Here is a 144179-nt window from a genome sequence, read left to right on the forward strand (position 1 = left end):
AGCAAATATATACACCCCCTCAGATCCCCCAGTGTAAATAAACATAAATAAAGAACCCCCCCCCCCCCCAACCCCGAGTTGCTGCTGCCATTGACCAATGTCTACCGTTCTGCCAGGAAGTCTAAGACTTCCTTAACGCCTGAAGAACCCTTGTACCGAACCTCTCAAGGCGAATTTCACCCTCTCCAACTTAATAAACCCTGCCATATCGTTGATCCAGGATTCCACGCTTGGGGGCCTCGCGTCCTTCCACTGAAGAAGAATCCTCCGCCGGGCTACCAGGGATGCAAAGGCCAGAATACCGGCCTCTTTCGCCTCCTGCACTCCCCGCTCCTCTGCCACCCCAAATACTGTGAGCCCCCAGCCGTGTTTGACCCTGGATCCTACCACCCTCGACACCGTCCTCGCTACACCCTTCCAAAATTCCTCCAGCGCTGGGCATGCCCAGAACATATGGGTGTGGTTTGCTGGGCTCCCTGAGCACCTAACACCTGTTCTAACCCCCAAAAAACCGGCTCATCCTTGTCCCGGTCATGTGTGCCCTGTGCAGCATCTTAAACTGTATGAGGCTGAGCCTCGCGCACGAAGATGAAGAGTTCACCCTCCCTAGGGCATCTGCCCACGTGCCCTCTTCGATCTCGTCTCCCAACTCCTCCTCCCACTTACCTTTCACCTCCACCGAGGCTTCCTCCTCCTGCATCACCTGGTAAGTTTCCGAGACCTTCCCCCCGAGAGCACCCTGTCCTGTACTGTGCGTGGCAGCAACCGCGGGAATTCCACCACCTGCCACCGGGCAAATGCCCTTACCTGTAAGTACCTGAAGGTGTTCCCCGGGGGGGAGCCCATACTTCTCCAACTCACCCAGGCTCGCGAACTTCCCGTCCACAAACAGGTCTCCCAACCTTCGTATCCCTGCCCTGTGCCACCCCGAAAACTCTCCATCTGTCCTCCCTGGGACGAACCGGTGGTTCCCCCGTATTGGGGTCCACACCGAGGGCCCAACTTCCCCCCTGTGCCGCCTCCACTGCCCCCAGATTTTGAGGGCAGCCGCCACTACCGGGCTCGTGGTATACCTCCTTGGAGGGAGCGGCAGCGGCGCCGTTTCCAGCGCCCCCAGACTCGTACCCACACAGGACGTCGTCTCCAGCCTCTTCAATGCAGCCCCCTCCCCCTCCATCATCCACTTGCGCACCATCGTCGCATTGGCGGCCTAGTCGTACCCACAGAGGTTGGGCAGCGCCAGTGCCCCCCATCTCTACCCCGCTCCAGGAACACCCTTCTCACCCTCAGAGTCCCTCGCTCCCACACAAAGCCCATTATGCTCATATTAACCCGCCTAAAAAAGGCCTTCGGGATAAACACGGGGAGGCACTGGAACAGGAACAAAATCCTTGGGAGCACCGTCATTTTGACTGACTGCACCCTACCCGCCAAGGACAGCGGCAACGCGTCCCACCTCTTGAACCCCCCCTCCATTTGCTCCACCAGCCTTGTGAAATTAAGCCTATGCAGGGCCCCCCAGCTCCTGGCCACCTGGACCCCCAAATACCTGAAGCTCGCCAATCCCCCTCTCCTGATCCCCTGGGTGAACCACGAACAGCTCGCTCTTCCCCATGTTGAGCTTATACCCCGAGAAATCCCCAAATTCCCTGCGGATCCTCATTACCTCCAGCATTCCCCCCACCGGGTCCGCCACATATAACAGCAAGTCGTCCGCATAGAGCGACACCCTATGCTCCTCCCCACCCCGCACCAACCCCCTCCAGTTCCTCGACTCCCTCAGTGCCATAGGCAGGGGTTCAATCGCCAGTGCGAAGAGCTGGGGGGACAGGGGACACCCCTGCTTCGTCCCTCGGTGCAACTGAAAGTACTCAGACCTCCTCCTGTTCGTGGCCACACTCGCCATCGGGACCTCGTACAACAGCCTGACCCACCTGACAAACCCCTCCCCAAACCCAAACCTCTTCAGCACCTCCCTCAGGTACCCCCACTCTACCCTATCGAAGGCTTTCTCAGCATCCATCGCCACAATCCCCGCCTCCCCCTCCCTCGCCGGCATCATGATAATGTTCAGAAGCCTCCGCACATTCACGTTCAACTGCCTCCCCTTCACGAACCCCGTCTGGTCTTCGTGGATAAACCGAAATGACTATCGCCGAGTACTCGGTATCCTCTGCTCTCGCTATCAGCGCCCTGCTCAAAATAAAAAAGTCGATCCGGGAATAAGCCTTATGGACATGTGAGAAGAATGAAAATTCCCTAGTCCCTGGCCTTGCAAATCTCCAAGGGTCCACCCCTCCCATCTGATCCATAAACCCCCTCAGCACCTTAGCCGCCGCCGCCGTCCTACCCGTCCTAGACCTGGAGCGATCCAGTGCCGGATCCAGCACCGTGTTAAAGTCTCCCCCCATTATCAGGCCCCCCCACTTCCATATCTGGGATCCGACCCAACATGCGCCGCATAAAACCCGCATCGTCCCAGTTCGGGGCATACACATTGACCAGTACCACCCTCTCTCCCTGCAACTTACCACTAACCATTACGTACCTCCCGCCATTGTCTGTCACAATGCTCGACGCCTCGAATGACACCTTCTTTCCCACCAAGATCGCCACCATTCGATTTTTGGCATCCAGCCCCGAAGGAAACACCTGACCTACCCACCCTTACCTCAATCTTACCTGGTCTGCCACCTTCAGGTGTGTCTCCTGGAGCATGACCACATCCGCCTTCAGCCCCTTCAGGTGCGCGAGCACGCGGGCCCGCTTGACCGGCCCGTTCAGTCCCCTTACATTCCAGGTTATCAGCCGGATCAGGGGGCTACCCGCCCTCCTCCCCCGCCGACTAGCCATAACCCCTCCTCTGCGAGCCACGTGCCCACACCCCACGCCCGGCGCGTTCCCCATGGTGGCAAACCCCCATCTCGACCCCCCCTCCCCACTCGCTCCAGCTCCCCCTTGACCATAGCAGCTGCAACTCGATTCCCCCCCCCCCCTAGCTAGGGCCCCTCCTAGCTGCTTTACTCCACCCATTGCACTTCCGCAAGTCCGCTGACCCCGGCCACTCCCGCCTCTCCTTCGACTCCTCCCATTGTGTGACACACCCTCCTCTTCCATTCCCCATCCGCAGGCTCTCCACCTCCCCCTTCCATCCCAAGCGCGGGAAACAACCCTCGCTTCCCCGCCCCGGCCCCGCCCCCTCCAGTCTTCAGCGCGGGAAAAAGCCCGCGCTTACCACCTACCCGGCCCCGCCACCTCTGACGCAGCACCTTTTACAGGCCCAGTCCCCTCACCCCCGACTCGGGCCTCTCCCTCCCCCGCGGGGCCCAATCACACTGCCAGCCATCCACCCCTGTTCCATTTGCTTACCCCCTTCCAAGAGCCCCCCGACCAACCCAACCAAAACAGTGTCCAAGCCGTCCGAACCACCCTCACCAAACCAGAAAGAAAAAAACAAGAGCAAAGGACCCCCCCTCAAAAAGTAACATATCAACCGCAATCCCCAAACTCCCATCCCGACCCTCAATCTGTGTCCAACTTCTCGGCCTGAACAAAGGCCCACGCCTCCTCCGGAGACCCAAAATAATGGTGCCGGTCCTTGTAGGTGACCCTCAGTCGTGCCGGCTGCAACATGCCAAACTTCACCCCCTGCCTGTGCAGCACCGCCTTCGCTCGGTTGTACCCGGCCCTCCTCTTCCCCACCTCCGCACTCCAGTCCTGGTATATTTGGACCTCGCCGTTCTCCCACCTGCTGCTCCTCTCCTTCTTGGCCCACCTGAGCACACACTCCCGATCAGTGAACCGATGAAACCGCACCAGCACCGCCTGCGGGGGCTCGTTAGCCTTGGGCCTCCTCGCCAGCACTTCCAGCTCCAGAGGCCCCTGGAAGGACCCTGCTCCCATCAGCGAGTTTAACATGGTGACTACATAGGCCCGCACATCTGACCCCTCCAGCCCCTCCGGGAGGCCCAGAATCCGCAGATTCTTCCGCCTCGACCGATTCTCCATCTCCTCGAACCGCTCCTGTCATTTCTTGTGGAGCGCCTCGGGCGCCTCCACCTTTACCGCCAGGCCTAAGATCTCGTCCTCGTTGTCGATCTTTTGTCGAGCCTCGCGGATTGCCACCCCCTGGACCCTCTGTGTCTCCAGCAGCTTATCAATAGAAGCCTTCATCGGCTCCAGCAGGTCCGCTTTAATCTCCCTGAAGCAGCGCTGGATAACCCCCTGTTGCTCCTGCACCCACTGCATCCACGCTGCCTGGTCTCCGCCCGCCGCCATTTTGTTCTTCCCTCGCACCTTCTTCGGGTCCACCACTACTTTTTTCGTCGCCCCGCTCCTAGTAAAACCATATACTGTTGGGGAACTATTGACTCTCCTTCCCACAGCGGGAAATGTTGAAAAAATGCCTTTGGGGGCGCTGAAAAGAGCCCAAAAGTCCGTTTTGTGCGGGAACTGCCGAATGTGCGACTTAGCTCCGCATAGCCGCAACCGTAAGTCTCGTCCTGGAAGTGTTTGATGGGGACAGTGTAGAGGGAGCTTTACCTCTGTATGAAGCCCCGTGCTGTACCTGCCCTGGGAGTGTTTGATGGGGACAGTGTGGAGGGAGCATTACTGTGTATCTAACCCAATGCTGTACCTGTCCTGGGAGTGTTCGATGGGGACAGTGTAGAGGGAGCTTTACCCTGTATGTAGCCCCGTGCTGTGCCTGTCCTGGGAGTGTTTGATGGGGATAGGGGCAGCATGGTAGCACAGTGGTTAGCACAGTTGCTTCACAGCTCCAGGGTCCCAGGTTCGATTCCGGCTTGGGTCACTGTCTGCGGAGTCTGCACGTTCTCCCCGTGCCTGTGTGGGTTTCCTCCGGGTGCTCCGGTTTCCTCCCACAGTCCAAAGATGTGCGGGTTAGGTGGATTGGCTATGACAAATTGTCCCTTAGTGTCCAAAAAGGCTGGTTGGGGTTACTCGGTTATGGGGATAGGATGGAGGTGTGGGCTTGGGTGGGGTGCCCTTTCCAAGGGCCGGTGCAGACTCAATGGGCCGAATGGCCTCCTTCTGCACTGTAAATTCTATGATGGTGTAGAGGGAGCTTTGCTCTGTATCTAACCCTGTGCTGTACCTGTCCTGGGAGTGTTTGATGGGGACTGTGTAGAGGGAACTTTACTCTGTATCTAACCCCGTGCTGTACCTGTCCTGGGAGTGTTTGATGGGGACAGTGTCGAGGGAGCTTTACTCTGTATCTAACCCCGTGCTGTACCTGTCCTGGGAGTGTTTGATGGGGACAGTGTAGAGGGAGCTTCACTCTGTATCTAACCCCGTGCTGTACCTGTCCTGGGAGTGTTTGATGGGGACAGTGTAGAGGGAGCTTTAATCTGTATCTAACCCCGTGCTGTACCTGTCCTGGGAGAGTTTGGGTGTTAATACGAGGTGTCCAACAGTGAAAAGCTTTCCATTTCTACCATCCTATAATTTTGCTGAGTAAATTTGATTCCAAAAAGACTGTCAGTTTTGATTCAATTCATGTGTGAAACAACAGTAGACTCACGGGAGCTAAGTTGAAAGTGGCAGAGATAGTCTGTAATAATCTAATGTGTGATGTTGGAAAGCACCTAATTATGTGAGAAGTGAAGTCAGGAGTTTCATTGCAATGAGGTAACATTAACTGGGAGGCACCCCTTGCTTCTTAATCTGTAATTGTGTCTCTTTACAATTACTCGTAAAACTCTTGAGTTGGATTATCAGCTCACTGTAGAGTGAGATCTCTTCATTGTAACAATTATCTGGGAAATTGGGGAGGGAACAGGAAGAAATGGGAGAAATAAGGAGCAGGAACATCTAAACCTTGGTATCTACACACGTTTCATGAACATTCTGGAACGGGTGTGTTGTTGGCCCTTCTGAAAAATTCCACAAAGTGTATTAGTTTGGGAGTGACTGTTTATCCCGGTGTTGTTCGAGGGATGAATGTTGGCCAAGCCATCTGGTATCGTCTGTCATTTTCACTTTGTGTGCAAGTGGAGCATTACAAACACTATCCCACTTTCCTTTCTGTGAAGTCAGTGTGGATAAGGACGGAGTCATTCACAATTGCCAGCTCCCAGGACAGGTACAGCACGGGGTTAGATACAGAGTAAACCTCCCTCGATACTGTCCCCAACAAACACTCCCAGGACAGGTACAGCACAGGGTTAGATACAGAGTAAAGCTCCCTCTACACTGTCCCCATCAAACACTCCCAGGACAGGTACAGCACAGGGTTCGATACTGAGTAAAGCTCCCTCTACACTGTCCCTGTCAAACACTCCCAAGACAGGTACAGCACGGGGTTAGATACAGGGTAAAGCTCCCTCTGTACTGTCCCCATCAAACACTCCCAGGACAGGTACAGCACGGGGTTAGATACAGAGTGAAGCGCCCTCTACACTGTCTGCATCAAACACTCCCAAGACAGGTACAGCAAGGAGTTAGATACAGGGTAAAGCTCCCTCTATACTGTCCCCATCAAACACTCCCAGGACAGGTCCAGCACGGGGTTAGATGTAGAGTAAAGCTCCCTCTACACCATTCCCATCAAACACTCCCAGGATAGGTACAGCACAGGGTTAGATACAGAGTAAAGCTCCCTCTACACTGTCCCCATCAAACACTCCCAGGACAGGTACAGCACGGGGTTAGATACAGAGTAAAGCTCCCTCTGCACTGTCCCCATCAAACACTCCCAGGACAGGTACAGCACGGGGTTAGATACAGAGTAAAGCTCCCTCTGCACTGTCCCCATCAAACACTCCCAGGACAGGTACAGCACAGGGTTAGATACAGAGTAAAGCTCCCTCCACAATGTCCACAACGGAGAATTATCACCCTGAGGGAGGGGGCGGGGCACTGTCATGGGGATGGTGAAGCTGCCCCCGAGCAGGCAGGAGGAATCCTTGGCTTCCTATCTGTCCGGAGAGACAGAAGCTTTGAGCGAGCTGGGCTGGGTCCGTCCTGCACTGTTTGTGGGAGGGGGGAGGTCAGAATGAACGTGTGTGTCCGGAGTGGGGCTTAATGACAAATTGGGCAATGAATGGATCCTGCGATCCCCCTCGGGTGAATGTTAAAATGTGGCCACCTGTTGGGAAAAGTAAAGAATCTCCCGCCCCCCCAATCTGCTATTTTTGGGATCTTGCTGTGTGAAGATTCCCTGCGGCATTCCCTGCCAATGCAACAGTGACTACACCTGTGGTGCCCTTTCATGTGAATAGCTGGATCGGAAATGCTGGACTTGGGCCAACAGCTAAAAAAAAATTGGTCGCAATGGGCAGGCGATTGAAGTGTCTTTAAAAAAAAGAGCTTCGGAAATGCAGTCATTTGTGTAGAAAGAGAGAGAGACTATACTGGGCTGAGCCAAGAAACGCTTCCTGCCCCTCTCCCTCTGCTGTGGAGCCCAGCCTGTACAACAACTCGACACTGAACTTGCAGGAGCCATTTCAAAATAAATAAATAACAATAAACTAAACAGATCAGTGATACAAGCATCTGTGGAGAGAGAGAGAGAGAGAGAGGGGAGGGGGGTTAACTTGCTCGAAGGGTGACCTTCCACAGAAACAGCGGGTCAGTCAGCCTTTGTAAAATAAAGGGCTCAGGGAGATTGCATTGATTGCTAGAGCGAGTCACACACAAAAAACCCCATCATTTGATGCCTGTGTAACATGAAGGAAATGATTTACAGACATTCTGGAATACTCAGTATGTTACCCACAGCTGTTCCACCACACCCATTTCCTGGGAGGAGTGTGTGTGTGTGTGTTGGGCTTTATAAATTCTCAACTCCTCGCCCACAACAGCTAAGTCTCCGGCACCACTGTGTGACCTCCTCCCCGCCCCCCTCCATCTCTCTCTGTGGAGCATTCACTAAAAAAAAACCCCGTCTCTAACATTGTAGCAACTTGTCAAGGAGGTTGACGAGAGAGAGAGAGAGAGGAGGGAAGAAAAAAGTTCAACAAAACTTTGTTGTGTGTCAAGTCCAGATGCAAACAACACACACGGGCTGCGACGGTGCATCTCCCTGACTTGCTGGCGCTGCCTGAAGAAGAAGAGGTTTCGATTGTAATTGTTTCGATTTGAACACGGGTCTGAAGCCTGTCCATTCCGAGTTTAACAAATAATTCACTGCTGATTTCCTTGCTGTCAAGTTTTTATTTTTAACCCAACGCTCACCCACCAACTCTCGTTTTGACTGTAACTGATCAATCGTCGTGGAAACAGCAAGACTCCTATTTTTGTTGAACGAATTTGATCAGTTTCTGCGGTGTGGACTGGGCCAGAGAGGGGTTGGGAGCATGCAGCCGCTTGCTTGCCTCAACCTGCTCCTCCTCCTGTGGGACATCCTGCCCGTCACCCTGTCCCTCTCCACTTGTAAGACCATCGACATGGAGCAGATCCGGAAGAAGCGCATCGAAGCCATCAGGGGCCAGATCCTCAGCAAGCTCAAGCTGTCCAGCCCCCCCGAAGCCCAGCAGGTCACAGTCACCAACGAGGTCATGGTGCTCTACAACAGCACCAGGGAGCTGCTGGAGACCGAGCAGCCGCTCGCCCCTACCACCCAGGAGGACTATTACGCCAAGGAGGTCCACCGATTTGACACCCTGGGGGACAAGCCAGGAAACAGAGGCCAGGGTGAGTGATGTCTCCAGTCCTTGTTGCTTCTTGAACGCGCGTTATTCTTCCTCTGGACGCCGGGTAATCCTTATGAAGGTCTGTCTGCCTTGTCCCCCTGTTTAAATCACATTTGGAAAGTGCAATATAAAATGTTGCAAATAGTGAGCAGACCTTGCACAATCTGGGGAGTCCATAGAATCATAGAATCCCTACAGTGCAGAAGGCGGCCATTCGGCCCATCGAATCTGCATCAACCCTTTAACAGAGCACCCTATCTAGCCCCCAATCCCCATAACCCCCCCAATCCCCATAACCCCCCATCCCCAAAACGTCCCCAATCCCGATAATCCCCATCCGCATAACCTCCCCATCCACATAACTTCGCCAATCCCCATAGCCCCCCAATCCCCATAACCTCCCCAATCCCCATAACCCCCCATCCCCATAACCCCCTCAATCCCCATAACCCCCAATCCCCATAACCCCCCCATCCCCATAACCCCCCCAATCCCCCATCCCCATAAACCCCATCCCCATAACCCGCCCAATCCCCATAACCCGCCCAATCCCCATAACCCCCAATCCCCATAACCCCCAATCCCCATAACCCCCCAATCCCCATAACCCCCAATCCCCATAACCCCCCATCCCCATAACCCCCCCAATCCCCATAAACCCTCATCCCCATAACCCCCCCAGTCCCCCAAAACCCCCACCCCCATAACCCCCCAATCTTCATAACCCCCCAATCCCCATAACCCCAATCCCCATAACCCCCATCCCCATAACCCCCCAATCCCCATAAACCCCCATAACCCCCCCAATCCCCATAACCCACCAATCTCCATAAGCCCCCCAATCCCCATAACACCCCAATCCCCATAACCCCCCAATCCCCATAACCCCCTAATCCCCATGACTCCCCCAATCCCCATAACCCACCAATCTCCATAAGCCCCCCAATCCCCATAACACCCCAATCCCCATAACCCCCCAATCCCCATAACCCCCTAATCCCCATGACTCCCCCAATCCCCATAACCCACCAATCCCCATAAGCCCCCCAATCCTCATAACCCCCCATCCCCATAACCCCCCAATCTCCATACCCACCCCAATCCCCATAACCCCCCAACCCCCATAACACCCCATCCCCATAACCCCCCCAATAGTCACAACCCCCCCAATCCCCATAACCCCCCCAATCCCCATAACCCCCCAATCCCCATAACCCCCCAATCCCCATAACCCCAATCCCCATAACCCCAATCCCCATAACCTCAATCTCCATAACCCCCAATCCCCATAACTCCCCCATCCTCATTACCCCCCCCATCCCCATAACCCCCCAATCCCCATAAACCCCCATCCCCATAACACCCCCCAATCCCCATAACCCCCCATCCCCATAACACCCCCCAATCCCCATAACCCCCCATCCCCATAACCCCCCAATCCTCATAATCCCCCCAATCCCCATGACTCCCCCAATCCCCATGACCCCCCAATCCCCATACCCCCCCATCCCCATAACCCCCCCAATCCCCATAACCCCCCCAATCCTCATAACCCCCCCATCCCCATAAACCCCCATCCCCATAAACACCCCAATCCCCATAACACCAATCACCATAACCTCCCCAATCCCCATAACCTCCCATCCCCATCACCCCCCCAATCCCCATAACCCCCATAATCACCCCATAACCCCCCAATCCCCATAACCTCCAACCCCCATGACCCCCCAATCTCCATAACCCCCCCAATCCCCATAACCCCCATAATCACCCCATAGCCCCCCAATCCCCATAAGCCCCCAATCCCCATGAACCCCCCAATCTCCATAACCCCCCAATCCCCATAACACCCAATCCCCATAACCTCCCCAATCCCCATAACCCCCACAATCCCATAACCCCCCCCCCCCCAATTCCCATAAGGGCAGAACGGTGATGCAGTGGTTAGCACTGCTGCGTCACGGCGCTGAGGTCCTGGGTTCGATCCCAACCCCGTGTCGCTGTCCGTGTGGAGTTTGCACATTCTTCCCGTGTCTGCGTGGATCTCACCCCTAAATGATGTGCAGGGTAGGTGGGTTGGCCATGCTAAATTGCCCCTTAATTGGGAAAAAAAAAATCTTTGGAGTGTGGGAGGAAACCGGAGCACCCGGAGGAAACCCACACAGACACGGGGAGAACGTGCAGACTCCGCAAGGACAGTGACCCAAAGCTGGATCGAACCCGGGACCCTGGCGATATGAGGCAACAGTGCCAACCACAGTGCCGCCCCGAGATCATAGAGCTGAAAAGGTTCATTCTGTTCCTCTCTCCACAGATGCTGCCTGACCTGGTGAGTATTTCCAGCATTTTCGGGGCGGCGTTATTTTTTTTGTTTGAGTGGGAGATTTTCAGTAAGATTGCTCTTGAGTTTCAAGTTGGCGGTAGTGCTTGGAGCAAGGGAGGCTCTGGAATGATTCAAGGGAGACTCGAAGGTGGCAGATGCTTGTGGGAAGGTGCCACAGGGTTGCTGTGTCCACCTTCTTCCCCCCCCTCATCCCTCCCTACCTCGAGGCAGAGACCACTCCAGCCGAGGCGACAGATTGCCTCCACGGCTATTCAACTGTAGGAAGCATCACAGCCAACCCCGCAACTCTGTTATCCTGGGTCCCAGATCCCCAAGTCCTGTGTAGCAGCGGTCCATGGGTGTTGCAAGAGGAGCAGAGACACTCCCCTCCCCCCAGTTCAGTTTTTTGCCCCCCCCCCCCCCCCCCACACACACACACACACACATACATTTGCTCTAGAATTTTCTGACAGTGGCCCGCCTTGTATCTCAGGAAAGCAAGATCTAATCTTTACACTGATCTTATCCACAGATTGGAGGTTGTGCACATGTCTGATGATATCTCTTTCCGGATTGTCCTTGTGTGACCCAGGTTCCATAATCCCACCCGAGGCTGCACTGCTGACTGAGGCCACCGCTATGTGGCTTTCCCTGGAGAAATCGGGGGGGAAATAAGTGGGATGTCCTCCCTGGAATAGTAGAAATCCTTTTTGTAATTGAGCCAAATCCTGGTGGGATCCGACTCGGAGGTTAAAATAGTTCAGAAACATCCGTCTGTCATATTTTTAAAAGGATTTATTTGAACAATTCCCTGTACCAGCTTTAAAAGAAATGGGGGTGGGTGGGGGCTGTTTGGCCAACGTCGAGCATCCAATTGGATAAATAGTCTTTTTGCTTTCCAATTGGTGTAGGAAGGCCGTACGTAGCATTGTGGATAGCACAATTTGGGCAGCACGGTAGCATGGTGCTTAGCACAATTGCTTCACAGCTCCAGGGTCCCAGGTTCGATTCCGGCTTGGGTCACTGTCTGTGCGGAGTCTGCACATCCTCCCCGTGTGTGCGTGGGTTTCCTCCGGGTGCTCCGGTTTCCTCCCACAGTCCAAAGATGTGCAGGTTAGGTGGATTGGCCGTGATAAATTGCCCTTAGTGTCCAAAATTGCCCTTAGTGTTGGGTGGGGTTGCTGGGTTGTGGGGATAGGGTGGCGATGTTGACCTTGGGTAGGGTGCTCTTTCCAAGAGACGGTGCAGACTCGATGGGCCGAATGGCCTCCTTCTGCACTGTAAATTCTATGATAATCTATGACGTCACACGGACGGAGTTGTTGGCCGAATAATGGCTGGAGTGGGGTTGGGGGGGTTGGGGGGGGGGGGGGGGGGGGGTTGGGGGGGGGGGGGGTTGGGGGGGGGGGGGGGGAGTCACGTGATGGAACCTCCTGGAATACATTTCCGTGCAGTTGTCAATCCTGTGCACCCTAGGGATCTGCATTATCAGTATCCCTGGGAAATGGGCCTGCCGTTCCCGATGTGAGAATTCCGCTGTTGGTCCCAACTCCCAACACTGCTGTTCAAGCTCCTCAGGAGTCTCTCCCAGCCCCTCAGCATCTCATCCTCCGAGTGTACTCTATTCCCTTCTCATCCCTCATGTGCCTATCTACCTTCCCCTTACACTTTTTAAATAAAACACAAATTAATAAATTAATCGAAATGTTGGGGGGTGGGGGGTGACAGCCCGTGGTGGGGCACTGTAACAAAAGATATATCAACACGCCCAAGGAAACTTACAAAATCAACCCAAAGTGTCACTCCTGGGGTGATGATGCACCTCAGCCCCCACGGCGGCCACTGGTCAAGGAAGGCCTGAGGGCATACTGGTGGAGGTGCTCCCTCTCCAGGGCCAGCGGCTGCAAACATAGCCACGGTACAGGGGCAGACAGTCCCTTCAACCGCCCGCTGCCTAGACGAATCTCCCCTTATATGCACCCATCCTAATTGTCTCATTTGGCAGAGAGATCCAACTGTCTGGGTATTAATGAAGCAAATGACCAAAGCGTGGACTGGCTAGGCCTTGGCTGAAAGATGTAGAAGTGCATTAGGGGAAGCTAGTTGTTAAGAAACAAAATCGATTCCATCCAGCCATATCTGTAATATAATTGATGGTGAGATATTCTGGTTCTATTTGGCACTTAAATGGAGGCGAGACAGGGACAGTCTCTATTCCATGGCAGCTCTGGGTTGAACGGTGAGATAAAGGTGTCAGAGCCATTTCAGGCATGCCCTGTAACGTGGCAGTTCAGGGAGGCTTTTCCCAATAAAGTAATAACAGCAACTTGGACATATGTAGCAGCCGACTGAGTTATCTCAGGATATGGCGGGGCAGAAGGTGCCCAAAATCCTGATCTAGGTTTTAAGGAACGTCCTAAAGAAGAAAGAGAGAGAAATAGGGAAGGTTTGGGAGGCAATTCCAGAATTTGGAGTGCACACATGAAAATGGGATGGCCAGCAGTGGTGGCCAGAGTTGGAGGAAGACAGGAGCTCGGGAAGGGCCCTGGGACTGGAGGAGGTCACAGAGATGGACAGGGAGGAGACCAATGGAGGCATCTGATCGCGGCAGTGAGAAAATGGTACCTGCCAATCTGCTGCTTGGAGTGACAGTTTCCTGGGGTGGGAGTGTTGCGGTGTGTATCAACACGCAGTACGTCAACCAGGCTGGAACAATCAGGGTGATCTTTTCAAAAGAATTTGTATACACAGGGTATGATATTCCAAACACTCAGTAACTGCTCCACGTGCACTGCAGTTGCATAAAGCAGTTTCTGTGGGTATGCGTGCGTGAATGCCGTTTATAAATCTCTTTGCGCATGTGCTTTGGTGTTTATATCTGCTTGTTTGTGTTTTGTGTGTTTGTGTGCACATGCAATTTCCATTCTGTGCTTGCATAACCAGTGTTTATACACATTTTATGTGCGTATGCCTAGTGTTTATATGTATATGCAACAATGTTCATAAGGTTGTACGTGTTTATTCACGTTTATGTGTTTGGGTGCATTGCTATTTTCTTGGGATTGATACAGGACTGGGGGAGAGAGTGTGCCAGTGGGATTAGCCTAACCTGTGCTGTACCTGTCCTGGGAGAGTTTGATGGGGACAGTGTAGAGGGATCTCTACAGTGTATCTAACCCTGTGCTGTACCTGTCCTGGGAGTGTTTGATGGGGACACTGTAGAGGGAGTTTTACTCTGTATCTAACCCCGTGCTGTACCTGTCCTGGGAGTGTTTAAATGGGGGCAGTGGAGAGGGAGCTTTACTCTGTATCTCACCCCGTGCTGCACCTGTACTGGGAGTGTTTAAATGGGGGCAGTGGAGAGGGAGCTTTACTCTGTATCTAACCCCGTGCTGTACCTGTCCTGGGAGTGTTTGATGGGGACAGTGGAGAGGGAGCTTTACTCTGTATCTCACCCCGTGCTGCACCTGTACTGGGAGTGTTTGATGGAGACAGTGGAGAGGGAGTTTAACTCTGTATCTAACCCCGTGCTGTACCTGTCCTGGGAGTGTTTAAATGGGGGCAGTGGAGAGGGAGCTTTACTCTGTATCTCACCCCGTGCTGCACCTGTACTGGGAGTGTTTGATGGAGACAGTGGAGAGGGAGTTTTACTCTGTATCTAACCCCGTGCCGAATCTGTCCTGGGAGTGTTTGATGGAGACAGTGTAGAGGGAGCTTTACTCTGTATCTAACGGTGTGCTGTACCTGTCCTGGGAGTTTTTGATGGGGACAGTGTAGAGGGAGCTTTACTCTGTATCGAACACCGTGCTGTACCTGTCCTGGGAGTGTTTGATGGAGACAGTGGAGAGGGAGTTTAACTCTGTATTTAACCCCGTGCTGTATCTGTCCTGGGAGTGTTTGATGGGGACAGTGTAGAGGGAGCTTTACTCTGTATCTAACCCCGTGCTGTACCTGTCCTGGGAGTGTTTGATGGAGACAGTGGAGAGGGAGTTTTACTCTGTATTTAACCCCGTGTTGTATCTGTCCTGGGAGTGTATAATGTGGGCAGTGGAGAGGGAGCTTTTCTCTGTATCTAACCCCGTGCTGTACCTGTCCTGGGAGTGTTTGATGGAGACAGTGTAGAGGGAGCTTTACTCTGTATCTAGCTCCGTGCTGTACCTGTCCTGGGAGTGTTTGATGGAGACAGTGGAGAGGGAGCTTTACTCTGGATCTAGCTCCGTGCTGTACCTGTCCTGGGAGTGTTTGATGGGGACAATGTAGAGGGTGCTTTACTCTGTATCTAACCCCGTGCTGTACCTGCCCTGTGAGTGTTTGATGGGGACAGTGTAGAGGGAGATTTCCTCTGTATCTAACCCCGCGCTGTACCTGTCCTGGGAGTGTTTGATGGAGACTGTGGAGAGTGAGCTTTACTCTGTATCTAACCCCGAGCTGTACCTGTCCTGGAAATGTTTGATGGGAACGGTGTAGAGGGAGTTTCCTCTGTATCTAACACCATGCTGGACCTGTCCTGGGAGTGTTTGATGGGGCAGTGTAGAGGGAGCTTTTCTCTGTATCTAACCCCGTGCTGTACCTGTCCTGGGAGTGTTTGATGGGGACGGTGTAGAGGGAGCTTCCCTCTGTATCTAACACCGTGCTGTACCAGTCCTGGGAGTGTTTGATGAGGACAGTGTAGAGGGAGCTTTACTCTGTATCTAAACCCCGTGCTGGACCTGTCCTGGGAGTGTTTGATGGGGGCAGTGGAGACGGAGCTTTACTCTGTATCTAACCCTGTGCTGTACCTGTCCTGGGAGTGTTTGATGGAGACAGTGGAGAGGGAGTTTTACTCTGTATTTAACCCCGTGCTGTACCTGTCCTGGGAGTGTTTGATGGGGGCAATGGAGAGGGAGCTTTACTCTGTATCTAACCCTGTGCTGTACCTGTCCGGGGAGTGTTTGATGGAGACAGTGTAGAGGGATCTCTACTCTGTATCTAACCCCGTGCTCATTATAGAACGAAACAGCGCAGTACAGGCCCTTCGGCCCACGATGTTGCACCGAAACAAAAGCCATCTAACCTACACTATGCCTGTACCTGTCCTGGGAGTGTTTGATGGGGACAGTGTAGAGGGAGCTTTCCTCTGTATCTAACACCGTGCTGTACCTGTCCTGGGAGTGTTTGATGAGGACAGTGTAGAAGGAGCTTTACTCTGTATCTAACCCCGTGCTAGACCTGTCCTGGGAGTGTTGATGGGGACAGTGTAGAGGGAACTTTACTCTGTATCTAACCCCATGCTGTACCTGTCCTGGGAGTGTTTGATGGAGACAGTGGAGAGGGAGTTTTACTCTGTATTTAACCCCGTGTTGTACCTGTCCTGGGAGTGTTTGATGTAGACAGTGGAGAGGGAGCTTTACTATGTATTTAACCCCGTGTTGGACCTGTCCTGGGAGTGTTTGATGGGGACGGTGGAGAGGGAGCTTTACTCTGTATCTAACCCCGTGCTGTACCTGTCCTGGGAGCGTTTGATGGGGACGGTGGAGAGGGAGCTTTACTCTGTATCTAACCCCGTGCTGTACCTGTCCTGGGAGTGTTTGATGGGGCAGTGTAGAGGGAGCTTTACTCTGTATCTAACCCCGTGCTGTACCTGTCCTGGGAGTGTTTAAATGGGGGCAGTGGAGAGGGAGCTTTACTCTGTATCTCACCCCGTGCTGCACCTGTACTGGGAGTGTTTAAATGGGGGCAGTGGAGAGGGAGCTTTACTCTGTATCTAACCCCGTGCTGTACCTGTCCTGGGAGTGTTTGATGGGGACAGTGGAGAGGGAGCTTTACTCTGTATCTCACCCCGTGCTGCACCTGTCTGGGAGTGTTTGATGGAGACAGTGGAGAGGGAGTTTAACTCTGTATCTAACCCCGTGCTGTACCTGTCCTGGGAGTGTTTAAATGGGGGCAGTGGAGAGGGAGCTTTACTCTGTATCTCACCCCGTGCTGCACCTGTACTGGGAGTGTTTGATGGAGACAGTGGAGAGGGAGTTTTACTCTGTATCTAACCCCGTGCTGAATCTGTCCTGGGAGTGTTTGATGGAGACAGTGTAGAGGGAGCTTTACTCTGTATCTAACGGTGTGCTGTACCTGTCCTGGGAGTTTTTGATGGGGACAGTGTAGAGGGAGCTTTACTCTGTATCGAACACCGTGCTGTACCTGTCCTGGGAGTGTTTGATGGAGACAGTGGAGAGGGAGTTTAACTCTGTATTTAACCCCGTGCTGTATCTGTCCTGGGAGTGTTTGATGGGGACAGTGTAGAGGGAGCTTTACTCTGTATCTAACCCCGTGCTGTACCTGTCCTGGGAGTGTTTGATGGAGACAGTGGAGAGGGAGTTTTACTCTGTATTTAACCCCGTGTTGTATCTGTCCTGGGAGTGTATAATGTGGGCAGTGGAGAGGGAGCTTTTCTCTGTATCTAACCCCGTGCTGTACCTGTCCTGGGAGTGTTTGATGGAGACAGTGTAGAGGGAGCTTTACTCTGTATCTAGCTCCGTGCTGTACCTGTCCTGGGAGTGTTTGATGGAGACAGTGGAGAGGGAGCTTTACTCTGGATCTAGCTCCGTGCTGTACCTGTCCTGGGAGTGTTTGATGGGGACAATGTAGAGGGTGCTTTACTCTGTATCTAACCCCGTGCTGTACCTGCCCTGTGAGTGTTTGATGGGGACAGTGTAGAGGGAGATTTCCTCTGTATCTAACCCCGAGCTGTACCTGTCCTGGAAATGTTTGATGGGAACGGTGTCGAGGGAGCTTTCCTCTGTATCTAACACCATGCTGGACCTGTCCTGGGAGTGTTTGATGGGGCAGTGTAGAGGGAGCTTTTCTCTGTATCTAACCCCGTGCTGTACCTGTCCTGGGAGTGTTTGATGGGGACGGTGTAGAGGGAGCTTCCCTCTGTATCTAACACCGTGCTGTACCAGTCCTGGGAGTGTTTGATGAGGACAGTGTAGAGGGAGCTTTACTCTGTATCTAAACCCCGTGCTGGACCTGTCCTGGGAGTGTTTGATGGGGGCAGTGGAGACGGAGCTTTACTCTGTATCTAACCCTGTGCTGTACCTGTCCTGGGAGTGTTTGATGGAGACAGTGGAGAGGGAGTTTTACTCTGTATTTAACCCCGTGCTGTACCTGTCCTGGGAGTGTTTGATGGGGGCAATGGAGAGGGAGCTTTACTCTGTATCTAACCCTGTGCTGTACCTGTCCGGGGAGTGTTTGATGGAGACAGTGTAGAGGGATCTCTACTCTGTATCTAACCCCGTGCTCATTATAGAACGAAACAGCGCAGTACAGGCCCTTCGGCCCACGATGTTGCACCGAAACAAAAGCCATCTAACCTACACTATGCCTGTACCTGTCCTGGGAGTGTTTGATGGGGACAGTGTAGAGGGAGCTTTCCTCTGTATCTAACACCGTGCTGTACCTGTCCTGGGAGTGTTTGATGAGGACAGTGTAGAAGGAGCTTTACTCTGTATCTAACCCCGTGCTAGACCTGTCCTGGGAGTGTTGATGGGGACAGTGTAGAGGGAACTTTACTCTGTATCTAACCCCATGCTGTACCTGTCCTGGGAGTGTTTGATGGAGACAGTGGAGAGGGAGTTTTACTCTGTATTTAACCCCGTGTTGTACCTGTCCTGGGAGTGTTTGATGTAGACAGTGGAGAGGGAGCTTTACTATGTATTTAACCCCGTGTTGGACCTGTCCTGGGAGTGTTTGATGGGGACGGTGGAGAGGGAGCTTTACTCTGTATCTAACCCCGTGCTGTACCTGTCCTGGGAGTGTTTGATGGGGACGGTGGAGAGGGAGCTTTACTCTGTATCTAACCCCGTGCTGTACCTGTCCTGGGAGTGTTTGATGGGGCAGTGTAGAGGGAGCTTTACTCTGTATCTAACCCCGTGCTGTACCTGTCCTGGGAGTGTTTGATGAGGACAGTGTAGAGAGAGCTTTACTCTGTATCTAACCCCGTGCTGTACCTGTCCTGGGAGTGTTTGATGGGGACAGTGTAGTGGGAGCTTTACTCTGTATCTAACCCCGTGCTGTACCTGTCCTGGGAGTGTTTGATGGGGACAGTGGAGAGGGAGTTTAACTCTGTATTTAACCCCGTGCTGTATCTGTCCTGGGAGTGTTTGATGGGGACAGTGGAGAGGGAGCTTTACTCTGTATCTAACCCCGTGCTGTACCTGTCCTGGGAGTGTTTGATGGAGACAGTGGAGAGGGAGTTTTACTCTGTATTTAACCCCGTGTTGTATCTGTCCTGGGAGTGTATAATGTGGGCAGTGGAGAGGGAGCTTTTCTCTGTATCTAACCCCGTGCTGTACCTGTCCTGGGAGTGTTTGATGGAGACAGTGTAGAGGGAGCTTTACTCTGTATCTAGCTCCGTGCTGTACCTGTCCTGGGAGTGTTTGATGGAGACAGTGGAGAGGGAGCTTTACTCTGGATCTAGCTCCGTGCTGTACCTGTCCTGGGAGTGTTTGATGGGGACAATGTAGAGGGTGCTTTACTCTGTATCTAACCCCGTGCTGTACCTGTCCTGGGAGTGTTTGATGGGGACGGTGGAGAGGGAGCTTTACTCTGTATCTAACCCCGTGCTGTACCTGTCCTGGGAGTGTTTGATGGGGCAGTGTAGAGGGAGCTTTACTCTGTATCTAACCCCGTGCTGTACCTGTCCTGGGAGTGTTTGATGAGGACAGTGTAGAGAGAGCTTTACTCTGTATCTAACCCCGTGCTGTACCTGTCCTGGGAGTGTTTGATGGGGACAGTGTAGTGGGAGCTTTACTCTGTATCTAACCCCGTGCTGTACCTGTCCTGGGAGTGTTTGATGGGGACAGTGGAGAGGGAGTTTAACTCTGTATTTAACCCCGTGCTGTATCTGTCCTGGGAGTGTTTGATGGGGACAGTGTAGAGGGAGCTTTACTCTGTATCTAACCCCGTGCTGTACCTGTCCTGGGAGTGTTTGATGGAGACAGTGGAGAGGGAGTTTTACTCTGTATTTAACCCCGTGTTGTATCTGTCCTGGGAGTGTATAATGTGGGCAGTGGAGAGGGAGCTTTTCTCTGTATCTAACCCCGTGCTGTACCTGTCCTGGGAGTGTTTGATGGAGACAGTGTAGAGGGAGCTTTACTCTGTATCTAGCTCCGTGCTGTACCTGTCCTGGGAGTGTTTGATGGAGACAGTGGAGAGGGAGCTTTACTCTGGATCTAGCTCCGTGCTGTACCTGTCCTGGGAGTGTTTGATGGGGACAATGTAGAGGGTGCTTTACTCTGTATCTAACCCCGTGCTGTACCTGCCCTGTGAGTGTTTGATGGGGACAGTGTAGAGGGAGATTTCCTCTGTATCTAACCCCGCGCTGTACCTGTCCTGGGAGTGTTTGATGGAGACTGTGGAGAGTGAGCTTTACTCTGTATCTAACCCCGAGCTGTACCTGTCCTGGAAATGTTTGATGGGAACGGTGTAGAGGGAGCTTTCCTTTGTATCTAACACCATGCTGGACCTGTCCTGGGAGTGTTTGATGGGGCAGTGTAGAGGGAGCTTTTCTCTGTATCTAACCCCGTGCTGTACCTGTCCTGGGAATGTTTGATGGGGACGGTGTAGAGGGAGCTTCCCTCTGTATCTAACACCGTGCTGTACCAGTCCTGGGAGTGTTTGATGAGGACAGTGTAGAGGGAGCTTTACTCTGTATCTAAACCCCGTGCTGGACCTGTCCTGGGAGTGTTTGATGGGGGCAGTGGAGAGGGAGCTTTACTCTGTATCTAAGCCTGTGCTGTACCTGTCCTGGGAGTGTTTGATGGAGACAGTGGAGAGGGAGTTTTACTCTGTATTTAACCCCGTGCTGTACCTGTCCTGGGAGTGTTTGATGGGGGCAATGGAGAGGGAGCTTTACTCTGTATCTAACCCTGTGCTGTACCTGTCCGGGGAGTGTTTGATGGAGACAGTGTAGAGGGATCTCTACTCTGTATCTAACCCCGTGCTCATTATAGAACGAAACAGCGCAGTACAGGCCCTTCGGCCCACGATGTTGCACCGAAACAAAAGCCATCGAACCTACACTATGCCTGTACCTGTCCTGGGAGTGTTTGATGGGGACAGTGTAGAGGGAGCTTTCCTCTGTATCTAACACCGTGCTGTACCTGTCCTGGGAGTGTTTGATGAGGACAGTGTAGAAGGAGCTTTACTCTGTATCTAACCCCGTGCTAGACCTGTCCTGGGAGTCTTGATGGGGACAGTGTAGAGGGAACTTTACTCTGTATCTAACCCCATGCTGTACCTGTCCTGGGAGTGTTTGATGGAGACAGTGGAGAGGGAGTTTTACTCTGTATTTAACCCCGTGTTGTACCTGTCCTGGGAGTGTTTGATGTAGACAGTGGAGAGGGAGCTTTACTATGTATTTAACCCCGTGTTGGACCTGTCCTGGGAGTGTTTGATGGGGACGGTGGAGAGGGAGCTTTACTCTGTATCTAACCCCGTGCTGTACCTGTCCTGGGAGTGTTTGATGGGGACGGTGGAGAGGGAGCTTTACTCTGTATCTAACCCCGTGCTGTACCTGTCCTGGGAGTGTTTGATGGGGCAGTGTAGAGGGAGCTTTACTCTGTATCTAACCCCGTGCTGTACCTGTCCTGGGAGTGTTTGATGGGGTCAGTGTAGAGGGAGCTTTACTCTGTATCTAACCCCGTGCTGTACCTGTCCTGGGAGTGTTTGATGAGGACAGTGTAGAGAGAGCTTTACTCTGTATCTAACCCCGTGCTGTACCTGTCCTGGGAGTGTTTGATGGGGACAGTGTAGTGGGAGCTTTACTCTGTATCTAACCCCGTGCTGTACCTGTCCTGGGAGTGTTTGATGGGGACAGTGTAGAGGGAGGTTCCCACTGTATCTAACACCGTGCTGTACCTGTCCTGGGAGTGTTTGATGAGGACAGTGTAGAGGGAGCTTTACTCTGAATCTAAACCCGTGCTAGAGCTGTCCTGGGAGTGTTTGATGGGGACAGTGTAGAGGGAACTTTACTGTGTATCTAACCCCGTGCTGTACCTGTCCTGGGAGTGTTTGATGGGGACGGTGGAGAGGGAGCTTTACTCTGTATTTAACCCCGTGCTGTACCTGTCCTGGGAGTGTTTTATGGGGGCAGTGGAGAGGGAGCTTTACTCTGTATCTAACGCCGTTCTGTACTTCTCCTGGGAATGTTTGATGGGGACGGTGGAGAGGGAGCTTTACTCTGTATTTAACCCCGTGTTGTACCTGTCCTAGGAGTGTTTGATGGAGACAGTGGAGAGGGAGCTTTACTATGTATTTAACCCCGTGTTGTACCTGTCCTGGGAGTGTTTGATGGGGACGGTGGAGAGGGAGCTTTACTCTGGATCTAACCTCGTGCTGTACCTGTCCTGGGAGTGTTTGATGGGGACGGTGGAGAGGGAGCTTTACTCTGTATCTAAACCCCATGCTGGACCTGTCCTGGGAGTGTTTGATGGGGCAGTGTAGAGGGAGCTTTACTCTGTATCTAACCCCGTGCTGTACCTGTCCTGGGAGTGTTTGATGGGGTCAGTGTAGAGGGAGCTTTACTCTGTATCTAACCCCGTGCTGTACCTGTCCTGGGAGTGTTTGATGAGGACAGTGTAGAGGGAGCTTTACTCTGAATCTAACACCGTGCTGGAGCTGTCCTGGGAGTGTTTGATGGGGACAGTGTAGAGGGAACTTTACTGTGTATCTAACCCCGTGCTGTACCTGTCCTGGTATTGTTTGATGGGGACGGTGGAGAGGGAGCTTTACTCTGTATCTAACCCTGTGCTGTACCTGTCCTGGGAGTCATTGATGGGGACAGTGTAGAGGGAGCTTTACTCTGTATCTAACCCCGTGCTGTACCTGTCCTGGGAGTGTTTGATGGGGACAGTGTAGAGGGAGCATTCCTCTGTAACTAACACCGTGCTGTACCTGTCCTGGGAGTGTTTGATGAGGACAGTGTAGAGGGAGCTTTACTCTGTATCTAACCCCAAGCTAGACCTGTCCTGGGAGTGTTGATAGGGACAGTGTAGAGGGAACTTTACTCTGTATCTAACCCCGTGCTGTACCTGTCCTGGGAGTGTTTGACGGGGATGGTTTAGAGGGAGCTTTACTCTCTATCTCACCCCGTGATGTACCTATCCTGGGAGTGTTTGATGGGGACAGTGTAGAGGGAGCTTTCCTCTGTATCTAACACCGTGCTGTACCTGTCCTGGGAGTGTTTGATGGAGACAGTGGAGAGGGAGCTTTACTCTGTATCTAACCCCGTGCTGTACCTGTCCTGGGAGTGTTTGATGGGGACAGTGTAGAGGGAGCTTTACTCTGAAACTAACCCCGTGCTGGAGCTGTCCTGGGAGTGTTTGATGGGGACAGTGTAGAGGGAACTTTACTGTGTATCTAACCCCGTGCTGTACCTGTCCTGGGAGTGTTTGATGGGGACGGTGGAGAGGGAGCTTTACTCTGTATCTAACCCCGTGCTGTACCTGTCCTGGGAATGTTTGATGGGGACGGTGGAGAGGGAGCTTTACTCTGTATCTAACCCTGTGTTGTACCTGTCCGGGAGTGTTTGATGGGGACAGTGGAGAGGGAGTTTTACTCTGTATTTAACCCCGTGCTGTACCTGTCCTGGGAGTGTTTGATGGGGGCAGTGGAGAGGGAGCTTTACTCTGTATCTAACCCTGTGCTGTACCTGTCCTGGGAGTGTTTGATGGGGGCAGTGGAGAGGGAGCTTTACTCTGTATCTAACACCGTGCTGTACCTGTCCTGGGAGTGTTTGATGGAGACAGTGTAGAGGGATCCCTACTCTGTATCTAACCCCGTGCTGTACCGTCCTGGGAGTGTTTGATGAGGACAGTGTAGAGGGAGCTTTACTCTGTATCTATCCCGTGCTAGACCTGTCCTGGGAGTGTTGATAGGGACAGTGTAGAGGGAACCTTACTCTCTATCTAACCCCGTGCTGTACCGTCCTGGGAGTGTTTGATGAGGACAGTGTAGAGGGAGTTTTACTCTGTATTTAACCCCGTGCTGTACCTGTCCTGGGAGTGTTTGATGGAGACAGTGGAGAGGGAGCTTTACTCTGTATTTAACCCCGTGCTGTACCTGTCCTGGGAGTGTTTGATGGGGACGGGGGAGAGGGAGCTTTACACTGTATCTAAACCCTGTGCTGGACCTGTCCTGGGAGTGTTTGATGGGGCAGTGTAGAGGGAGCTTTACTCTGTATCTAACCCCGTGCTGTACCTGTCCTGGGAGTGTTTGATGGCGTCAGTGTAGAGGGAGCTTTACTCTGTATCTAACCCCGTGCTGTACCTGTCCTGGGAGTGTTTGATGGAGACAGTGGAGAGGGAGTTTTACTCTGTATTTAACCCCGTGCTGTACCTGTCCTGGGAGTGTTTGATGAGGACAGTGTAGAGAGAGCTTTACTCTGTATCTAACCCGGTGCTGTACCTTTTCCTGGGAGTGTTTGATGCGGACAGTGTAGTGGGTGCTTTATTCTGTATCTAACCCTGTGCTGCACCTGTCCTGGGAGTGTTTGATGAGGACAGTGTAGAGGGAGCTTTACTCTGTATCTAACCCCGTGCTGTACCTGTCCTGGGAGTGTTTGAAGGGGACAGTGTAGTGGGAGCTTCACTCTGTATCGAACACCGTGCTGTACCTGTCCTGGGAGTGTTTGATGGAGACAGTGGAGAGGGAGCTTTACTCTGTATCTAACCCTGTGCTGTACCTGTCCTGGGAGTCATTGATGGGGACAGTGTAGAGGGAGCTTTACTCTGTATTTAACCCCGTGCTGTACCTGTCCTGGGAGTGTTTGATGGGGACAGTGTAGAGGGAGCTTTCCTCTGTAACTAACACCGTGCTGTACCTGTCCTGGGAGTGTTTGATGAGGACAGTGTAGAGGGAGCTTTACTCTGTATCTAACCCCATGCTAGACCTGTCCTGGGAGTGTTGATAGGGACAGTGTAGAGGGAACTTTACTCTTTATCTAACCCCGTGCTGTACCTGTCCTGGGAGTGTTTGATGGGGACGGTTTAGAGGGAGCTTTACTCTCTATCTCACCCCGTGATGTACCTATCCTGGGAGTGTTTGATTGGGACAGTGTAGAGGGAGCTTTCCACTGTATCTAACACCGTGCTGTACCTGTCCTGGGAGTGTTTGATGGAGACAGTGGAGAGGGAGTTTTACTCTGTATTTAACCCCGTGTTGTACCTGTCCTGGGAGTGTTTGATGGAGACAGTGGAGAGGGAGCTTTACTCTGTATTTAACCCCGTGCTGTACCTGTCCTGGGAGTGTTTAATGGGGGCAGTGGAGAGGGAGCTTTACTCTGTATGAAACCCCGTGCTGTACCTGTCCTTGGAATGTTTGATGGGGACGGTGGAGAGGGAGCTTTACTCTGTATTTAACCCCATGTTGTACCTGTCCTGGGAGTGTTTGATGGAGACAGTGGAGAGGGAGCTTTACTCTGTATTTAACCCCGTGCTGTACCTGTCCTGGGAGTGTTTGATGGGGACGGTGGAGAGGGAGCTTTACTCTGTATCTAAACCCCGTGCTGGACCTGTCCTGGGAGTGTTTGATGGGGCAGTGTGGAGGGAGCTTTACTCTGTATCGAACCCCGTGCTGTTCCTGTCCTGGGAGTGTTTGATGGGTGCAGTGGAGAGGGAGCTTTACTCTGTATCTAACCCTGTGCTGTACCTGTCCTGGGAGTGTTTGATGGAGACACTGTAGAGGGATCTCTACTCTGTATCTAACCCCGTGCTGTACCTGTCCTGGGAGTGTTTGATGAGGACAGTGTAGTGGGAGCTTTACTCTGTATCTAACCCCGTGCTGCACCTGTCCTGGGAGTGTTTGATGAGGACAGTGTAGAGGGAGCTTTACTCTGTATCTAACCCCGTGCTGTACCTGTCCTGGGAGTGTTTGATGGGGACAGTGTAGAGGGAGCTTTACTCTGTATCTAACCCCGTGCTGTACCTGACCTGGGAGTGTTTGATGGGGACAGTGTAGTGGGAGCTTTACTCTGTATCTAACCCCGTGCTGTACCTGTCCTGGGAGTGTTTGATGGAGACAGTGGAGAGGGAGTTTTACTCTGTATTTAACCCCGTGCTGTACTTGTCCTGGGAATGTTTGATGGGGGCGGTGGAGAGGAAGCTTTACTCTATATCTAACCCCGTGCTGTACCTGTGCTGGGAGTGTTTGATGGAGATAGTGGAGAGGGAGCTTTACTCTGTATCTAACCCCGTGCTGTACCTGTCCTGGGAGTGTTTGATGGGGACGGTGGAGAGGGAGCTTTACTCTGTATCGAACCCCGTGCTGTACCTGTCCTGGGAGTGTTTAATGTGGACAGTGTAGAGGGAGCTTTACTCTGTATCTAACCCTGTGCTGTACCTGTCCTGGGAGTCTTTGATGGGGACAGTGTAGAGGGAGCTTTACTCTGTATATAACACCTTGCTGTACCTGTCCTTGGAGTGTTTGATGGAGACAGTGTAGAGGGATCTTTACTCTGTATCTTACCCCGTGCTGTACCTGTCCTGGGAGTGTTTGATGAGGACAGTGTAGAGAGAGCTTTACATTGTAACTAACCCCGTGCTGTACCTGTCCTGGGAGTGTTTGATGAGGACAGTGTAGTGGGAGCTTTACTCTGTATCTAACCCCGTGCTGTACCTGTCCTGGATGTCTTTGATGGGGACAGTGTAGAGGAAGCTTTACTCTCTATCTAACCCCGTGCTGTACCTGTCCTGGGAGTGTTTGATGGAGACAGTGTAGAGGGACCTCTACTCTGTATCTAACCCCGTGCTGGACCTGTCCTGGGAGTGTTTGATGGGGACAGTGTAGAGGGAGCTTTACTCCGTATCTCACCCCGTGCTGTACCTGTCCTGAGAGTGTTTGATGGGGACAGTGTAGAGGAAACTTTACTGTGTATTTAACCCCGTGCTGTACCTGTCCTGGGAGTGTTTGATGGGGACGGTTTAGAGGGAGCTTTACTCTCTATCTCACCTCGTACTGTACCTGTCCTGGGAGTGTTTGATGGAGACAGTGGAGAGGGAGCTTTACTCTGTATCTAACCCCGTGCTGTACCTGTGCTGGGAATGTTTGATGGGGACGGTGGAGAGGGAGCTTTACTCTGTATCTAACCACGTGCTGTACCTACCCTGGGAGTGTTTGATGGGGACAGTGTAGAGGGAGCGTTACTCTGTATCTAACCCTGTGCTGTACCTGTCCGGGAGTGTTTGATGGGGACAGTGGAGAGGGAGCTCTACTCTGTATCTAACCCCGTGCTGTACCTGTCCTGGGAGTGTTTGATGGGGACAGTGGAGAGGGAGCTTGACTCTGTATCGAACCCCGTGCTGTTCCTGTCCTAGGAGATTTTGATGGGGACAGTGGAGAGGGAGCTTTACTCTGTATCGAACCCCGTGTTGTACCTGTCCTGGGAGTGTTTGATGGGGACAGTGTAGAGGGAGCTTTTCTCTGTATCTAACCCTGTGCTGTACCTGTCCTGGGAGTGTTTGATGGGGACAGTGGAGAGGGAGTTTTAGTCTGTATTTAACCCCGTGCTGTACCTGTCCTGGGAGTGTTTGATGGGGGCAGTGGAGAGGGAGCTTTACTCTGTATCTAACCCTGTGCTGTACCTGTCCTGGGAGTGTTTGATGGGGACAGTGGAGAGGGAGTTTTACTCTGTATTTAACCCCGTGCTGTACCTGTCCTGGGAGTGTTTGATGGGGGCAGTGGAGAGGGAGCTTTACTCTGAATCTAACACCTTGCTGTACCTGTCCTGGGAGAGTTTGATCGAGACAGTGTAGAGGGATCTCTACTCTGTATCTAACCCCGTGCTGTACCTGTCCTGGGAGCGTTTGATGAGGACAGTGTAGAGAGAGCTTTACACTGTAACTAACCCCGTGCTGTACCTGTCCTGGGAGTGTTTAATGGGGGCAGTGGAGAGGGAGCTTTACTCTGTATCTAACCCCGTGCTGTACCTGTCCTGCGAATGTTTGATGGGGACGGTGGAGAGGGAGCTTTACTCTGTATTTAACCCCATGTTGTACCTGTCCTGGGAGTGTTTGATGGAGACAGTGGAGAGGGAGCTTTACTCTGTATTTAACCCCGTGCTGTACCTGTCCTGGGAGTGTTTGATGGTGACGGTGGAGAGGGAGCTTTACTCTGTATCTAAACCCCGTGCTGGAGCTGCCCAGGGAGTGTTTGATGGGGCAGTGTAGAGGGAGCTTTACTCTGTATCTAACCCCGTGCTGTACCTGTCCTGGGAGTGTTTGATGGGGTCAGTGTAGAGGGAGCTTTACTCTGTATCTAACCCAATGCTGTCCCTGTCCTGGGAGTGTTTGATGGAGACAGTGGAGAGGGAGTTTTACTCTGTATTTAACCCCGTCCTGTACCTGTCCTTGGAGTGTTTGATGGGTGCAGTGGAGAGGGAGCTTTACTCTGTATCTAACCCTGTGCTGTACCTGTCCTGGGAGTGTTTGATGGAGACACTGTAGAGGGATCTCTACTCTGTATCTAACCCCGTGCTGTACCTGTCCTGGGAGTGTTTGATGAGGACAGTGTAGAGAGAGCTTTACTCTGTATCTAACCCCGTGCTGTACCTGTCCTGGGAGTGTTTGATGGGGACACTGTAGTGGGAGCTTTACTCTGTATCTAACCCCGTGCTGCACCTGTCCTGGGAGTGTTTGATGAGGACAGTGTAGAGGGAGCTTTACTCTGTATCTAACCCCGTGCTGTACCTGTCCTGGGAGTGTTTGATGGGGACAGTGTAGAGGGAGCTTCACTCTGTATCTAACACCATGCTGTACCTGTCCTGGGAGCGTTTGATGAGGAAAGTGTGGAGAGAGCTTTACTCTGTATCTAACCCCGTGCTGTACCTGACCTGGGAGTGTTTGATGGGGACAGTGTAGTGGGAGCTTTACTATGTATCTAACACCGTGCTGTACCTGTCCTGGGAGTGTTTGATGGAGACAGTGGAGTGGGAGTTTTACTCTGTATTTAACCCCGTGCTGTACTTGTCCTGGGAATGTTTGATGGGGGCGGTGGAGAGGAAGCTTTACTCTGTATCTAACCCGGTGCTGTACCTGTCCTGGGAGTGTTTGATGCGGACAGTGTAGTGGGAGCTTTATTCTGTATCTAACCCCGTGCTGCACCTGTCCTGGGAGTGTTTGATGAGGACAGTGTAGAGGGAGCTTTACTCTGTATCTAACCCCGTGCTGTACCTGTCCTGGGAGTGTTTGAAGGGGACAGTGTAGTGGGAGCTTCACTCTGTATCGGACACCGTGCTGTACCTGTCCTGGGAGTGTTTGATGGAGACAGTGGAGAGGGAGCTTTACTCTGTATCTAACCCTGTGCTGTACCTGTCCTGGGAGTCATTGATGGGGACAGTGTAGAGGGAGCTTTACTCTGTATTTAACCCCGTGCTGTACCTGTCCTGGGAGTGTTTGATGGGGACAGTGTAGAGGGAGCTTTCCTCTGTAACTAACACCGTGCTGTACCTGTCCTGGGAGTGTTTGATGAGGACAGTGTAGAGGGAGCTTTACTCTGTATCTAACCCCATGCTAGACCTGTCCTGGAAGTGTTGATAGGGACAGTGTAGAGGGAACTTTACTCTGTATCTCACCCCGTGCTGTACCTGTCCTGGGAGTGTTTGATGGGGACGGTTTAGAGGGAGCTTTACTCTCTATCTCACCCCGTGATGTACCTATCCTGGGAGTGTTTGATGGGGACAGTGTAGAGGGAGCTTTCCTCTGTATCTAACACCGTGCTGTACCTGTCCTGGGAGTGTTTGATGGAGACAGTGGAGAGGGAGTTTTACTCTGTATTTAACCCCGTGTTGTACCTGTCCTGGGAATGTTTGATGGGGACGGTGGAGAGGGAGCTTTACTCTGTATTTAACCCCATGTTGTACCTGTCCTGGGAGTGTTTGATGGAGACAGTGTAGAGGGAGCTTCACTCTGTATCTAACACCGTGCTGTACCTGTCCTGGGAGTGTTTGATGGGGACAGTGTAGTGGGAGCTTTACTCTGTATCTAACCCCGTGCTGTACCTGTCCTGGGAGTGTTTGATGGAGACAGTGGAGAGGGAGTTTTACTCTGTATTTAACCCCGTGCTGTACTTGTCCTGGGAATGTTTGATGGGGGCGGTGGAGAGGAAGCTTTACTCTGTATCTAACCCGGTGCTGTACCTGTCCTGGGAGTGTTTGATGCGGACAGTGTAGTGGGAGCTTTATTCTGTATCTAACCCCGTGCTGCACCTGTCCTGGGAGTGTTTGATGAGGACAGTGTAGAGGGAGCTTTACTCTGTATCTAACCCCGTGCTGTACCTGTCCTGGGAGTGTTTGAAGGGGACAGTGTAGTGGGAGCTTCACTCTGTATCGGACACCGTGCTGTACTTGTCATGGGAGTGTTTGATGGAGACAGTGGAGAGGGAGCTTTACTCTGTATCTAACCCTGTGCTGTACCTGTCCTGGGAGTCATTGATGGGGACAGTGTAGAGGGAGCTTTACTCTGTATTTAACACCGTGCTGTACCTGTCCTGGGAGTGTTTGATGGGGACAGTGTAGAGGGAGCTTTCCTCTGTAACTAACACCGTGCTGTACCTGTCCTGGGATTGTTTGATCAGGACAGTGTAGTGGGAGCTTTACTCTGTATCTAACCCCGTGCTGTACCTGTCCTGGATGTCTTTGATGGGGACAGTGTAGAGGAAGCTTTACTCTCTATCTAACCCCGTGCTGTACCTGTCCTGGGAGTGTTTGATGGAGACAGTGGAGAGGGAGCTTGACTCTGTATCGAACCCCGTGCTGTTCCTGTCCTAGGAGATTTTGATGGGGACGGTGGAGAGGGAGCTTTATTCTGTATCGAACTCCGTGTTGTACCTGTCCTGGGAGTGTTTGATGGGGACAGTGTAGAGGGAGCTTTACTCTGTATCTAACCCCGTGCTGTACATGTCCTGGGAATGTTTGATGGGGACGGTGGAGAGGGAGCTTTACTCTGTATCTAACCCCGTGCTGTACCTGTGCTGGGAATGTTTGATGGGGACGGTGGACAGGGAGCTTTACTCTGTATCTAACCTCGTGCTGTACCTGCCCTGGGAGTGTTTGATGGGGACAGTGTAGAGGGAGCGTTACTCTGTATCTAACCCTGTGCTGTACCTGTCCGGGAGTGTTTGATGGGGACAGTGGAGAGGGAGCTCTACTCTGTATCTAACCCCGTGTTGTACCTGTCCTGGGAGTGTTTGATGGGGACAGTGGAGAGGGAGCTTGACTCTGTATCGAACCCCGTGCTGTTCCTGTCCTAGGAGATTTTGACGGGGACGGTGGAGAGGGAGCTTTATTCTGTATCGAACCCCGTGTTGTACCTGTCCTGGGAGTGTTTGATGGGGACAGTGTAGAGGGAGCTTTACTCTGTATCTAACCCTGTGCTGTACCTGTCCTGGGAGTGTTTGATGGGGACAGTGGAGAGGGAGTTTTAGTCTGTATTTAACCCCGTGCTGTACCTGTCCTGGGAGTGTTTGATGGGGGCAGTGGAGAGGGAGCTTTACTCTGTATCTAACCCTGTGCTGTACCTGTCCTGGGAGTGTTTGATGGGGACAGTGGAGAGGGAGGTTTACTCTGTATTTAACCCCGTGCTCTACCTGTCCTGGGAGTGTTTGATGGGGGCAGTGGAGAGGGAGCTTTACTCTGTATCTAACACCTTGCTGTACCTGTCCTGGGAGTGTTTGATCGAGACAGTGTAGAGGGATCTCTACTCTGTATCTAACCCCGTGCTGTACCTGTCCTGGGAGTGTTTGATGAGGACAGTGTAGAGAGAGCTTTACACTGTAACTAACCCCGTGCTGTACCTGTCCTGGGAGTGTTTAATGGGGGCAGTGGAGAGGGAGCTTTACTCTGTATCTAACCCCGTGCTGTACCTGTCCTGGGAATGTTTGATGGGGACGGTGGAGAGGGAGCTTTACTCTGTATTTAACCCCATGTTGTACCTGTCCTGGGAGTGTTTGATGGAGACAGTGGAGAGGGAGCTTTACTCTGTATTTAACCCCGTGCTGTACCTGTCCTGGGAGTGTTTGATGGGGACGGTGGAGAGGGAGCTTCACTCTGTATCTAAACCCCGTGCTGGACCTGTCCAGGGAGTGTTTGATGGGGCAGTGTAGAGGGAGCTTTACTCTGTATCCAACCCCGTGCTGTACCTGTCCTGGGAGTGTTTGATGGGGTCAGTGTAGAGGGAGCTTTACTCTGTATCTAACTCAATGCTGTCCCTGTCCTGGGAGTGTTTGATGGAGACAGTGGAGAGGGAGTTTTACTCTGTATTTAACCCCGTCCTGTACCTGTCCTTGGAGTGTTTGATGGGTGCAGTGGAGAGGGAGCTATACTCTGTATCTAACCCTGTGCTGTACCTGTCCTGGGAGTGTTTGATGGAGACACTGTAGAGGGATCTCTATTCTGTATCTAACCCCGTGCTGTACCTGTCCTGGGAGTGTTTGATGAGGACAGTGTAGAGAGAGCTTTACTCTGTATCTAACCCCGTGCTGTACCTGTCCTGGGAGTGTTTGATGGGGACAGTGTAGTGGGAGCTTTACTCTGTATCTAACCCCGTGCTGCACCTGTCCTGGGAGTGTTTGATGAGGACAGTGTAGAGGGAGCTTTACTCTGTATCTAACCCCGTGCTGTACCTGTCCTGGGAGTGTTTGATGGGGACAGTGTAGAGGGAGCTTCACTCTGTATCTAACACCTTGCTGTACCTGTCCTGGGAGCGTTTTATGAGGAAAGTGTAGAGAGAGCTTTACTCTGTATCTAACCCCGTGCTGTACCTGACCTGGGAGTGTTTGATGGGGACAGTGTAGTGGGAGCTTTACTCTGTATCTAACCCCGTGCTGTACCTGTCCTGGGAGTGTTTGATGAGGACAGTGTAGAGGGAGCTTTACTCTGTATCTAACCCCGTGCTGTACCTGTCCTGGGAGTGTTTGATGAGGACAGTGTAGAGGGAGCTTTACTCTGTATCTAACCCCGTGCTGTACCTGTCCTGGGAGTGTTTGAAGGGGACAGTGTAGTGGGAGCTTCACTCTGTATCGGACACCGTGCTGTACCTATCCTGGGAGTGTTTGATGGAGACAGTGGAGAGGGAGCTTTACTCTGTATCTAACCCTGTGCTGTACCTGTCCTGGGAGTCATTGATGGGGACAGTGTAGAGGAAGCTTTACTCTGTATTTAACCCCGTGCTGTACCTGTCCTGGGAGTGTTTGATGGGGACAGTGTAGAGGGAGCTTTCCTCTGTAACTAACACCGTGCTGTACCTGTCCTGGAAGTGTTTGATGAGGACAGTGTAGAGGGAGCTTTACTCTGTATCTAACCCCATGCTAGACCTGTCCTGGGAGTGTTGATAGGGACAGTGTCGAGGGAACTTTACTCTGTATCTCACCCCGTGCTGTACCAGTCCTGGGAGTGTTTGATGGGGACGGTTTAGAGGGAGCTGTACTCTCTATCTCACCCCGTGATGTACCTATCCTGGGAGTGTTTGATGGGGACAGTGTAGAGGGAGCTTTCCTCTGTATCTAACACCGTGCTGTACCTGTCCTGGGAGTGTTTGATGGAGACAGTGGAGAGGGAGTTTTACTCTGTATTTAACCCCGTGTTGTACCTGTCCTGGGAGTGTTTAATGATGGCAGTGGAGAGGGAGCTTTACTCTGTATCTAACCCCGTGCTGTACCTGTCATGGGAATGTTTGATGGGGACGGTGGAGAGGGAGCTTTACTCTGTATTTAACCCCATGTTGTACCTGTCCTGGGAGTGTTTGATGGAGACAGTGTAGAGGGAGCTTCACTCTGTATCTATAACACCGTGCTGTACCTGTCCTGGGAGTGTTTGATGAGGAAAGTGTAGAGAGAGCTTTACTCTGTATCTAACCCCGTGCTGTACCTGACCTGGGGGTGTTTGATGGGGACAGTGTAGTGGGAGCTTTACTTTGTATCTAACCCCGTGCTGTACCTGTCCTGGGAGTGTTTGAAGGGGACAGTGTAGTGGGAGCTTCACTCTGTATCGGACACCGTGCTGTACCTGTCCTGGGAGTGTTTGATGGAGACAGTGGAGAGGGAGCTTTACTCTGTATCTAACCCTGTGCTGTACCTGTCCTGGGAGTCATTGATGGGGACAGTGTAGAGGGAGCTTTACTCTGTATTTAACCCCGTGCTGTACCTGTCCTGGGAGTGTTTGATGGGGACAGTGTAGAGGGAGCTTTCCTCTGTAACTAACACCGTGCTGTACCTGTCCTGGGAGTGTTTGATGAGGACAGTGTAGAGGGAGCTTTACTCTGTATCTAACCCCATGCTAGACCTGTCCTGTGAGTGTTGATAGGGACAGTGTAGAGGGACCTTTACTCTGTATCTCACCCCGTGCTGTACCTGTCCTGGGAGTGTTTGATGGGGACGGTTTAGAGGGAGCTTTACTCTCTATCTCACCCCGTGATGTACCTATCCTGGGAGTGTTTGATGGGGACAGTGTAGAGGGAGCTTTCCTCTGTATCTAACACCGTGCTGTACCTGTCCTGGGAGTGTTTGATGGAGACAGTGGAGAGGGAGTTTTACTCTGTATTTAACCCCGTGTTGTACCTATCCTGGGAGTGTTTGATGGAGACAGTGGAGAGGGATCTTTACTCTGTATTTAACCCCGTGCTGTACCTGTCCTGGGAGTGTTTAATGGGGGCAGTGGAGAGGGAGCTTTACTCTGTATCTAACCCCGTGCTGTACCTGTCCTGGGAATGTTTGATGGGGACGGTGGAGAGGGAGCTTTACTCTGTATTTAACCCCATGTTGTACCTGTCCTGGGAGTGTTTGATGGAGACAGTGGAGAGTGAGCTTTACTCTGTATTTAACCCCGTGCTGTACCTGTCCTGGGAGTGTTTGATGGGGAAGGTGGAGAGGGATCTTTACTCTGTATCTAACCCCGTGCTGTACCTGTGCTGGGAATGTTTGATGGAGACAGTGGAGAGGGAGTTTTACTCTGTATTTAACCCCGTCCTGTACCTGTCCTTGGAGTGTTTGATGGGTGCAGTGGAGAGGGAGCTTTACTCTGTATCTAACCCTGTGCTGTACCTGTCCTGGGAGTGTTTGATGGAGACACTGTAGAGGGATCTCTACTCTGTATCTAACCCCGTGCTGTACCTGTCCTGGGAGTGTTTGATGAGGACAGTGTAGAGAGAGCTTTACTCTCTATCTAGCCCCGTGCTGTACCTGTCCTGGGAGTGTTTGATGGGGACAGTGTAGCGGGAGCTTTACTCTGTATCTAACCCCGTGCTGCACCTGTCCTGGGAGTGTTTGATGAGGACAGTGTAGAGGGAGCTTTACTCTGTATCTAACCCCGTGCTGTACCTGTCCTGTGAGTGTTTGATGGGGACAGTGTAGAGGGAGCTTCACTCTGTATCTAACACCGTGCTGAACCTGTCCTGGGAGTGTTTGATGAGGAAAGTGTAGAGAGAGCTTTACTCTGTATCTAACCCCGTGCTGTACCTGACCTGGGAGTGTTTGATGGGGACAGTGTAGTGGGAGCTTTACTCTGTATCTAACCCCGTGCTGTACCTGTCCTGGGAGTGTTTGATGGAGATAGTGGAGAGGGAGCTTTACTCTGTATCTAATACCGTGCTGTTCCTGTCCTCGGAGTTTTTGATGGGGACGGTGGAGAGGGAGCTTTACTCTGTATCGAACCCCGTGCTGTACCTGTCCTGGGAGTGTTTGATGTGGACAGTGTAGAGGGAGGTTTACTCTGTATCTAACCCTGTGCTGTACCTGTCCTGGGAGTGTTTGATGGGGACAGTGTAGAGGGAGCTTGACTCTGTATCTAACACCTTGCTGTACCTGTCCTTGGAGTGTTTGATGGAGACAGTGTAGAGGGATCTCTCCTCTGTATCTTACCCCCTGCTGTACCTGTCCTGGGAGTGTTTGATGAGGACAGTGTAGAGAGAGCTTTACACTGTAACTAACCCCGTGCTGTACCTGTCCTGGGAGTGTTTGATGAGGACAGTGTAGTGGGAGCTTTACTCTGTATCTAACCCCGTGCTGTACCTGTCCTGGAAGTCTTTGATGGGGACAGTGTAGAGAGAGCTTTACTCCGTACCTCACCCCGTGCTGTACCTGTCCTGAGAGTGTTTGATGGGGACAGTGTAGAGGAAATTTTACTGTGTATTTAACCCCGTGCTGTACCTGTCCTGGGAGTGTTTGATGGGGACGGTTTAGAGGGTGCTTTACTCTCTATCTCACCCCGTACTGTACCTGTCCTGGGAGTGTTTGATGGAGACAGTGGAGAGGGAACTTTACTCTGTATTTAACCCCATGCTGTACCTGTCCTGGGAGTGTTTTATGGGGGCAGTGGAGAGGGAGGTTTACTCTGTATCTAACCCCGTGCTGTACATGTCCTGGGAATGTTTGATGGGGACGGTGGAGAGGGAGCTTTACTCTGTATCTAACCCCGTGCTGTACCTGTGCTGGGAATGTTTGATGGGGACGGTGGAGAGGGAGCTTTACTCTGTATCTAACCCCGTGCTGTACCTGCCCTGGGAGTGTTTGATGGGGACAGTGTAGAGGGAGCGTTACTCTGTATCTAACCCTGTGCTGTACCTGTCCGGGAGTGTTTGATGGGGACAGTGGAGAGGGAGCTTTACTCTGTATTTAACCCCATGTTGTACCTGTCCTGGGAGTGTTTGATGGAGACAGTGGAGAGGGAGCTTTACTCTGTATTTAACCCCGTGCTGTACCTGTCCTGGGAGTGTTTGATGGGGACGGTGGAGAGGGAGCTTTACTCTGTATCTCACCCCGTGCTGTACCTGTCCTGGGAGTGTTTGATGGGGTCAGTGTAGAGGGAGCTTTACTCTGTATCTAAGCCCGTGCTGTCCCTGTCCTGGGAGTGTTTGATGGAGACAGTGGAGAGGGAGTTTTACTCTGTATTTAACCCCGTCCTGTACCTGTCCTTGGAGTGTTTGATGGGTGCAGTGGAGAGGGAGCTTTACTCTGTATCTAACGCTGTGCTGTACCTGTCCTGGGAGTGTTTGATGGAGACACTGTAGAGGGATCTCTACTCTGTATCTAACCCCGTGCTGTACCTGTCCTGGGAGTGTTTGATGAGGACAGTGTAGAGAGAGCTTTACTCTGTATCTAACCCCGTGCTGTACCTGTCCTGGGAGTGTTTGATGGGGACAGTGTAGTGGGAGCTTTACTCTGTATCTAACCCCGTGCTGCACCTGTCCTGGGAGTGTTTGATGAGGACAGTGTAGAGGGAGCTTTACTCTGTATCTAACCCCGTGCTGTACCTGTCCTGGGAGTGTTTGATGGGGACAGTGTAGAGGGAGCTTCACTCTGTATCTAACACCGTGCTGTACCTGTCCTGGGAGTGTTTGATGAGGAAAGTGTAGAGAGAGCTTTACTCTGTATCTAACCCCGTGCTGTACCTGTCCTGGGAGTGTTTGATGGAGATAGTGGAGAGGGAGCTTTACTCTGTATCTAATAACTTGCTGTTCCTGTCCTAGGAGTTTTTGATGGGGACGGTGGAGAGGGAGCTTTACTCTGTATCGAACCCCGTGCTGTACCTGTCCTGGGAGTGTATGATGTGGACAGTGTAGAGGGACCTCTACTCTGTATCTAACCCCGTGCTGGACCTGTCCTGGGAGTGTTTGATGGGGACAGTGTAGAGGGAGCTTTACTCCGTATCTCACCCCGTGCTGTACCTGTCCTGAGAGTGTTTGATGGGGACAGTGTAGAGGAAACTTTACTGTGTATTTAACCCTGTGCTGTACCTGTCCTGGGAGTGTTTGATGGGGACGGTTTAGAGGGAGCTTTACTCTCTATCTCACCCCGTACTGTACCTGTCCTGGGAGTGTTTGATGGAGACAGTGGAGAGGGAACTTTACTCTGTATTTAACCCCATGCTGTACCTGTCCTGGGAGTGTTTTATGGGGGCAGTGGAGAGGGAGGTTTACTCTGTATGTAACCCCGTGCTGTACATGTCCTGGGAATGTTTGATGGGGACGGTGGAGAGGGAGCTTTACTCTGTATCTAACCCCGTGCTGTACCTGTGCTGGGAATGTTTGATGGGGACGGTGGAGAGGGAGCTTTACTCTGTATCTAACCCCGTGCTGTACCTGCCCTGGGAGTGTTTGATGGGGACAGTGTAGAGGGAGCATTACTCTGTATCTAACCCTGTGCTGTACTTGTCCGGGAGTGTTTGATGGGGACAGTGGAGAGGGAGCTCTACTCTGTATCTAACCCCATGCTGTACCTGTCCTGGGAGTGTTTGATGGGAACAGTGGAGAGGGAGCTTGACTCTGTATCGAACCCCGTGCTGTTCCTGTCCTAGGAGATCTTGATGGGGACGGTGGAGAGGGAGCTTTACTCTGTATCGAACCCCGTGTTGTACCTGTCCTGGGAGTGTTTGATGGGGACAGTGTAGAGGGAGCTTTACTGTGTATCTAACCCTGTGCTGTACCTGTCCTGGGAGTGTTCGATGGGGACAGTGGAGAGGGAGTTTTAGTCTGTATTTAACCCCGTGCTGTACCTGTCCTGGGAGTGTTTGATGGGGGCAGTGGAGAGGGAGCTTTACTCTGTATCTAACCCTGTGCTGTACCTGTCCTGGGAGTGTTTGATGGGGACAGTGGAGAGGGAGTTTTACACTGTATTTAACCCCGTGCTGTACCTGTCCTGGGAGTGTTTGATGGGGGCAGTGGAGAGGGAGCTTTACTCTGTATCTAACACCTTGCTGTACCTGTCCTGGGAGTGTTTGATCGAGACAGTGTAGAGGGATCTCTACTCTGTATCTAACCCCGTGCTGTACCTGTCCTGGGAGTGTTTGATGAGGACAGTGTAGAGAGAGCTTTACACTGTAACTAACCCCGTGATGTACCTGTCCTGGGAGTGTTTGATGGGGACAGTGTAGAGGGAGCTTTACTCTGTATCTAACACCTTGCTGTACCTGTCGTGGGAGCGTTTGATGGAGACAGTGTCGAGGGATCTCTACTCTGTGTCTAACCCCGCGCTGTACCTATCCTGGGAGTGTTTGATGAGGACAGTGTCGAGGGAGTTTTACTCTGTATCTAACCCGTGCTGTACCTGTTCTGGGAGTGTTTGATGGGGACAGTGTAGAGGGAGCTTTACTCTGTATCTTACCCTGTGCTGTACCTATCCTGGGAGTGTTTGATGAGGACAGTGTAGAGGGAGTTTTACTCTGTATCTAACCCCGTGCTGTACCTGTTCTGGGAGTGTTTGATGGGGACAGTGTAGAGGGAGCTTTACTCTGTTTCTAACCCCGTGCTGTACCTGTCCTGGGAGTGTTTGATGGGGGCAGTGTAGAGGGAGCTTTACTCAGTATCTAACACCTTGCTGTACCTGTCCTGGGAGTGTTTGATGGGGACAGTGTAGAGGGAGCTTTACTCTGTATCTAACACCTTGCTGTACCTATCCTGGGAGTGTTTGATGAGGACAGTGTAGAGGGAGTTTTACTCTGTATCTAACCCCGTGCTGTATCTGTCCTGGGAGTGTTTGTTGGGGACAGTGTAGAGGGAGCTTTACTCTGTATCTAACCCCGTGCTGTACTTGTCCTGGGAGTGTTTGATGGGGACAGTGTAGAGGGAGCTTTACTCTCTATCTCACCCCGTGCTGTACCTATCCTGTGCGTGTTTGATAGAGACAGTGTAGAGAGAGCTTTACTCTGTATCTAACCCCGTGCTGTACCTGTCCTGGGAGTGTTTGTTGGGGACAGTGTAGAGGGAGCTTTACTCTGTATCTAACCCCGTGCTGTACCTGTCCTGGGAGTGTTTGATGAAGACAGTGGAGAGGGAGCTTTACTCTGTATCTAACACCTGGAGTGATTGATTGCACTCTCCATTCCTCTATCTTTGTCTATCCCTTTTCTCTTTGCCTCACCTCCCCTCTAGTCTCTCATTTTACTCAGCCCCTCCTTCATCAGCTGTTGGAAGCTCCCACATTTCACTCTGTCACACCTGGAGACAAGACTATGTTAATCCACCGCCATATTCATTCTTTCCTCATACATCTCCTGGCATCTAAGAAACATCTCCAACGTTTCCACCCCTTTTGGTACTGTGATAATTAGAGACTGACTGTATTCCTGTTAAAAACCCACCACCCGCTCCGTTTACTGACCCTCAAACATAGCCAGAGCCATGAATATCGGACAGAATCCAGGGGAGTTTATCTATTCAGGGTATTTAGTCTTTGCTGGATAGACCACCATCTATTGCCCACTCCTAATTGCCCTTGAGAATGTGGTGGTAAGATGATATCTTGAACCGCTGCAGTCCATGGGGTGTAGGTACACCCATGGTGCTGATAGGGAATTCAGGGAGGTTGACCCAACGACATTGAAGGAACAATTATATATTTCCAAGTCAGGATGGTGAATGGCTTGGAGGGGAACCTCCAGGCGATGGTGGTCCCCTGTGTCTGCTGCCCTTGTTCGAGATGGTAGTGGTCATGTCTATGATACACACGGCTGCCACTGTGCATTGGTGGTGGAGGGAGTGAATGTTGTGGATGGGGTGCCAATCAGGCGGGGCTGCTTTGTCCTGGATGGTGTCGAGCTGAGTGTTGTTGGGAGCTGCACCCATCCAGGCAAGTGGGGAGTATTCCATCCCACTCTTGACTTGTACCTTGTTGGTGGACGGACTTGGAGAGTCAGGTGGTGAGTTACTCACTGTAGGATTCTCAGCCTCTGACCTGCTCTTGTATTTATATGGCTGGGTCCAGTTCGGTTTCTGGTCAATGGTAACCCCAAATGTTGACAGTGTAGCATTCAGCAATGGTAAAATGCCAGTAGGGTGTGGTTTTCCCTGCCACATGAATCAAGGGATTGGTTTTGATCAGGAACACAAAGACAACTAAACATTGTAAATGCTACCAAATGTAACCTCGACTGTAACTTTATATAGCACCTGTAAGGTGATAACGTCTTCGCAAAACAGTTCACTAGAGCGTGATCAACTAAATGCGACACTGATCCTTAAATCGAGACAATGGAGGAGCAACCATTAAGGTGAAAGATAGAAAGACGTTCGCATTTACGTTGCTCATTTTACAACTTGGCATCTCCCAAAGTGCTTTCAATCGGGTGAAATATTTTTTGACGGGTTACAATTTTGGAAAGATGTAGGTGCTGAGAAAAGCCTGAGAGCTCGGGAGCCAGACATGCTTCAGGAGGGAATTCCGGAAATGTCGAAAGAGGGAATTTCACAGCTTGGGGCCTAGGCAGTAAAGAGACAGTCGCAAGTTGTGAGGGCTGAAGGACATCGGGGTGGTTCAAGTGGCCATAGAGCCATAGAATTTACAGTGCAGAAGCTGGCCATTCGGCCCATCGAGTTGGAAAGAGCACCCTACCAAAGCCCACCACCTCCGCCCTATCCCCACCCCACCTTTTTGGGCACTAAGGCCAATTTATCATGGCCAATCCACCTACCATGTACATCTTTGGGCTGTGCGAGGAAACCGGAGCACCCGGAGGAAACCCACGCAGACACGGGGGAGAACGTGCAGACTCCGCACAGACAGTCACCCAAGCCGGGAATCGAACTCAGGACCCTGGAGCTGTGAAGCAACAGTGCTGACCAGTGTGCTACCGTGCCGCCCCTGTTTGCCCTTGGCCAGAATTGGAGGAAAGCGGGGATCTCGGAAGGTTGCAGGACTGGAGGAGGACCGAGGGAGGGATGGGAGCATGGCAGGACGGGAATAGGGTTGGTGGCAGTTCATGCATCAGTCAGATCTTCCTGTCCAGCTTTAAGGCTGACTGATTTTGTCGAGTTGCTGTTGGCGTGGCAACTGTGTTCCAGGGTCAGCCTAGGATGTCACGGAGAGCATAACCTGATCGGTTCCGGTAACTGAGCACCACAAAGACTGCTCCCAGGTTACCCCAGCCTAATCCCCCTCACCCGCAGGTTCAACGTGCAGTGAAATATAGCTGATCTAAACTGTCAGTCTCTCCCGCTTTCCGTAACCTCCTCCAGCCCCCATTCCCTGTCCCTCGGACTCTGGCGTCTTGAGATTTGATAGAGATGTTTAAAATCACGAGTGGGGCTGGACAGAGTAGCCGGGGAGAAACTGTTCCTGCTCGAGAAAGGATCGGGAACGAGAGGGGCACAGATTTAAAGCGATTTTCAAAAGAAGCAAATGTGATGTGAGAAAAAGCACTTTTCACCCAGCGAGTGGTTGGGGCCTGGAATGCCCGGCCAGGGGGAGGCAGGTTCAATCGAGGCTTTCAAGAGAGTGCAGGGGTGTGGTGGGGGGGGGGGGAAAGGCAGAGGAATGACACTAAATCATGATGCTCGTTTGGAGATCCGGGACACACATGATGGGCTGAATGGCCTCCTTCTGTGCCATAACAATTCTGGCTGCTCCCCTCCATTGGTCACCTCGGTCACATGCTCTGAAATTTGCTCTCTTAAAGCCCCACCTCTGTCTCTCCATCTCCCTCCCTCTGATGAGATTCTTTTTTAAAACTCAATACTTTGACCAAATTTAGATCATTCATCCCATTACCCCCATCTTAGTGGTCCCAATTCCCATAGTTGTGTCTCTGTGAATTACCCTGGGAAGTCCTCTGTATAAACTCGAGGTGGCAATGTTAGTAAAGGGCGCCAGGAGCTGGAGTAGGATACGCACTCTGCTGCCCTATTCAATAAAGACGTGCGGGTTAGGTGGATTGGCCATGCTAAAATGCTGCTTAATGTCCAGGGATGTGCAAGTTAAGTTATGGGGTTACAGGGATAGGGCGGTAGGGGGAGCGTAAATGGGGTCGGTGCAGACTCGATGGGCTGAATGGCCTCCTTTACCACTGTCGGGATTCTATGAAAACCTTGGCTGATGACTTACCTCAACTCTCACTTTCCCCTCACCCTTGGTGTGACATGTGGTGTTCACATGAAAAGAGACTCGCACTGATAATAATAATAATCGCTTATTGTCCCACGTAGGCTTCAATGAAGTTACTGTGAAAAGCCCCTAGTCGCCACAGTCCGGCGCCTGATCGGGGAGGCCGGCACGGGAATTGAACCCGCGCGTAGCTGGCCTTGTTCTGCATTACAAGCCAGCCGTTTAGCCCACTGTGCTAAACCAGCCCCATGATCTAGCGCCTATTGAGATCGCGGGTTGCCCCAAAAGCACTTTACAGCCAATGAAGGGTTTTTGTTTTTGAAGAGTAGTCACTGTTGTAACGTAGGCAAGGCAGCCGCCATTTTGCACACAGCAAGGTCCCACAAAACAGCATTGTGATCCTGCCGGATCATCTGTTTTCAATGGTGTTTGCTGATTGAGGGATAGATTTTGGCCTGGTCAGCGGTCTCCGAGAGAGGACCGTGCGCCCACCTGGTAGTGCCAACAGAATCTCGGCTTAACATCTGACCTCGGGTGAAGCAAGAGGGGACGCAGTGTCTGAGACAGGTCCTGCGGTGAGTGTATTGGAGTTGGAAGGGACAGGTATCTTTGGAATCATGGCGTCCACCACTGCCGGCTGTCTCGCCTCATGCCTGGGTCAGTTGTAAACCCACCGCTAACGGATACGATTGGTCATGATTCGTTCCCATAGGAGGTATTTGAGGCCAAGAGGTTGTATGTTTTCAAGAAGCAGTTAGATACAGCACTTAGGGCGAAGGGGACCAAAGGATATGGGGGGGAAAGCGGGATTAGGCAATTGATTGGATGAGCATAATGAATGGCGGAGCAGGCTTGAAGGGCCGAATGGCCTCCTCCTGCTCCTGTTTGCTGTGTTTTGATGTCAAAAAACCCAAGAACGGTTTATCACGTGACTACCAGGAAGATAGAAGCTCAACGAGACTGACCTCATCCTGCAATCCCTGAGCTGCTTTGAGGTAAATAATGAGTCATGGTTGTTGATGGATTTGCCAAAACAAAGACCGTCCACAATGAGATTCCAATTCAACATGACAAAGAAAGAAACCTATACCATTAAATATTGTGTCTGCAATCGATTGTGAGTTCCCCTAGAATTCGCATTCTCAATACTGGTTCTCCCTGAATTATCAGAAGGCTTTCCTCGTCCAGTTTCTTCATTCACTGTCTTGGTGTGGACTCTTGCTGGGTTTCAGTTCCACTAGCCTATCCGTACTGTGCCTACTTGAGGACGTAAGATACAGGAGCAGGAGTAGGCCGAACTCAAGCCTGCTCCGCCTATCAACATGGCTGACACTTTCCTGTCCCGCCCCCATATCCTTTTGATTTCTTTAAGAGTCCCTTAGCCTGTTTGGCCACTCCCCACTTGTGAATCTAAACGGGGTCATCCAGTTATTCAACTGTGGAGACCGTCACAGCCGGGTCTGCCACTGTTCCACACTCGGCAGCCTCTCCACAGCTGGTAACTGGATGCCAATCGGACACAAGCCTGTTTGGCTATTGGAGCGCCATCCCTCCCTTTCTGTGGGTCGGTGCACCACAATATCGTGGGTTCAAATCCCGCTCTGGAGGTAAAATCTAGCCTGACACTCACAGGGATGCAGTGTCGTAGTTTCTGTCTTTTGGATGAGAAATTAGGTCGACCTGCCCTCTTCTGAGCCGAACATAAAAGATCCCAGGACGTTATTTTGAAAAAGAGAAATGGAGTTCTCCCAGCATCCTGGCGTATATTGATCCCTCTACCAACATCACTAAAAATAATTATCTCTGTGTTCATCGCATTACTGTTTGTGGAGTTCGCCATGAGCAAATCGGCTGCGACGCAGTCCACATTTCAGCACTAACGACTACAAAATGACTGGTTGGATGTAAAGTGCTTTGGGCAGCATGGTAGCACAGTGGTTAGCACAGTTGATTCACAGCGCCAGGGTCCCAGTTTCGATTCCCGGCTTGGGTCGCTGTCTGTGCGGAGTCTGCACGTTCTCCCCGTGTGAGCGTGGGTTTCCTCCGGCTGCTCCGGTTTCCTCCCACAGTCCAAAGATGTGCAGGTTAGGTGGATTGGCCATGATAAATTGCCCTCAGTGCCCATTAAGGTCAGGTGGGGTTACTTGGGTTGCGGGCATAGGGTGGAATTAATGGGCTTAGGTAGGGTGCTCTTTCCAAGGTGCAGACTCGATGGGCTGAATGACCTCCTTCTGCACTGTAAATTCTATGAGAGAGTTTGAGAGGTACTGTATAAAATGCCAGCACTTTTCTTCAAATTCTCCTTCCCTGGATTGATTTGACGTCAAATGGCACGTAACATTCGCCAGGCACTGACCATCTCCCGACAAGAGAGAATTAAACCATTGCCCCTTGACGTTCAATGGCTGAATCCCCCACTATCAACATCCTGGGGGTTACCATTGACCAGAAACTCAACTGGACTCAACTGTATAAATACTGTGGCTACGAGAGCAGATCAGTGGCTGGGAATTCTGCAGTGAGTAACCCACTTCCTGATCCCCCCACCCAAAGCCTGTCCACCATCTACAATGCACAAGTCAGGAGTGTAATGGAATACTCTCCACTTGCCTGGATGAGCGCAGCTCCAACAACACTCAAGAAGCTCGACACCATCCAGGACAAAGCAGCCCCGTTTGATTGCTCCCCCTTCCACCACCTTCAACATTCACTCCCTCCACCACCGACGCACACTGGCAGCCGTGTGTACCATCTGCAAGATGCCCTGCAGCAACTCACCAAGGCTCCTTAGACAGCACCTTCCAAACCCACGACCTCTACCATCTAGACAGGCAAGATCAGCAGATCCATGGGGGGACGACACCACCTGAAGGTTAGCCTCCAAGTCACTCACCACCCTGACTTGGAAACATGTCGGCCGTTCCTTCGCAGTCGCTGGGTCAAAAATCCTGGAACGCCCTCCCAACCAGCACAGTGGGTGTACCTACACCGCATGGTTCAAGAAGGCACGGTGGGGGCGGGGGGGGGGGGTTGTCTTGATTTGAATACCGTGAATACACCCTTTCGTCAGGGTTTGGAGAATGATGAGAACGAACCCAACGAGGCTGTGGTCATTGACAAGGGGAGGCCCCAGCTAATGAAAACCTCTCTATAAAACTGTCTGAGGACTTTAGCCAGTGTTGAACACACAGGAAGTACTTGCAATAAACAGCAGGGAATTTTAACTTCAAGGGGACTGGTAGGTTCTTTTGGAATTTTCATCCTCTGCAGTCAGTCGAAAGCGGCGGGGGGGAGGTGGGGGTTGGGGGGGGGTGAGTCAGCTGGTAAATGAGTGACAAATTGTGGGGACATTCTGTGTTTTTGTTTTCTGCATACTTCTTCCGACCTGTTGCTACATGCGAAGCTGATCCATTTCGGGAAACCCCACAGCGACAACAGCTTTGCATTTAGATAGCAGCCCTAACACAGTACAATACCCAAGATTGTGCTCCTGTGAGGTGCCTTGAGGCGCACTGTGATTTGAATGCCCCTGTAGGGAAGGAAATCTGCTGTCCTTACCCGGCCTGGCCTACATGTGACTCCAGAACCAGATGTGGTTGACTCTTAAATGCCCTCGGAAATGGCCGAGCGAGGCACTCCGCTCAAGGGGCAAGTCAGAATGGGCAACAAATGATGCCTTGAAAGAATTTTTAATGAAACACCCTAAATAAGAGGCCTCTTATCCTGTACTGTGCCCCCCCCCCCCCCCCCCCCCCCCCCACCGTGTTCTGCATTCCCAGCCAGGGGAAACAACCTCTCCATGCTTAACCCTGTTAAACCCTTCAGAGCCTTTGTAGGAAGATGAATACTGGCACCAGTGGGCCGAATGGTCTGTTTCAAATTCTCTGTAATTGTAAACCCGTGAGAGTCTTGGGGATTGAGAAATTTTGGAGTTTTTTTTCTAGCTAGATTGGGCTGTCATAAAACCACGAGAGCATTTAACTGATGGGTATTTCCACTTCCAATCCTCAATTCAACCCATTGTTGGCTGCTTTTATTCCTTGCCAGCAGACGTGTGAGCGAAATGTGCCTGCGAGCATTCAGGCTGGGAGCTGCCTTTTGGGCCTCTGGAGACCTGTGCGCAGTAGGACCTCAGATTTATCACACGACACATTACTTCCCCTTTTCAGCGAGGGGACTGAAGGAGAGAGAACAAAATACAACCTTGTTTTTCAGTTCCCGTTCACACAATGGGGGATCAGGGAGCAAGGCTTTCGGTCTGAATCATACAGCTCAGAGGCAGCCTTTCGGCCCGGAGTGCCCATGCTGGCTCCTTTACAGGAACCACTCAATTTGTCCCCTGCAGCTGTTTACCTGGTAAGTTAGGACATGGATTAGAAGCGAGTGTCGTAGAGGGTTTTGAGGAATGAACCTCCAGTGTACGTAATGGGTGGAGAAGGAAGATTCAAGTGTCCGTTTGTTGCCTCTTTTTGTTCTTCGCAGTCAGGATTAGCTTTCCCTTCTCAATCTCGTCACTTTTCCTGTAAATTACAGCAGGAGGTCAGCATTCGATGAAGGTTTTCAACAACTTGTGCAAAAATTCCATTGCAAGACAAGGGTTAGCTGGCAGGACACCTCCAGACCAGAATTCCAACCTGCTGCTGGGCACGAGAGGGAAAGTGTTTGGTCGGGACAGTGGAAAGGGAGCTTTACTCTGTATCTAACCCCGTGCTGTACCTATCCTGGGAGTGTTTGATGGGGACAGTGTAGAGGGAGCTTTACTCTGTATCTAACACCGTGCTGTACCTGTCCTGGGAGTGTTTGATGGGGACAGTGTAGAGGGAGCTTTACTCTGTACCTAACCCCGTGCTGTACCTGCCCTGGGAGTGTTTAATGGGGACAGTGTAGAGGGAGCTTTACTCTGTATCTAACCCCGTGCTGTACCTGCCCTGGGAGTGTTTGATGGGGACAGAGTAGAGGGAGCTTTACTCTGTATCTAACCCCGTGCTGTACCTATCCTGGGAATGTTTGATGGGGACAGTGTAGAGGGAGCTTTACTCTGTACCTAACTCCGTGTTGTAATTGTCCTTTATGCCTGGGCGTTTTGCCTGATTATTTGACCTGTTGTATTGAATGGGGCAGCATTGAAACATTATGTTATGGATGTTTTGCTGACCTGATCACTCTGCTCTCTCGTAGATGATGACTCATTCCACAAAATCTTTCATTTCAACATCTCGTTCAATGCCTCCAGTCATCCATCTCTACATCGAGCTGAGTTCCGACTTTATCGAATGGCCAGGGATGATGCAGTGGTTATGGAGCAGCGGGTAGAACTCTATGAGGTAATGCAGAGGGATATTCGCATGCAGCGTACCGCCTCCAGGCAACGTCGCTCAGCTTTGTTTAATAGACCCTGAGCATGTGACGAAATCAGCACATCCTGGACTGCAATACAGGCAGTGAATCAATTATAGCAAATTGAATCATTCTCTTGTCTGTAAACAAGATGCAGGGCTGAGGTTTTCTCTGGTTGGAGTCGAGAACCATAGAACATAGAACATTACAGCGCAGTACAGGCCCTTCAGCCCTCGATGTTGCGCCGACCTGTGAAACCACTCTAAAGCCCATTTACACTATTCCCTTATCGTCCATATGTCTATCCAATGACCATTTGAATACCCTTAGTGTTGGCGAGTCCACTACTGTTGCAGGCAGGGCATTCCACACCCTTACTACTCTCTGAGTAAAGAACCTACCTCTGACGTCTGTCTTATATCTATCGCCCCTCAATTTAAAGCTATGTCCCCTCGTGCTAGACATCACCATCCGAGGAAAAAGGCTCTCACTGTCCACCCTATCCAATCCTGTGATCATCTTGTATGCCTCAATTAAGTCACCTCTTAACCTTCTTCTCTCTAACGAAAACAGCCTCAAGTTCCTCAGCCTTTCCTCATAAGATCTTCCCTCCATACCAGGCAACATTCTGGTAAATCTCCTCTGCCCCTTTCCAATGCTTCCACATCCTTCCTATAATGCGGTGACCAGAATTGCACGCAATACTCTAAATGCGGCCACACCAGAGTTTTGTACAGCTGCAACATGACCTCATGGCTCCGAAACTCAATCCCTCTACCAATAAAAGCTAACACACCGTACGCCTTCTTAACAACCCTCTCAACCTGAGTGGCAACTTTCAGGGATCTATGTACATGGACACCGAGATCTCTCTGCTCATCCACATTGCCAAGAATCTTACCATTAGCCCAGTACTCAGTCTTCCTGTTATTCCTTCCAAAATGAATCACCTCACACTTTTCTGCATTAAACTCCATTTGCCACCTTTCAGCCCAGCGCTGCAGATTATCTATGTCCCTCTGTAACTTGTAACATCCTTCCGCACTGTCCACAACTCCACCGACTTTAGTGTCATCTGCAAATTTACTGACCCATCCTTCTACGCCCTCCTCCAGGTCATTTATAAAAATGACAAACAGCAGTGGCCCCAAAACAGATCCTTGTGGTACACCACTAGTAACTGGACTCCAGTCTGAACACTTCCCATCAACCACCACCCTTTGTCTTCTTCCAGCTAGCCAATTTCTGATCCAAACTGCTAAATCTCCCTGAATCCCATGCTTCCGTATTTTCTGCAGTAGCCTACCGTGGGGAACCTTATCAAACGCTTTACTGAAAGCCATATACACCACATCAACTGCTTTACCCTCATCCACCTGTTTGGTCACCTTCTCAAAGAACTCAATAAGGTTTGTGAGGCACAGCCTACCCTTCACGAAACCGTGTTGACTATGTCTAATCAAATTATTCCTTTCCAGATGATTATACACCCTATCTCTTATAAACCTTTCCAAGATTTTGCCCACAACAGAAGTAAGGCTCACTGGTCTATAGTTACCGGGGTTGTCTCTACTCCCCTTCTTGAACAAGGGGGCAACATTTGCTATCCTCCAGTCTTCTGGCACTATTCCTGTAGACAAAGATGACTTAAAGATCAAAGCCAAAGGCTCAGCAATCTCCTCCCTAGCTTCCCAAAGAATCCCATGATAAATCCCATCCGGCCCAGGGGACTTATCTATTTTCACCCTTTCCAGAATTGTTAACACCTCCTCCTTATGAACCTCAAGCCCTTCTAGTCTAGTAGCCTGAATCTCAGTATTCTCCTCGACAACATTGTCTTTTTCCTGTGTGAATACTGACGAAAAATATTCATTTAGCACCTCTCCTATCTCCTCGGACTCCAAGCACAACTTCCCACTACTGTCCTTGACTGGCCCTACTCTTACCCTAGTCATTCTTTTATTCCTGACATATCTATAGAAAGCTTTAGGGTTATCCTTGATCCTACCTGCCAAAGACTTCTCATGTCCCCTCCTGGCTCTTCTTAGCTCTCTCTTTAGGTCCTTCCTAACTTGTAACTCTCGAGCGACCTTACTGAACCTTCATGTCTCATCTTTACATAAGCCTCCTTTTTCCTCTTGACAAGTGTTTTGACTGCCTTAGTAAACCACGGTTCCCTTGCTCGATCACTTCCTCCCTGCCTGACAGGCACATACTTATCAAGGACACGCAGTAGCTGTTCCTTGAACAAGCTCCACATTTCCATTGTGCCCATCCCCTGCAGTTTTCCTCTCTATCCGATGCATCCTAAGTCTTGCCTTATCGCATCATAATTGCCTTTCCACCAGATATAACTCTTGCCCTGCGGTATATACCTATCCCCTTCCATCACTAAAGTAAACGTAATCGAATTGTGGTCACTATCACCAAAGTGCTCACCTACCTCCAAATCTAACACCTGTCCTGGTTCATTACCCAGTACCAAATCCAATACAGCCTCGCCTCTCGTTGGCCTATCTACATACTGTGTCAGGAAACCCTCCTGCACACATTGGACAAAAATGGACCCATCTAAAGTACTCGAACTATAGCGTTTCCAGTCAATATTTGGAAAGTTAAAGTCCCCCATAACAACTACCCTGTTGCTTTCGCTCCTATCCAGAATCATCTTTGCAATCCTTTCCTCTACATCTCTGGAACTTTCCAGAGGCCTATAGAAAACCCCTAACAGGGTGACCTCTCCTTTCCTGTTTCTAACCTCAGCCCATACTACCTCAATTGACGAATCCTCATCAAACGTCCTTTCTGCCACCGTAATACTGTCCTTGACTAACAATGCCACCCCGCCCCCTCTTTTACCACCTTCCCTGAGCTTACTGAAATATCTAAACCCCGGCACCTGCAACAACCATTCCTGTCCCTGCTCTATTCATGTCTCTGAAATGGCCACAACATCGAAGTCCCAGGTACCAACCCATGCCGCAAGTTCACCCACCTTATTCCGGATGCTCCTGGCATTGAAGAAGACACACTTTAAACCACCTTCCTGCCTGCTGGTACACTCCTGCAACTTTAAAACCTTACTCATGACCTCACTACTCTCAACCTCCTGTATACTGGAGCTACAATTCAGGTTCCCAAGCCCCTGCTGAACTAGTTTAAACCCTCCCGAAGAGCATTAGCAAATTTCCCCCCCCCCCAGGATATTGGTACCCCTCTGGTCCAGGTGTAGACCATCCCGTTTGTAGAGGTCCCACCGAGGTCCCACTGAGTCCCAGTTATCCAGAAATCTGAAACCCTCCCTCCTGCACCATCCCTGTAGCCACGCGTTCAACTCCTCTCTTTCCCTATTCCCCATCTCGCTATCACGTGGCACGGGTAACAACCCAGAGATAATAACTCTGTTTGTCCTAGATCTAAGTTTCCACCCTAGCTCCCTGAATTCCTGCCTTACATCCCTATCCCTTTTCCTACCTATGTCGTTGGTATCTATGTGGACCACGACTTGGGGCTGCTCCCCCTCCCCCTTAAGGATCCCGAAAACACGATCCGAGACATCACGCACCCTGGCACCTGTGAGGCAACACACCAACCTCTCGTTCCCACAGAATCTCCTATCTATCCCCCTAACTATGGAGTCTCCAATGACTAATGCTCTACTCTCCCTCTCCCCCTTCCCAGGGACAGACTCTGTGCCAGAGACCTGCACCCCATGGCTTACCCCTGGTAAGTCCCCCCCCCCCCCCCCCAACAGTATCCAAAGTGGTATACTTGTTACTAAGGGGAACGACCTCAGGGGATCCCTGTATTGACTGCTTCCTCCCAGCCACTCTCTCCGTCACCCATCTATCTTTATTCTTCGGAGGAACTACATCCCTGAAGCTTCTATCTATGACCACCTCTGCCTCCCGAATGATCCGAAGTTCATCCAGCTCCAGCTCCAGTTCCCTAACGCGGTTTCTGAGGAGCTGGAGATGGGTGCACTTCCCACAGATGAAATCAGCAGGGACACTGACGGCATCCCTCACCTCAAACATTCTGCCGGAGGAACATTGCACTACCTTCCCTGCCATCACCTCTAGATAAAAAAAGAAAAAGAAAGATAGAGCATACCTGTTATTCACTCCCCTTCTCAGCCAGCACTCACTCAGCAACCTCTGCGCCCTGCACGATAACACCTGAGGGAATATAAAAGAAAAACTACTTACCAGTCACCAGCTAATCCCTTATCTGCAGGCGTGGTGTCACAGTTCAACTTCTTCCTGACCTCGAGCCTTCCTCTTGATCTTTACAGCGGTTGTTTTTTTTTTGGTTAGAGGAGGGGGTCGGGAGGGAAACACTGAAGAAGTGTTTTGGGTTTAAGTGTCACTTGCCAACAGCTCCTCCACAAACTACCTTCAAATTAGGGTGACCACGACGGAGGTATGCAAATTTCCCTTGCAACACCAATCAGCAGCTCCGCTCTACTGCCCTCTGCTGGATGGTCAGTGGACATGGTCTCAGGATATGGAACCATTAAGGGCTGAGACGAGGAACCAGTTTTAAAAAAATTTAGAATACCCAATTCTTCTTTTTTCCAATTAAGGGGCAATTTAGCGTGGGCAATCCACCTACCCTGCACATCTTTGGGTTGTGGGGGCGAAACCCACGCAGATACGGGGAGAATGTGCAAACTCCACACGGACAGTGACCCAGGGCCAGGATCGAACCCAGGTCCTTGGCGCCGTGAGGCAGCAGTGCTAACCACTGTGCCAGCGTGCCGCCTCACAGTTTCTTCATTCAAGGGGTATTGAACCTGTCACCGAATGTATTCAAGAAAGAGATGGATAATTTTTTAAAATTCTAACAGCATCAAGGGGTACGGGAAGAAAGCGGGAATATGGCTTTGACATCAGGGATCAGCCCATGATCGGAGCAGGCTCGAAGGGCCGAATGGCCTGCTCGTGGTCCTAGTTTCTAGTCACTGTACAGGAGCTAACATGGAGGCATTATGGATCATACAGTACAGTGAATTGTTCCCTGTGTATTGTACAGTGTTGTACAGTAGCACAGTTAGCACTGTGGCTTCACAGCGCCAGGGTCCCAGGTTCGATTCCCGGCTTGGGTCACTGTCTGTGCGGAGTTTGCACGTTCTCCCCGTGTCTGCGTGGGTTTCCTCCGGGTGCTCCGGTTTCCTCCCACAGTCCAAAGATGTGCAGGTTAGGTGGTTTGGCCATGATCAACGGCCGGAGTTATGGGGGCAGGGGAGTGGGCCTCGGTAGAGTGCTCTTTCGGAGGGTCAGTGCCGACTCGATCGGCCGAACAACCTCCCCCTGCACTGTCGGGATTCTGTGGATTCTATTCTATATAGGAATGCTGACAGGGAAATGTGCACACACACGTGGGAATGAAATTTCCACTGCCTCTGGCTACTGTTGCGCAAAACATCACTCAGGCTCCAACAAGAGGGTTATAGTCTGAGTCACAGTTTGTCTTGTTTACCTCCTCCTGATGTAAGCCTGCCACCCTCATTCCTGCTCTTTGTGTTGAGGCATTCCTGAGGGATGTGCTGAATCCCCAACAAAGTCTGGCACACGACAGGCCTCTTATTTGCCCTGGAGGCCACCTGGTGTTTTGGCAGGAGCCACCGCTGCAGTCAGAATCATACAGTACAGAAGGAGGCCATTTGGCCCATCGAGTCTGCACCGGCCCTCTGAAAGCGCACCCCAGCCCCAGGCCCACTCCCCGAAACCCTGGTACCCCACCTAAGCTTTTAGACACCAAGGGGCAATTTAGCACGGCCAGTCCACCTAACCTGCGCATGTTTGGACTGTGGGAGGAAACCGGAGCACCCGGAGGAAACCCACGCAGACACGGGGAGAACGTGCAGACTCCGCACGGACAGTCACCCAAAGTCGGAATTGAACCCGGGGCCCCCGGAGCCGTGCGGCAGCGGTGCTAACCGCTGAGCCACTGGGTCACCATTCCCTGTTGCTGCCAAAGTTTGGCGATCTCGAGGCTCTTGTCCGATCTGCCTTTGACGCTGCTGCATGCTGCCCAACATCGGTGACTGAGACACGGGGAGGCCGATAGCAGATTGACTAGTCGGGTATTTACAGACATTTGAACGAGCATGTTTCTTCCCGAGCATGTCTCAGCGGCTTCCAAAGCTGGCGGAGTTGAACGGCCGTGGTATTCGATGCCTTGGTTGACGTATTTTGTTACCTGTGCAGTTTAATCCCGCCCAGTCTGCACCAATTCTGGCTGCTTGATCAGAATTGCGGAGGTGAGCAATGAGGCCGACTTGTGAATTGTTGCATCGATATTCAAACGGAAGGAAACTGAAACAACGGCGGGAGCAGGGCCAGGCCCTCCGAATCTCTGAACTTTCACACACCAGCCCATCCTGGGGAGCGTGGGCGGCATGTGACCTTTTGACCCCTGAGACCCGAGTTCAAATGCATTGCAGCTCGCTGGATGGCTGAGGTTTGGCTGGTTCCTATTGGAGAACAGACGCTGAGGAAGCCCAATGGAGATTCTTCAAAAAGATGATTGCGCACTGCAAGCTCCCACAACCAGCAACCTGATAATGGTCAGATGATCTGTTCTGTTGATGTTGGACGAGGCCAGGGCCCCCCCCCCCCCCCCCCCCCCAAGGGAACTCCCCTAGTTGCTTTTGAAATAATGCCATGGGATGTTGGTTGTCCGCCTGAGAGGGCAGACGACGCATCGGTTTAACAGCGTCCGAAAGGTGGCACCTCTGACCGTGCGGCACTCCTGCAGTTCAGCACTAGGCCTGTCAGACAAGATTTCCTGCTCGAGTCTCTGGGCTGGGACCCAGACTCAGGACCTTCCGACTCGTATTTTGAATGTTGGCCATCGAGCCGCAGCTGATGGGAGGTTTGAGGGTTACGGTGAGAAGGCGGGACAGAACGGCCATCAGAGGGGATGAGGCCCCCTGCACCAGCCCTTGTATGTGCTGGTGAAAAGTCGCCATAGTCCAAGATGACCATAGGCTGCTTCCCCCTTTTGAGGGGGGTAGGGGGTGGGGCGGGGGGCGGGGGGGGGGGGGGGGGGGTGGGGAAAGCTGACTGGTGGTGATGTAACCTGAGGGTCACCACACCTCAGGCGAGGTTGAGAAGCCGGGGCCTTCAGGAGTAACATCAGCCGGTACGGGAATTAAACCCACACTGTTGGCGTCGCTCTGCATCACAATCCAGTCGCCCAGCCAACTGAGCTAGAGCCTACATCACCACAGCAACGTCCGGTGCCCATTGTGGATAGGCCTCAGGACCCAATATTTATTCAGGAGGATTCTCACAACAAATTACAAAGGAAAATAAGGTTTGGAGGCCGACGCCCAGTTTAGCAAAACTGACCCGAGCACAGATCCACCACTTGCGTCTCCCACACACACAAAATGGCTGCCGGACGCAAGCTCTGTTCTCAGCCATCTCCAGTCTCACAGAGCGGAGAGGCTGCAGGCCCAGGCTGCATGTAAAACCTACACTGCATTTCTTGTTTAGATGTTTTAGAAGTTACTGTTGAAAGAGACAGGACATTGCAGATAATAATTTGTTGCTTAAAAACTGTCACGATATGCAGATAATGATATACAGACAGGCAGCTAATGAACACAGAGAACAGGACATGACCAACGAGCAGGCAGGACACTCAGGGGTGGCATCTCACTCTAAAAGGCACGAGGCACTCACACTCCGCCTCTTTCCACAGAGTGAGCCAGGGTGTATGTACAGTATCACACCTCCATCACGTGGCTAAGAGCTAGTCTGGTTCAGTCAGACAGAGTAACCGCACTGAGGTTAGCAGAGAGTCGAACTCATAGAGAACTGTGCTAACTGTGCTCCTGGTTTAATAAATCAGATTGAACTAACTTCAAGGTCTGGAGTATCCTTTGGTTAAAGCTGCATCCAGTTGCAGCCTGTGTTATCCCAGAGTACATAACACGACAAAAACATATTTCCCAATCACCTCTCTGCCGACTAACCTATGTGCACTATTTAGTGCCGTGTGAGCTTCTGAAAACAGTTTCAGCTGCTGTGAAGATTGTAGGATATGGAGGAGAGTAAATCAGGCAGGCCCCAATCTGCTTTCCAGGGTGGAGATGCCTCAGCTTTAACGTCTCCCCCATCACCCCCTCCAGTTGAATAGCTTTGACCGCGTCTGTGAAGAGTAAGAGAGTGGTCAGGATCTTGAATTGTCCCTCATTGCAAACCTGTGACCTTAGAGAAGGAGAGAAGACGAGCGGCAGGGACAGAAGAGATTTCGAACATAACATAGAACATACAGTGCAGAAGGAGGCCATTCGGCCCATCGAGTCTGCACCGACCCACTTAAGCCCTCACTTCGACCCTATCTCCCTAACCCAATGAAGCCTCCTAACCTTTTTTAGACACTAAGGGCAATTTATCACGGCCAATCCACCTAACCTGCACGTCTTTGGACTGCGGGAGGAAACCGGAGCACCCGGAGGAAACCCACGCACACACGGGGAGAACGTGCAGACTCCGCACAGACAGTGACCCAAGCCGGGAATCGAACCTGGGACCCTGGTGCTGTGAAGCCGCAGTGCCAGCCACTTGTGCTACTGTGCTGCCCCTGTGCTACCGTGCTGCTAACGTGCGGGCTAATCAGTGGCTGGACTACTTTAACAGTCACTGCAACATCTGAGTGCTTAAATCTTACATTTCTTTAGCACTTGCGTGTCTTCAGGACGTTCCAACACACTTTACAGCTAATTAAAAACTTCTTCGAGTGTGGCTGCTGTTACCATTTCAGGAACATGGCCGCCAACTTACGCACAGCAAGACTCCGTAAGCAGCAATGCCAGCCAAGGGGATAAATATCGGGCAGGACATCGGGGAGTGCCGTCCTGCTCGCCTTCAAATCGCGCCCCCGCCTGAGTGGGCGGCTGGACCCTCGGTTTGACATCTCACCCCAAAGGACGGCCCCCCCACCCCCGACTTTGAGGCACTCCCTCGGTCTTGGCTTAGGTTCCGGTGCTGGAGTCTCGGGAATGGAAAGACGCTGAGTCAGGAAAGCCAGATGGAACCCAAGATTAGAGGGAGGGGAGCAAGAGGGTCACATGCTCATTAGTGGCCCAGCAAGGAAGGTTACCATGGTTTTATTGGGTACACACAGCAGGCCGAGGAGTATTATTACTCCTTAGACTTAAAGTAGGGTCGGTCTGGGACTGCTATTTTTTATTTTAAGTTTTCAATTTGTATACTGTGGCAAACACTAATATTACAGCCATAAATTGACTTCAATGGCAGGTCCAACTGCATCAATAAAATATTAGTTCTGACAGAAGATCGAAAGTACATTTTCAATCGAGCAACCTAACCTTCTGTTTGTAACTGAGGAAACGCTGAACTACGCAGCAGGCCAGTCAATGGTTTGTTAACATTTAGGGTGTCAACATTTATCAGAATTGAGCACAAAAAGATCATTAAGCAGGAAAAGGTGAAGTACGGGGGGAGTGTGTTGGGGAGGAAGTAGGCTGTATAGAAAGACGCTGCTATTCTTGGTCAGAATGGAGGGGATGTTCTTGCCAATCATCTCTGCAGAACGCACTGCTCGAAGTGACTGCGATTGATTGCACCCAAGCTGTTGATGTTGCTATCCTCCACCCACTGCATTCTGTTGGAGAGGTAACCCTGCTTTTAACGGGAGGTGCAGTTTCAGACACGAGTCCCGTTTGCGGTAGTCCACACCGACTCCTTATAAATAGATTCTTTGGATCGCTTCCCAGGACACACAGCCAGCAGCCTAGTTATTCAATGCACTCCAGCAAACAGTCCACAGAGTCTATTTAGAAGGAACCTCGATGAACTACAGCAATCAGAACCCATAATGCAGACTACCGCAACTAAGTCCCTTCCAAATATGGAATTGGGTGACTCTTTGGCGAGGCAGGGTGTGGCCTGGGGATAATAATAATAATCTTTATTATTGTCACAAGTAGGCTTACGTTAACACTGCAATGAAGTTACTGTGAAAATCCCCTAGTCGCCACGTTCGGGGACACAGAGGGAGAATTCAGAATGTCCAATTCATCTAACAAGCACGTCTTTCGGGACTTGTGGGAGGAAACCGGAGCGCCCGGAGGAAACCCACGCAGACACGGGGAGAACGTGCAGACTCCGCACAGACAGTGACCCAAGCCGGGAATCGAACCTGGCGCTGTGAAGCAGCAGTGCTCACCACTGTGAAACTTAGAGGAAAGCCAGTCAGCTTTTCAAGTCTATTCTGCCATTCGATTAGATCATGACTGATATCTATCATAACTCCACCCCACTCACCTTAGGCTTGTGACTCTTAAATATCCTTGCCTAACAAAGAATGCAAGTCATTAGAGTCATTACGGCACAAATGGAAGCCACATAGCATGGACTCACTCGATGGGCTGAATGGCCTCCTTCTGTGCCGCAATGACTCTAAGTCCAGGAATCATTGAGTTGAAAGCCCAGAATATAATATGCAAAGCAGCATGACATTGAAGGTCTTTCTAAATCTGCTGGCAGCAGGAGTACTAAAATGTGAAGTAGTGAAACCACCAAGGGAGCCACAATGACAAGAACCCTTCATTCAGCCATCGCAACTGCTTATAATGTAATAACCCTTAACCAGTTCCAAATGCATCGGGCATTTCACGGTCTGTGCAACGTCAAGGGAAGCTGCTGCACATTTAGCCTTGTTCCCGTAAGTGATTTGGAGAGGCCCACTCAGCCCTGCCCCGCGTGGATGTGGAGCCTCCTTTGTAAGGCCCCCCGTGTCTGGTGATGGCGTAACCCGTCAGCATTAATAAGACACAGGGGGCTTGGGCGTCAGATGTTCCACTGTGGAATGGAACCTTTAAGCACTCCCATTAAATACAACATATACTCGGAGGAAATTAAAGGGAACAGAACAGGAAGGCTTGCACTTTGTACATGTTTTAGTGATGTGCGTTGAGGGATTATTGACTGGAATGTCTACTGCTCCCAACTAAGAGCTCCATGGCATCTTTAATCATCTCAGACAGCGGACTTTGTTTAACATCTCCTTTAAAAGCCAGCACCCCCGACAGTGTTGCTCACTCTCTGTGCAGTCTAGATTTTGTTGTGTTCTGCTTCTTCATGTAGCATAAGCTGCTTCCTTGATGTATACTCTGACAAAGGAAGGTTCAGATTGGAGATAGGTTTAACACATTTATTGAACAGTTAACAATTCTCCTACTTGAGTTCGACTCTCCTGCTGATCTTGCTATAGTAACTCAATCTAACTAACCAGTCTGCTCTAATCCATGCGGTGGGTGTGATGCTTCCTGATCTGTCCCTGTCTCTCTGAGTATCGCCTATGGAAAGAGGAAGAGCATGTGTGCCCTGTCCTTTTATATGGGTAGCCCCCTTGTGGTCGTGTCACCTCTGTGTGTGTCTTGACGGCCCATTGGTCGTGTCCTATCTTACTGACCTCTTGGTTGAATGTCTGTGTGTCATGATGTCTCTGGTGCTCCCTCTAGTGTTTATTTAGTCGTAGTGTATCTGCATTAACCCCTTGTGTATTTACAGTGATGCATATCACCGCAGATTTTACCTTCAAAGAGAAAAAAAAAAGGGATGACAGTCCGGGGGAACTTTTCACCTGGAGCCGCGGACTAAGTTTCCAGGGAAGGGATTGGCGGGATTCCCAGGCCTTCCTCGGATGGGAGGATTCTCTGTTCCCGCCTGTGGGTTTCCCAGCAGCGTGGGGTGGCTTCAATGGGAATTCCCATTCCAGCGAACGGCGCGGCAAATTCTCTGTCCTCGCTGGCAGCGGGAGTGGGGCGGACTCGCAACGGAGAATCCCGCCGCGTGTGTGTTGTGAGAGGGAGAGGGGGGTCGCAGTCTGATGGGAATCCAATGAGGGAAGGGGTTGAGGGACCAAAGGAGTTTGCCAGTCCCCAGCTGTGGGCACAGTGGGCAGCACAACCTTCTCTCCGTCAGAGGGCCAGTGGGCCGAGTACCACTCCCAAATCGTGAGCCTATAATCCAGGTAAATGCTCAAGTGCAGTTAAAAAGAAAGATTTATAACAGCTCCTTTCACAACCGGCAGACGTCACTTAACAGCCACTGGAGCACTTTATGACTGGTTGTCAATGTTGCAATCTAGGAAACCCGGCAGCCAATCTGCGCACAGCAAGATCCCGCACACAGCAGCGAGATAATAGGCGGGATTCTCCATAGCCCGACGCCAAAACCGGGATTGGTGGAGAATGGCTCCCGACGCGGAATCGCGGCAGGCGCCAGTTAGACGCCGGGTCGTGATGCACCGCCCCCTCCAAATCGGTGTCACCGAGACGCGTGCTGCGCGCAGTCGCGATCCCGTTGGAATGTCATTAGCGGGCCCATCCGCGGCGCTCCGCCTCCAATGGGTTGAGTTCCGCACGGCGCGGGCCACCTTTGATCTCAGCGGCCGTGAGCCTGGCGTGGCGCCTGCGGAGGGAGAGAGCGGGCGTGCGGACAGTGCCCAGCACCGCCACACTCCGCCGACAGCCATGCCGCTGGTTGGTGGGCGTCTGCCAGGGCTGGGGGAAATGGTGGGGGGGTGGGCTGTGGGGCCGGGACGGTCCAGCACGGCCGGCGCCATCTTTTCCGGCACGATCGATGCGTGTGTGGGGGGGATTGGGCGTACGCGCGGACGCACAGTGTCAGCCCTGCGCATGTGCAGCACGGGACCAGGCGATTCTCCGACCACTTTTGCGCGTTCCGTGGGTGTTTCGCGGCGCCGGTGCTAGCCCCTCACCGGTAGCAGAATCGGTGAGGGTTTTACGCCAATTTTCCCACCGTGAAACACCTGGGATCCTCCATTGGCGTCAACACTTAGCCTCAGGAACGGGAGAATCCAGCCCCATGTTTTTTTTGTGACGTTGATTTGAGGGATAAATATTGGCCGGGGACACTGGGCAGAACAGCTCCCCCACTCGTCTTCAACATCTTACACCCAGCCGCGCAGGCCTCCATCGGAAACGGCACCCAAGGCAGTGCAGCACTCCATAAGTACTGCACTGTGAAGCTTGGTTTCTGTTTTTTGTTGTGCTTAAGCTCGGGGGTGGGTCTCGAACCTGGAAAGTTGTGACTCGGGGGCGAGCCACGGCTCGAAAGCTGATGATCTGAGGGCGTGCTGCATCCCGGAGCTGTGCCGTATAAAAATAGGGACCCGGAATACTGTGAACTGTTTTGGTCCCCTTACATGTGGAAAGATATACCGGCATTGGAGGCAGTCCAGAGAAGGTTCACTCGGTCGATCCCGGGTCGGGACTGATTTTCTGATGAGGAGGGGTTGAGTAGGTTGGGCCTGTGCTCATTGGAGTTTAGACGAATGAGAGGCGACCTTATTGAGACATATCGGATTCTCAGGGGGGTTGACAGGGTGGATGCTGAGAGGTTGTTTCCCCTTGTGGGAGAGTCTAGGACCAGAGGGCAGAATCTCAGAGTGAGGGGGTCGCCCATTTCAGACCGAGATGAGGAGGAATTTCTTCTCTCAGAGGGGAGTGAATCTGAGGAATTCTTTACCGCAGAGAGCTGTAGAGGCTGGGCCGCTAAGTGTGTTCACGGCTGAGACAGATTTTTAATCAGTGAGGGAATTGAGGGTTATGGGGATAAGGCGGGAAAGTGGAGTTGAGGATCATATCCGATCAGCCATGATCTTATTGAATGGCAGAGCAGACTCGATGGGCCGAATGGCCTGCTTCTGCTCCTCCGTCGTATAGGTGTCTTTCAGCTGAAGGGAGAGACTGGGGCTGGAGCTCGGCTGGAGAGAATAGATCCCACAATCAAAGAAGAGCAAAGGGAGTCCTGACCAATGTTAGCATCCGGTCGCTATCACAGTGATGCTTGTGGGAGCTTCCTGTGCGCAACTTGACAGCTGAGAGTACAAACGTACATCATTGGCTGTAAAGACTCTTGGATATCGTAACCGATGAAGGGGGGCTGTAGAAATGCGAGGCCATTCTTTGCCTAGGTGATGTCGATCTACGAGGATAGCACCGGCAGGCACAGCCAGAGCTCCCGATACTAGGACGTGGAATTATTTTAAAAAGACCTTGAGTTGTTCAAAGAGATCGGAACCCAAGATCTCCCTGTGGGATTGGAGCAGCTCATGCAAGCATTGAGATTGGAACAGTTTGAGAAACCACAGCGGCTTTCTTCATTTTATATCTGTTTCCCGAGCCAATGGGCTTGTGGCCAACAGCAATCCAGAATCTCCCAATTAGATTAGTCACTTCATATCGTAGAATCCCTACAGTGCAGAAGGAGGCCATTCTGCCCATCGGGTCTGCACCGACCCTCCGAAAGAGCATCCTATCCAGGCCCACTCCCCCGCCCCATTCCCTGTAACCTACACATCTTTAATAATAATAATAATCTTTATTAGTGTCACAAGTAGGCTTACATTCACACTGCAGTGAAGTTACTGTGAAAATCCCCTCGTCGCCACATTCCGGCGCCTGTTCGGGTACACAGAGGGAGAATTCAGAATGTCCAATTCGCATGACAGCACGTCTTTTGGGACTTGTGGGAGGAAGTGCCCGGAGGAATCCCGCCCAGACACGGGGAGAACGTGCAGACTCCGCACAGACAGTGACCCAGCCGGGAATCGAACCCGGGTCCCCGGTGCTGTGAAGCAACAGTGCTAACCACTGTGCTACCGTGTCGCCCATTCCAATTGTGCAAAATGCAATCGGCCCAGTTACCAATTTCTATGCTTCAACTGATACCTTCATATAATCAGAAATATAAAACTTATATCTCCCTCATGTATAGAATTCCAGGTACAATACTATACTATAAAATTCTAACAGGACGGGGTGGATGCAGGAAGGATGTTCCCGATGGTGGGGGGTGTCCAGAACCAGGGGTCACAGTCTGAGAATACGGGGTAGACCATTTAGGACAGATTTATGAGAGATGAGGGACAGCACCGTAGCGCAGTGGTTAGCACTGTTGCTTCACAGCTCCAGGGTCCCCGTTCGATTCCCGGCTTGGGCCACTGCCTGCGCGGAGTCTGCACGCTCTCCCCGTGTGTGCGTGGGTTTCTTCCGGGTGCTCCGGTTTCCTCCCACAGTCCAAAGATGTGGGGGTTAGATGGATTGGCCACGCTAAATTGCCCCTTAGTGTGCAAAAAGGTTAGGTGGGGTTACTGGGTTACGGAGATAGGGTGGAGGCGCGGGCTTAGTAGGGTGCTCTTTCCAAGAGTCGGTGTAGACTCGATGGGCCGATTGGCCTCCTTCTGCACTGTAAATTATATATTCCCGTAACAGCCTCCCCGAACAGGCGCCGGAATGTGGCGACTAGGGGCTTTTCACAGTAACTTCATTGAAGCCTACTTGTGACAATAAGCGATTTTCATTTCATTTCACATGTGTATATAAATTCCTTCACTCAGAGAGTGGTCGGAATTCTCTGCCACGGAAAGTAATTGAGGCCAAAACATTGCATGTTTTCAAGAAGCAATTAGATACAGCACTTGGGGCGGAAAGCGGGATTAGCCTATTGAGTTGAATGATCAACCATGATCATAATGAATGGCGGAGCGGGCTCGAAGGGCCGAATGGCCTCCTCCTGCTCCTATTTTCTGTGTTTCTGTGTACTTAGCTTCCCTTAAACGACACCTCCGACATTCAATAACAATAATAAAAGCAGCAAATGTTGGATAAACTCAGCAGGCCAGGCAGCATCTGTGGAGAGAGAAACAGGGTTAACGTTTCGGATCGAAATGATCCTTCTACAGAACTGAAGCAAGGTAGAAATTATTCACCTCAGCTACTCCTTCTGGTCGCAAGTTCCACATCCTAACCACTCCCTGGGTACCGATGTTTTCTTGAATTTATTATTTTGTATGCACGCACATTTTCCACGTCTGGCCCTATTGAACGCCTTCCTAAATTTAAAGACCTCTCTCTTTCCAATGGGGAACGACATCCAGCCTCTTCAAAAGCCTTACTTTCCTTTATCCTTTCACGGGACGTGGGCCTCGCTGGGCCGGGCCAGCATTTGCTGCCCACCCCGAGTTGCCCTTGAGTCGAGTAGCTTGCTGGGCCATTTCAGAGGGGGAAGTTAAGAACTAACCACATTGCTGTGGGTCTGGAGTCATACGTAAGCCACCCCGGATAAGGAAGGCAGATTTCCCTTCCTTAATCATGGAATTTACAGTGCAGGAGGAGACCATTCGGCCCATCGAGCCTGCACCGGCCCTTGGAAAGAGCACCCTACTTAAGCCCACGCCTCCATCCTAACCCCGTAACCCAGTAGCCCAACCTAACCTTTTTTTGGACATAAAGAGCAATTTAGCATGGCCAATCCACCTAACCTGCACATCTTTGGGCTGTGGGAGGAAACCGGAGCACCCGGAGGAAACCCACGCAGACACGGGGAGAACGTGCAGACTCCGCACAGTCAGTGACCCAAGCCAGGAATCGAACCTGGGACCCTGGAGCTGTGAAGCAACAGTGCTAAGGGGCATTCGTGAACCAGGTGGGCTTTCACAGTATGACTGAGACTAGGTTTCACTCCCTGAAATTAACCGAATGTTTAAATTCCACCAGCTGCTGCTGCGGGATTTGAACCTGTGCCCCCAGGGCCTGGGATTCTGGGTTACTAGTCCTGTGACATGACCAGTCTGCCACTGGTCGAAGTTGGCTTTCTTTGGATTAGGCTAACTGGCGATGAGGGGAAGTTGGTGAAGCGGAGGTGGAGCTGCAGACAGTATTATTCATTGCGCACCTGTACTGTTTGCCCCAGGTCAGTTCGAAAAGCAACATATACCTGGACAATCGCCTGCTGAAGACTAAGGAGAGCGACGAGTGGATCTCATTTGATGTGACGGAGACAGTGAAAGAATGGCTGCGGAATGGAGGTAAGAGGAAGACAAGTTAAATCCAACTTCCACCTGAAGAGAAAAGATAGACTTGTAATTATATCATGCCTTTTATGACCACACCAAGTCCCGAAATACTTTAAGGCCAATGGAGACATTTTTAATGAAGATTAGTCATTTCATATCATTTGGGATGTGTGGTAGCCAATTTGTGTGTAGATTATCTACTAAACAGCCCAGACTCCAAAATGGTTAGGTCCCAGACATATGCTATAGGTAGAAGAGCCTTTCTTCTCATTGCTGCCCAGTGCCTGCCCTTTCCTGAAATATTCTGACTTTTTTGTAAAGCGTATTTTTGTAACTGGGTTTTACTCCAGAGAAGTTCATTGGCCGTGGAGATGGAGATCCAGGTTGAAGTAAGGTTGGAGAGTTTCAGATCAGCTCCTGGTGCCCCACAGCCAAAGATCACCTACAATGAACCACAAAATGTCAATAAACTAACACCTCATCTAGATTACACGGATAGACCAGAGACGCTTCAGTTCGGTGTCAGGTGTTCCTCTCAGATTAGGGAATCAGCATAGATTATTGGAAGATCTAACCCCCGTGCTGTACCTGTCCTGGGAGTGTTTGATGGGGACAGTGTAGAGGGAGCTTTACTCTGTATCTAACCCCGTGCTGTACCTGTCCTGGGAGTGTTTGATGGGGACAGTGTAGAGGGAGTTTTACTTTGTATCTAACCCGGTGCTGTACCTGTCCTGGGAGTGTTTGATGGGGACTGTGTACAGGGAGCTTTACTTTGTATCTAACCCCGTGCTGTACCTGTCCTAGGAGTGTTTGATGGGGACTGTGTACAGGGAGCTTTACTCTGTATCTAACTCCATGCTGTACCTGTCCTGGGAGTGTTTCATGGGGACAGTGTAGAGGGAGCTTTACTCTGTATCTAACCCCGTGCTGTACCAGCCCTGGGAGTGTTTGATGGGGACAGTGTAGAGGGAGCTTTACTCTGTATCTAACCCCGTGCTGTCCCTGTCCTGGGAGTGTTTGATGGGGACAGTGTAGAGGGAGCTTTACTCTATATGTAACCCCGTGCTGTACCAGCCCTGGGAGTGTTTGATGGGGACTGTGTACAGGGAGCTTTACTCTGTATCTAACCCCGTGCTGTCCCTGTCCTGGGAGTGTTTGATGGGGACAGTGTAGAGGGAGCTTTACTCTATATGTAACCCTGTGCTGTACCTGTCCTGGGAGTGTTTGATGGGGACAGTGTGGAGGGAGCTTTCCTCTGTATCTAACCCCGCACTGTACCTGTCCTGGGAGTGTTTGATGGGGACAGTGTAGAGGGAGCTTTACTCTGTATCTAACCCTGTGCTGTACCTGTCCTGGGAGTGTTTGATGAGGCAGTGTAGAGGGAGCTTTACTCTGTATCTAACCCCGTGCTGTACCTGTCCTGGGAGTGTTTGATGGGGACAGTGTAGTGGGAGCTTTACTCTGTATCTAACCCCGTGCTGTACCTGTCCTGGGAGTGGCTGATGGGGACAGTGTAGAGGGAGCTTTACTCTGTATCTAACCCTGTGCTGTACCTGCTCTGGAAGTGTTTGATGGGGACAGTGTAGAGGGAGCTTTACTCTGTATCTAACCCCGTGCTGTACCTGTCCTGGGAGTGTTTGATGGGGACAGTGTAGTGGGAGCTTTACTCTGTATCTAACCCCGTGCTGTACCTGTCCTGGGAGTGGCTGATGGGGACAGTGTAGAGGGAGCTTTACTCTGTATCTAACCCTGTGCTGTACCTGCCCTGGGAGTGTTTGATGGGGACAGTTTCGAGGGAGCTTTACTCTGTATCTAACCCCGTGCTGTACCTGTCCTGGGAGTGTTTGATGGGGACAGTGTAGAAGGAGCTTTACTCTGTATCTAACCCTGTGCTGTACCTGCCCTGGGAGTGTTTGATGGGGACAGTTTCGAGGGAGCTTTACTCTGTATCTAACCCCGTGCTGTACCTGTCCTGGGAGTGTTTGATGGGGACAGTGTAGAAGGAGCTTTACTCTGTATCTAACCCTGTGCTGTACCTGCCCTGGGAGTGTTTGATGGGGACAGTTTCGAGGGAGCTTTACTCTGTATCTAACCCCGTGCTGTACCTGTCCTGGGAGTGTTTGATGGGGACAGTGTAGAGGAGGCTTTGCTCTGTATCTAACCCCGTGCTGTACCTGTCCTGGGAGTGTTTGATGGGGACAGTGTAGAAGGAGCTTTACTCTGTATCTAACCCCATGCTGTACCTGTCCTGGGAGTGTTTGATGGGGACAGTGTAGAGGAGGCTTTGCTCTGTATCTAACCCCGTGCTGTACCTGTCCTGGGAGTGTTTGATGGGGACAGTGTAGTGGGAGCTTTACTCTGTATCTAACCCCGTGCTGTACCTGTCCTGGGAGTGTTTGATGGGGACAGTGTAGAGGGAGCTTTACTCTGTATCTAACCCCGCACTGTACCTGTCCTGGGAGTGTTTGATGGGGACAGTGTAGAGGGAGCGTTACTCTGTATCTAACCCCGTGCTGTCCCTGTCCTGGGAGTGTTTGATGGGGACAGTGTAGTGGGAGCTTTACTCTGTATCTAACCCCGTGCTGTCCCTGTCCTGGGAGTGTTTGATGGGGACAGTGTAGAGGGAGCGTTACTCTGTATCTAACCCCGTGCTGTACCTGTCCTGGGAGTGTTTGATGAGGACAGTGTAGAGGGAGCTTTACTCTGTATCTAACCCCGTGCTGTACCTGTCCTGGGAGTGTTTGATGGGGACAGTGTAGTGGGAGCTTTACTCTGTATCTAACCCCGTGCTGTCCCTGTCCTGGGAGTGTTTGATGGGGACAGTGTAGAGGGAGCGTTACTCTGTATCTAACCCGGTGCTGTACCTGTCCTGGGAGTGGCTGATGGGGACAGTTTCGAGGGAGCTTTACTCTGTATCTAACCCCGTGCTGTACCTGTCCTGGGAGTGTTTGATGGGGACAGTTTCGAGGGAGCTTTACTCTGTATCTAACCCCGTGCTGTACCTGTCCTGGGAGTGTTTGATGGGGACAGTGTAGAGGGAGCTTTACTCTGTATCTAACCCCGTGCTGTACCTGTCCTGGGAGAGTTTGATGGGGACAGTGTAGAGGGAGCTTTACTCTGTATCTAACCCCGTGCTGTCCCTGTCCTGGGAGTGTTTGACAGTGTAGAGCGAGCTTTGCCCTGTGGTATTTAGTAACAGTAAATGGTGGTATACTGGCTATATCACTAATAATCCATTTCAAATCGGATTGGGGATTTGAACTGAATTTTCTGTAATTTGGAAAGAAAACATCGGTAACAATAAAAGTGACTGAAGCTGTTGGATTGTTCTTTCATAAAAACAACTGGTTCAGTAACGTCCATTTGGGAAGAAGGTCTGATATGCTTACCCAGTCTGAGCTTACGTACAAGTCCCACACCACCGTGTTTAATTCTTGACTGCCCTCGGAAGTATCGTAGAATATTATTCAGTTGTATTGAAAACCACCACGGCAGCCGTTTATGGAGGTGGCCAACCATATCCCTTCACGGAGGTGGCCACCGTCTCCCTTCACGGAGGTGGCCAACCATATCCCTTCACGGAGGTGGCCACCGTCTCCCTTCACGGAGGTGGCCCACCGTCTCCCTTTACGGAGGTGGCCCACCGTCTCCCTCTCTGGGCAAATTATAGATGGTCAATAAATGCCAGCCTTGCCATCTGGAGATTGAGACATTTAAAACCAAAATAAGGGTTGTCTGGTTGTTGAAGAATTCTGGACACCACTTTGCAAGGATGTTTAAGTATTTGACAGAATGGAGCGCAAAAGATTTACAGAGCTGGTTCCAGGGATTGGGAATTCTAATTACGGGGCTAAACTGGTGAAGCTGGAGGTGTTTCTATTGGAGAAGAGAAGGTTGAGAGGAGATTTGAAGGAGGTGTTCAAAACCCTGAATGGTCTGGACAGAGGAGATAGGGAGAAACTGTTCCCAAAGGTGGAGAAGGTTCAAACACCAGGGGACATGGATTTGAGGTGTACAGCAAAATCACCAAAGGCAACATGAGTATAATCTTCCTTTGTTTGGTCGGACAGAACTTGAGTATTGCTGAAAAGAAAATACTATTTTGACTTATACTCACCAGGACATTTCCCAAGAATAATTGTGTTGTGCTGTTTAGCACAGGGCTAAATCGCTGGCTTTGAAAGCAGACCAGGCCAGCAGCACGGTTCAATTCCCATACCAGCCTCCCTGAACAGGCTCCGGAATGTGGCGACTAGGGGCTTTTCACAGTAACTTCATTTGAAGCCTACTTGTGACAATAAGTGATTTTCGGGGCAGCATTGTGGATAGCACAATTGCTTCACAGCTCCAGGTTCTCAGGTTCGATTCCGGCTTGGGTCACTGTCTGTGCGGAGTCTGCACATCCTCCCCGTGTGTGCGTGGGTTTCCTCCGGGTGCTCCGGTTTCCTCCCACAGTCCAAAGATGTGCAGGTTAGGTGGATTGGCCATGATAAATTGCCCTTAGTGTCCAAAATTGCCCTTAGTGTTGGGTGGGGTTACTGGGTTATGGGGATAGGGTGGAGGTGTTGGCCTTGGGTAGGGTGCTCTTTCCAAGAGCCGGTGCAGACTCGATGGGCCGAATGGCCTCCTTCTGCACTGTAAATTCTATGATAATCTATGAAATAAAGTGGGGAAACAACAATTTACACTGTTATGAAAAGAGAACAGTATAAGAGTACAATAGAGGTGATGTAGTATAACGTGAAAGCAAAATACTGCAGATGCTGGAAATCTGAAGTAAAAGTAGAAAATGCTGGAAAGGTTCAGCAGGTCTGGAAGCGTCTGTGAAGAGAGAAACATTTGTGAACCAGATGGTTTTTTACAACAATCGGTAATGGTTTTGTGGTCATCATTCGACTTTTAATTCCAGATTTTTATTGAATTCAAATTTCACCATCTGCAGGGGTGGGATTCGAACCCTTGTCCCCAGAGCATTTTTTCTGGGTCATAAATATTTGACAGGGAGCCACGTAAGGAGGTATTAAGACTGATGGCGAAAGGCCTGATCGAAGCGATTTCAGGAGCGTCCTAAAGGATGAGCGAGAGAAAGAGAGAGGTGTAGAGAGGCAGAAATTTAGGGACGGGACTGCAGAGCCATAGGGCTTTAGGCCACCAAAGGCACGGCTACCATTGGTGGGAGGATGGATGCACAAGGAGACTCAAAGGGCTGTGGGGCCGGCGGAAGAAAGAGGCGGGGGCGAGGCCAGTGGAGGGGGACTGTGGTTTGGCACTGCACGCGTGTAATGAGCTATGTGTTCCAGAGCACCGAACAATCAGAGCAGCTCTGGCAATGGGACATCTCTCAAACCGATGCACCTTCCCCAAATCCTGCGCCTCTTTTTAAAACATATTCTGTGGTCTGCGTGGATAAATAATGCGAATTAATTCTACAGTTTCGTCCCTGGGGTTTGCTTTCACTTCCCACGGAATTTTAGAATCCCTTATCCTTGAGCTAAAAGTTTCCATCTGTTGTGGGTGAAGCCTTAGACTATGTGGTTTCCGTCAGAATCCGAGATTCTGTCCGACCTTACAGCCAGCTTACTTGAACTTGAAGTATTCCCAACCCGCAAATCCGCCAATGGCGCGTTCCTGTCACACATGCAGGGGCTCGCGTGCAATCAGTTCCGAAAGGGGGGCAGGAACAGGTGGTGAGATCAGACTGAGCATCTCATTCCGGGCATGAAGTGAGGGTGCACTGCACTGTCAGGGGCACCGCCTTTCCGATGAGACGCTAACCTGCTTGACAACCCCCCTCCACCACACCTATCCCTCAAGTGGAGGTTAAGTCCCCGTGGGCATTACTTCAAAGAGTTCTCCCTGGTCAATATTTATTCCCTCCACCAACCATCACCGGAAACCATGGGCGGGATTCTCCGACCCCCCCGCCGGGTCGGAGAATCGCCGGGGGCTGGCGTGAATCCCGCCCCCGCCGGTTGCCGAATTCTCCGGCACCGGATATTCGGCGGGGCTGGGAATCGCGCCGCGCCGGTTGGCGGGCCCCCCCCCCCCGGCGATTCTCCGGCCCGTGATGGGCCGAAGTCCCGCTGCTGGAATTCCAGTCCCGCCGGCGAGAATCAAACCGCCTCTCTTACCGGCGGGACAAGGCGGCGCGGGCGGGCTCCGGGGTCCTGGGGGGGGGGGGGGCGCGGGGCAAACTGGCCCCGGGGGGGTGCCCCCACGGTGGCCTGGCCCGCGATCGGGGCCCACCGATCCGCGGGCGGGCCTGTGCCGTGGGGGCACTCTTTTCCTTCCGCCTTCGCCATGGTCTCCATTATGGCGGAGGCAGAAGAGACCCCCTCCACTGCGCATGCGCGGGGATGCCGTGAGCGGTCGCTGATGCTCCCGCACATGCGCCGCACGGCAAAGTCAGTTCCGCGCCAGCTGGCAGGGCACCAAAGGCCTTTCCCGCCAGCTGGCGGGGCGGAAATCAGTCCGGCGCGTGCCTAGCCCCTCAAGGTGAGGGCTCAGCCCCTCAAGAGGCGGAGAATTCCACACCTTTGGGGCGGTGCGATGCCGGACTGATTCGCGCCGTTTTTGGCACCAGTCGGCGGACATCGCGCCGATTGCGGAGAATCCCACCCCAGCTTCGTAGCATCTTGCTGTGCGCACATTGGTTGCCGTTTTCCTAGATTACGAGGGCAACCGCAGTTCAGCCTCCTTCGTTGGCTGCCAAGTGATCTTGAGGTCATGAACCGGCTCGGTGGCACAGCGATTACCGCTGTGGCTTCACCGCTCCAGGGTCCCAGGTTCGATTCCCGGCTTGCGTCACTGTCTGTGCGGAGTCTGCACGTTCTCCCCATGTCTGCGTGGGTTTCCTCCGGGCGCTCGGGTTTCCTCCCACAAGTCCCGAAAGACGTGCTTGTTAGGTGAATTGGACATTCTGAATTCTCCCTCTGTGTACCCGAACAGGCGCCGGAATGTGGCGACTAGGGGATTCTCACAGTAACTTCATTTGAAGCCTAATTGTGACAATAAGCAATTTTCATTTCATTTTCATTTCATTGCAGTGTTAATGTAAGCCTACATGTGACAATAATAAAGATTATTATAACCGCAATGTGGAAAGGCAACTCGATGATTTTCAAGAAGTGTACCTTGTGCTTCAAAATAAAACTGACTGGATCAATCAATTTGAGTCAAGCTGCATGCAGCGAACGGCGCTCTGTGCTCCCCGCTCTCACACTCTGTTTCCTTGCAGTGACGGAGCAGCAGCTGAAGATCAGTGTCCACTGCCCGTGTGGAATGGCCGACTCGAAACAAAGTTTTCAACTTAAATTCTTCGGTAATAAGACCATCCCGTCTGTAACCCAATTTCGCCACATTTTATTTTTCGGGTCATTTTAATTTTTGTACAAACTTCTGCTCAATCCCTCAAACAGTGGATACTCACCCACTATTGAGCTTCATTCATTAAAAAGGGGCGGAGGACAATTTTATTGCTTCGCTGTAGAGGGTTCCCGTTATTGGCTCTAAAATCCCATTCCGTCAAACTCTGAATTAGATTCCGGTCTGTAACTCACTCCTGGGTATCTGTTATTCTATATATAAACCACCCCGAACCCCACGATTAGATTCCAGTCTGTAACTCACTCCCAGTTATCTGTTATTCTATATAGAGACCGCCCCGAACCCCTCGATTAGATTCCAGTGTGTAACTCACTCCCGGGTATCTGTTATTCTATATATAAACCACCCCGAACCCCTTGATTAGATTCCAGTCTGTAACTCACTCCCGGTTATCTGTTATTCTATATATAAACCAGTCAAAACACCTCGATTCGATTCCAATCTGTAACTCAATCCCGGCTATCTGTTCTATATATAAACCACCCTGAACTCCTCGATTAGATTCCAGTCTGTAACTCACTCCCGGGTATCTGTTATTCTATATATAAACCACCACGAACCCCTCAATTCGATTCCAGTCTGTAACTCACTCCCGGCTATCTGTTATTGTATACATAAACCACCCCGGACCCCTCGATTAGATTCCAGTCTGTAACTCACTTCCGGGTACCTGTTATTCTATATATAAACCCTTGAACCCCTCGATTTGATTCCAGTCTGTAACTCACTCCCGGGTATCTGCTATTCTATATATAAACCACCCCGGACCCCTCGATTAGATTCCATTCTGTAACTTACTCCTGGGTATCTGTTATTCTATATATAAACCACCCCAAACCCCTCGATTAGATTCCAGTCTGTAACTCACTCTCGGGTATCTGTTATTCTATATAAAAACCACCCCGAACCCCTCGATTAGATTACAGTCTGTAACTCTTTCCCGGGTATCTGTTATTCTATATATAAACCACCCTGGACTCTCGATTACATTCCAGTCTGTAACTCAATCCCGTGTATCTGTTATTCTATATATAAACCACCCTGAACCCCTCGATTAGGTTCCAGTCTGTAACCCCCTCCTGGGTATCTGTTATTCTATATATAAACCACCCTGAACCCCTCGATTAGGTTCCAGTCTGTAACCCCCTCCTGAGTATCTGTTATTCTATAATAAACCACCCGAACCCCTCGATTAGATTCCAGTCTGTAACTCACTCCCGGGTATCTGTTATTCTATATATAAACCACCCTGAACTCTTCGATTACATTTCAGTCTGTAACTCACTCCTGGGCATCTGTTATTCTATATATAAACCACCCCGAACCCCTCGATTAGATTCCAAACTGTAACTCACATCCGGGTCTGTTATTCTATATATAAACCATCCCGAACCTCTCGATTAGATTCCAGTCTGTAACTCACTCATGGGTATCTGTTATTCTATATATAAACCATCCCGATCCCCTCGATTAGATTCCAGTCTGTAACTCACTTCCGGGTACCTGTTATTCTATATATAAACCACCCCAAACCCCTCGATTAGATTCCAGTCTGTTACTCACTCATGGGTATCTGTTATTCTATATATAAACCACCCCGAACCCCTCGATTAGATTCCAATCTGTAACTCACTTCCGGGTCTGTTATTCTATATATAAACCATCCCGAACCCCTCGATTAGATTCCAGTCTGTAACTCACTCATGGGTATATGTTATTCTATATATAAACCACCCGAACCCCTCGATTAGATTCCAGTCTGTAACTCACTCTCGGGTATCTGTTATTCTATATAAAAACCACCCCGAACCCCTCGATTAGATTACAGTCTGTAACTCTTTCCCGGGTATCTGTTATTCTATATATAAACCACCCTGGACTCTCGATTACATTCCAGTCTGTAACTCAATCCCGTGTATCTGTTATTCTATATATAAACCACCCTGAACCCCTCGATTAGGTTCCAGTCTGTAACCCCCTCCTGGGTATCTGTTATTCTATATATAAACCACCCTGAACCCCTCGATTAGGTTCCAGTCTGTAACCCCCTCCTGAGTTTCTGTTATTCTATAATAAACCACCCGAACCCCTCGATTAGATTCCAGTCTGTAACTCACTCCCGGGTATCTGTTATTCTATATATAAACCACCCTGAACTCTTCGATTACATTTCAGTCTGTAACTCACTCCTGGGCATCTGTTATTCTATATATAAACCACCCCGAACCCCTCGATTAGATTCCAAACTGTAACTCACATCCGGGTCTGTTATTCTATATATAAACCATCCCGAACCTCTCGATTAGATTCCAGTCTGTAACTCACTCATGGGTATCTGTTATTCTATATATAAACCATCCCGATCCCCTCGATTAGATTCCAGTCTGTAACTCACCTCCGGGTATCTGTTATTCTATGTATAAACCACCCTGAACTCTTCGATTACATTTCAGTCTGTAACTCACTCCTGGGTATCTGTTATTCTATATATAAACCACCCCGAACCCCTCGATTAGATTCCAAACTGTAACTCACATCCGGGTCTGTTATTCTATTTATAAACCATCCCGAACCTCTCGATTAGATTCCAGTCTGTAACTCACTCATGGGTATCTGTTATTCTATATATAAACCATCCCGATCCCCTCGATTAGATTCCAGTCTGTAACTCACTTCCGGGTACCTGTTATTCTATATATAAACCACCCCGAACCCCTCGATTAGATTCCAGTCTGTAACTCACTCATGGGTATATGTTATTCTATATATAAACCATCCGAACCCCTCGATTAGATTCCAGTCTGTAACTCACTCATGGGTATCTGTTATTCTATATATAAACCACCCCGAACCCGTCGATTAGATTCCAATCTGTAACTCACTTCCGGGTCTGTTATTCTATATATAAACCATCCCGAACCACTCGATTAGATTCCAGTCTGTAACTCACTCATGGGTATCTGTTATTCTATATATAAACCTCGATTAGATTCCAATCTGTAACTCACTCCCGGGTATCTGTTATTCTATATATAAACCACCCTGAACCCCTCGATTACATTCCAGTCTGTAACTCACTTCCGAGTACCTGTTATTCTATATATACACACCCCGGACCCCTCGATTAGATTCCAGTCTGTAACTCACTTCCGGGTACCTGTTTTTCTATATATCACCCTGAACTCCTCGATTAGATTCCAGTGTGTAACTCACTCCCGGGTATCTGTTATTCTATATATAAACCACCCCGAACCCCTTGATTATTCTGTATCGGTTGTCAGTATTTTCGATGGTGCAGGACATGAATGAGAATGGTGCAGGGTGGGAATGAGAATGGTGCAGGGTGGGAATGAGAATGGTGCAGGGTGGGAATGAGAATGGTGCAGGGTGGGAATGAGAATGGTGGAGGGTGGGAATGAGAATGGTGGAGGGTGGGAATGAGAATGGTGCAGGGTGGGAATGAGAATGGTGCAGGACATGAATGAGAATGGTGCAGGGTGGGAATGAGAATGGTGCAGGGTGGGAATGAGAATGGTGCAGGGTGGGAATGAGAATGGTGCAGGACATGAATGAGAATGGTGCAGGGCATGAATGAGAATGGTGCAGGGCGGGAATGAGAATGGTGCAGGGTGGGAATGAGAATGGTGCAGGACATGAATGAGAATGGTGCAGGACATGAATGAGAATGGTGCAGGGTGGGAATGAGAATGGTGCAGGGTGGGAATGAGAATGGTGCAGGACATGAATGAGAATGGTGCAGGGTGGGAATGAGAGTGGTGCAGGGTGGGATTGAGAGTGGTGCAGGACATGAATGAGAATGGTGCAGGGTGGGAATGAGAGTGGTGCAGGACGGGAATGAGAGTCGTGCAGGGCATGAATGAGAATGGTGCAGGGCGGGAATGAGAATGGTGGAGGGTGTGAATGAGAATGGTGCAGGGTGGGAATGAGAATGGTGCAGGACATGAATGAGAATGGTACAGGGTGGGAATGAGAGTGGTGCAGGACGGGAATGAGAATCGTGCAGGGCATTAATGAGAATGGTGCAGGGCGGGAATGAGAATGGTGCAGGGCGGGAATGAGAATGGTGGAGGGTGGGAATGAGAATGGTGCAGAGTGGGAATGAGAATGGTGCAGAGTGGGAATGAGAATGGTGCAGGACGTGAATGAGAATGGTGCAGGGCGGGAATGAGAATGGTGCAGAGTGGGAATGAGAATGGTGCAGGACGTGAATGAGAATGGTGCAGGGCGGGAATGAGAATGGTGTAGGGTGGGAATGAGAATGATGCAGAGTGGGAATGAGAATGGTGGAGGGTGGGAATGAGAATGGTGGAGGGTGGGAATGAGAATGATGGAGGGTGGGAATGAGAATGTGCGGGATGTGGGATCTCTGGGGATTGAGAGTGGGGCGGGTTGTGGGATCTCTCGGAGAGCTCCGTTACCTCTTTCACTTTCTTCCATTTGAAACACAGAAGCCTTACGGGGGGACATGTCTGTCCTGGCAAAGCGGAACCGGAAGATTGCCCACATTCTCATCATGTCTACCCCTTCAACTCGGGCTGAGGCACATAGTCGGAGAAAACGGGACCTCGATGAAGAGTTTTGCTTCTCGTAGGTGTCACTTTAACCTTTGCGTGGCAGTCTCTCAGTTAATCCGCCGTGTGGTAGCGCATGCAAACCCAGCGTAAGGAGCAGGGTATGACCATTCAGCCCCTCAGTCCTGTACTGCAAGTGAATTTGTTGATGGTCGATCTGTTTCTCTATGCTTGGCTCCATAATCCCATCACATCTTCACCCCCCCGCTCGGATTCATATCAAAGAGAGCATTGGCGCCCTTGTTCTCCCATTGGATTGTTCCATGTTAACACTCGGGAAAGTACTCCAGTGCAGTATCATAGAATCCCTACAGGGCAGGAGGAGGCCATTCAGCCCATCGACTCTGCTCCAACTCTCTGAAAGAGAACCCTACCTAGGCCAACTCCCCCACCCTAACCCTGTAACCCCGCCTAACGTTTGGACACTAAGTGGCAATTTAGCACGGCCGATCCACCTAACCGGCACATCTTTGGACTTGTGGGAGGAAACCGGAGCACCCGGAGGAAACCCGCGCAGACACGGGGGAGAACGTGCAGACTCCGCACAAACAGTGACCCGAGGTCGGAATTGAACACCGGTCCCTGACACTGAGAGACAGCAGGGCTAACCACTGTGCCACCCCAGCCAGGACGCTCTCTCACCCTTACCCCCCCGTGCCATTGGAAGAATTTACAGGCTGTTAATCAAGCTGTTTGACCACACGATGAACACACCTTCCATGCCCATCACATCTTGGGGTGACCCTTGAACCCGGAGCCTCTGGCCTTTAGATGGGGAATGCTGCCCACTGCGCCAAAATGGCACCGTTACCCAACAGAGAAAGATAAATCAATCTCGCTTTTGGAATTCAATTGAATACTGCCCCCTTCCCCATGCGGTCCCCACAGCCATTTCGGAGAGACTCCGGCATCAGCTGTTCTCAGCCACTGTCAGGACGGGAGTTGGCACCTGTGCTGGAGAGGGGCAAATCAGCGGGCAAGTCAACGGGCAAGTACAACAACAACTTATGCCGGCACCGCACCTTTGATGTCGTGACGCACAGCACGCCACCTCGCAGCAGTCGTATCGGACTGTACCCGCTCCCGACCAGCGTACAGAGAAATTAGTGTGGGAGGGCCCACGTCTTTAAAGGAAGGAGAGAGTGCGGTCGAGGGAGGAGAAGAGATTTAGGGAGCGAGTTCCAGAGCTCAGGGAGCAGGCAGCCGCAGGCGATGGTGGGGCAACGAAAATTGGGGACGGGCAAGAGGCCAAAATTGAGGGGACCACGGTGGGAGCAGCTTGCAGAGAGAGGGAGGGGTGAGGGTTTTGACTGAGGTCTAGCACTTTGGAGGACCACTCTGGGCATATGGGTGAACTACTGAGAAGAGTGTTTTATTAAAGTCCTGCATTGTACTGACCCCTAACAGAACGACTGAGAAGAACTGCTGTGTGCACCCCATGTACATTGATTTCCGAAAGGATCTCAACTGGAAGTGGATCCACGAACCCAAAGGCTACTTCGCAAACTTCTGCATGGGACCCTGTCCATATATATGGAGCTCGGACACCCAGTACAGCACTGTAAGTATCAGGAAAATCATCAATCGTTTGGGACCCTGTCGAAGGTTAATAGATAGAATAACAGAGCAAAGCTCCCTCTACACTGTCCCCATCAAACACTCCCAGGACAGATACAGCACGGGGTTAGATACAGAGTAAAGATCCCTCTACAGTGTCCCCATCATACACTCCCAGGACAGGTACAGCACGGAGTTAGATACAGAGTAAAGCTCCCTCTGCATTGTCCCTATCAAACACTCCCAGGACAGGTACAGCACGGGGTTAGATACAGAGTAAAGCTCCCTCTGCACTGTCCCCATCAAACATCCCAGGACAGGTACAGCACAGGGTTAGATACAGAGTAAAGCTTCCTCTACACTGTCCCCATCAAACACTCCCAGGACAGATACAGCACAGGGTTAGATACAGAGTAAAGCTCCCTTTACACTGTGCCCATCAAACACTCCCAAAACAGGTACAGCACAGGGTTAGATACAGAGTAAAGCTTCCTCTACACTGTCCCCATCAAACACTCCCAGGACAGGTACAGCACAGGGTTAGATACAGAGTAAAGCTCCCTCTACACTGTCCCCATCAAACACTCCCAGGACAGGTACAGCACGGGGTTAGATACAGAGTGAAGCTCCCTCTACACTGTCCCCATCAAACACTCCCAGGACAGGTACAGCACGGGGTTAGATACAGAGTAAAGCTTCAGAAAAATGAGGAACTCAGTTCAACCATTTCACAAACGCATGACAATGTGACTGATCCTCTCTAATCTATCAAGTTGAAATAATTAATCAGATCAACACGATCTAGTCTCACTTTTATATTATAAGCCTATGAAGTTGCCCGAGTCTATGCTTTTTACATTTAAATACAGTCTCTGCTTTGAGCCTAAGCTGTTTGAAATTTTGTAAATGGATTTTGAGGCCTCCCCGCCCTTTTTCCAAAGCCTCAGTGTCTGCCAGCAGATGACAAGCGAGTGAAATGGGACACAATATTTAACTGAGGCCTGACATGTGTTTCTGTGCCAGGGTGTACATGCCTCTCTGCGTCAGTGTGTACATGCCAGGGCGTACACAACTGTACGCATGTACACACAGTTTTTTTGTGATCTGTGGGTGACATCATCACCCTGCGACAGGAGGCTGTGATGCGGCCTCTGTAAACAGGCCTGTGCTGTCCTCAGGAAGGATGGTACACTCATCCTGAAACACCTTTCAGCGTGTAGGTGAAATAATAACGACGGATTTGAGCTGGCAAGGAGGCATGGGGTGAACAGCTGGACATGAAAGAGAAGTTGTGCGGCGAATGGGATTTCCCCATTCATTAATCTCTGCTTCATTGGTGCTCCGCGTGTTCGAGCTTATCGGCAGCTCAGCGAGTTTGAGCTGCTGAATTATTCGACGTGAAAGATTTGGGTTGGATTTGATCAATGGGGATAAGAGTGACCTGGATTTTCCACCTGTGGGGGCTTCCAGCCCCGCCGAAGGTGACACCCCACACCCTTCACGGTGGGCTCCCCGGTGGCGAGGCCAGCAAGCAATGCAAATTGCCATTGACTTCGCCGAGACTGGAAGATCCCGCTAGGGGCCGTCCCGGGAAAACGCACCGCAGGATGGGTACGGAAAATCCGACCCACTGTTTTGTTCAGCGCCGGCAATGAATGAGGGATCACTGAGGGTGGGATTTTCTTGCCCTTCCCACTGACGAGATCTCGTCAAAGTCCACCTCTCGCAGTGGGTTCCTGGGTGACGGGGCGGGCGAGCCACGTGGTACACCATGGGTATCGGCGGGACTGGAGGTTCCTGCTGGCGGGCAATGGCGAGCCGCCTTTGCCTTTGGAAAACGCGCCGCATGGAGGCCGGACATTTCCCGCCTGAGGGCAATACTAATCTTCGAGATAGCAGTGGCACAGAGACACATGGATCCACATGTACACACTGGCACAGAGAGTCATGTACACACTGGCACAGAGAGGCATGTACACACTGGCACAGAGAGGCATGTACACACTGGCACAGAGATGCATGTACACACTGGCACAGAGACGCATGTACACCCTGGCGCAGAGAGGCATGTACACACTGACGCAGAGAGGCATGTACACACTGGCACAGAGACACATGTACACACTGGCACAGAGACGCATGTACACACTGGCAGAGAGGCATGTACACACTGGCACAGAGAGGCATTTACACACTGGCACAGAGAGGCATGTACACACTGGCACAGAGAGGCATGTACACACTGGCACAGAGAGGCATGTACACACTGGCACAGAGAGGCATGTACACACTGGCACAGAGAGGCATGTACACACTGGCACAGAGAGGCATGTACACACTGGCACAGAGAGGCATGTACACTGGCACAGAGAGGCATGTACACACTGGCACAGAGACGCATGTACACACAGGCAAAGAGACGCATGTACACACTGGCGCAGAGAGGCATGTACACACTGGCACAGAGAGGCATGTACACACTGGCACAGAGAGGCATGTACACACTGGCACAGAGACGCATGTACACACTGGCACAAAGAAGCATGTACACTCTGGCACAGAGAGGCATGTACACACTGGCACAGAGACGCATGTACACACTGACACAGAGACGCATGTACACACTGACACAGAGAGGCATGTACACACTGGCACAGAGAGGCATGTACACACTGGCACAGAGATGCATGTACATACTGACACAGAGACGCATGTACACACTGACACAGAGAGGCATGTACACACTGGCACAGAGAGGCATGTACTTTGGCACAGAGATGCATGTACATACTGGCACAGAGAGGCATGTACACACTGGCACAGAGATGCATGTACATACTGACACAGAGACGCATGTACACACTGACACAGAGAGGCATGTACACACTGGCACAGAGACGCATGTACACACTGGCACAGAGATGCATGTACACACTGAAATAGTGACGCATGTACACACTGGCACAGAGAGGCATATACACACTGGCACAGAGACATGTACACACTGGCACAGAGAGACATGTACACACTGGCACAGCGAGGCATGTACACACTGGCACAGAGGTGCACGTCCACACTTTTTGTGTTATACTGAAGAAAACATTTAACCAAGCTTGTAATCAAATCTAAAATGCCTGTACCTTTTCTATAGCAGAAAACAGAATGTTGGGAATTGAAACTTGAGAGCAATGTCGTGTCTATGGTCCAAGCCATATTTGAAAGGGATGACAGCTCAGTTTTATTTTCATCTCTGAAGCCCCTGTCAGTGATTACCCTTGACATGTCTAAATTTAACAAGCGTCCGGACTCACTAATGCATCGTCCCCACAGTGGAATCTCGGGGGATTTCCTCTGCCTTCACTATTGTGTTTGACTTTCCCTCTGTCAAACCAGGGACATCTCTCCTGGCTCACTGGCGGTTCCCGAGAAGCTCCAGCCTTTTTGCTACTTTGCCAGGGAGCTGACCTGATGAAATTTTACACAGAAACAGGAGGAGGCCATTCAGCCACTCGAGGCTGTTACTACACCCTAAACGACATGTGAGCAAGGAGTGGGCCATTCGGCCCCTCGAGCATGCTCTGCCATTTTATAAGATCGTGGCCGATCTGATACCACGAATCTGCATCGTGCCTAACCCCCAATAACCTACCGCACCCCTTGTTTACTCCCTCTATCCACCTCTGCCTTGGAAATATTCAATGACAGCTTCCACCGTCTTTTCAGGATGAGAATTCCAAAGAATCACGGCCCTCTGAGAGGAAAAGTGTCTCCTTATCTCCGTTTTAAATCAGCCACCCGTTATTTTTAAATAGTGACTCCTAGTTCTAGATTCTCCCACAAGAGGAAACATCCTCGCCACATCCACCCTGTTAATCACGCCTCAGGATCTTGTATCTTTCGATCAAGTACCCGCCCGCACCAGCCTCCCCGAGCAGGCGCCGGAATGTGGCGACTAGGGGCTTTTCACAGTAACTTCATTTGAAGCCTACTTGTGACAATAATTTTCATTTTCATTTCAAGTCACCTCTCATTGTTCTGAACTCCACCGTATACTGGCTGAGCCTATCCAACCTTTCCCCACAGACAACCCACCTATTCCAGGTATTAGTCTGGGAAACCTTCTCTGAACTGGGCCGGGATTCTCCCCTACCCGGTGGGGCGGGGGGTTCCGGCGGGATGGAGGGGCGGGAACCACTCCGGCGTCGGGCCGCCCCAAAGGTGCGGAATTCTCACCTTGAGGGGCTAGGCCCGCGCCGGAGTGATTTCCGCTGCGCCGGCTGGCGGGAAAGGCCTTTAGCGCCACGCCAGCCGGCGCCGACAGGACTTAGCCGGGCGACGCATGCGCGGGAGCGTCAGCGGACGCTCACGGCATCCCCGCGCATGCACAGTTGAGGGGGTCTCTTTCGCCTCCGCCATAGTGGAGACCATGGCGACGGCGGAAGAAAAAGAGTGCCCCCACGGCACAGGCCCGCCCGCCGATTGGTGGGCCCCGATCGTGGGCCAGGCCACCGTGGGGGCACCCTCCCCGGGGCCAGATCACCCCGCGCCGTCTGCCCCCGCCGGTAAGGTAGGTGGTTCAATCCACGCCGGCGGGCGAGGGTTGACAGCGGCGGGACTTCGGCCCATCGTGGGCCGGAGAATCGCCGGGGGGAGCCCGCCATACGGCGCGGCGCGATTCCCGCCCCCGCCGATTCTCTGGTGGCGGAGAATTCGGGACACGGCGGGGGCGAGATTCACGCCAGCCCCCGGCGATTCTCCGACCTGGCGGGGGGTCGGAGAATCGCACCCCTGCTTCCAAAACATTTACATCTGTTCACTTCAATAATTACTCATTTGTACCTTCATTCCATTCACCTGCCTGTGCGTCATGTCCCGAGATGTCTCTCCCTCACAATAAAACACTTCTGACAGTTTCAATCATTTTCCACCGTTTACGACTGAGAGGGTTCCGGATTCCCACTTTCCTTTGTGCAAAGAAGTACTTCCTAGTTTCACTACTGAATCACCTCCCATCTTCCAGGACAGGTACAGCACAGGGTTAGATACAGAGTAAAGCTCCCTCTACACTGTCCCCATCAAACACTCCCAGGACAGGTACAGCACGGGGTTAGATACAGAGTAAAGCTCCCTCTACAGGGAGTCAGTGCAGGAATCCCCTGTGGTTGTCCCTCTCTCGAACAGGTATACCCCTTTGGACACTGTCGGGGGGGATAGCCTATCAGGGAAAAACAGCAGCAGCCAGAGCAGTGGCACCACAGCTGGCTCTGATGTTCAGAAGGGAGGGTCAAAGCGCAGAAGAGCAACAGTAATAGGGGACTCTATAGTCAGGGGCACAGATAGGCGCTTCTGTGGACGTGAAAGAGACTCCAGGACGGTATGTTGCCTCCCTGGTGCCAGGGTCCAGGATGTCTCCAAACGGGTAGAGGGCATCCTGAAGGGGGAGGGCAAACAGGCAGAGGTCATTGTACATATTGGTACTAATGACATAGGCAGGAAGGGGCATGAGGTCCTGCAGCAGGAGTTCAGGGAGCTAGGCAAAAAGTTAAAAGACAGGACCTCTAGGGTTGTAATCTCGGGATTACTCCCTGTGCCACGTGCCAGTGAGGCTAGAAATAGGAAGATAGAGCAGCTAAACATGTGGCTAAACAGCTGGTGTAGGAGGGAGGGTTTCCGTTATCTGGACCACTGGGAGCTCTTCTGGGGCAGGTGTGACCTATATAAGAAGGACGAGTTGCATCTAAACTGGAGAGGCATAAATATCCTGGCCGCGAGGTTTGCTAGTGTCACACGGGAGGGTTTAAACTAGGATGGCAGGGGGGGTGGGCATGGGAGCAATAGGTCAGAAGGTGAGAGCATTGAGGGAGAACTAGGGAATAGGGACAGTGTGGCTCTGAGGCAGAGCAGACAGGGAGAAGTTGCTGAACACAGCGGGTCTGGTGGCCTGAAGTGCATATGTTTTAATGCAAGAAGTATTACGGGTAAGGCAGATGAACTTAGAGCTTGGATTAGTACTTGGAACTATGATGCTGTTGCCATTACAGAGACCTGGTTGAGGGAAGGGCAGGATTGGCAACTAAACGTTCCAGGATTTAGATGTTTCAGGCGGGATAGAGGGGGATGTAAAAGGGGTGGCAGAGTTGCGCTACTGGTTAGGGAGGATATCACAGCTATACTACGGGAGGACACCTCAGAGGGCAGTGAGGCTATATGGGTAGAGATCAGGAATAAGAAGGGTGCAGTCACAATGTTGGGGGTTTACTACAGGCCTCCCAACAGCCAGCGGGAGATAGAGGAGCAGATAGGTCGACAGATTTTGGAAAAGAGTAAAAACAACAGGGTTGTGGTGATGGGAGACTTCAACTTCCCCAATATTGACTGGGACTCACTTAGTGCCAGGGGCTTAGGCGGGGCAGAGTTTGTAAGGAGCATCCAGGAGGGCTTCTTAAAACAATATGTAGACAGTCCAACTAGGGAAGGGGCGGTACTGGACCTGGTATTGGGGAATGAGCCCGGCCAGGTGGTAGAAGTTTCAGTAGGGGAGCATTTTGGGAACAGTGACCACAATTCAGTAAGTTTTAAAGTGCTGGTGGACAAGGATAAGAGTGGTCCTAGGGTGAATGTGCTAAATTGGGGGAAGGCTAATTATATCAATATTAGGCGGGAACTGAAGAACATAGATTGGGGGCGGATGTTTGAAGGCAAATCAACATCTGACATGTGGGAGGCTTTCGAGTGTCAGTTGAAAGGAATTCAGGACCGGCATGTTCCTGTGAGGAAGAAGGATAAATACGGCAATTTTCGGGAACCTTGGATAACGAGAGATATTGTAGGCCTCGTCAAAAAGAAAAAGGAGGCATTTGTCAGGGCTAACAGGCTGGGAACAGACGAAGCCTGTGTGGAATATAAGGAAAGTAGGAAGGAACTTAAGCAAGGAGTCAGGAGGGCTAGAAGGGGTCACGAAAAGTCATTGGCAAATAGGGTTAAGGAAAATCCCAAGGCTTTTTACACGTACATAAAAAGCAAGAGGGTAGCCAGGCAAAGGGTTGGCCCACTGAAGGATAGGCAAGGGAATCTATGCCAGAGGAAATGGGCGAGGTACTAAATGAATACTTTGCAACAGTATTCACCAAAGAGAAGGAATTGGTAGATGTTGAGTCTGGAGAAGGGTGTGTAGATAGTCTGGGTCACATTGAGATCCAAAATTATGAGGTGTTGGGCGTCTTAAAAAATATTAAGGTAGATAAGTACCCAGGGCCTGATGGGATCTACCCCAGAATACTGAAGGAGGCTGGAGAGGAAATTGATGAGGCCTTGACAGAAATCTTTGGATCCTCACTGTCTTCAGGTGATGTCCCGGAGGACTGGAGAATAGCCAATGTTGTTCCTCTGTTTAAGAAGGGTAGCAAGGATAATCCAGGGAACTACAGGCCGGTGAGCCTTACTTCAGTGGTAGGGAAATTACTGGAGAGAATTCTTCGAGACAGGATTTACTCCCATTTGGAAGCAAATGGACGTATTAGTGAGAGGCAGCATGGTTTTGTGAAGGGGAGGGCGTGTCTCACTAACTTGATAGAGTTTTTCGAGGCTGTCACAAAGATGATTGATGCAGGTAGGGCAGTGGATGTTGTCTATATGGACTTCAGTAAGGCCTTTGACAAGGTCCCTCATGGTAGACTAGTACAAAAGGTGAAGTCACATGGGATCAGGGGTGAGCTGGCAAGGTGGATACAGAACTGGCTAGGTCATAGAAGGCAGAGAGTAGCAATGGAAGGATGCTTTTCTAATTGGAGGGCTGTGACTAGTGGTGTTCCGCAGGGATCAGTGCTGTTTGTAGTATATATAAATGATTTGGAGGACAATGTAACTGGTCTGATTAGTAAGTTTGCAGACGACACAAAGGTTAGTGGAATTGTGGATAGCGATGAGGACTGTCAGAGAATACAGCAGGATTTAGATTGTTTGGAGACTTGGGCGGAGAGATGGCAGATGGAGTTTAATCCGGACAAATGTGAGGTAATGCATTTTGGAAGGTCTAATGCAGGTAGGGAATATACAGTGAATGGTAGAACCCTCAAGAGTATTGAAAGTCAGAGAGACCTAGGTGTACAGGTCCACAGGTCACTGAAAGGGGCAACACAGGTGGAGAATTAAAGGTCTAACGATGACTGTGTCATCGATTGTCGTAAAAGAACACTTGGTTCACTAATGTCCTTTCGGGAAGGAAATCTGCCGTCCTTACCCGTTCCGGCCTACACGTGACTCCAGACCCACAGCAATGTGGTTGACTCTTTAAATGCCCTCAGGGATGGGCAATAAATGCTGGGCCCAGACAGCGGCTCCCATGTCCCCTGGACGAATGAAAAAATAAACCCTTGCAGACACGGGGAGAACGTGCAAGTCCCACACAGACTGTCACCCAAAGCTGGGATTGAACCCGGGTCCCTGGCGCTGTGAGGCAGCCGTGCTAACCACTGTGCCAACGGGCCGCCCCTTTTCTTAATATGGAAACCACAGCTGTACACCGCTTTGTGGTCTTGACAAGGTTCTGTATTTTAAGCCTGGATGTGGTGGCGTGATTGAGGCCGGCTCCACTTTGGGCAACTTCTTGCTGATGTTTATGCCTCCTCTTTCTCTCTCTCTCCCCTCTCCTCGCAGGTCTTGGCTTTGTACAACTTGCACAACCCCGGAGGGTCTGCATCTCCTTGCTGTGTCCCCCAGGTCCTGGAACCCCTCCCCATCCTCTACTACGTAGGCCGGCAACCCAAAGTGGAGCAACTGTCCAACATGGTGGTGAAGTCCTGCAAGTGCAGCTGAGGATTGAGCCTGAGCAAGTGGGCCCCGTGCCATCAACAAATCCAGAGCCAAAGTCGAACCAACATTAAGCCTCTAGGTGGATTACATCTGCACGGACAAACTCAGCACATGACCAACGTGCCAAAATAGAGGCTCTCTGTTTCTTCCCCGTTCAGTGACCGAGAACCATTAATTCCTGCCAGAGTGGGCAGTCTGACTCATGTCTCTATCGTTTTAGGCTCCAGAATTCCAGTTCAGGCACAATTCTAGGTTGAAGACTGTCTTTTAGTGTTTTTATATTTTTAAATGACAGACGTTCCCATAATTTATAAACCTAGGGCTCTTTTTGACCAGGGTTGTTCTTGAGCCACCTTCTTCTCATAGTCCCGTTAATTGGCTACGCCCCCCCCCCCCCACAAGAGGCCCTGTACCATTGGAAGCACCAATTGAATCATGGGCTGACGTTCTCCTGAAGCCTCTCCAGCGTGTTCAACACTCGGAGAGCCCCGTGTCCCCGTCACGCTCCAAAGAAAAATGCCTCCACAACCAATCCGAAACCCGTGGGCCGCTGGTTAATGGGGAAGCAAGTGGCATGGCTCAACTTCCTGATGCGGTTTGAGGAACGCGTTATCGCAGGACTGGGCCCTAGGCCTCAGGCCTCAGCCGGGCAGGGGTCCAGGTTCAGAAAAAAGCAAAAGTAGCGAAAAGAAAAATGGTTACACGCTGATAGACTGAATATTTCCAAAAATCAGCTTGACTAGGATAATGGAGCCACTTCAAAGCAAGCCAGAGGTGGGTGACATCTAGACGGGAAGCACTTGAAAACAGGGGCCTAATTATCAGGGATGGGTTTTGGGAAGCTTAGGGTTGAAAGTCAAACTCCTTGTCAGCACCATCCAGTCCATCCTGAGTATTTCATTGAGTTCCTGGGCCTTGAGGCTGTAAACAGGATCACGGCCATAGTCCGGCATGTTGATTTGCGAAGTATGCCGCCATCTTTTCCCAACAAACCAGCAAGCGCCTTTTCTCGATCATCGATTCTCAATGGGCCGCATCTGTTGTTTTTTAAAAAAATATTTCCTGGGGAGGAGGACAGGGTTAAACGGCTCGTGATGAACTACCCCACCTTGTTCTGTTCCTGGATAATCCGTTAATCTTGAACGGCGAGAAGGTTAAGCTGGCACGTGGACAACCCTCACAAAAATGTTGCCCTCCGCCCGCACCACCGTTCTGCGCGGTCGCTTGCGATGTTTCGGACCACCTGAACTGGACTGTTCCAATGTTTGAACCTCCAAGGGTTTAGCTGTCCGCAGGGGGGGGGGTGATTGGCGGCGGTCCGCCTCCCCCCCCCCCCCCTCCTCGATGGCCCTGGGGCGGGGCGAAGTTGGGGGTTGGCGTTCATGAACAGTCATCCACCAGAGCCTCGCATCTGTCGCACATTGGGCTCGGAATGGCTTCGAATCTGGAATGCTCCCAGCTCAACGTCTTGCCTCACAGAGCGGCCGAGGGGGCTTCGCGTTGCTCCGATTCAGCTCCATCCGCGGTTCCTCCATTTTGTTCCACGCTTTTCGGACTCTCTTCCAGAACCACCTGCTGCTGGATGGCTCCACTGCCCACTTCCATCCCGCTGGGCAGGAGAGACACAAGAAAGGAACCCATATCCCCATTATTGCTTCTGCCAGGCAGTCCCAAGTCAGGAACTCAACATTTCAAAGGATAACCACACGGGAAGCACACGGGACGTCAGACAGACAAGAAAATAAAAAAATATTAATATGTTTATTGCAAATGTAGACATTGGCTAATGGCTTCACATTTGGTCTGTTGGCTCTATATTCATTGCGTTGAGGGCAATGAGAAGTATCGGGTTTAATGCTTGAATGATCCAAGCTCTAGATTCTCCCTTTCCACTAGTAACCTCTGTACTGTGCTCCATTTTACCCCCATTAATTAAGGATTTAATTTCTTTGACTTTCTTCTGCCCCCTCGCCCCCTGCACCACTCGCGCTAATCGAGTGGAGGTGTTCTAAAAGAAGGTGCGAATGTTGTGCCTCGTAACCAGTGGGCAGCCCGACAATCTATTGCGCTCTCCGTGAAACGGGTTTGGGTGCTTTGATTTGCCAACATCCCTTTGAGGGGAAGGTTTTGTTTTCCACCAAAGTATGTAGTCAGGATTATCCTGCCCCCGTCCGCTCCCCCGCACTTCCCTATTTTCATTCCTCTATCCCACACTCGAACAGAAGCAGCAGAAGATACTTGGAGATAGCTTTAACACGTTTATTAAACTATTAACAATTCTCCTACTTGGATTCGACGCTACTGTTAATCCTGCTATAGCTACTCAGACTGACTAACCAGTCTGCTACAATCCACGTGGTGGGTGTGATGTTCAATCAACCCTGTGTCTGTACTCACTGAGTGTCTCCACTGGAAAGAGCCTGAGCATGTGTGATGTGTCCTTTTATATGGGTTGGTGTAATGCCCTCCTGTGGTAGTGTCACCTCTGTGTGTATCGTGAATGCCCATTGGTCGTGTCTTATCTTATTGACCTATTGGTTGACTGTCTGTGTGTCATGTCTCTGGTGTTCCCTCTAGTGTCTAGCTAGGTGTCGTGCATGTACATTAACCCTTTGTGTACTTACAGTGATGTATTTCACCACAGTGACATCAAAAGGGTGGCTATTTGAACTCTGAAGGAACCTTAAGAGTCAGGGGCCATCCTCTTTGGTGGCACTGGTGTGACTGGGGAAGAGAAGCTGGCCCACTGAGTCTGTGTCCCTCCCCATCTCTGTAACCCCCTCCAGTCCTACAACCTTCCGAGACCTCAGCACTCCTCCAATCCTCTTGAGCATGTTCTCGAGTTCCTTCCTTCCAGCATTGCTGGCTGTGCCTTTACCTGCCTTTATCCTAAACTCCGGAATGCTCTCTCCGCCTCGCTACCCCTCTTTCTTTCTTGAAAACACTGACCAAGCTTTGGTTATCTGACCTAATATCTCCCCATGTGGCTTGGCGTCAAACTTGGTCTGATAATGTGCTGTGGCTTATTTACCATGTTAAGTGTGCTTGGTAAATGTAGGCGTTGACAGTGACACTAATGGGTGGCAAGTGAATACTATCAGATCAACAGATTGGAGGCTGTTGATGCAGGAATGCAGGGTTTATGTTGGGAGGGGGGAAGGGGCCTCACAGACCCGTGGCCCTTTAGCACGGCCGGTATCCAGGTGACCCTTCCAGTGCCGGGAGGAAATCGCTCCGCAGGCGCTCCTTCATTTTGCGACAAGGCGTCAAACATCTGACTGCCGCCAAATGATTTGAAGGCCCCGGTATGATGAACGGCCCAGGCAGCATCCAAAATGGGGTTCAGCCCCTTTGGGGGTTCCGCGTCTTTGATGAGATTGCAGCCCCGCATCGCCTCGCCGATGAAACTCTCTTATTCCTCGTGAGGTGGCAGCAGGAGCTTCTCGCACGTTCTCCGGTCAGTCCGGTCAGCCTCGCGTTAGCACCGGCCGTGCGGATGAAGTGTCAGCTCGTTTGGGTGTACGGAGCTTGAATATTGCTGAAAAGAGAGCCACGCTGTGGAAATGTGCCTGTGCTCGTCACGGCAAACAGAAGAATGGCAAGATCGCGGCAGTTTATACTACAGGAAGAAGCGGCACTGTTCGGTGGACAGGTTGACTCCCCTTTCAGCAATATTTAACTTCTCGTTCGTACCCGGAAGCCCACTCTCTGCAAACAAAAGGAATCTGTCCAAGCCTTGCGTCTTTTTTGAATTACCCAGGAGCCTATATTTCCCATTGCCTTCTCCATGGCAACACCCCAACCAATCAGAGTCGCAATTTGTTTTGATCGTTTTGAAATTTGGCATTCAATGGCAGGCTCCTCTCAATTCAACTGTGTTAAAGTGTCAAGTGTCGGTAGTGCTTCCTCATTGTCACAGGGTTAGACTGAAGCTGCTTTGTCCTGCCACCTTCCAAAATTATTTGCAGTCAGCAACCCAGGCATAAAGCTGAACAATTCTCCTGGTAGGGGTGGGATATGGTTGGACTGGCACTGGGACTGAACTGGACTATTAAGGGCCCACAGACTGGACTGGGCTTCGTATGGCCCAAGGACTGGCCTGGACTGGACTTTGTATGGCCCTTGGACCGGGCCAAGACTGATACATGGACTGGACCTTGGTCCCCAGACTGGACTGGACTTTGTATGGCCCTTGGACCGGGCCTGGACTGATACATGGACTGGACTTTGGTCCCTAGACTGGACTGGACTTTGTATGGCCCACAGACCGGGCCTGGACTTATCTATGGACTGGGCCTGGACTGGACTTTGGTCCCGAGACTGGACTGGACTTTGGTCCCCAGACTAGACTGGACTGGACTGTGGCCCACGGACTGGGCCTGGACTGGACTGTGGCTCACGGACTGGGCCTGGACTGGACTGTGGCCCACAGACCGGGCCTGGACTTATCTATGGACTGGGCCTGGACTGGACTTTGGTCCCGAGACTGGACTGGACTTTGGTCCCCAGACTAGACTGGAATGGACTGTGGCCCACGGACTGGGCCTGGACTGGACTGTGGCCCACAGACTGGGCCTGGACTGGACTGTGGCCCACGGACTGGGCCTGGACTGAACTATGGCCCACGGACTGGGCCTGGACTGGACTGTGGCCCACAGACTGGGCCTGGACTGGACTGTGGCTCACGGACTGGGCCTGGTCTGGACTGTGGCCCACGGACTGGGCCTGGACTGGACTGTGGCCCACGGACTGGGCCTGGACTGGACTGTGGTCCATGGACTGGGCCTGGACTGAACTGTGGCCCACGGACTGGGCCTGGACTGGACTGTAGCCCATGGACTGGGCCTGGATGGACTGTGGCCCACAGACTGGGCCTGGACTGGACTGTGGCCCACAGACTGGGCCTGGACTGGACTGTGGCCCACGGACTGGGCCTGGACTGGACTGTGGCCCATGGACTGGGCCTGGACTGGACTGTGGCCCACAGACTGGGCCTGGACTGGAGTGCGGCCCACGGACTGGGCCTGGACTGGACTGTGGCCCGCGGACTGGGCCTGGACTGGACTGTGGCCCGCGGACTGGGCCTGGACTTCTATGGGCCATGGCTGGGATTGGGTTACTGGGATTATGGATGATTTGTGGGGAATTGTGGCTGATTCACCATCTGCATTGACGTTGACCAGTTATCTATCACCAGGCTGGGACCTAGCACGGAACCTCCTCCACTGCAGGGCAGGAGCTGGTATGTGTAGCCAGGGGGCAAAGTGTCTCACTCCCAGGGAATGCCTGCCCTGTTGGAGAAGCTTGTGCTTGTGTGGGTCATTATAGGGATGTGATAAAACCCTCTTGGATACAGGAATGCCGAGCACAGAGAACTCAACCTGTGTTTTAAATATTAATCTTGTTAAAGATAGATGACAACACCTTGGTAACTATCATGGGCTTGGAGGGCAGGTGGTGTACAGGCTTGAACTGTGCACATCCACCATCCAAACATCCTGGGAATCCACCTGTTATCGCTGGAAATTAAATGTAATTGTGTAGATAGTGGAGGACATGGAAGGGTTCCATTCAGCAAAGGTCACATGAGTCTCCTGGATCAACTTACATCCTCGTTCATGTTCCGTGCACAATTAGAAAGCTTTATCTCTCCGTGCTCACTCCTGCCTCTGAGTCACAGGGCTTTGAGTTCACGTCGGGCTCCGGGACACGAGCACGCACTTCCAGGTCGACATTCCAGTGCAGTACTGAGGGAATGCTGCACTTTCAGATGTGACATTGGACCGAGGCTGCGTCCTCCTGCTGGGGTGGATATGGAAAATCCCTCGTCACTATTTCGGGGAAGAGGTGGGGAATTCTCCTTGGAGACTTGGCGGCTGCTGTTGCTCCCTCAGTCAGCATCACAAGAAACAGATTATTGGACCATTATTGCATTGCCGTTTGTGGGAGCTTGCTGTGCACTCATTAGCTCCCATATTCCCTGCAATACAACAGTGATTGGCTGTAGAGTGCTTTGAGATGTCTAGTGGTCTTAAAAGGCGCTATATAAATGCACCCCAACAGGAACCCAGAAAGGACACAGCATATCAGGCAGTCAGGCCTCCGGAGTGGTGTCCTTTATAATTTTAGGACAGATTCCATGGGCCCTGGGCTATGACACAAAGGGTGAATGGTGCTGCTTAGTTGGGCTCTACGTTGGCCTAATAAATGACCATTCCGAGTGCGTTCCACTCTCCCCTCCCTCCGCGTCACCGCTCCAAGTGGCACCTGTTGCGCACTTCGCTGCTTTGTGAGGAGTGACCAGGGTCAAGCCTCCGAATGCCCTAGGAAGGTGCTTCTTCAGAGTATCAGCACTAATCTTTGCTATAGTGGCAGTGGGACCATTTGTTCGTTCCCTTCACGATCTCCTAGGCTCTCAATGATGGACATCTAGCACTCTTCCGACAGGGCTGAGCTGGGTAGCTAATGTACTACGGGCAGTTGGGACGCTTGGCCAGCCTGAACCAAAAGGGGAGATGGTACAGAACCAGCAGCGGCACAAGCTCCCTGTCCCGTATCTCACTGCGCCGGGCGCAGCCGGGAAGGGTGTTCCTTGCTAGGTATCTCACACTTCACCTGAAGTGGACGTTTAAGTACTTTTCGAATTGCACTATAACATTTTAGGCATGTTTTAATATTTTTGAAATGAGGAAAGTCTGAAATTCTTTGTAACGCTGTAAATTTGCTCTGGGGTGTGTGTGTGTTTGTGTGTGTGTGTGTGTGTGCCTTATGTGATTTCACAGAAAGGGGTTGACCTGTATTGACTCGCATATAGATCGCACTCCAGATGTGAGCTTTCCCCTTTTATCGCCTGCATTCCCAACTTTGTGTCTGTGTGTGTCTGCATCTATGTGTGTCTACGTCTGTGTGTGTGTGTGTGTATGTGCATCTGTGTGTGTCTGCGTGTGTGTGTCTGCGTCAGTGTGTCTGCATCTGTCTGGGTCTGCGTCTATGTGTGGCTGCATTTGTGTGTGTCTGTGTGTGTGTCTGCGTCTGTCTGCATGTCTGTGTGTGTCTGCTTGTCTCTGCATGTCTGTGTGTGTCTGCGTGTCTGTGTGTCTGCGTCTGTCTGCATGTCTGTGTGTGTCTGCTAGTCTCTGCATGTCTGTGTGTGTCTGCGTGTCTGTGTGTCTGCGTCTGTCTGCATGTCTGTGTGTGTCTGCGTGTCTGTGTGTCTGCGTGTGTCTGTGTGTCTGCGTGTATGTGTGTGTCTGTGTGTTTGCATGTCTGTGCGTGTCTGCTTGTCTGCGTGTATGTGTGTCTGCATGTGTGTGTCTGCGTTTCTGGGTGTGTTCAAACAGCATAGCAGATCACTGAAGATTTAAAGAGTGCAAACCATGACGCTAACCCTTTTCATCACTTGATTTAAAATCCGGTGGGCTCATTGAAAAGACATACACCCTGACTTTTGACTTTCCCTTTCTTTAAATGACACACAAAATGGTGATTCACAATGGAATAAACTCTTCGAAACTCACTGGAACCAATCTTTGATCTCTCTTATGCATTGGTTCAGTATTATCAAATGTTCCTGCTGTCTCATGTAATGGTATCACCCCCCTCCCCCTGTGTTTTGAATGTTTTTAATGTATAGAACCACAATTGTAAATAGTTAATAAAGAATTTTACAAATGCCTCCAGAAAGCTTTGTCACTCTTTATTCTCCAATCTTCATGCTTGATCTCCTATACTTAGTGTACTGACTTTCTGTGATATAAAGGTTTTACAGATATTTCACCCTGCACGTCATCAAGGATCTATCTATATCTCCCTGCAAAACATCTGCAAATACATCATTATCAATTTTCCATCATAATTCCAACATCCGCATTTATAATGGCAACTGCGTATGTAAACATGTCACGTTGTAATTACACACTCCCACCAAGTGGGGGCATTGTAGCGGTAATTGAAGCGTGACAAGCTTATGTTGGAATAAATTCAACATTATATACGTGGGAATAGAATTTGGTATGCACATAATTAGAACAGAATATCTGACCTTAAAATGGGGCTTAAGTTAAAGGAGCATTGTAAATATTCAGACCCACAAGTCTGTTGCGTCACTCAGTAAGATCGTAGTTCACATGTATTTTTTTTTCAAGGGATGTAGGCCTCACTTGCTGGGCCAGCATTTGTTGCCCATCCCTAATTGCCCCTTGAACTGAGAGTCTCGCTCGGCCATTTCAGAGGGGCAGTTAAGATCAACCACATTGCTGTGGGTCTGGATTCACATGTAGGCCAGACCGGGTAAGGATGGCAGATTTCCTTCCCTGATGGATTTTTAACGACAGGCGACAATGGTTTCATGGTCATCATTAAACTTCTGGGGCGCGATTCTCCGACCCCCCACCAGGTCGGAGAATCGCCGGGGGCCGGACTGGGCCTGGACTGGACTGTGGCCCACGGAGATTCGGCGGGGGCGGGAATCGCGCCGCGCCGGTCGGCGGAAATTGCGCCAGCCGTGGATTGAACCACCTTTCGAACGGCGGGACAAGGCGGCGGGGTCCTGGGGGGGGGGGGGGGGGGGGGGCGCGGGGCGACCTGGCTCCGGGGGGGGGGCCCCCATGGTGGCCTGGCCCGCGATCGGGGCCCACCGATCCGCGAGCGGGCCTGTGCCGTGGGGGCACTCTTTTCCTTCCGCCTTCGCCACGGTCTTCACTATGGCGGAGGCGGAAGAGACCCCCCTCCACTGCGCATGCGCGGGGACGCCGTGAGCGGCCGCTGACGCTCCCGCGCATGCGTCGCCCGGCAAAGTCATTTCCGTGCCAGCTGGCGGGGCGCCAAAGGCCTTTCCCGCCAACCGGCGGGGCGGAAATCAGTCCGGCTCGGGCCTAGCCCCTCAAGGTGAGGGCTCGGCCCCTCAAGATGCGGAGAATTCCGCACCTTTGGGGCGGCGCGATGCCGGACTGATTCGCGCTGTTTTTGGCGCCGGTCGGCGGACATCGCGCCGATTGCAGAGAATCCCGCCCCTGATTCCCGATTTCTATTGAATTCAAAATTCACCATTTGCCGTGGTGGGATTTGAACTTCGGTCCCCAGAGCATTACCCTGGATCTCTGGATTACTAGTCCAGTGATAAATGCAACGGCCTCCCCATTTAATTGCCTTGGGTCTGTAACCCCTAATGCCCTTGCCTTACAAACATCTATCAATGCCGGTTTAAAAATATTCCACCTCAACTTCTCTTCTGAGGGAGGGCTCCAGCTCTGTGTTAAAATGTGTTTCAGCTCTAATTTTATGATTATGCTCCCCCCCCCCCTTGTTCTTCATTGTCCAAATACAGATTTGTTTTTGTGTACTCTAGCCTATCAAGTCCTTTTATCATGTCAAACACTGAGATTAGATCAACCTTTAATCGCCAGTGCTCGTGAGAACACAAGCCTGTTCCATTCAACCTGCGCTGGTGTTGTTCTGGTGAATCTGTGCTGCACCCCCTTCCGAGGTCAATATATCATTCTGCGGTGAGCAGAACTGGACGTAGTGCTTCGGGTGTGACCTCATTTGGGCTAACCAGAGGTTGTTTCCCCTTATGGGAGAGTCTGGGGCCAGAGGGCAGAATCTCAGAGGGAGGGGTCGCCCATTTCACACAGAGATGAGGAAGAATTTCTTCTCTCAAAGGGTAGCGAATCTGAGGAATTCTTTACCGGAGACAGCTGTAGAGGCTGGGTCGTTAAAGTATGTTCAAGGCTGAAACACACAGCTTTCTAATCAGTAAGGGAATATGGGGATGAGGCGGGAAAGTGGAGTTGAGGATTATCGTATCAGATCAGTCAAGGGTCGGGAATCTCCATCGCGAGTCCAGCCGCGTTGCCGCTGCTAGCGAGGACGGAGAATTTGGCCGCGCCGCTCGCTGGCGGTGGGATTCTCAACTCCTGCCGCTTGTCAATAGGAAGTCCTTCAGCCCCTACGTCTTATGGGCTTATCATAGAATTTGCAGTGCAGAAGGAGGCCATTCGGCCCATCAAGTGTATACCGGCTCTTGGAAAGCGCACCCTACCTAAGCCCAGACCTCACCCTATCTCCGTAACCCCGTAACCCCCACCTAACCATTTTCGACACGAAGGGGCAATTTATCATGGCCGGTCCACCTAACCTGCACAGCTTTGGGAGGAAACCGGAGCACCCGGAGGAAAGCCACGCTGACACGGGGAGGACATGCAGACTCCGCAAAGACAGTGACCCACTGGGAATCTGGAGCTGTGAAGCGACAGTGCTAACCTCTGTGCTACAGCGCTGCCCACAATCTTAAGGAAGTTATGTTATAGCTGTATAAGACACTGGTTTGGTCTCAACAATAATTTTATGTTGGGGAGGAATGAATCTGAAACCATCCTGCACCTGAAAACACGTTTATTTCCAAGCCAGCAAACTCCAGTCACAGACCCTCGGTATGAGCTGGTTTATATACTCTCGCATTGATTCCCTCAAACCTCCACATCTGAGGCTTAATTACCAACATAATTACCGACTGTTCTCCTCGGGGAGAAGAAGGCCGAGAGGAGATTTGATACAGATGTTCAAAATCACGAGTGGGGCTGGACAGAGTAGACGGGGAGAAACTGTTTCTGCTCGCAACAGGATCGGGAACGAGGGGGGCACAGATTTAAAGTGATTTGCGAAAGAAGCAAACGCAATGTGAGAGAAAACGTTTTCCCCCAGCGAGTGGTTGGGGCCTGGAATGTGCGGCCTGGAAGTGTGGGGGAGGCTGGTTCAACCGAGGCGTTCTTATAATCCTTACAGTGCAGAAGGAGGCCATTCAGCCCATCGAGTCTGCACCGACCCTCCGAAAGAGCATCCGACCTAGGCCCAATCTCCCGCCCTATTCCCGTAACCCCGTTTAACCTTTTGACGCTAAGGGACAATTTGTCACGGCCAATCCGCATCTGCACATCTTTGGACCGTGGGAGGAAACCGGAGCACCCGGTGGAAACCCGCGCAGACACGGGGAGAACGTGCAAACTCCACACAGTCACCCAAGGCCGGAATCGAACCAGGGTCCCTGGCGTTGTGAGGCAGCAGCAGCAGATGATTGCGTGAATGAAAAGAATGTGCAGGGTTACGGGGAAAAGGTAGGGCAATGTCACTCAGTCACTAAGCTGCCGGCATGTGCAGTTGGAGACAGATTCAATGGAGGCATTTAAGAGGGATTGGGTTAGTATCTGAGAAGTAAGAATATGCAGGATTACGGGGAGCCGGAGGGGAAAGGCAATCATTGGATTACTACTTTGGTGAACCAACACAGAGCTGATGGGCTGAATGGCCTCTTTCGGAGCCGCACTCATTCAATGGTTCGATGACTTCCGCCTGTTTTGTTGTCTGGCCCTCTTCAGAAAAAGGTCAACGTCCTCTTAGTGCTTTGAATGATTATCTTTGCATTTGTTCGCTATCTTTTGGCGAGTTCCGGACTGGACCCGCTCAATCTCTCGATTCTCCATTTCCATTTTGGAAATACTCTGAACTGTTTCTCTTGGCTGCAAAGTAGATGAGAAGATCGTGAGGAGCTGCCTTCTTGAACAGTTCCAGTCTCTGAGGGGTAGGTACACCCACAGTGCTGTTAGAGAGGGAATGCCAGGATTTTGACCCAGTGACAGTGAAGGAACGGCGATATATTGCCAAGTCGGGACGGTGAATGACTTGGAAGGGAACCTCCAGGTGGTGGTGTCCCCAGGCCTGCTGCTCTTGTCTCTCTAGATGGTAGCGGTCATGGGTTTGGATGGTGCTGCTTAAGGAGCCTTGCTGAGTTGCTGCAGTGCATCTTGTAGATGGTCCACACGGCTGTCACTGTTCATCGTTGGTGGAGGGAGTGAATGTTTGTGGATGGGGTACCAATCAGGTGGGCTGCTTTGTCCTGGATGGTGCCAAACCTCTTGAGTGTTGTTGGAGCTGCGCTCATCCAGGCAAGTGGAGAGTATTCCATCACACTCCTGACTTGGGCCTTGTAGATGGTGAACTGGCTTTAGGGGCTTAGGAGGTGAGTTACTCTCCGCAGGATTCCCAGCCTTTGACTTGCCCTAGTAACCACAGTACTAATGTGGCTAGTCCAGTTCAGTTTCTGATCAATGGTAACCCCCAGGATATTGATAGTTGGGAATTCAGTGATGCTAATGCCATTGAATGTTTGATTTGATTTGATTTGATTTATTGTCACATGGACCGAAGTACAGTGAAAAGTATTTTTCTGCGGCCGAGGGAACGTGCACAGTACGTACAAAATAGACAAAAAGAATAACCGACAAAGTACACCGGCAAATGGTACATCGACAAACAGTGATTGGTTACAGTGCGGAACAAGGGGCCAAACAAAGCAAATACATGAGCAAGAGCAGCATAGGGCGTCGTGAATAGTGTTCTTCCAGGGAACAGATCAGTCCGAGGGGGGAGTCGTTGAGGAGTCTTGTAGCTGTGGGGAAGATGCTGTTCCTTGTCTGGATGTGCCGGTCTTCAGACGTCTGTACCAATGTCAAGGGGCGATGCTTAGATCCTCTCTTGTTGGAGATGACCTTTGCCTGGTACGTGTGCGGTACAAATGTTACTTTCCCCTTGCCAGCCCAAGCCTGTTATTGTCCAGTTCTTGCTGTATTTGGACACGAACTGCTTCATTGTCTGATAAACCCTGAATGGTGCTGAACATTGTGCAGTCATCTGCAAACATCCCCACTTCTGACTTTATGGTGGAGGGAAGATCATTGATGAAGCAGCTGAAGATAGTTGGGCCTAGGACACTACCCTGCAGTGATGTCCCGGGACTAAGATAATTGACCTCCAACCACCACAAGGGCAGCACGATAGCACAAGTGGATAACACTGCGGCTTCACAGCGCCAGGGTCCCAGGTTCGATTCCCCGCTGGGTCACTGGCTGTGCGGAGTCTGCACGTTCTCCCCATGTCTGCGTGGGTTTCCTCCGGGTGCTCCGGTTTCCTCCCACAGCCCAAAGACTGCAGGTTAGGTGAATTGGCCGTGATAAATTGCCCTTAGTGAACAAAAAGGTTCGGAGGGGTTATTGGGTTACGAGGATAGGGTGGAAGTGAGGGCTTAAGTGGGTCGGTGCGGACTCGATGGGCCGAATGGCCTCCTTCTGCACTCTATGTTCTATGTTCACAACCACCTTCCTTTGTGCCGGGTATGACTCCAACCAGCGGAGAGTTTTCCCCCTGATTTCCAATGACTCAGTTTAGCTGGGCCTCCTTAATGCCATACTCGATCAAATGTGGCCTGGTGCCAAGGGCAGTCACTCTCGCCTCACCTCTGCATTCAGCTCTTTTGTCCATATTTGAACCAAGAATGTAATGAGGTCAAGAGCTGTGTGATCCTGGCGGAACCCAAACTGAGCGTCCCTGTGATGAATGATATCTGTATACATATGTACCCTTAATGCGTAGGCCCCTTTAAGACTGGGTTTGGAACCCGAGGGGACTCCGCCTCCGGCTCCGCCCCCAGGAAGCTGTATATAAGGTTACGTTCAGTAGGCAGCGTGCAGTGAGCACACTTCTCGGCAGCTGTCTGGTTCTCTGGTAATTAAAGCCTTTGTATTATCAAACTCCTCTCCTGAGTCGTAATTGAGGGTATCTCAGTCCCTGAACAGGTTATTGCTGAGTAAGTGCTGATTGATAGCACGTTTGATGACTCCCTCCATCACTTTACTGATGTTGTCATTTCCGGGGCCTAGGTTGATGTCAGGTGGCCTGTGCGGTTTCCTTTCTTTGTGTCCCCTTCATAGTGAGTACAAATGAATGTCTCGCTCGGGCATTTCAGAGGACATTTAGCAGTCAACCATTTAGCTGTGGATATGGAGTCACTTGTAGGCCAGACTAGGGAAGGACGGCAGATTTCCTCCCTCAAAGGGATCAGACCCGTTTTTACGACAATCGACAATCACGGTCATCGTTAGTCTGTTCATTCCAGATTTTTTTAATTGAGTTTAAATACCACCACCTGCCGGGGTGGGATTCGAACCCGTGTCCCCAGAGCGTTACCCTGGGTCTCTGGATTACTCGCCCAGTGACAATACCGCTCTGCCACAATACCGCCACGTTCCCTGGATGGATGGCGTTGGACGTTTCAAAAATTCACAAGAGCTGACGCGGGAGTAGGGCTGCGGAATGAAACACTTTGCATTTATGTAGCGCCTGCCGCAACCTCAGAATACGCTTCGCAGCCAATGGAGTACTTTTGAAGTCTGGTCGTGTCGGAAGCGAGAACCCAGAAACAGTCATTTAATGACCGGCGCATCTGTTTTTAAAAAAAAAGACATTCTGGTTAAAGGATAGATATTGGCCAGAGAGTGCTCCCCTGTTCGGGGCGGGGGGGGGCTCCCCTGTTTGGGGCTGGGCGCTCCACTGTTCGGGGGGGGGGGGGCTCCCCTGTTCAGGGCGGGCGTGGGCTCCCCTGTTCGGGGTGAGGGGGGCTCCCCTGTTCGGGGGGCGGGGGGCTCCCCTGTTCTGGGCTGGGGTGGGCTCCACTGTTTGGGGTGAGGGGGGCTCCCCTGTTCGGGGCGGGGGGGGGCTCCCCTGTTTGGGGCTGGGCGCTACACTGTTCGGGGGGGGGGGCTCCCCTGTTCAGGGCGGGCGTGGGCTCCCCTGTTCGGGGTGAGGGGGGCTCCCCTGTTCGGGGCGGGGGGGCTCCCCTGTTTGGGGCTGGGCGCTCCACTGTTCGGGGGGGGGGCTCCCCTGTTCAGGGCGGGCGTGGGCTCCCCTGTTCGGGGTGAGGGGGGCTCCCCTGTTCGGGGCGGGGGGGCTCCCCTGTTTGGGGCTGGGCGCTACACTGTTTGGGGCGGGGGGCTCCCCTGTTCGGGGCGGGGGGCTCCGATGGATCTCGCAGGCTGTCCTAGTGGACAGGCGGTTTTAACGCCTGCTGGGAATGCAGCACCTCCGACAGTGCTGTGCTCCCTCAGTACCGCACCTAGAGAGGGGCAGGTCCTGCGTGGTTCTGATCAGTGGAAGGCCCACTCTCTCCGACCTCTTGGTTTAGAAAATTAATCCTGGCGAGCAGCTCTACCAACGGAGCCAGTCCGGTGAGGAATTGTGGCTGATTTGGGAAGCCAAGTGGAGAATGATCAGCATCTCGGGAGAAACCAAGGGCAATGTGATTTCCTGTAGGAAAGGGGATTGGACGACATGTCGATTCCCGTCCGCTCTCTCTGACAATATGGTGCAGGCCAGGGCTGTGCTGGGGTGACATGGCGGCATTCTCCGAGACCCCAGCCCCGCGTTTCTCAGCCCCGCTCCGATCGCTGGAGGCGGGAAACTCTGTTCCCGTCGCTTGTCAAAGGAATTTCCCATCGGAGACGCCCCGCGCCCCGGGAAAAGCACTGGTAGTGGTGCACTGCGGGGCGCAGAGGCTGCTGAGTGAGTGCTGGCTGAGAAGGGGAGTGAATAACAGGGAAGCTCTTTCTTTCTTTTTCTTTTTTTTATCTAGAGGGGATGGCAGGGAAGGCAGTGCAATGTTCCTCCGGCAGAATGTTTGAGGTGAGGGACGCCGTCAGTGTCCCTGCTGATTTCATCTGTGGGAAGTGCACCCATCTCCAGCTCCTCAGAAACCGCGTTAGGGAACTGGAGCTGGAGCTGGATGAACTTTGGATCATTCGGGAGGCAGAGGTTGTCATAGATAGTAGCTTCAGGGATGTAGTTACTCCGAAGAATAAAGATAGATGGGTGACGGTGAGATGGACTGGGAGGAAGCAGTCAGCACAGGGATTATCTGTGGTCGTTCCCCTTAGTAACAAATATACCGTTTTGGATACTGTTGGGGGGGGGGGGACTTACCAGGGGTAAGCCATGGGGTACAGGTCTCTGGCACAGAGTCTGTCCCTGTTGCTCAGAAGGGAAGGGGGAGAGAAGTAGAGCATTAGTCATTGGAGACTCCATAGTTAGGGGGATAGATAGGAGATTCTGTGGGAACGAGAGAGACTCGCGGTTGGTGTGTTGCCTCCCACGTGCCAGGGTGCGCGATGTCTCGGATCGTGTTTTCAGGATCCTTAAGGGGGAGGGGGAGCAGCCCCAAGTCGTGGTCCACATAGGTACCAAGGACATAGGTAGGAAAAGGGATAGGGATGTAAGGCAGGAATTCAGGGAGCTAGGGTGGAAACTTAGATCTAGGACAAACAGAGTTATTATCTCTGGGTTGTTACCCGTGCCACGTGATAGCAAGATGAAGAATAGGGAGAGAGAGGAGTTGAACACGTGGCTACACGGATGGTGCAGGAGGGAGGGTTTCAGATTTCTGGATAATTGGGGCTCATTCTGGGGTCGGTGGGACCTCTACAAACGGGATGGTCTACACCTGGACCAGAGGGGTACCAATATCCTGGGGGGGAAATTTGCTTGTGCTCTTCGGGAGGGTTTAAACTAGTTCAGCAGGGGCTTGAGAACCTGAATTGTAGCTCCAGTATACAGGAGGTTGAGAGTAGTGAGGTCATGAGTAAGGTTTCAAAGTTGCAGGAGTGTACCGGCAGGCAGGAAGGTGGTTTAAAGTGTGTCTTCTTCAATGCCAGGAGCATCTGGAATAAGGTGGGTGAACTTGCAGCATGGGTTGGTACCTGGGACTTCGATGTTGTGGCCATTTCGGAGACATGGATAGAGCAGGGACAGGAATGGTTGTTGCAGGTGCCGGGATTTAGATATTTCAGTAAGCTCAGGGAAGGTGGTAAAAGAGAGGGAGGCGTGGCATTGTTAGTCAAGGACAGTATTACTGTGGCAGAAAGGACGTTTGATAAGGACTCGTCTACTGAGGTAGTATGGGCTGAGGTTAGAAACAGGAAAGGAGAGGTCACCCTGTTAGGGGTTTTCTATAGGCCTCCGAAAAGCTCCAGAGATGTAGAGAAAGGATTGCAAAGATGATTCTGGATAGGAGCGAAAGCAACAGGGTAGTTGTTATGGGGGACTTTAACTTTCCAAATATTGACTGGAAACGCTATAGTTCTCGTACTTTAGATGGGTCTGTTTTTGTCCAATGTGTGCAGGAGGGTTTCCTGACACAGTATGTAGATAGGCCAATGTGAGGCGAGGCCATATTGGATTTGGTACTGGGTAATGAAACAGGACAGGTGTTAGATTTGGAGGTAGGTGAGCACTTTGGTGATAGTGACCACAATTCGATTATGTTTACTTTAACGATGGAAAGGGATAGGTATATACCGCAAGGCAAGAGGTTATATCTGGGGGAAAGGCAATTATGATGCGATGAGGCAAGACTTAGGATGCATCGGATGGAGAGGAAAACTGCAGGGGATGGGCACAATGGAAATGTGGAGCTTGTTCAAGGAACAGCTACTGCGTGTCCTTGATAAGTATGTACCTGTCAGGCAGGGAGGAAGTGGTCGAGCAAGGAAACCGTGGTTTACTAAAGCAGTCGAAACACTTGTCAAGAGGAAGAAGGAGGGTTATGTAAAGATGAGACATGAAGGTTCAGTTAGGGCGCTCGAGAGTTACAAGTTAGCTAGGAAGGACCTAAAGAGAGAGCTAAGAAGAGCCAGGAGGGGACATGAGAAGTCTTTGGCAGGTAGGATCAAGGATAACCCTAAAGCATTCGATAGATCTGTCAGGAATAAACGAATGACTAGGGTAAGAGTAGGGCCAGTCAAGGACAGTAGTGGGAAGTTGTGCTTGGAGTCTGAGGAGATAGGAGTGATACTATATGAATATTTTTCATCAGTATTCACACAGGAAAAAGACAATGTTGTCGAGGAGAATACTGAGATTCAGGCTACTAGACTAGAAGGGCTTGAGGTTAACAAGGAGGAGGTGTTAGCAATTCTGGAAAATGTGAAAATAGATAAGTCCCCTGGGCCGGATGGGATTTATCCTAGGATTCTCTGGGAAGCTAGGGAGGAGATTGCTGAGCCTTTGGCTTTGATCTTTAAGTCATCTTTGTCTACAGGAATAGTGCCAGAAGACTGGAGGATTGCAAATGTTGTCCCCTTGTTCAAGAAGGGGAGTAGAGACAACCCTGGTAACTATGGACCAGTGAGCCTTACTTCTGTTGTGGGCAAAATCTTAGAAAGGTTTATAAGAGATAGGATGTATAATCATCTGGAAAGGAATAATTTGATTAGACATAGGGTAGGTTGTACCTCACAAACCTTATTGAGTTCTTTGAGAAGGTGACCAAACAGGTGGACGAGGGTAAAGCAGTTGATGTGGTGTATATGGGTTTCAGTAAAGCGTTTGATAAGGTTCCCCATGGTAGGTTACTGCAGAAAATACAGAGGCATGGGATTGAGGGTGATTTAGCGGTTTGGATCAGAAATTGGTTAGCCGGAAGAAGAAAAAGGGTGGTGGTTGATGGGAAATGTTCAGACTGGAGTCCAGTTACTAGTGGTGTACCACAAGCATCTGTTTTGGGGCAACTGCTGTTTGTCATTTTTATCAATGACCTGGAGGAGGGCGTAGAAGGATGGGTGAGTAAATTTGCAGATGACACTAAAGTCGGTGGAGTTGTGGACGGTGCGGAAGGATGTTACAAGTTACAGAGGGACATAGATAAGCTGCAGAGCTGGGCTGAGAAGTGGCAAATGGAGTTTAATGCAGAAAAGTGTGAGGTGATTCATTTTGAAAGGAATAACAGGAAGACAGAGTACTGGGCTAATGGTAAGATTCTTGGCAGTGTGGATGAGCAGAGAGATCTGGTGTCCATGTACATAGATCCCTGAAAGTTGCCACCCAGGTTGAGAGGGCTGTTAAGAAGTCGTACGGTGTGTTAGCTTTTTGTGGTCGAGGGATTGAGTTTCGGAGCCACGAGGTCATGTTGCAGCTGTACAAAACTCTGGTGCGGCCGCATTTGGAGTATTGCGTGCAATTCTGGTCGCCGCATTATAGGAAGGATGTGGAAGCATTGGAAAGGGTGCAGAGGAGATTTACCAGAATGTTGCCTGGTATGGAGGGAAGATCTTATGAGGAAAGGCTGAGGGACTTGAGGCTGTTTTCGTTAGAGAGGAGAAGGTTAAGAGGTGACCTAATTGAGGCATACAAGATGATCAAAGGATTCGATAGGATGGACAGTGAGAGCTTTCTTCCTCGGAATGTGATGTCTAGCACGAGGGGACATAGCTTTAAATTGAGGGGAGATAGATATAAGACAGATGTCAGAGGTAGGTTCTTTACTCAGAGAGTAGTAAGGGCGTGGAATGCCCTGCCTGCAACAGTAGTGGACTCGCCAACATTAAGGGTATTCAAATGGTCATTGGATAGACATATGGATGATAAGGGAATAGTGTAGATGGGCTTTAGATTGGTTTCACAGGTCGGCGCAACATCGAGGGCCGAAGGGCCTGTACTGCGCTGTAATGTTCTGTGTTCTAGAGGGAAAAGTGAATAAAGGCAGCAGGAGAATTCCGGATCTTTTCTGTCCTTGGCATCAACTACGTCAATTCTGCCCGTCAAATGGGAATGTCTTGTGGTCAAAATGACCGCGGTATTCCGGATGGACCTTCGCCCGCTGCTGATTTAACTATTTCTGGTCAAAAGAGCCGCCAACCGTAGATGTTGGGGAAATAATTAATGTTTAATGTTCGACAGGATATAGGAAACTGACCATTCGATCCAACAGTGCCTCATCTGAAGCTATCATCGTAACCCTCAATTCCCTCCACCCACATACCCTCCTCCAACTCCCCTTTCAATTCGCCTGTAATATTCACTTCTTTAAAAGTTTTACGGGATGTGGACGCCGCTGGTTAGGGCAGCCTTTGTTGCCGGTCCCTAATTGCCCCTTGAGAAGGTGGTGCTGAGCCGCCTTCTCGAGCCGCCGCAGTCCATTTGGTGTAGGTACACCCACAGTGCTGTTCGGGAGGGTCTTTAAGTAATTTGACCCAGCGACAGTGAAGGAACGGCCGATGCATTTGCAAGTCAGGGTGGTGAGTGGCTCGGGGGGGAACCTCCAGGTGGTGGGGTTCCCAGGTATCTGCTGCCCCTTGTCCTTCTAGGTCGTGGGTTTGGAAGGTGCTGTCGAAGGAGCCTTGGTGAGTTGCTGCAGCGCATCTTGTAGATGGTCCACACGGCTGCCACTGTGCGTCGGTGGTGGAGGGAGTGAATGTTTGTGGATGGGGTGCCAATCAAGCGGGGCTGCTTTGTCCTGGATGGTGTTGAACACCTTGAGCGTTTTCGGAGCTTCACTCATCTCCCCGAGGGGAGAATATTCCATCGCACTTCAACCACTGCCTGTGGTGGTGGGGTCGACATTTCCAACACACTGAGAGGTCATTTTAAAAAGAGTACGAAGTCTTACAACACCAGGTTAAAGTCCAACAGGTTTGTTTCGATGTCACTAGCTTTCGGAGCGCTGCTCCTTCCTCAGGTGAATGAAGAGGTCTGTTCCAGAAACACATATATAGACAAATTCAAAGATGCCAAACAATGCTAGGAATGCGACCATTAGCAGGTGATTAAATCTTTACAGATCCAGAGATGGGGTAACCCCAGGTTAAAGAGGTGTGAATTGTGTCAAGCCAGGACAGTTGGTAGGATTTCACAGGCCAGATGGTGGGGGATGAATGTAATGCGACATGAATCCCAGGTCCCGGTTGAGGCCGCACTCATGTGTGCGGAACTTGGCTATACGTTTCTGCTCGGCGATTCTGCGTTGTCGCGGGTCCTGAAGGCCGCCTTGGAGAACGCTTACCCGGAGATCAGAGGCTGAATGCCCTTGACTGCTGAAGTGTTCCCCGACTGGAAGGGAACATTCCTGCCTGGTGATTGTTGCGCGATGTCCGTTCATTCGTTGTCGCAGCGTCTGCATGGTCTCGCCAATGTACCACGCTTCGGGACATCCTTTCCTGCAGCGTATGAGGTAGACAACGTTGGCCGAGTCGCACGAGTATGTACCGCGTACCTGGTGGGTGGTGTTCTCACGTGTAATAGTGGTATCCATGTCGATGATCTGGCACGTCTTGCAGAGATTGCCATGGCAGGGTTGTGTGGTGTCGTGGTCACTGTTCTGAAGACTGGGTAGTTTGCTGCAAACAATGGTTCGTTTGAGGTTGCGCGGTTGTTTGAAGGCAAGTAGTGGGGGTGTGGGGATGACCTTGGCAAGATGTTCATCGTCATCAATGACGTGTTGAAGGCTGTGAAGAAGATGACGTAGTTTCTCCGCTCCGGGGAAGTACTGGACGACGAAGGGTATTCTGTCGGTTGTGTCCCATGTTTGTCTTCTGAGGAGGTCGGTGCGGTTTTTCGCTGTGGCGCGTTGGAACTGTCGCTCGATGAGTCGAGTGCCATATCCTGTTCATACGAGGGCATCTTTCAACGTCTGTAGATGTCTGTTACGCTCCTCCTCGTCTGAGCAGATCCTGTGTATACGGAGCGCTTGTCCATAGTGGATGGCTTCTTTAATGTATTTAGGGTGGAAGCTGGAGAAGTGGAGCATCATGAGGTTTAAAAGAAATCAGGAAGTGTCTTGGGGGCCTCAAAGTCTCATCCACCTTGGATCATAGGAACCTCTTAGGGGCAGCACGGTAGCATTGTGGATAGCACAATTGCTTCACAGCTCCAGGGTCCCAGGTTCGATTCCGGCTTGGGTCACTGTCTGTGCGGAGTCTGCACATCCTCCCCGTGTGTGCGTGGGTTTCCTCCGGGTGCTCCGGTTTCCTCCCACAGTCCAAAGATGTGCAGGTTAGGTGGATTGGCCATGATAAATTGCCCTTAGTGTCCAAAATTGCCCTTAGTGTTGGGTGGGGTTACTGGGTTATGGGGATAGGGTGGAGGTGTTGACCTTGGGTAGGGTGCTCTTTCCAAGAGCTGGTGCAGACTCGATGGGCTGAATGGCCTCCTTCTGCACTGTAAATTCTATGATAATCCTATGATTATCCCATACCCTTCCAAGGTGGTGGCAAGCGATGATGGGGGTGGGAACCAGAAGAAGCCTCAAAAGTAGGCCTCACAAGGGGGGGTGGTTGTTGAACGGGAGTTTGATGCGAGTTAGAAGCTGAGAGGGTGGACTTGAGATTAAATTTGAGGGCAAACGTCAGGCCGGCGGATTTGGGTTCGAACACTCAAGGTAAGGGGGAACCAAAGCACAGAAGAGCTGAGGCAGGGGCGATACCTGCGGAGGGACGAGCAGCAAACAGCACCGGGGGACATGGCGCAGGTACGCGGGGCCATCACGGGGTCAAACGCGACTCTGAGATTGCGAGCTGCCTCGTTCAGTCTCAGACAGTCAAGGGAATGAGATGGAGTCAGTGGCGAGGGAGTGGATCTTGTGGTGGGGATTGAAAACAATGGCTTCCGTCTTCCCAAACGTTAATTGGAGACCTGAATGCGTATATAAACCTGCAGGACCCTGTGTATTATATGCCCAGGCTTTCTGTGTATATATTTATAGATGTATATATATAATTATCATTGTTTTTGCTCTTTCCTAACTCGCTTGTTAAAATTTGTCTGTTCCCTCAATGCATTCCAGGGCTCGGGAACAAGTTACATTCTGGTCTCCTTGCTTGCAAAACAAGCCCCTTCTTGCCCACGTTCCACCACTGATGTGAAGCACCATTGCAGGAACTGCCAGTCTCTCATACAATCCCGGTGCTCTCAAATTCCCGCCCCGCGTTCCCTCTGTCTGCGCGCTCTGTGACTTTTAACCCTTCGAATCTCCAATATCCTGACCAGGCACGTTCAAATCTTGCCTGAGATTGTAAACGGGGACGTTGCCCGTGGACTCAGGAATTCTATTCTTTTGTTCGATGGGCTCAGGTTGAGATTTGCAGTGCAGGAGCAGTCCATTCGGCCCGCCTGATCCTTCCTGGTCCTTCCGCCCCTCACAGGTCCACTTTTCCAGCAGGCTGTTGTGAGAGGCGCCTGATATTTCCCGGTCCTCACTGACTTTCCATTGGCTCCCAGTCCAGCTGCGCGTCCATTTTGGAAATCCCATCCTGGGTTTCCGATCTCTCCACGACTTTGTCCTGTTCCTCCATCGTCGTAACTTGCCCCAGCGGCTACAATATCCCCAGATCTCTGCCTGATGTCAATCCCGGTCCCTTACCAGTCCTCCATTCCTATCGCTCCACCATTGGCGGTCGTGCTTTCAGTTGCTTGGGGCCCCAAGGTCTGGAATTCCCTCCTTAAACTTCTCAATGAAAAATAAAGAAAAATTAAAGCGATATTAGAACAAGCTCGGTCAAAGCGTTCGATTTTAAGGAGCGTCTTAAAGGAAGGGGGACGCTGCTTAAAATTGAACGCTTTGACCGGGCTTGTTCTAATATCGCTTTAATTTTTCATTTTTCCTCACGCCCAGCGTCCCAGCTACCCCGATATATACTCCTTTAATACCAAAATAAAAATCGACAAATTAAAGAAAAACGGCAGGGGGCGGGGGATTGGTGGGGCAAATATCTCTTTATGAGGGTGGGTGTGAATTGCTATTTGGTTTTGTTTCTGTCAGTGCCTTAGAATGTTTTGCAATGTGTTAGGGCTGTGATGTAAATGCGAGTTGCTGCTTATACTCCACTCAAGCTAATTTGGGACAAGCCATTGAGTTGCTGCATACCACAGTGCATGTGATGTTCTTCACGCTCGGATGGTGATCATCTCTCCTGGGGGGTGCCAGCCGACAATGGGGTAAAAGGCCCCTTGAACTTCCTCTGCCATGCAATTACATTGTGGCTCATCTGATTCTGTGCCCCTCCATACTCTTAGAATCATAGAATTTACAGTGCTATTATGAAGGCTATTTGGCCCATCGACTCTGCACCAGCCCTTGGAGAGAGCACCCTACTTAAGCCCATACACCCACCCTATCCCCGCAACCCACTAACCCACCCAACCTTTTTAGACACCAAGGGCAATTTAGCACGGCCTAAATTGCATGTCTTTGGACTGTGGGAGGAAACCGGAGCACCCGGAGGAAACCCACGCAGACACGGGGCGAACGTGCAGACTCCGCACAGACAGTGACCCGAGGCCGGAATCGAACCCGGGTCCCTGGTGCTGTGAGGCAGCAGTGCTAACCACTGTGCTTCCGTGCCAAACCGGGAGTGGGATACTGAATTTGCACGATCAGCCATGATCATATTGCATGGCGGTGCAGGCTCGGAGGGCCCAATTGCCTCCTCCTGCATCTATTTTCTCTGTTTCTATGTTTTCAGCACAGTAGCAGCTGTGTGTACCATCTCCAAGATGCATTGCAAGGCTCCTTCGACAGCACCTTCCAGACCCGTAGTCCTCTACCAGCTAGAAAGACAAGGGCAGCAGGCACCTGGGAACCCCACCACCTGGAAGGTCCCCTCCAAGTCACTCACCACCCGAACCTGGAAATGTATCGCTGTTCAATTACCGTCACTGGGTCAAAATCCTGGAACTCCCTCGCTAACAGCACTGTGGCTGTACCCACACCTCAGGGACTGCAGCGGTGCAAGGAGACGGCTCACCACCACCTTCCCAAGGGGCGGTGGGCACGAAATCCCGGGCCCAGCTTGCGATACCCGCATGTCTTGAAAGAATACAAAAAAGAGTGACCCCACTCATGCAAGTCAGATTAAATGGCCCAAATCTCCCTCAGCGTGTAAACAAAACTAACCATAATTGCAGTCCTGTGACCTCTGTCCAATCGCGGCGGGGCAAAATGGAGGTCCGCCTTCTCAAGGGCATTGTGGGATGGGCAGGATGGGCAATAAGTGTTGGCTTTGCCAATGACACCCACGTCCCCAAAAAAAGAGTCATGACCGAACCTTGCCTCCAACTCAAGGCACGCTCAGAGCTCCCATTGATGGGTGGGAATGACAGGAAAAGATTATTCCCAACCACCATGGCACCTCCTTAAGGCTATATTTCAGGGCTGCTGGGCGATATGTTGTAAACACGTCCTGTTGCGACCGGCTGTTTATGAGGCTCCAGCTGGCTTAGTCATCAGCTGTGAGTCAGAAGGAGGTGCCGTCCGCCAGTGTGGGCTTGTTTGATGCTGTGGAAAGCATGAGTGGCTCTCTGCGGAGATTGTTTGCACATCATTGTAGCAACTTCAGTAATTACACGTTCATTACTCAGGAGGCATTGTGGGATGCAGCATCTCAATAATTCACCAGCAGTCCCATTGCTACAAGAGGGTTCGTTGGGCAATTTTTTCACCAAAGAGATTTTTGTGCGGATTTTTCCTCAGTTTCTCATTGGGCAAAGGGGGAATTTGACTGGATGGAACAGTCCATTGGCTCACCACAATCAATCCTTGCCGGTTGTCCATGTCTGACACTATGTTTGCTCTGATATATTCGAATAATTCTCTCTCAATCCATTCCTGATAGAACATTGGCTGTAGGATCCACATCCAAACATTTGCATCATATTCTCCTCCTCTCAACCATTTACATCGTTCATTCTCTCCTCCCATTTCCACACTCCATCCTCTCCCCCATATCCACACTCCATCCTCTCCCCATATCCACATTCCATCCTCTCCCCATATCCACACTCCATCCTCTCCCCCATATCCACACTCCATCTTCTCCCCATATCCACACTCCATCCTCTCCCCATATCCACACTCCATCCTCTCCCCCATATCCACACACCATCCTCTCCCCCATATCCACACTCCATTCTATCCCCATATCCACACTCCATCCTCTCCCCCATATCCACACTCCATCCTCTCCCCATATCCACACTCCATCCTCTCCCCATATCCACATTCCATCCTCTCCCCATATCCACACTCCATCCTCTCCCCATATCCACACTCCATCCTCTCTCCATATCCACACTCCATCCTCTCCCCATATCCACACTCCATCCTATCCCCCATATCCACACTCCATCCTCTCCCCATATCCACACTCCATCCTCTCCCCCATATCCACATTCCATCCTCTCCCCATATCCACACTCCATCCTCTCCCCCATATCCACACACCATCCTCTCCCCCATATCCACACTCCATCCTATCCCCATATCCACGCTCCATTCTATCCCCATATCCACACTCCATCCTCTCCCCCATATCCGCACTCGCTCCTCTCCCCATATCCACACTCCATCCTCTCCCCCATATCCACACTAAATCCTCTCCCCATATCCACACTCCATCCTCTCCCCATATCCACACTCCATCCTCTCCCCATATCCACACTCACATCCTCCCCCATATCCACACTCCATCCTCTCCCCATATCCACACTCCATCCTATCCTCCATATCCACACTCCATCCTCTCCCCAATTCCACACTCCATCCTATCCCCCATATCAACACTCCATCCTATCCCCCATATCCACACTCCATCCTCTCCCCCATATCCAGACTCCATCCTATCCCCATATCCACACTCCATCCTCTCCCCATATCCACACTCCATCCTATCCCCCATATCCACACTCCATCCTCTCCCCATATCCACACTCCATCCTCTCCTCCATATCTACATTCCATCCTCTCCCCATATCCACACTTCATCCTCTCCACCATATCCACACACCATCCTCTCCCCATATCCACACTCCATCCTATCCCCATATCCACGCTCCATTCTATCCCCATATCCACACTCCATCCTCTCCCCCATATCCGCACTCGCTCCTCTCCCCATATCCACACTCCATCCTCTCCCCCATATCCACACTCCATCCTCTCCCCATATCCACACTCCATCCTCTCCCCATATCCACACTCCATCCTCTCCCCATATCCACACTCACATCCTCCCCCATATCCACACTCCATCCTCTCCCCATATCCACACTCCATCCTATCCTCCATATCCACACTCCATCCTCTCCCCCATATCCACACTCCATCCTATCCCCCATATCAACACTCCATCCTATCCCCCATATCCACACTCCATCCTCTCCCCCATATCCAAACTCCATCCTATCCCCATATCCACACTCCATCCTATCCCCCATATCCACACTCCATCCTCTCTCCATATCCACACTCCATCCTCTCCCCCATATCCACATTCCATCCTCTCCCCATATCCACACTTCATCCTCTCCACCATATCCACACACCATCCTCTCCCCCATATCCACACTCCATCCTATCCCCATATCCACGCTCCATTCTATCCCCATATCCACACTCCATCCTCTCCCCCATATCCGCACTCGCTCCTCTCCCCATATCCGCACTCTATCCTCTCCCCCATATCCACACTCCATCCTCTCCCCATATCCACACTCCATCCTCTCCCCATATCCACACTCCATCCTCTCCCCATATCCACACTCACATCCTCCCCCATATCCACACTCCATCCTCTCCCCATATCCACACTCCATCCTATCCTCCATATCCACATTCCATCCTCTCCCCCATATCCACACTCCATCCTATCCCCATATCAACACTCCATCCTATCCCCCATATCCACACTCCATCCTCTCCCCCATATACAGACTCCATCCTATCCCCATATCCACACTCCATCCTCTCCCCATATCCACATTCCATCCTCTCCCCATATCCACACTCCATCCTATCCCCATATCCACGCTCCATCCTCTCCCCATATTCACACTCCTTCCTCTCCCCATATCCACACTCCATCCTATCCCCCATATCCACACTCCATCCTCTCCCCCATATCCACACTCCCTCCTCTCCCCATATCCACACTCCATCCTCTCCCCATATCCACACTCTATCCTCTCCCCCACATCCACACTCCATCCTCTCCCCATATCTACACTCCATCCTCTCCCCCATATCCACATTCCATCCTCTCCCCCATATCCGCACTCCATCCTATCCCCATATCCACACTCCATCCTATCCCCCCTATTCACACTCCATCCTCTCCCCCATATCCACACTCCATCCTATCCCCATATCCACACTCCATCCTATCCCCCATATCCACACTCCATCCTCTCCCCTATATCCACACTCCATCCTCTCCCCATATCCACACTCCATCCTCTCCCCATATCCACACTCCATTCTCTCCCCATATCCACACTCACATCCTCCCCCATATCCACACTCCATCCTCTCCCCATATCCACACTCCATCCTATCCTCCATATCCACACTCCATCCTCTCCCCCATATCCACACTCCATCCTATCCCCCATATCAACACTCCATCCTATCCCCCATATCCACACTCCATCCTCTCCCCCATATCCAGACTCCATCCTATCCCCATATCCACACTCCATCCTCTCCCCATATTCACACTCCTTCCTCTCCCCATATCCACACTCCATCCTATCCCCCATATCCACACTCCATCCTCTCCCCCATATCCACACTCCCTCCTCTCCCCATATCCACACTCCATCCTCTCCCCATATCCACACTCTATCCTCTCCCCCACATCGACACTCCATCCTCTCCCCATATCTACACTCCATCCTCTCCCCATATCCACATTCCATCCTCTCCCCCATATCCGCACTCCATCCTATCCCCATATCCACACTCCATCCTCTCCCCATATCCACACTTCATCCTCTCCCCCATCTCCACACTCCATCCTAACCCCCATATCCACACTCCATCCTCTCGCCATATCCACACTCCATCCTATCCCCCGTATCCACACTCCATCCTCTCCCCATATCCACATTCCATCCTCTCCCCATATCCACACTCCATTCTCTCCCCCATATCCACACTCCATCCTCTCGCCATATCCACACTCCATCCTATCCCCCATATCCACACTCCATCCTCTCCCCATATCCACACTCCATCCTCTCCCCATATCCACACTCCATCCTCTCCCCCATATCCGCACTCCATCCTCTCCCCATATCCGCACTCCATCCTCTCCCCCATATCCACACTCCAACCTCTCCGCCATATCCACACTCCATCCTATCCCCCATATCCACATTACATCCTCTCCCCCATTTCCCCACTCCATCCTCTCCCCATATCCACACTCCATCCTCTCCCCCATATCCACACTCGATTCTCTCCCCCATATCCACACTCCATCCTATCCCCCATATCCACACTCCATCCTCTCCCCATATCCACACTCCAACCTCTCCCCCATATCCACACTCATCCTATCCCCCATATCCACACTCCATCCTCTCCCCCATATCCACACTCCATCCTATCCCCCATATCCACACTCCATCCTCTCCCCATATCCACACTCCATCCTATCCCCCATATCCACTCACCATCCTATCCCCATATCCACACTCCATCCTCTCCCCATATCCACACTCCATCCTCTCCCTCATATCCACACTCCATCCTCTCCCCATATCCACACTCTATCCTCTCCCCCATATCCACACTATATCCTCTCCCCCATATCCCCACTCAATCCTCTCCCCATATCCACACTCCATCCTCTCCCCTATATCCACACTCCATCCTCTCCCCCATATCGACACTCCATCCTATCCCCCATATCCACACTCCATCCTCTCCCCATATCCACACTCCATCCTCTCCCCCATATCCACACTCCATCCTATCCCCCATATCCACACTACAACCTCTCCCCCATATCCACAGTCCATCCTCTCCCCATATCCACACTCCATCCTATCCCCCATATCCACACTCCATCCTCTCCCTATATCCACACTCCATCCTCTCCCCATATTCACACTCCCTCCTCTCCCCATATCCACACTCCATCCTCTCCCCATATCCACACTCCATCCTATCCCCCATATCCACACTCCATCCTCTCCCCCATATCCACACTCCATCCTATCCCCATATCCACACTCCCTCCTCTCCCCATATCCACACTCCATCCTCTCCCCATATCCACATTCCATCCTCTCCCCATATCCACACTCCATCCTCTCCCCATATCCACACTCCATCCTATCCCCCATATCCGTACTCCATCCTCTCCCCATATCCACACTCCATCCTCTCCCCATATCCACACTCCATCCTCTCCCCATATCCACACTCCATCCTCTCCCCATATCCACACTCCATCCTCTCCCCATATCCACACTCCATCCTCTCCCCATATCCACACTCCATCCTATCCCCCATATCCACACTCCATCCTCTCCACATGTTCACACACCTTCCTCTTACCATTGTCCACACTCTATACTCTCTCCAGATCCAGATTTCATCCTCTTCCTCATATCCACACTCAATCCCCACTTCCATATCCACATTTCATCATCCCACCATATCTACACTCCATCCTCTTGCCGATATCCACACTCCATCTAGATATAGCTCTTGGGGAGAATGGGAACAAAGGTTATGGGGAGAAAGCAGGATTAGGCTATTGAGTTACATGATCAGCCATGATCGTGATGAATGGCGGAGCAGGCTTGGAGGCCAAAAGCCTCCTCCTGTTCCTATCTTCTACGGATCTCTGTATCCTCTCCTCCAATATCCACTCATCGTCCTCTCTCCAAAACCAAACCACCCTCTTCCCCATATCCACAACCCCTCCTCTCCCATATCCACAACCCCTCCTCTCCCATATCCACACTCCCTCCTCTCCCCATATCCACACTTCCTCCTCTCCCCATATTCACACTCCCTCCTCTCCCCATATCCACACTCCATCCTATCCCCCATATCCACACTCCCCCTCTCCTCCATATCCACACTCCCTCCTCTCCCCCTATCCACACTCCATCCTCTCCCCCATATCCACACTCCATCCTATCCCCCATATCCACACTCCGTCCTCTCCCCCATATCCACACTCCCTCCTCTCCCCATATCCACACTCCATCCTCATCCCCATACCCACACTCCATCCTATCCCCCATATCCACACTCCATCCTATCCCCCATATCCAGACTCCATCCTCTTCCCCGTATCCACTCTCCAATCTACTCCCCCCCTATCTACACTCCATTCTCTCCCTCATACTCCAAACCCTATCATTGCTCTGACAGCCAGTTCAGTGTTATTGCCAAATCATTTTGGTCTAATACAGGTAGGGAATATACAGTGAATGGTAGAACCGTCAGGAGTATTGCCAGTCAGAGAGATCTAGGTGTACAGGTCCACAGGCCACTGAAAGGGGCAACACATGTGGAGAAGGTAGTCAAGAAGACATAAGTTCCCCATGGTAGGCTTCTGCACAAAGTAAGGAGGCATGGGATAGTGGGAAATTTGGCCAGTTGGATAACGAACTGGCTAACCGATAGAAGTCAGAGAGTGGTGGTGGATGGCAAATATTCAGCCTGGATCCCAGTTACCAGTGGCGTACCGCAGGGATCAGTTCTGGGTCCTCTGCTGTTTGTGATTTTCATTAATGACTTGGATGAGGGAGTTGAAGGATGGGTCAGTAAATTTGCAGACGATACAAAGATTGGTGGAGTTGTGGATAGTAAGGAGGGCTGTTGTCGGCTGCAAAGAGACATAGATAGGATGCAGAGCTGGGCTGAGAAGTGGCAGATGGAGTTTAACCCTGAAAAGTGTGAGGTTGTCCATTTTGGAAGGACAAATATGAATGCGGAATACAGGGTTAATGGTAGAGTTCTTGGCATTGTGGAGGAGCAGAGAGACCTTGGGGTCTATGTTCATACATCTTTGAAAGTTGCCACTCAAGTGGATAGAGCTGTGAAGAAGGCCTATGGTGTGCTCGCGTTCATTAACAGAGGGATTGAATTTAAGAGCTGTGAGGTGATGATGCAGCTGTACAAAACTTTGGTAAGGCCACATTTGGAGTACTGTGTACAGTTCTGGTCGCCTCATTTTAGGAAGGATGTGGAAGCTCTGGAAAAGGTGCAAAGAAGATTTACCAGGATGTTGCCTGGAATGGAGAGTAGGTCTTACGAGGAAAGGTTGAGGGTGCTAGGCCTTTTCTCATTAGAACGGAGAAGGATGAGGGGCGACTTGATAGAGGTTTATAAGATGATCAGGGGAATAGATAGAGTAGACAGTCAGAGACTTTTTCCCCAGGTGGAACACACCATTACAAGGGGACATAAATTTAAGGTGAAAGGTGGAAGATATAGGAGGGATATCAGAGGTAGGTTCTTTACCCAGAGAGTAGTGGGGGCATGGAATGCACTGCCTGTGGAAGTAGTTGAGTCGGAAACATTAGGGACCTTCAAGCAGCTGTTGGATAGGTACATGGATTACGGGAAAATGATATAGTGTAGATTTATTTGTTCTTAAGGGCAGCACGGTAGCATTGTGGATAGCACAATTGCTTCACAGATCCATGGCCCCAGGTTCGATTCCGGCTTGGGTCATTGTCTGTGCGGAGTCTGCACGTCCTCCCCGTGTCTGCGTGGGTTTCCTCTGGGTGCTCCGGTTTCCTCCCACAGTCCAAAGATGTGCGGGTTAGGTGAATTGGCCAATGATAAATTGCCCTTAATGTCCAAATTGCCCTTGGTGTTGGGTGGAGGTGTTGAGTTTGGGTAGGGTGCTCTTTCCAAGAGCTGGTGCAGACTCAAAGGGCCGAATGGCCTCCTTCTGCACTGTAAATTCAATGATAATCTATGATTAATCTAGGACAAAGGTTCGGCACAACATCGTGGGCCGAAGGGCCTGTTCTGTGCTGTATTTTCTATGTTCTATGTTCTATGTTCTATGGCATGCTTGCCTTCATTGGCCGGGGCATTGAGTATAAGAATTGGCAAGTCATGTTGCAGCTGTATAGAACCTTAGTTAGGCCACACTTGGAGTATAGTGTTCAATTCTGGTCACCGCACGACCAGAAGGATGTGGAGGTTTTAGAGAGGGTGCAGAAGAGATTTACCAGAATGTTGCCTGGTATGGAGGGCATTAGCTATGAGGAGCGGTTGAATAAACTCGGTTTGTTCTCACTGGAACGACGGAGGTTGAGGGGCGACCTGATAGAGGTCTACAAAATTATGAGGGGCATAGTCAGAGTGGATAGTCAGAGGCTTTTTCCCAGGGTAGAGGGGTCAATTACTAGGGGGCATAGGTTTAAGATGCGTGGGGCAAGGTTTAGAAGAGAAGTGCAAGGCAGGATTTTTACACAGAGGGTAGTGGGTGCCTGGAACCCGCTGCTGGAGGAGGTGGTGGAAGCAGGGACGATAGGGACATTTAAGGGGCATCTTGACAAATACATGAATAGGATGGGAATAGAGGGATACGGACCCAGGAAGTGTAGAAGATTTTAGTTTAGTCGGGCAGTATGGTCGGCACGGGCATGGAGGGCCGAAGGGCCTGTTCCTGTGCTGGACTTTTCTTTGTACTTTGTTCTTTGTATCCCAGCCTGAGCCAAATTCTCTGCTGTTCACGCTGGCTGATCAATGAGGTGAAGAGATGAATAATATTTCTCAGGACAAAGCGTCTCCATGTCAGGGCACTTTAATTGGCTCCCATGGCTCCTTGAGCCCCCCGCCAGCTCCCCCCCCCCCCCCCCCCCCCCCCGCCCCCCCAACCCGGATTATTTGCAGCGATGCCCAGTTGGAGGGTAAAGGGGCAGAGGGGTAGTGTCTGACTCTGTCATGCCCGGTTGCCCCAGGAGTGTAAGCAGCAGCGAGTGGACACTGTTCAGTCTGTACCTGGGCAGCGTGTTCTGAAAGATACTGCGTTAACATTCCCCGAGGGAGAGAGAGACACCACTGCTCAGGTCGCCAGCCGCTGCTGGAATTCTCAAGCAGAGAATCAAATCTCCTTCAGAACTGGATTAACAACCCGTATCCCTGCTAACATTACCTCCAACGACACCTGTTTTGAGGTGTACAAAATGATGAGGGGCCTAGAGAGGGTCGGGAGGAAAGACCTATTACCCCCGAGCTGAGGAGTCAATTGCCAAGGGGGGCATAGATTTAAGGTGATTGGCGGGAAGGATTAGAGGGGGGCATGGGGGAAGCGTTTTTCACCCAGAAGCTGGTGGGCATCAGGGGTTCACTGCCTAAATGGGCGGTCGGGGCTTGAAGTGGAACCTGGGTCTGGGTCTGAAGTGCTGAATCCCACAAGGCCCCGCACCAAGAGCCTGAAAATGGGATTAAAATGAGTGGCTAGCTTCTTTCTTTGCCGGCGCAGACACGATGGGCCGAATGGCCCTCTTTCTGCATCCTAACCCTTACTGTGGTTTGTTCAGCAGGAATTCGTGAAAGGGGAAGTCATGTTTGACAAACTCACTGGAGCCTTTTGAGGACGTAACTGGTGGAATAGATACAGGTGAACCAGTCGATGTCATGTATTTGGATGTTCCCGCATAAGAGGTCAGTGTGCAAAATTAAAACACACGGGATTTGGGGTGATGTGTTGGTGTGGCTTGAGAATCGGTTAACAGAGAGGAAAACAGAGAGCGGGGATACATGGGTCTTTTTGCGGCAGGCAGTGAGGTCTCGCAGAGATCAGTTTACATTGAGTTCAACAACTTCAGGCTGTGAACTCTCTCCTCCACCTTCGCCCCAGTTTTATTTCCATCCATTTATTTTCATTTCTTCCATTGATCTGTTTTTCCCTCACTATTGTCCCCCCTCTCCCCCACTCCACTTGGGCCAACTGTTCCTCGTTGCCCTATGGCACACTGCTCACCTTTGTTCTGCGATTGACACATTCTAATCTTGTTATGTGCCACTATCAGTCCTTTCTTAGCCTTAATCACACCGTTAAGATTCTCTTTGTCTTTCTGCCCACAACATCTTTGTCAATCTCCATCTATCGCTGGTCCCCTGTCCAGCCCCTCCCCCCCCACTCCAGACCTCCCCCACCCCCCCCACCCCCCGCCCCACAAGTGTATAAATCTGACCCTATTTCCAGTTCTTTCTATCTTTGACAGAGTAATCCAGACTCGAAACATTAGCTCCCTTCTCTCTCCTCAGAGGCTGTCAGACTTGCCGCGATTGTCCAGTATTTTCCGTTTTTGCCAGCAGCGAACAAGGTCAGAGAAAATGGTGGGTCGCGCAGGTCGGCCGGCGTGGGTCGCGCAGGTCGGCCGGCGGGGGTCGCGCAGGTCGGCCGGCGTGGGTCGCGCAGGTCGGCCGGCGTGGGTCGCGCAGGTCGGCCGGCGTGGGTCGCGCAGGTCGGCCGGCGTGGGTCGCGCAGGTCGGCCGGCGTGGGTCGCGCAGGTCGGCCGGCGTGGGTCGCCAAGGTCGGCCGGCGTGGGTCGCCAAGGTCGGCCGGCGTGGGTCGCGAAGGTCGGCCGGCGGGGGTCGCCAAGGTCGGCCGGCGTGGGTCGCGAAGGTCGGCCGGCGTGGGTCGCGAAGGTCGGCCGGCGTGGGTCGCGCAGGTCGGCCGGCATGGGTCGCCAAGGTCGGCCGGCGTGGGTCGCGCAGGTCGGCCGGCGTGGGTCGCGCAGGTCGGCCGGCGTGGGTCGCCAAGGTCGGCCGGCGTGGGTCGCGAAGGTCGGCCGGCGTGGGTCGCGCAGGTCGGCCGGCGTGGGTCGCCAAGGTCGGCCGGGTTGAGTCCCGAAGGTTGGCCGGTTGGTAAAAGTGGGTCCCCCGGAAATAAGTTTGAAGATCACTGGTCTAGAACAAGGGGCCGCAGCCTCAGGATACGGGGAGACCATTTGGGACTGAAGCTGAGGAGAAGCCTCTTCACTCAGAGGATGTAGAATTCTCGACCACAGGAACCTGGAGGCCAAGACAACGACATTTTGGTTTGATTAGCTACGTTTCCTTCTGGCATTTTGTTTTTGGTACAAGGCCCCACCTGCGGCTGTCACCCAGTTATTTTTATCTAATTTATTGATTTTTGTATTATTATTTTTAAAAAGGAGTATGGGGAGGGACTGCTGCCCTTCTACCACAGCTATACCTGAGTCCGGGTGGAGAGGAAGTGTGTCCGTCGATAGGACCTCCGAGCAGGTCTGCACCTGGGCCTGGCCAAGGTGGCCATGAACAGGGCCAGAGAGTGGGACATGGAGTGAGTTAGACCCGTGAACCCACGTCCTTGAATCCTTGGGGCTGGAGCCAAACAACAGCACCAGAAATACATTTTAATTTATAATAATAATAATAATAATAATCGCCTATTGTCACAAGTAGGCTTCAATGAAGTTAATGTGCAAAGCCCTTAGTCACCACATTCCGGCACCTGTTCAGGGAGGCCGGTACGGGAATTTGATAGATTTAATAGAATTTAATTTGATAGATATCAGTGAAACCTCTGTCTTGTCGTGATAGTGTCCCTTTAAGGGGTTCTTCTTTAGTTCACACTCACCCGATGAAGCAGCTGTGCTCTGAAAGCTAATGATTCCAAACAATCATTAGGACTTCAACCTGGTGTTGTGAGACTTCTGACTGTACAGAGTGACTGTCTATTCAGCAGGGTGAGGATCACTCACTGTGTAACTGTACAGAGTGACTGTTTATTCAGCAGGGTGAGGATCACTCACTGTGTAACTGTACAGAGTGACTGTTTATTCAGCAGGATGAGGATCACTCACTGTGTAACTGTACAGAGTCACTGTTTATTCAGGGTGAGGATCACTCACTGTGTAACTGTACAGAGTCACTGTTTATTCAGCAGGGTGAGGATCACTCACTGTGTAACTGTACAGAGTCACTGTTTATTCAGCAGCTTGAGGATCACTCACTGTGTAACTGTACAGAGTGACTGTTTATTCAGCAGGGTGAGGATCACTCACTGTGTAACTGTACAGAGTGACTGTTTATTCAGCAGGGTGAGGATCACTCACTGTGTAACTGTACAGAGTCACTGTTTATTCAGCAGGGTGAGGAACACTCACTGTGTAACTGTACAGAGTCACTGTTTATTCAGCAGGGTGAGGATCACTCACTGTGTAACTGTACAGAGTCACTGTTTATTCAGGGTCAGGATCACTCACTGAGTAACTGTACAGAGTCACTGTTTATTCAGCAGGGTGAGGATCACTCACTGTGTAACTGTACAGAGTCACTGTTTATTCAGCAGGGTGAGGATCACTCACTGTGTAACTGTACAGAGTGACTGTTTATTCAGCAGGGTGAGGATCACTCACTGTGTAACTGTACAGAGTGACTGTTTATTCAGCAGGGTGAGGATCACTCACTGTGTAACTGTACAGAGTCACTGTTTATTCAGCAGGGTGAGGATCACTCACTGTGTAACTGTACAGAGTCACTGTTTATTCAGCAGCTTGAGGATCACTCACTGTGTAACTGTACAGAGTGACTGTTTATTCAGCAGGGTGAGGATCACTCACTGTGTAACTGTACAGAGTCACTGTTTATTCAGCAGGGTGAGGATCACTCACTGTGTAACTGTACAGAGTCACTGTTTATTCAGCAGGGTGAGGATCACTCACTGTGTAACTGTACAGAGTCACTGTTTATTCAGCAGGGTGAGGATCACTCACTGTGTAACTGTACAGAGTGACTGTTCATTGTGCAGGGTGAGGATCACTCACTGTGTAACTGTACAGAGTCACTGTTTATTCAGCAGGGTGAGGATCACTCACTGTGTAACTGTACAGAGTGACTGTTTATTCAGCAGGGCGAGGATCACTCACTGTGTAACTGTACAGAGTCACTGTTTATTCAGCAGGGTGAGGATCACTCACTGTGTAACTGTACAGAGTCACTGTTTATTCAGCAGGGTGAGGATCACTCACTGTGTAACTGTACAGAGTGACTGTTCATTCTGCAGGGTGAGGATCACTCACTGTGTAACTGTACAGAGTCACTGTTTATTCAGCAGGGTGAGGATCACTCACTGTGTAACTGTACAGAGTCACTGTTTATTCAGCAGGGTGAGGATCACTCACTGTGTAACTGTACAGAGTGACTGTTTATCAGCAGGGTGAGGATCGCACACTGTGTAACTGTACAGAGTCACTGTTTATTCAGCAGGGTGAGGATCACTCACTGTGTAACTGTACAGAGTCACTGTTTATTCAGCAGGGTGAGGATCACTCACTGTGTAACTGTACAGAGTCACTGTTTATTCAGCAGGGTGAGGATCACTCACTGTGTAACTGTACAGAGTCACTGTTTATTCAGCAGGGTGAGGATCACTCACTGTGTAACTGTACAGAGTGACTGTTTATTCAGCAGGGTGAGGATCACTCACTGTGTAACTGTACAGAGTCACTGTTTATTCAGCAGGGTGAGGATCACCCACTGTGTAACTGTACAGAGTCGCTGTTTATTCAGCAGGGTGGGGATCACTCACTGTGTAACTGTACAGAGTCGCTGTTTATTCAGCAGGGTGAGGATCACTCACTGTGTAACTGTACAGAGTCACAGTTTATTCAGCAGGGTGAGGATCACTCACTGTGTAACTGTACAGAGTGACTGTTTATTCAGCAGGGTGAGGATCACTCACTGTGTAACTGTACAGAGTCACTGTTTATTCAGGGTGAGGATCACTCACTGTGTAACTGTACAGAGTCACTGTTTATTCAGTAGGGTGAGGATCACTCACTGTGTAACTGTACAGAGTCACTGTTTATTCAGCAGGGTGAGGATCACTCACTGTGTAACTGTACAGAGTGACTGTTTATTCAGCAGGGTGAGGATCACTCACTGTGTAACTGGAGAGAGTGACTGTTTATTCGGCAGGGTGAGGATCACTCACTGTGTAACTGTACAGAGTCACTGTTTATTTAGCAGGGTGAGGATCACTCACCGTGTAACTGTACAGATTCACTGTTTATTCAGGGTGAGGATCACTCACTGTTTAACTGTACAGAGTCACTGTTTATTCAGCAGGGTGAGGATCACTCACTGTGTAACTGTACAGAGTCACTGTTTATTCAGCAGTTTGAGGATCACTCACTGTGTAACTGTACAGAGTCGCTGTTTATTCAGCAGAGTGAGGATCACTCACTGTGTAACTGTACAGAGTCACTGTTTATTCAGCAGGGTGAGGATCACTCACTGTGTAACTGCACAGAGTCACTGTTTATTCAGCAGGGTGAGGATCACTCACTGTGTATCTGTACAGAGTGACTGTTTATTCAGCAGGGTGAGGATCACTCACTCTGTAACTGTACAGAGTCCCTGTTTATTCAGCAGGGTGAGGATCACTCACTGTGTAACTGTACAGAGTCACTGTTTATTCAGCAGGGTGAGGATCACTCACTGTGTAACTGTACAGAGTCACTGTTTATTCAGCAGGGTGAGGATCACTCACTGTGTAACTGTACAGAGTCACTGTTTATTCAGCAGGGTGAGGATCACTCACTGTGTAACTGTACAGAGTCACTGTTTATTCAGCAGGGTGAGGATCACTCACTGTGTAACTGTACAGAGTCACTGTTTATTCAGGGTGAGGATCACTCACTGTGTAACTGTACAGAGTCACTGTTTATTCAGCAGGGTGAGGATCACTCACTCTGTAACTGTACAGAGTCGCTGTTTATTCAGCAGGGTGAGGATCACTCAATGTGTAACTGTACAGAGTCACTGTTTATTCAGCAGGGTGAGGATCACTCACTGTGTAACTGTACAGAGTCACAGTTTATTCAGCAGGGTGAGGATCACTCACTGTGTAAGTGTACAGAGTCACTGTTTATTCAGCAGGGTGAGGATCACTCACTGTGTAACTGTACAGAGTGACTGTTTATTCAGCAGGGTGAGGATCACTCACTGTGTAACTGTACAGAGTCACTGTTTATTCAGCAGGGTGAGGATCACTCACTGTGTAACTGTACAGAGTCACTGTTTATTCAGCAGTGTGAGGATCACTCACTGTGTAACTGTACAGAGTCACTGTTTATTCAGCAGGGTGAGGATCACTCACTGTGTAACTGTACCGAGTGACTGTTTATTCAGCAGGGTGAGGATCACTCACTGTGTAACTGTACAGAGTCACTGTTTATTCAGCAGGGTGAGGATCACTCACTGTGTAACTGTACAGAGTCACTGTTTATTCAGCAGGGTGAGGATCACTCACTGTGTAACTGTACAGAGTGACTGTTTATCAGCAGGGTGAGGATCGCACACTGTGTAACTGTACAGAGTCACTGTTTATTCAGCAGGGTGAGGATCACTCATTGTGTAACTGTACAGAGTCACTGTTTATTCAGCAGGGTGAGGATCACTCACTGTGTAACTGTACAGAGTCACTGTTTGTTCAGCAGGGTGAGGATCACTCACTGTGTAACTGTACAGAGTGACTATTCATTCTGCAGGGTGAGGATCACTCACTGTGTAACTGTACAGAGTCACTGTTTATTCAGCAGGGTGAGGATCACTCACTGTGTAACTGTACAGAGTCACTGTTTATTCAGCAGGGTGAGGATCACTCACTGTGTAACTGTACAGAGTGACTGTTTATCAGCAGGGTGAGGATCGCACACTGTGTAACTGTACAGAGTCACTGTTTATTCAGCAGGGTGAGGATCACTCACTGTGTAACTGTACAGAGTCACTGTTTATTCAGCAGGGTGAGGATCACTCACTGTGTAACTGTACAGAGTCACTGTTTATTCAGCAGGGTGAGGATCACTCACTGTGTAACTGTACAGAGTCACTGTTTATTCAGCAGGGTGAGGATCACTCACTGTGTAACTGTACAGAGTGACTGTTTATTCAGCAGGGTGAGGATCACTCACTGTGTAACTGTACAGAGTCACTGTTTATTCAGGGTGAGGATCACTCACTGTGTAACTGTACAGAGTGACTGTTTATTCAGCAGGGTGAGGATCACTCACTGTGTAACTACAGAGACACTGTTTATTCAGCAGGGTGAGGATCACTCACTGTGTAACTGTACAGAGTGACTGTTTATTCAGCAGGGTGAGGATCACTCACTGTGTAACTACAGAGACACTGTTTATTCAGCAGGGTGAGGATCACTCACTGTGTAACTGTACAGAGTCACTGTTTATTCAGCAGGGTGAGGATCACTCACTGTGTAACTGTACAGAGTCACTGTTTATTCAGCAGGGTGAGGATCACTCACTGTGTAACTGTACAGAGTCACTGTTTATTCAGCAGGGTGAGGATCACTCACTGTGTAACTGTACAGAGTCACTGTTTATTCAGCAGGGTGAGGATCACTCACTGTGTAACTGTACAGAGTGACTGTTTATTCAGCAGGGTGAGGATCACTCACTGTGTAACTGGAGAGAGTGACTGTTTATTCGGCAGGGTGAGGATCACTCACTGTGTAACTGTACAGAGTCACTGTTTATTCAGGGTGAGGATCACTCACTGTGTAACTGTACAGAGTCACTGTTTATTCAGCAGGGTGAGGATCACTCACTGTGTAACTGTACAGAGTCGCTGTTTATTCAGCAGGGTGAGGATCACTCACTGTGTAACTGTACAGAGTCGCTGTTTATTCAGCAGGGTGAGGATCACTCACTGTGTAACTGTACAGAGTCACAATTTATTCAGCAGGGTGAGGATCACTCACTGTGTAACTGTACAGAGTGACTGTTTATTCAGCAGGGTGAGGATCACTCACTGTGTAACTGTACAGAGTCACTGTTTATTCAGGGTGAGGATCACTCACTGTGTAACTGTACAGAGTCACTGTTTATTCAGCAGGGTGAGGATCACTCACTGTGTAACTGTACAGAGTCACTGTTTATTCAGCAGGGTGAGGATCACTCACTGTGTAACTGTACAGAGTCACTGTTTATTCAGCAGGGTGAGGATCACTCACTGTGTAACTGTACAGAGTCACTGTTTATTCAGCAGGGTGAGGATCACTCACTGTGTAACTGTACAGAGTCACTGTTTATTCAGCAGTTTGAGGATCACTCACTGTGTAACTGTACAGAGTCGCTGTTTATTCAGCAGGGTGAGGATCACTCACTGTGTAACTGTACAGAGTCACTGTTTATTCAGCAGGGTGAGGATCACTCACTGTGTAACTGCACAGAGTCACTGTTTATTCAGCAGGGTGAGGATCACTCACTGTGTATCTGTACAGAGTGACTGTTTATTCAGCAGGGTGAGGATCACTCACTCTGTAACTGTACAGAGTCCCTGTTTATTCAGCAGGGTGAGGATCACTCACTGTGTAACTGTACAGAGTCACTGTTTATTCAGCAGGGTGAGGATCACTCACTGTGTAACTGTACAGAGTCACTGTTTATTCAGCAGGGTGAGGATCACTCACTGTGTAACTGTACAGAGTCACTGTTTATTCAGCAGGGTGAGGATCACTCACTGTGTAACTGTACAGAGTCACTGTTTATTCAGCAGAGTGAGGATCACTCACTGTGTAACTGTACAGAGTCACTGTTTATTCAGCAGGGTGAGGATCACTCACTGTACAGAGTGACTGTTTATTCAGCAGGGTGAGGATCACTCACTGTGTAACTGTACAGAGTCACTGTTTATTCAGCAGGGTGAGGATCACTCACTGTGTAACTGAACAGAGTCACTGTTTATTCAGCAGGGTGAGGATCACTCACTGTGTAACTGTACAGAGTCGCTGTTTATTCAGCAGGGTGAATATCACTCACTGTGTAACTGTGCAGAGTCACTGTTTATTCAGCAGGGTGAGGATCGCTCACTGTGTAACTGTACAGAGTCACTGTTCATTCAGGAGGGTGAGGATCACTCACTGTGTATCTGTACAGAGTCACTGTTTATTCAGCAGTGTGAGGATCACTCACTGTGTAACTGTACAGAGTAACTGTTTATTCACCAGGGTGAGGAGCACTCACTGTGTAACTGTACAGAGTCACTGTTTATTCAGCAGGATGAGGATCACTCACTGTGTATCTGTACAGAGTCACTGTTTATTCAGCAGGATGAGGATCAGTCACTGTGTAACTGTACAGAGTCACTGTTTATTCAGCAGGGTGAGGATCACTCACTGTGTAACTGTACAGAGTCACTGTTTATTCAGCAGGATGAGGATCACTCACTGTGTAACTGTACAGTGTCACTGTTTATTCAGCAGGGTGAGGATCACTCACTGTGTAACTGTACAGAGTGACTGTTTATTCAGCAGGGTGAGGATCACTCACTGTGTAACTGTACAGAGTCACTGTTTATTCAGCACGGTGAGGATCACTCACTGCGTAACTGTACAGAGTCACTGTTTATTCAGCAGGGTAAGGATCACTCACTGTGTAACTGTACAGAGTGACTGTTTATTCAGCAGGGTGAGGATCACTCACTGTGTAACTGCGCAGAGTGACTGTTTATTCAGCAGGGTGAGGATCACTCACTGTGTAACTGTACAGAGTCACTGTTTATTCAGCAGTGTGAGGATCACTCACTGTGTAACTGTACAGAGTCACTGTTTATTCAGCAGGATGAGGATCACTCACTGTGTAACTGTACAGAGTCACTGTTTATTCAGCAGGGTGAGGATCACTCACTGTGTAACTGTACTGAGTGACTGTTTATTCAGCAGGGTGAGGATCACTCACTGTGTAACTGTACAGAGTCACTGTTTATTCAGCAGGGTGAGGATCACTCACTGTGTAACTGTACAGAGTCACTGTTTATTCAGCAGGGTGAGGATCACTCACTGTACAGAGTCACTGTTTATTCAGCAGGGTGAGGATCACTCACTGTGTAACTGTACAGAGTGACTGTTTATCAGCAGGGTGAGGATCGCACACTGTGTAACTGTACAGAGTCACTGTTTATTCAGCAGGGTGAGGATCACTCACTGTGTAACTGTCCAGAGTCACTGTTTATTCAGCAGGGAGAGGATCACTCACTGTGTAACTGTACAGAGTCACTGTTTATTCAGCACGGTGAGGATCACTCACTGTGTAACTGTACAGAGTGACTGTTCATCCTGCAGGGTGAGGATCACTCACTGTGTAACTGTACAGAGTCACTGTTTATTCAGCAGTGTGAGGATCACTCACTGTGTAACTGTACAGAGTCACTGTTTATTCAGCAGGGTGAGGATCACTCACTGTGTAACTGTACAGAGTGACTGTTTATTCAGCAGGGTGAGGATCACTCACTGTGTAACTGTACAGAGTCACTGTTTATTCAGGGTGAGGATCACTCACTGTGTAACTGTACAGAGTGACTGTTTATTCAGCAGGGTGAGGATCACTCACTGTGTAACTACAGAGACACTGTTTATTCAGCAGGGTGAGGATCACTCACTGTGTAACTGTACAGAGTGACTGTTTATTCAGCAGGGTGAGGATCATTCACTGTGTAACTGTACAGAGTCACTGTTTATTCAGGGTGAGGATCACTCACTGTGTAACTGTACAGAGTCACTGTTTATTCAGCAGGGTGAGGATCACTCACTGTGTAACTGTACAGAGTCACTGTTTATTCAGCAGGGTGAGGATCACTCACTGTGTAACTGGAGAGAGTGACTGTTTATTCGGCAGGGTGAGGATCACTCACTGTGTAACTGTACAGAGTCACTGTTTATTCAGCAGGGTGAGGATCACTCACCGTGTAACTGTACAGATTCACTGTTTATTCAGGGTGAGGATCTCTCACTGTGTAACTGTACAGAGTCACTGTTTATTCAGCAGGGTGAGGATCACTCACTGTGTAACTGTACAGAGTCACTGTTTATTCAGCAGGGTGAGGATCACTCACTGTGTAACTGTACAGAGTCGCTGTTTATTCAGCAGGGTGAGGATCACTCACTGTGTAACTGTACAGAGTCACTGTTTATTCAGCAGGGTGAGGATCACTCACTGTGTAACTGCACAGAGTCACTGTTTATTCAGCAGGGTGAGGATCACTAACTGTGTATCTGTACAGAGTGACTGTTTATTCAGCAGGGTGAGGATCACTCACTGTGTAAATGTACAGAGTCACTGTTTATTCAGCAGGGTGAGGATCACTCACTGTGTAACTGTACAGAGTCGCTGTTTATTCAGCAGGGTGAGGATCACTCACTGTGTAACTGTACAGAGTCACTGTTTATTCAGCAGGGTGAGGATCACTCACTGTGTAACTGTACAGAGTCACAGATTATTCAGCAGGGTGAGGATCACTCACTGTGTAACTGTACAGAGTGACTGTTTATTCAGCAGGGTGAGGATCACTCACTGTGTAACTGTACAGAGTCACTGTTTATTCAGGGTGAGGATCACTCACTGTGTAACTGTACAGAGTCACTGTTTATTCAGCAGGGGGAGGATCACTCACTGTGTAACTGTACAGAGTCACTGTTTATTCAGCAGGGTGAGGATCACTCACTGTGTAACTGTACAGAGTGACTGTTTATTCAGCAGGGTGGGGATCACTCACTATGTAACTGGAGAGAGTGACTGTTTATTCGGCAGGGTGAGGATCACTCACTGTGTAACTGTACAGAGTCACTGTTTATTCAGCAGGGTGAGGATCACTCACCGTGTAACTGTACAGATTCACTGTTTATTCAGGGTGACGATCACTCACTGTGTAACTGTACAGAGTCGCTGTTTATTCAGCAGGGTGAGGATCACTCACTGTGTAACTGTACAGAGTCACTGTTTATTCATCAGGGTGAGGATCACTCACTGTGTAACTGCACAGAGTCACTCTTTATTCAGCAGGGTGAGGATCACTCACTGTGTAACTGTACAGAGTGACTGTTTATTCAGCAGGGTGAGGATCACTCACTGTGTAACTGTACAGAGTCACTGTTTATTCAGCAGGGTGAGGATCACTCACTGTGTAACTGTACAGAGTCACTGTTTATTCAGCAGGGTGAGGATCACTCACTGTGTAACTGTACAGAGTCACTGTTTATTCAGGGTGAGGATCACTCACTGTGTAACTGTACAGAGTCACTGTTTATTCAGCAGGGTGCGGATCACTCACTGTGTAACTGTGCAGAGTCACTGTTTATTCAACAGAGTGAGGATCACTCACTGTGTAACTGTACAGAGTCACTGTTCATTCAGGAGGGTGAGGATCACTCACTGTGTATCTGTACAGAGTCACTGTTTATTCAGCAGTGTGAGGATCACTCACTGTGTAACTGTACAGAGTAACTGTTTATTCACCAGGGTGAGGAGCACTCACTGTGTAACTGTACAGTGTCACTGTTTATTCAGCAGGATGAGGATCACTCACTGTGTATCTGTACAGAGTCACTGTTTATTCAGCAGGATGAGGATCAGTCACTGTGTAACTGTACAGAGTCACTGTTTATTCAGCAGGGTGAGGATCACTCACTGTGTAACTGTACAGAGTCACTGTTTATTCAGCAGGATGAGGATCACTCACTGTGTAACTGTACATTGTCACTGTTTATTCAGCAGGGTGAGGATCACTCACTGTGTAACTGTACAGAGTGACTGTTTATTCAGCAGGATGAGGATCACTCACTGTGTAACTGTACAGGGTCACTGTTTATTCAGCAGGGTGAGGATTACTAACTGTGTAACTGTACAGAGTGACTGTTTATTCAGCAGGGTGAGGATCACTCACTGTGTAACTGTACAGAGTCACTGTTTATTCAGCAGAGTGTGGATCACTCACTGTGTAACTGTACAGAGTCACTGTTTATTCAGCAGGGTGAGGATCACTCACTGTGTAACTGTACAGAGTAACTGTTTATTCAGCAGGGTGAGGATCACTCACTGTGTAACTGGACAGAGTGACTGTTTATTCAGCATGGTGAGGATCACTCACTGCGTAACTGTACAGAGTGACTGTTTATTCAGCATGGTGAGGATCACTCACTGTGTAACTGTACAGAGTGACTGTTTATTCAGCAGGGTGAGGATCGCTCACTGTGTAACTGTACAGAGTCACTGTTTATCAGCAGGGTGAGGATCGCTCACTGTCTAACTGTACAGAGTGACTGTTTATTCAGCATGGTGAGGATCACTCACTGCGTAACTGTACAGAGTGACTGTTTATTCAGCATGGTGAGGATCACTCACTGTGTAACTGTACAGAGTCACTGTTTATTCAGCAGGGTGAGGATCACTCACTGTACAGAGTCACTGTTTATTCAGCAGGGTGAGGATCACTCACTGTGTAACTGTACAGAGTCACTGTTTATTCAGCAGGGTGAGCATCACTCACTGTGTAACTGTACAGAGTCACTGTTTATTCAGCAGGGTGAGGATCACTCACTGTGTAACTGTACAGAGTCGCTGTTTATTCAGCAGGGTGAATATCACTCACTGTGTAACTGTGCAGAGTCACTGTTTATTCAGCAGGGTGAGGATAACTCACTGTGTAACTGTACAGAGTCACTGTTCATTCAGGAGGTTGAGGATCACTCACTGTGTATCTGTACAGAGTCACTGTTTATTCAGCAGTGTGAGGATCACTCACTGTGTAACTGTACAGAGTAACTGTTTATTCACCAGGGTGAGGATCACTCACTGTGTAACTGTACAGAGTCACTGTTTATTCAGCAGGGTGAGGATCACTCACTGTGTAACTGTACAGAGTGACTGTTTATTCAGCAGGGTGAGGGTCACTCACTGTGTAACTGTACAGAGTCACTGTTTATTCAGCAGGGTGAGGATCACTCACATTGTAACTGTACAGAGTCACTGTTTATTCAGCAGGGTGAGGATCACTCACTGTGTAACGGTACAGAGTCACTGTTTATTCAGGGTGAGGATCACTCACTGTGTAACTGTACAGAGTCACTGTATATTCAGCAGGGTGCGGATCACTCACTGTGTAACTGTACAGAGTCGCTGTTTATTCAGCAGGGTGAGGATCACTCACTGTGTAACTGTACAGAGTCACTGTTTATTCAGCAGGGTGAGGATCACTCACTGTGTAACTGTACAGAGTCACAGTTTATTCAGCAGGGTGAGGATCACTCACTGTGTAAGTGTACAGAGTCACTGTTTATTCAGCAGGGTGAGGATCACTCACTGTGTAACTGTACAGAGGGACTGTTTATTCAGCAGGGTGAGGATCACTCACTGTGTAACTGTACAGAGTGACTGTTTATTCATCAGGGTGAGGATCACTCACTGTGTAAGTCTACAGAGTCACTGTTTATTCAGCAGGGTGAGGATCACTCACTGTGTAACTGTACAGAGTGACTGTTTATTCATCAGGGTGAGGATCACTCACTGTGCAACTGTACAGAGTCACTGTTTATTCAGCAGGGTGAGGATCACTCACTGTGTAACTGTACAGAGTCACTGTTTATTCATCAGGGTGAGGATCACTCACTGTGTAACTGTACAGAGTCACTGTTTATTCAGCAGGGTGAGGATCACTCACTGTGTAACTGTACAGAGTCACTGTTTATTCAGCAGGGTGAGGATCACTCACTGTGTAACTGTACAGAGTCACTGTTTATTCAGCAGGGTGAGGATCACTCACTGTGTAACTGTACAGAGTCACTGTTTATTCAGCAGGGTGAGGGTCACTCACTGTGTAACTGTACAGAGTCACTGTTTATTCAGCAGGGTGAGGATCACTCACTGTGTAACTGTACAGAGTGACTGTTTATTCAGCAGGGTGTGGATCACTCACTGTGTAACTGTACAGAGTCACTTTTTATTCAGCAGAGTGAGGATCACTCACTGTGTAACTGTACAGAGACATTGTTTATTCAGCAGGGTGAGGATCACTCACTGTGTAACTGTACTGAGTGACTGTTTATTCAGCAGGGTGAGGATCACTCACTGTGTAACTGTACAGAGTCACTGTTTATTCAGCAGAGTGAGGATCACTCACTGTGTAACTGTACAGAGTCACTGTTTATTCAGCAGGGTGAGGATCACTCACTGTACAGAGTCACTGTTTATTCAGCAGGGTGAGGATCACTCACTGTGTAACTGTACAGAGTCACTGTTTATTCAGCAGGGTGAGGATCACTCACTGTGTAACTGTACAGAGTCACTGTTTATTCAGCAGGGTGAGGATCACTCACTGTGTAACTGTAGTGAGTCGCTGTTTATTCAGCAGGGTAAATATCACTCACTGTGTAACTGTGCAGAGTCACTGTTCATTCAGCAGGGTGAGGATCACTCACTGTGTAACTGTACAGAGTCACTGTTCATTCAGGAGGGTGAGGATCACTCACTGTGTATCTGTACAGAGTCACTGTTTATTCAGCAGTGTGAGGATCACTCACTGTGTAACTGTACAGAGTAACTGTTTATTCACCAGGGTGAGGAGCACTCACTGTGTAACTGTACAGAGTCACTGTTCATTCAGCAGGATGAGGATCACTCCCTGTGTATCTGTGCAGAGTCACTGTTTATTCAGCAGGATGAGGATCACTCACTGTGTAACTGTACAGAGTGACTGTTTATTCAGCAGGATGAGGATCACTCACTGTGTAACTGTACAGGGTCACTGTTTATTCAGCAGGGTGAGGATCACTCACTGTGTAACTGTACAGAGTGACTGTTTATTCAGCAGGGTGAGGATCACTCACTGTGTAACTGTACAGAGTAACTGTTTATTCAGCAGAGTGTGGATCACTCACTGTGTAACTGTACAGAGTCACTGTTTATTCAGCAGGGTGAGGATCACTCACTGTGTAACTGTACAGAGTAACTGTTTATTCAGCAGGGTGAGGATCACTCACTGTGTAACTGTACAGAGTGACTGTTTATTCAGCATGGTAAGGATCACTCACTGCGTAACTGTACAGAGTGACTGTTTATTCAGCATGGTGAGGATCACTCACTGTGTAACTGCACAGAGTGACTGTTTATTCAGCAGGGTGAGGATCACTCACTGTGTAACTGTACAGAGTCACTGTTTATCAGCAGGGTGAGGATCGCTCACTGTGTAACTGTACAGAGTGACTGTTTATTCAGCATGGTGAGGATCACTCACTGCGTAACTGTACAGAGTGACTGTTTATTCAGCATGGTGAGGATCACTCACTGTGTAACTGTACAGAGTCACTGTTTATTCAGCAGGGTGAGGATCACTCACTGTACAGAGTCACTGTTTATTCAGCAGGGTGAGGATCACTCACTGTGTAACTGTACAGAGTCACTGTTTATTCAGCAGGGTGAGGATCACTCACTGTGTAACTGTACAGAGTCACTGTTTATTCAGCAGGGTGAGGATCACTCACTGTGTATCTGTACAGAGTCGCTGTTTATTCAGCAGGGTGAATATCACTCACTGTGTAACTGTGCAGAGTCACTGTTTATTCAGGAGGGTGAGGATCACTCACTGTGTAACTGTACAGAGTCACTGTTCATTCAGGAGGGTGAGGATCACTCACTGTGTATCTGTACAGAGTCACTGTTTATTCAGCAGGGTGAGGATCACTCACTGTGCCACTGTACAGAGTCACTGTTTATTCAGCAGGGTGAGGATCACTCACTGTGTAACTGTACAGAGTAACTGTTTATTCACCAGGGTGAGGAGCACTCACAGTGTAACTGTACAGAGTCACTGTTCATTCAGCAGGATGAGGAGCACTCACTGTGTATCTGTACAGAGTCACTGTTTATTCAGCAGGATGAGGATCAGTCACTGTGTAACTGTACAGAGTCACTGTTTATTCAGCAGGGTGAGGATCACTCACTGTGTAACTGTACAGAGAGACTGTTTATTCAGCAGGGTGAGGATCACTCACTGTGTAACAAGACAGAGTCACTGTTTATTCAGCAGGGTGATGATCACTCACTGTGTAACTGTACAGAGTCACTGTTTATTCAGCAGGGTGAGGATCACTCACTGTGTAACTGTACAGTGTCACTGTTTATTTAGGGTGAGGATCACTCACTGTGTAACTGTACAGAGTCACTTTTTATTCAGCAGGATAAGGATCACTCACTGTGTAACTGTACAGAGTCACTGTTTATTCAGCAGGGTGAGGATCACTCACTGTGTGACTGTACTGAGTGACTGTTTATTCAGCAGGGTGAGGATCACTCACTGTGTAACTGTACAGAGTCACTGTTTATTCAGCAGAGTGAGGATCACTCACTGTGTAACTGTACAGAGTCACTGTTTATTCAGCAGGGTGAGGATCACTCACTGTACAGAGTTACTGTTTATTCAGCAGGGTGAGGATCACTCACTGTGTAACTGTACAGAGTCACTGTTTATTCAGCAGGGTGAGGATCACTCACTGTGTAACTGTACAGAGTCACTGTTTATTCAGCAGGGTGAGGATCACTCACTGTGTAACTGTAGAGAGTCGCTGTTTATTCAGCAGGGTGAATATCACTCACTGTGTAACTGTGCAGAGTCACTGTTTATTCAGCAGGGTGAGGATCACTCACTGTGTAACTGTACAGAGTCACTGTTCATTCAGGAGGGTGAGCATCACTCACTGTGTATCTGTACAGAGTCACTGTTTATTCAGCAGTGTGAGGATCACTCACTGTGTAACTGTACAGAGTAACTGTTTATTCACCAGGGTGAGGAGCACTCACTGTGTAACTGTACAGAGTCACTGTTCATTCAGCAGGATGAGGATCACTCACTGTGTATCTGTACAGAGTCACTGTTTATTCAGCAGGATGAGGATCAGTCACTGTGTAACTGTACAGAGTCACTGTTTATTCAGCAGGGTGAGGATCACTCACAGCGTAACTGTACAGAGTGACTGTTTATTCAGCATGGTGAGGATCACTCACTGTGTAACTGTACAGAGTCACTGTTTATTCAGCAGGGTGAGGATCACTCACTGTACAGAGTCACTGTTTATTCAGCAGGGTGAGGATCACTCACTGTGTAACTGTACAGAGTCACTGTTTATTCAGCAGGGTGAGGATCACTCACTGTGTAACTGTACAGAGTCTCTGTTTATTCAGCAGGGTGAGGATCACTCACTGTGTATCTGTACAGAGTCGCTGTTTATTCAGCAGGGTGAATATCACTCACTGTGTAACTGTGCAGAGTTACTGTTTATTCTGCAGGGTGAGGATCACTCACTGTGTAACTGTACAGAGTCACTGTTCATTCAGGAGGGTGAGGATCACTCACTGTGTATCTGTACAGAGTCACTGTTTATTCAGCAGTGTGAGGATCACTCACTGTGTAACTGTACAGAGTAACTGTTTATTCACCAGGGTGAGGAGCACTCACTGTGTAACTGTACAGAGTCACTGTTCATTCAGCAGGATGAGGATCACTCACTGTGTATCTGTACAGAGTCACTGTTTATTCAGCAGGATGAGGATCAGTCACTGTGTAACTGTACAGAGTAACTGTTTATTCAGCAGTTTAAGGATCACTCACTGTGTAACTGTACAGAGAGACTGTTTATTCAGCAGGGTGAGGATCACTCACTGTGTAACAAGACAGAGTCCCTGTTTATTCAGCAGGGTGATGATCACTCACTGTGTAACTGTACAGAGTCACTGTTTATTCAGCAGGGTGAGGATCACTCACTGTGTAACTGTACAGTGTCACTGTTTATTTAGGGTGAGGATCACTCACTGTGTAACTGTACAGAGTCACTTTTTATTCAGCAGGATAAGGATCACTCACTGTTTAACTGTACAGAGTCACTGTTTATTCAGCAGGGTGAGGATCACTCACTGTGTAACTGTACTGAGTGACTGTTTATTCAGCAGGGTGAGGATCACTCACTGTGTAACTGTACAGAGTCACTGTTTATTCAGCAGAGTGAGGATCACTCACTGTGTAACTGTACAGAGTCACTGTTTATTCAGCAGGGTGAGGATCACTCACTGTACAGAGTCACTGTTTATTCAGCAGGGTGAGGATCACTCACTGTGTAACTGTACAGAGTCACTGTTTATTCAGCAGGGTGAGGATCACTCACTGTGTAACTGTACAGAGTCACTGTTTATTCAGCAGGGTGATGATCACTCACTGTGTAACTGTAGAGAGTCGCTGTTTATTCAGCAGGGTGAATATCACTCACTGTGTAACTGTGCAGAGTCACTGTTTATTCAGCAGGGTGAGGATCACTCACTGTGTAACTGTACAGAGTCACTGTTCATTCAGGAGGGTGAGGATCACTCACTGTGTATCTGTACAGAGTCACTGTTTATTCAGCAGTGTGAGGATCACTCACTGTGTAACTGTACAGAGTAACTGTTTATTCACCAGGGTGAGGCGCACTCACTGTGTAACTGTACAGAGTCACTGTTCATTCAGCAGGATGAGGATCATTCACTGTGTATCTGTACAGAGTCACTGTTTATTCAGCAGGATGAGGATCAGTCACTGTGTAACTGTACAGAGTCACTGTTTATTCAGCAGGGTGAGGATCACTCACTGTGTAACTGAACAGAGTCACTGTTTATTCAGCAGGATGAGGATCACTCACTGTGTAACTGTACAGTGTCACAGTTTATTCAGACGGGTGAGGATCACTCACTGTGTAACTGTACAGAGTGACTGTTTATTCAGCAGGATGAGGATCACTCACTGTGTAACTGTACAGGGTCACTGTTTATTCAGCAGGGTGATGATCACTCACTGTGTAACTGTACAGAGTGACTGTTTATTCAGCAGGGTGAGGATCACTCACTGTGTAACTGTACAGAGTCACTGTTTATTCAGCAGAGTGTGGATCACTCACTGTGTAACTGTACAGAGTCACTGTTTATTCAGCAGGGTGAGGATCACTCACTGTGTAACTGTACAGAGTAACTGTTTACTCAGCAGGGTGAGGATCACTCACTGTGTAACTGTACAGAGTGACTGTTTATTCAGCATGGTAAGGATCACTCACTGCGTAACTGTACAGAGTGACTGTTTATTCAGCATGGTGAGGAGCACTCACTGTGTAACTGCACAGAGTGACTGTTTATTCAGCAGGGTGAGGATCGCTCACCGTGTAACTATACAGAGTCACTGTTTATCAGCAGGGTGAGGATCGCTCACTGTGTAACTGTACAGAGTGACTGTTTATTCAGCATGGTGAGGATCACTCACTGCGTAACTGTACAGAGTGACTGTTTATTCAGCATGGTGAGGATCACTCACTGTGTAACTGTACAGAGTCACTGTTTATTCAGCAGGGTGAGGATCACTCACTGTACAGAGTCACTGTTTATTCTGCAGGGTGAGGATCACTCACTGTGTAACTGTACAGAGTCACTGTTTATTCAGCAGGGTGAGGATCACTCACTGTGGAACTGTACAGAGTCACTGTTTATTCAGCAGGGTGAGGATCACTCACTGTGTAACTGTACAGAGTCGCTGTTTATTCAGCAGTGTGAATATCACTCACTGTGTAACTGTGCAGAGTTACTGTTTATTCTGCAGGGTGAGGATCACTCACTGTGTAACTGTACAGAGTCACTGTTCATTCAGGAGGGTGAGGATCACTCACTGTGTATCTGTACAGAGTCACTGTTTATTCAGCAGTGTGAGGATCACTCACTGTGTAACTGTACAGAGTAACTGTTTATTCACCAGGGTGAGGAGCACTCACTGTGTAACTGTACAGAGTCACTGTTTATTCAGCAGGATGAGGATCACTCACTGTGTATCTGTACAGAGTCACTGTTTATTCAGCAGGATGAGGATCAGTCACTGTGTAACTGTACAGAGTCACTGTTTATTCAGCAGGGTGAGGATCACTCACTGTGTAACTGTACAGAGTCACTGTTTATTCAGCAGGATCAGGATCACTCTCTGAGTAACTGTACAGTGTCACTGTTTATTCAGCAGGGTGAGGATCACTCACTGTGTAACTGTACAGAGTCACTGTTTATTCAGCAGGTTGAGGATCACTCACTGTGTAACTGTACAGGGTCACTGTTTATTCAGCAGGGTGAGGATCACTCACTGTGTAACTGTACAGAGTGACTGTTTATTCAGCAGGGTGAGGATCACTCACTGTGTAACTGTACAGAGTCACTGTTTATTCAGCAGAGTGTGGATCACTCACTGTGTAACTGGACAGAGTCACTGTTTATTCAGCAGGGTGAGGATCACTCACTATGTAACTGTACAGAGTAACTGTTTATTCAGCAGGGTGAGGATCACTCACTGTGTAACTGTACAGAGTGACTGTTTATTCAGCATGGTGAGGATCACTCACTGCGTAACTGTACAGAGTGACTGTTTATTCAGCATGGTGAGGATCACTCACTGTGTAACTGTACAGAGTGACTGTTTATTCAGCAGGGTGAGGATCGCTCACTGTGTAACTGTACAGAGTCACTGTTTATCAGCAGGGTGAGGATCGCTCACTGTGTAACTGTACAGAGTCACTGTTAATTCAGCAGGGTGAGGATCACTCACTGTGTAACTGTACAGAGTCACTGTTTATTCAGCAGGGTGAGGATCACTCACTGTGTAACTGTACAGAGTCACTGTTTATTCAGCAGCTTGAGGATCACTCACTGTGTAACTGTACAGAGTCACTGTTTATTCAGCAGGGTGAGGATCACTCACTGTGTAACTGTACAGAGTCACTGTTTATTCAGCAGGGTGCGGGTCACTCACTGTGTAACTGTACAGAGTCACTGTATATTCAGCAGGGTGAGGATCACTCACTGTGTAACTGTACAGAGTCACTGTTTATTCAGCAGGGTGTGGATCACTCACTGTGTAACTGTACAGAGTCACTGTTTATTCAGCAGGGTGAGGATCACTCACTGTGTAACTGTACAGAGTCACTGTTTATTCAGCAGGGTGAGGATCACTCACTGTGTAACTGTACAGAGTCACTGTTTATTCAGCAGGGTGAGGATCACTCACTGTACAGAGTCACTGTTTATTCAGCAGGGTGAGGATGACTCACTGTGTAACTGTACAGAGTCACTGTTTATTCAGCAGGGTGAGGATCACTCACTGTGGAACTGTACAGAGTCACTGTTTATTCAGCAGGGTGAGGATCACTCACTGTGTAACTGTACAGAGTCGCTGTTTATTCAGCAGGGTGAATATCGCTCACTGTGTAACTGTGCAGAGTCACTGTTCATTCAGGAGGGTGAGGATCACTCACTGTGTATCTGTACAGAGTCACTGTTTATTCAGCAGTGTGAGGATCACTCACTGTGTAACTGTACAGAGTAACTGTTTATTCACCAGGGTGAGGAGCACTCACTGTGTAACTGTACAGAGTCACTGTTTATTCAGCAGGATGAGGATCACTCACTGTGTATCTGTACAGAGTCACTGTTTATTCAGCAGGATGAGGATCAGTCACTGTGTAACTGTACAGAGTCACTGTTTATTCAGCAGGGTGAGGATCACTCACTGTGTAACTGTACAGAGTCACTGTTTATTCAGCAGGATGAGGATCACTCTCTGTGTAACTGTACAGTGTCACTGTTTATTCAGCAGGGTGAGGATCACTCACTGTGTAACTGTACAGAGTGACTGTTTATTCAGCAGGTTGAGGATCACTCACTGTGTAACTGTACAGGGTCACTGTTTATTCAGCAGGGTGAGGATCACTCACTGTGTAACTGTACAGAGTGACTGTTTATTCAGCAGGGTGAGGATCACTCACTGTGTAACTGTACAGAGTCACTGTTTATTCAGCAGAGTGTGGATCACTCACTGTGTAACTGGACAGAGTCACTGTTTATTCAGCAGGGTGAGGATCACTCACTATGTAACTGTACAGAGTAACTGTTTATTCAGCAGGGTGAGGATCACTCACTGTGTAACTGTACAGAGTGACTGTTTATTCAGCATGGTGAGGATCACTCACTGCGTAACTGTACAGAGTGACTGTTTATTCAGCATGGTGAGGATCACTCACTGTGTAACTGTACAGAGTGACTGTTTATTCAGCAGGGTGAGGATCGCTCACTGTGTAACTGTACAGAGTCACTGTTTATCAGCAGGGTGAGGATCGCTCACTGTGTAACTGTACAGAGTCACTGTTTATTCAGCAGGGTGAGGATCACTCACTGTGTAACTGTACAGAGTCACTGTTTATTCAGCAGGGTGAGGATCACTCACTGTGTAACTGTACAGAGTCACTGTTTATTCAGCAGCTTGAGGATCACTCACTGTGTAACTGTACAGAGTCACTGTTTATTCAGCAGGGTGAGGATCACTCACTGTGTAACTGTACAGAGTCACTGTTTATTCAGCAGGGTGCGGGTCACTCACTGTGTAACTGTACAGAGTCACTGTATATTCAGCAGGGTGAGGATCACTCACTGTGTAACTGTACAGAGTCACTGTTTATTCAGCAGGGTGTGGATCACTCACTGTGTAACTGTACAGAGTCACTGTTTATTCAGCAGGGTGAGGATCACTCACTGTGTAACTGTACAGAG

General features: G+C 50.4%; 1 protein-coding gene and 1 long non-coding RNA gene across 2 annotated transcripts; one reads left to right on the forward strand and one right to left on the reverse strand.

The window, feature by feature from the left end:
* The first annotated feature begins 7675 nt into the window (after positions 1 to 7675).
* LOC140402424 (transforming growth factor beta-1 proprotein-like) lies at positions 7676 to 95039 on the forward strand. The gene is made up of 7 exons (XM_072490195.1): positions 7676 to 8652; positions 47986 to 48131; positions 64908 to 65022; positions 72248 to 72331; positions 76866 to 77004; positions 78396 to 78549; positions 87201 to 95039. The coding sequence occupies exons 1-7, from the start codon at positions 8316 to 8318 to the stop codon at positions 87357 to 87359; spliced, it is 1134 nt and encodes a 377-aa protein (XP_072346296.1). The 5' UTR covers positions 7676 to 8315; the 3' UTR covers positions 87360 to 95039.
* On the reverse strand, positions 8153 to 47993 carry LOC140402425 (uncharacterized). The gene is made up of 3 exons (XR_011938136.1): positions 47963 to 47993; positions 47161 to 47327; positions 8153 to 8749 (listed from the first exon to the last, which is right to left on the reverse strand). It is a non-coding gene; the product is annotated as an uncharacterized lncRNA (long non-coding RNA).
* Positions 95040 to 144179: the final 49140 nt, after the last annotated feature.

The sequence above is a fragment of the Scyliorhinus torazame genome, chromosome 25 (genome assembly GCF_047496885.1).
Source record: "Scyliorhinus torazame isolate Kashiwa2021f chromosome 25, sScyTor2.1, whole genome shotgun sequence".
NCBI lineage: Eukaryota > Metazoa > Chordata > Chondrichthyes > Carcharhiniformes > Scyliorhinidae > Scyliorhinus > Scyliorhinus torazame.

What these genes read in the sequence shown, in the direction of transcription:
- LOC140402424 (XM_072490195.1), top strand. Translation starts at nt 8,316, where the DNA reads ATGCAGCCGCTTGCTTGCCTCAACCTGCTCCTCCTCCTGTGGGACATC. An exon ending in AGCGGGTAGAACTCTATGAG is followed by an intron (nt 48,132 to 64,907) that starts GTAATGCAGAGG and finishes TGTTTGCCCCAG; the next exon opens with GTCAGTTCGAAAAGCAACAT. An exon ending in CGGACACCCAGTACAGCACT is followed by an intron (nt 78,550 to 87,200) that starts GTAAGTATCAGG and finishes CTCTCCTCGCAG; the next exon opens with GTCTTGGCTTTGTACAACTT.